This window comes from Heteronotia binoei, chromosome 11 (assembly GCF_032191835.1).
Source record: "Heteronotia binoei isolate CCM8104 ecotype False Entrance Well chromosome 11, APGP_CSIRO_Hbin_v1, whole genome shotgun sequence".
Classification (NCBI taxonomy): domain Eukaryota; kingdom Metazoa; phylum Chordata; class Lepidosauria; order Squamata; family Gekkonidae; genus Heteronotia; species Heteronotia binoei.
This window is the reverse complement of record NC_083233.1, coordinates 882,555-1,005,455: the sequence shown is the minus strand read 5'-3', so window position 1 is coordinate 1,005,455 and position 122,901 is coordinate 882,555. Positions and strand designations below refer to the sequence as shown.

Genomic DNA, 122,901 nt, shown 5'->3' with positions numbered 1-122,901 from the left:
GAGCTTGGGGCCTCGCGAACAATGGGCAGTAGGATCCAAATCTCTGCTGCCCTGCCTGCTCCAATCACAGCCCCCATGCTGGTTTGAATGATCCAATGGCGTCCTAGTGCAGGAACCTTGAACTGTACATAGTTGGCCCCATTGGACCAGTTTAGCAGTCTTCTAGTTCAGGCGTTACCCTGCTGTAACTAATAAAGAGAATGATGGTCACTGCAACCAGGTCTGCTCCTTGCATTGAACCCACTATATTATACAGTCCAACACTCTGGGTCACACAGTGGCCAAAGAAGCCAGGTGCCCTCAGGAGGTCCACCAGTGGGGCCAGGATATCCCAACAGGACTGCCTTGGGTGCTCCTCAAGCTTTTGGGGAAGTGGGCGGGGCCAGTGCAAGGCAGGGTTGCCTACTGGCTGCCTTCTTTCAGGTGCAAGGAGAGGTGGGCCGGCAGCACCTGTCCTGGTGGGGCTCCAGTCGCCCCTGGGGCTGTCCTTCTTCCCAGGAGAGAAACGTCTCCCGATCTGTGGGGGGAGCCTGCCGCAATCCCCGAAGTGAGTGAAGACCCTAAAGGGCGGGGACGGAGAGGGCGCGGTGGAGCCGCTGAGAGGCCGGCCGCCCTGTCGCAAGTGGCTTCCTCTCGGCGGGGCTGGGCTGGGCGCAGGCGGGAGCTGTCCTTCAGCACCAGGGCCCGGGCGGGCGGGCGGAGGAGCGCGCAGGCGCGGCGGCGCCCTCCCCTCCCCTCCCCTCCCCGCAGAAGATGGCGCCGGCCTGAGGGCGGCCGGGATGGGCAGGCGGAGCGGCGGCGGCACCAGGAGGACGCGCCGCAGGGGGAAGGAGGCGGCCGGCCAGCAGCCCCCGCGCCACCACCGGCACCAGCAGCACGAGCGGCGGCGCCGAGGCCCCTGAGCGGGAGGCAGGCGGCAGCAGCGGGGGGGGGGCCGCGGGATGGGGGGGTGGGGGCGGTGACGGAGGGGCGGCGGGCGGGCCATGGTGAGGGGGCTGGCGGCGGCGCAGGGGGCGGCGCGGCGGCCGGGGCGGCGGCATGGCGGGCGCGGCGGGCGGGCGTAGCGGGCGGGCGGCAGGAGGCTGGGGGCGCCCTGGCGGGCGGGGGGGCGATGGGGGGGCGGGCGGGGAGGTGACGGGCCGGGCGGGGCGGGGGCGCGGCCAGCAGCAGCCGCCTCCTCCCCCTCCCGCGCCCCCTCCGCGCCGCCCCCGGAAACTATGAGCGGCGGGGCGCGCCTGCAGGCCCCAGCACAGCCCGCCGCCCCGCGCAGCCTCTGCCTCCCGCCGCCGCCGGCCGCCCTCCTCCCGCTCCTGCTCGCCGCCGCGCTCGTGGCCGCCGCCGCCTCGGAGCCCGGCCAGGACAGCAGCCCACCCGCGCTGAGCGCCGCGGCCTGCCCGGCGGAGCCCCCGTGGGGCCCGGCGTCGTCGTCCTCGTCCTCGTCGGCCGCCGCCTGGCTGGAGCGCCACTTCGCCGCGTGGCGCCTGCCCTTCTGCGAGCGCTACACGCTGTGGGACCTGCTGCGCGGCATGGCCGGCCCCGAGAGCCTCGACTGCAGCCTCGCCAGCCTGCTGGACGACTTCCGCGCCCCCGCCGGCCCGGGCGGCGGCGAGGCCTGCAGCGCCTGCCTCGAGGCCTACGCGCGGCTCGACCAACACGCTCAGGAAAAATACGAGGAGTTCGACCTCCTGCTCGACAAGTACCTGCAAGCTGCCGACTACTCCGTCCGCTCCTGCCTGGCCGACTGCAAGGTAGCCGGCCGGGCATGCCCCCTTCACACCTGCTTCACCCACCTGCAGACAGGATCGGGGTGGGGGGCTGTTCAGAAAGAAGAACCATCCCACCCCTGGCTCCCTGCCTGGCTCTCTGCGGTCCCTTTTCTGACCAGGGGCAGCAAACCAGCCCAGGCGGCCTCTTCCCTTGACAGCCTGCCCCAGAGAATCCCGGGATTCTAGTTGAGGACGCAGAGAAGTCTCTGCTGAAAAGGCCTGAGGAGTAGTCAGGGAAAGGCACAGAGGCCCCGACCCCGGGATGGATCTCCCACCACTTCCACAGCAAACAGATTATTATTCAGGCCAAGGCTGTGGTAACCCTGCTAGTCCTGTGCCCTTGCGCTAGCCCAACCGGGTCTGCAGTGTGGATGTGCCCTTCTCAAAAAAGAGGCACTCATTCACCTAGCTCACATGTCCTGGGCTGGGGGCTCTTCAGGTGCAGCCAGGGTAGGACGGGGAAGGCTCCAGGCAGCCTTTCCAGTCCACAGCTGGAGGTCATGTGGTCAGTTATTCCACCAGTTCCACACAACCCTGGCACAGTTAGCATGGGGACTTCAGGAGGGGTGGGAGTTTCTTAAAAGTGAAACGTTGAAGGCACAATCACAAATGATTCCTATGAGAAGGAAAAATGGGAGGACTCTAAAGAAACCCAGGTGACTCCATAAACAGCTTTCTGAGGGCTTCAGGAATACTCATTTAGGAACTGTAGAAAGAGAGTTTGGAAAGCTAAAGCTCAGTATGAGCTGAGGCTGGTAAGAGATGCTAAAACAACAAAAAAGGGTTCTTATATTCAAACAAAGAAGAAGAGCAAGCACATGATTAGGCCCCTTGTGGGGACAGGAAAGTGAAATTTTCATAGGTGATGAAGAAAGGGCAGAACTGATCGATTCCTATTTTTTCTCAGTCTTCTCTTGTTGAGGGAAAAGGTGCTCAATGTGGCAAAAACTGAACATGAGGGAAGGGAGTTGCAGCCTAGGAGCAGAAAACACCTAGTTTCTTTAAATGAAACTTAAGTCCTTTGGGGCCAGATGAACTGCATCCAGGGGTACTAAGAACTTACAGAAGTAATTTCTGAGCCTTTAGCCATTATTTTTGAGCATTCCTGGAAAACAGGTGAAGTGCTGGAAGACGGGAGGTGAGCAAATGTCGTCCTCATCTTCAAGAAGAGGCAAAAGGAGGATCCGGGTAATCACCAATCTGTCAGCTTGATGTCTGTACCTGGGAAAAGTTTTAGAACAATCAGTCCTTGAGCACTTAGAAAGGAAGCCTGTGATTACTAAGAACCAGCAGGGGTTTCTCAAGAGCAAGTTGGACCAGAACAAAGGGGTTGAAATTAAATCAAAAGAGTGTTTGACTAAATGTTAGGAAAAACTTCTTGAGACAGAGTGGTTCCTCAGTGGAACAGGCTTCTTCAGGAGGTACTGGGCTCTGCTTCTTTGGAGGTTCTTAACCAGAGGCTAGATGGCCATCTGACTACTGAGTCTGTGAACTTAGGCAGAACTGAGGGGAAAGGTAGGAATTTGTTGAGAGGTATTTGTGAGTTTCCTGCATTGTGCAGGGAGTTGGACTGGAAGACCCTAGAGGTCCCTTCCAACTCTATGATTCTAAGTCATGTCAAACTAACCTTATCTCTCTTTTTTGAAAAAGTTACCAGCTTGCTGGATGGGGGAAATGCTGTAGACATAGTTAATCGTGATTTCAGTAAGGTTTTTGATAAGGCTCCACATAATATTCTTGTTGACAAGTTGGTAAAATGTAGTTTGGATCCTATTAGTTTTGGGTGGATCTGTTACTGGTACATAGATAGCACCCAAAGACAGCTTGTGATTGGTTCCTCAGCCTCTTGGAGAGGAGTGACAAGTGGAGTGACTCAACAACTTGTCCTAGGATCTGTGTTGTTCAACACCTTTATAAATGACTAGCTATAGCTGTGGAGAAAAATGCAACAGGCTCTAGAAAGAGGCTCTGGGTGAGTGCCCTTTCACTGTTCCCCTCTCCCTGCAGCCTTTGTGGAGAAAAATACAACAGGCTCTAGAAAGAGGCTCTGGGTGAGTGCCCTCTCACCCTTGCTGTCCCCCCGCAGCCTCTACATAGGAAAAGTAGTCTTTCTCCACAGTGTGGACAAAGCAGGAGTGAAGGGGACCTCAGTAGGGCGCAATGACACAGAGTGAACCCTGCAAAGCAGCCATTTTCTTCAGGGGAATTGATCTCTGCCGCCTTGGTTGCTTAGCAGCAGCCTCTGGCTAGCAGCTTCCTCAGTGGCCTAAACATCATCTGTTTTGGGGTAAGGCTGAGGGAAGGAGGAACAGAGGGATTGACGGGAAAGAGGTGGCAGCCATGGCCTCTGAGGAAATGCTCCTTGGGGGGCCATGCCTTGCCACCTAGTCACATTATGATGGCAGTTCCCTGGCTATTTTGACAGCCTTTGGAGGCTGTGTGTGCTGGGAGACTGTCCGTGTGAGCCACTGATAGGGCAACAGAGGTCTGTTACTAGTGGTGGCCTTTTATGAGGCCACAGTAGAGCAGCAGCCCTTTCTCAGGCCAGTTGACAGAGAGGACAGATAGAAGCACTGGAGATGTGTTCATCTCTGAGATAAGACTGTTTTGGCAGTTTGTTCAACATTCTCAGACTTGCAGTAGGTGAGGGCAGGGCAGTCAGCCAATGGGAGGCTAGAGACGCTGACTGAGCCATGATGGGCCAATGTTTATAATCTAATTTAATTTTTCAATTTATATCCCACCCTATCCTGCAAGCAGGCTCAGGGCGGCTTACAACATTAAAATGCATCACTTCGAAACATCATCGCCATAAAAGTATTGATCATATTCGAGAGCAATAGTCAGTACAACAAACCACACAACACAGTGTAAGCTGAAAGCTTTCAACACAGTTTGTGCACCTTGGTGGTAAGGTGCTGAATGCTGGGGGAGCGATGGCTTCATAGGATGCCTGCTGGATCAAGTAAAAGCCTGGTGGAAGAGCTCTGTCTTACAGGCCCTGCAGAACTTAGATAGGTCCCATAGCTCCAGCAGGAGCTCATTCCACCAGATAAGGGCGCAAACCCAAAAGGCCCTGGCCCTTGTCAAAGCCAGACAGGCGTCAGACCCAGGGATCACAAGAAGATGTTGTGTAGCTGACCGCAGTGCCCAGGGGGATCATATGGGGAGAGGCGTCCGGAAGATATGCAGGCCCCAGGCTGTAAAGGGCCTTAAAGGTAAGGACCAACACCTTGAAATGGATCCGGTACTTGATGGGTAGCCAGTGCAGTTCACACAGCACCGGATGCATCCGTGCCCGAATAGGCCTCGATGCCAACAACAGGGCTGCTGTGTTCTGCACCCGGTGGAGTTTCCGGAGCAGGACCAAGAGTAGACCCAGATATGTAGTGCATGGAGAGCCAATGGGAGAGCTCCATTTGACAACCACAATAGGGGAATTATTATCTGTGATTATTTGGATGAAGGAATAGAGGGAATGCTTATTAAATGTGGAGATGATACTAATTTTGGAGGGGTAGCAAATACAGTTGAAGACAGTGACAGGATAAAGGATAATCTTGACAGGCTAGAAAACTGAGCTGAGAAGTGGATTTTAACAGGGATAAATGCAAAGTTCTGCATTTGGGAAGGAAAAATCAAATGCATAATTATAGGTTGGGGGAGATTTGTCTTGGCAGTACTATGTGCGAAAAGGATCTAGGTGTCTTAGTGGACCGTTCACTGAGCATGGGTCAGCAATGTGATGCAGTAGCTAAAAAGGCAAATGTGATTTTGAGCTGTATCAGCAAAATACTGTGTCCAGATCATGCAAAGTGATGGTATCGCTTTACTTTGCTGTGGTTTGACCTCACCTAGAATATTGTGTTCAATTTTGTGTTCAGTTAAGAAGGGTTTAGACAAGCAGAAAGGCAATGAAGATGGTGAGGGGGTCTGGAGATCATCCTATGAAGAATGGCTGAAGGAGCTGGATATATTTAGCCTGGAGAGAAGATGACTGAGAAGTGATATGATAACCATCATCAAGTATTTGAAGGGCTGTCTTATGGTGGATAGTGTGGAGTTGTTTTCTCTTGGCCCAGAAGGTTGGACCAGAACTGGTTGAAATTAAATCAAGAGTTTCCGGTTAAACATCAGAAAGAACTTCCTGACAGAGTGGTTCCTCAGTGGAATAGGCTTCCTGGGGAGATGCTGAGCTCTCCTTCTTTGGAGATTTTCAAGCAGAGGCTAGACCATCTGACAGCAATGCTGATTCTGTAAGTTAGGCAGATCATGAGAAGGGCAGGAAGAGTTGTATTAATGCTTAGTTCTTGTGGCCCTTTCTTACATTTCCTGGGAAATGCTGATCACCACTTTGAGGTGTTTGTTTCTCCAGGCCAATTTGGTCAGGGATCCTGGGGGGGTTGGGGGTTTTTTCGTTTTGTTTTTGCCATCTTCTGGGCATGGAGCAGGTGTCACTAAGGGTATGTGGGGTGACGTATTTGTGAATTTCTTGCAATGTGCAGGGAGTTGAACTAGATGACACTGAAAGTCCGACTCTATTATTCTATAATTCTGTGATTTTCTCTGTAACTGGCCCTTTTATATCATGGTTCCTAGTCACATGTGTTACTGTTGCTTGGGGAAGAATAAGATAAATATGTACTCCACTGTTGTGAACCCAGCACAAATGCCTGAGATCATTTCGGTTCTATGCATGGGACTTTGAAGTCATTTGGTGGCTCTTTCTATGTGCTTTCTTTCCTGTAAATGTTTTAGGGGGGAATAACAAGCTCAGAAATCTAACAGCAATTGTAACGTAGTTTCTTGATGAGCACCATGAAAAGGCATCTATAATAAATAATTCACCTGTCGTGATGGCAAATCTGATCATCCTGATTTATACCCCACCCTTCTCTCTGAATCAGAGCAGCTTACAATCTCCTATACCTGCTCCCCCCACAACAGACACCCTGTGAGGTCGGTGGGGTTGAGAGCGCTCTCACAGTAGCTGCCCTTTCAAGGACTGCTCCTGCAATAGCTATAGCTAACCCAAGGCCATTCCAGCAGCTGGAGGAGTGGAGAATCAAACCCGGTTCTCCCAGATAAGAGTCCACAACTTAACCACTACACCAAACTGGCTGTCCAGACAGAGCTGGGAACAATTAATGTTCCTAGTAGCTGCATTTACTGTTGTATCACATTGTTTTCGTGCCAACCCTTTGTTGGCCAGAGAGGAAAAACCTGGATATTCAATGCTTTTCTGGCCGTGGTAGAAGGTCCTGAAAAACTGTGAAGAAAAATCTCCTATAAGACTTCTCTTGGCTGAAGTTTTTGGACGTATCTGTATGGATTGTGCTTTCAGACGTAATCCATCTGTGGGGAAGATTGGAGACATTGCACCATTTCAAGAAATAATTTATCCCATGGATCTGTGGAGTAGGAATATGAATGTTTATCATGTAATCTAGTAATATGTTTATTAAATTGCTAGTAATATGCTTGCCTCCCCACATTTAGTAATATGCTTCCCTACTTTATAAACCCATATATGCTCCTCAGCAGCATTTGCAAAGAATCTTATAGCATCTTAACCCTCCTCAGAAATTGGGATTATTTTTGATTCTGGAGTTATTTAAAGCTTTGTACAGGCACCAACCTGCTGTTGAACTTTCTCCTCTTTTGCCCTGAAGTCCCTCTCTCCCCTCCCCCACTGTATTTCTTTTTTAACTTTGAGTTTATCAAAAGGGGAAATGAGGTCAATCTGGCTAATTGTTTCCCTTTTGCCCTTCAAATTTTGCATCGTCTCAACTTTACATATCTTGGGGAGCGTAAGTACTCTAGATGGCCCTAGCCACCTGTCCATTGAGCTGATTGGTTCCCTTTGTCCTTCAGATTTTCCAAACCTCTGATTTGATCATCTCAGCTTTACAGGGGGAGGTTAGTCTAGATGACCCATGGCCTGTGCAGCTGTGCACTTAACTGTTCACCTTCAGTTTTCTAAATCCCTGAGTCCTCTTCTGAACTTTACATATTTGGTGTGTGTATGTGTGTGTAAGGTTACAGTGATTGCTTTCTTTAAAATAAACAGTTTTCTAGATTCTCAACTGCCTCTTTTTCTTTAAAAATGCTGGGGTCAATTTGACCCCATTTACATTTTTGAGGGTTTTTGATGTTTTCCATGAGGGGTATTTTTGACCCCTATTCCAAATACGTTTCTCCTTCATCCTTTGTTATTCTTGAGGCCTGATTTTTTTCCCCTTAGTACCTAATGTCATGACTGAGAAAGCTATCAGGTTTCCATTGCTTTTTGCTGTAATGTGGGGGCACTTTGACCCCTATGCCAAAATATAGCTGGGTTTTTTCCTTGGGAGGGTTAAAGACGGCTATGCTTATTATGACATAGGTTTTGGTAAGAAGTGTTACATTCAGTTAGCACACACATATGTAAGCTACAAACAACAGAGAAGGCCCGCGTGCGAGTGCTCTGTAGTTTTACTTCCTTCGGCCCGGGGATGGTCAGCAGGTTCTTCCCTGCTGACCTCAGTGCTCTCTGGGGTTCATATGGGGAGAGACGGTCCCGCAGGTAGGCAGGTCCTCGGCCATATAGGGCTTTAAAGGTAATAACCAGCACTTTGTAACGAATCCGGTATGTAACTGGCAACCAGTGCAGCCCGCGCAGCCCTGGCTGTATGTGCTCCCATTTTGGGACCCCCAGTAACAGCCTAGCCGCCGCGTTCTGCACCAGCTGCAGCCTCTGGGTTCGGCACAGAGGCAGCCCCATGTAGAGGGCATTACAGTAATCCAGTCTCGAGGTGACCGTTGCATGAATCACTGTTGCTAGGTCCTGGCACTCTTGGAAGGGGGCCAACTGCCTTGCCCGCCTTAAATGAAAAAAGGCTGACTTAGCAGTGGCTGCTATCTGGGCCTCCATTGGTAGTGAAGGCTCCAGTAGAACTCCCAAGCTCCTGACCTGGGGTTTTGACCCCGTCAAAAACCGGGAGAGGTATTTCCCTCCCCAGAGCACCCCGACCCACGCAAAGGACTTCTGTCTTCTCTGGATTCAGCTGGAGGGAACAACATCCCAAGGACTGGAGACTGAAGTGCCCTTGTTGGCGAGTCTGCCATGGGGTGTCTTAATTGTAAAGAGTAATAAATGGAGAGTCTGTTGTCAGGTTCCTTTCATTTAATCTCAAGTGTAAAGTGGTGAGATCCCTCAGGCATTACTCTCGAAGAGGCATCTTTTGCTCTTAGGTGGAGAACTGTTTTATTAATAAGACTTTAAATTGTTCTGTTCTGTTTAAATTGTGCTTTTGTAACCTGGTTTTCATTTATTGGTGGTTTTAAATTAGTGGGTTTTATTGGTGGTTTTTATTGCCTTGTTTTATTTTCTCACTTGCATTGTTTGTATTTATTGGTATGGTTTTCTAGTTATAGTTGCTGTTTGTTTACATTTATTTTGTTTTAGCTGTGAGCATTCCTCCATGTGCAGCCAGCTGGATGACTTTGGGTCAGTCACAGTTCTCTCAGAGCTGTTCTCTCAAGACCAGTTCTTGGAGAGTTTTCTCAGCTCCACTTGAGAGGAAGGGAAAAGATTGTAAGCCACTCTGAGACTCTGAGTGAAGGGTGGGGTATAAATCATAAATCTAACTCTTCTTCTTCCCTCAAGTCTGAAGAGGCAGCTTACACATGCTCTAAATTATTAAAATTATATTAAATTATATTAAATTGTTAAAATGCTTTGAAATTATTAAAACAATGTAGCACCTGTGTTGTGAAACACTTCGTAGTAACTATATGGTCGAGGATCTGTCTACCTTAGGGACCATCTCTCCCCACATGTTCCCCATAGGGTACTTAGATCCGGGTCGCAGAACTTATTGTCGATCCTTGGGCCGAGGGAGGCGAGACTGAAGTCTACTAGAGGGAGAGCCTTCTCAATTGTGGCCCCCCACTGGTGGAACCAACTTCCAGAAGTAAGGGCCTTGCGGGACCTTGCTCAGTTCTACAAGGCCTGTAAAGCAGTACTATTTCAACTTGCCTTCAGCTGAATTATAGTACAAGAGGATGCCCAACATCGCTGAATGTATTGAAATTAATACTAGCACCAAAACTGTTTTAAATTGTTTTAAACTATTTAATTGTTATTATCAATTTAATTGTCAAAACTCCAATGCTTATTCATTGTTTTATTGTTTTAGTCTTGATTGTTGTGAGCCACCTGCTTTGGTGGGGAGGATGGGATATAAATCCAATAAATAAATAAAATAACTACTAGTGGGTTTTAAGCACATAAGAGTAGCCATATTGGATCAAGCCAATGGCCCATCCAGTCCAGCACTCTGTGTCACACAGTGGCCAAAAACCAGGTGCCATCAGGAGGTCCACTAGTGGGGCCGGGAGACTAGAAGCCCTCCCACTGTTGCTCCCCTCAAGCACCAAGAATACAGAGCATCACCACTACCCCAGACATAAGAACATAAGAGAAGCCATGTTGGATCAAGCCAATGACCCATCCAGAGTCCCACACTCTTGTGTCACATAAGAACCTAAGAGAAGCCCTGTTGGATCAGGCCAGTGGCCCCTCCAGTCCAACACTCTGTGTCACATAAGAGAAGCCATGTTGGATCAGGCCAATGGCCCATCCAGTCCAGCACTCTGTGTCACACAGTGGCCAAAAACCAGGTGCCATCAGGAGGTCCACCAGTGGGGCCAGGACACTAGAAGCCCTCCCACTGTTGCTTCCGTCAAACACCAAAAATACAGAGTATCACCACTACCCCAGACATAAGAGAAGCCATGTTGGATCAAGCCAATGGCCCATCCAGAGTCCCACACTCTTGTGTCACACAGTGGCCAAAAACCAGGTGCCATCAGGAGAGCCACGACGGTGCCAGGGGTTTTGTGCCCCAGGTGGCAAAGTGTGCACAGACCCAAAAAGGCTGAGCGGGGGTGGCGGGGTGGTGCAAGTGCTTGGAGGTGCTGGAAGTTGCCACATCGCACCTAAACGCTGCTGCCCCTGCTCAGCCTTCCTGGGTCTGTGCTCTGGTGGAGGGGCTGAGTAGGGGCAGCAGGGCAGCACGTGTGCTCAGAGCTGACCTTCCTGTCAGAACTTAAGAACTCCAGGCAGATCCCATACTTAGTTTCCAAGCTAGGATTTTATTAGAGAGAACTAAGAACTGTTAGATACAAGGTACAAGATAACAGTGATGGCGAGAGCCAGCACTGGCCCAGTTTTATATAGTAAAACAAACAACCCACAAAGCTTTAATTCACACCGTTACAGGCACATCTGTCTTCCCACCAGTGCTATCAGCAAAGACGTTGCCTCCTTACTCCGAAGGCCACACGATTCGGCTTCAAAGGGTGTCAGTGTGAGAAAGTACAGAGATACAACATTATTCAGTCTACAGCCCCCAAATACTTTGGATACCATCGGGGCAGGGTTAACTACTACTCAGGCACTCCAGGTTAAGAAAGGTTACAATATGGGGTCGGTCTGGTTCACCGCTCAGGTTCACTCTATGCATACTTGCCAACCATCAATTATACTGGTTCTACATTAAGCTAGCAATAACAAAGTTACAAGTTCTGACATACTGCCCCCCCTAAGCGCCCTCCCCCGGGGGGTGGCGGCTTGGGCTTGTGCGGGTACAGCAGGTGAAACTTTTTTAACAATTGCGGCGCAGCTACATTCTGAGATTCGACCCATTCATCACAGCTCGGGGGGAAGTGCTTCCACCTGATTAAGTAATACAGCTTCCCCCGTTTAACTTTGGAGTCCAGGATTTCTTGGACTTCATGGTGACTCTGACCCCTCACTGTCGTCGGAGGGGGCGGCGGAGCCCTGGGATGGAAGGACGTGGCACCAGGGTCTTTCCGGAGTAAGCTGCAATGAAAAACAGGATGGATTTTGCTTAGAGACTTGGGCAGCTCGAGTTCTGCAGTCACTTTATTGATTACTCGTTTGATCCTAAAAGGCCCAAGAAACTTCAACGCCAGTTTGCGGCAGGGCTGAGGAAGGGGGAGGTTTTTTGTGGACAAAAAGACAGTGTCTCCCACTCTCAATTCCCATTCAGGAGAGTGTTTTTTATCAAACTGTTTTTTGTAAGCCTTTTTCGCTTCCTCCAGGTTCTCCTGAATTCCCTTCCAGCTCTCCCGAAGGCCCTCCCACCATTGTTGGCACGATGTGGGTTCTGAGGGGGTGGCAGGGAGGGGAAGCGTTGGGAAAGGCTTTCCCTCATAGCCATTTATGATTTGGAAAGGAGAGGTTTTGGTAGAGCTGTGAAGGCTGTTGTTGTACCCGTATTCAGCAAATGGGAGTAGGTCCACCCAGTTGGACTGTTGGAAGTTAATGAAACAGCGGAGGTACTGTTCTAGAAGGCCATTAACCCTCTCCGTCTGTCCGTCCGACTGGGGGTGGTAGGCTGAGCTGAGGCCCTGCTCTATACCCGCAAGCTTGCAAAACTCCCGCCAGAAGTTGGCAACGAACTGCGTCCCGCGGTCGCTAATGACCTTGTCTGGGAACGAGTGTAGGCGTACAATGTGTGTAAAGAAAAGTTGGGCAAGTTTTTTAGCCGTAGGGAGCTGTTTGCAGGGGATGAAGTGAGCTTGTTTGGAGAATGTATCGACCACTACCAATACAACAGTTTTGCCCTGCGACGGTGGGAGCTCCACAATGAAATCCATAGACACTACCGACCAAGGCCGTGTGGCTGTTGGGAGGGGCACTAGGTGGCCGGGAGGTTTACCCCCCCTACGTTTAGCCATCAGACAGGTGGGACATGAGAGGACGAATTCGGAGACATCTCTTTTGAGCCTAGGCCACCAAAACTGTCGGGTAACGAGGTTGAGGGTTTTGACATAGCCGAAATGGCCCGCCAGGCGGCTGGAATGGCAATGCTCTAAAATCTGCTTGCGGAGGGAGGAGGGCACATAGATCTTTTCGTTGTGCAACAGGAGGCCGTCCTCGCTTTTACGGAGGTTCGGTGGTCGGTCTGCCTCCCTAGCCGTCTCCGCCACTAACTGAGACAAGAGGTCCGGCTCCGGGGGGCCGATCCTCTTCCCGGAGCGGGTGGTGACCCCCCCCGCGATGGCCGAAGGGGGGATAAGGGAGTCCACCACCTCCTCGCGGAGGCTCTCGTGCTGTGGCAAGCGGGAGAGGGCGTCCGCCAAGAAATTCTTGGTACCTGGAATGTGTTTCAGTACAAAGTCGAATTTGGCGAAAAACCCAGCCCACCGGATTTGTTTTGCAGTCATTTTGCGGCGCCCGGTCAAAGCCTCGAGATTTTTGTGGTCAGTCCAGATTTCAAACGGGACTCTGGCCCCTTCAAGCCAGGAGCGCCAGGTTTTCAAGGCAAACATGACTGCAAAAGCCTCCTTGTCCCACACTGACCAATTTTTCTGCTCGTTCGAGAACTTTCGTGAAATGTAGGCGCAGGGGCGCAGAACCCCGTTGTCCCCCCTTTGCATTAATATGGCTCCGACGGCGGCGTCGGAAGCATCACATTGAACCACGAAAGGTTTTAACTCGTCAGGGTGGGCTAACACGGGCTCCGAGGTGAAGAGGCGTTTCAATTCTGTAAAGGCTTTTTGACACTCGGCCGTCCACGTTAGGCGCGCGCCCGGCTTTTTTGCCTCTGCCCCCTTCCCCTTTGTTTTAAGGAGCTCCGTAAGGGGTAACATGATGGTGGCGAACCCCTTTATGAAGTCGCGGTAAAAATTTGCGAACCCGAGAAAACTTTGGAGCTGTTTGCGGGTTCGTGGGGGCTCCCAGTCTAGCACCGCTTGAACCTTTGCTGGGTCCATTGACAACCCTTCCCCCGATACTCGGAAGCCTAGATAGTCAAGTTCCGTCTTGTGAAATTCACATTTTGAGAGTTTGGCATACAACTTGTGCTTGCACAGGGTGCTCAACACCTTTCTGACCAGTGGTACATGTGACTTGAGATCTGGGGAATAGATAATGATGTCATCAAGGTATACCACCACCCCCTTAAACAGGAACTCTCGCAAAACCTCGTTGATAAAGTTCATGAATACCCCGGGGGCCCCCTGTAGCCCGAAAGGCATAACCAAGTACTCAAATTGTCCTAGCGGGGTATTGAACGCGGTCTTCCACTCGTCCCCCTCCCTGATGCGGACTCGGAAGTACGCGTCTCGGAGATCGAGTTTTGTAAATATTTTCCCTGTGGCCACAGTATTCAATAGGTCCTTAATCAATGGGATCGGGTAGGCATTAGACATCGAAATCCCGTTTATCGAGCGAAAATCTGTGCAAAGTCTAAGCGACCCATCCTTCTTCTTTCTGAAGAGGACGGGGGCGGCATGGGGGGCTGTTGCCGGTCGTATGAACCCACGCTTCAGGTTTTTGTCCAAAAATTTACTTCCCTTGCCATGGTGCGCCCACCACTGCACTGCCATGCTGCCCCTGCTTAGCCCTGGGGCCACCAGTAGGGCCAGAACTCCAGAAGCCCTCTTGCTGTTGCCCTCTAAGCACCAAGAATACAGAGCATCACTGCCCACATATAGTGTTCTGTCTATACCTTGTGGCTAATATTCACTGATGGACCTCTGCTCCATATGCTTATCTCTTGAAACTGCCTATGCTTGTAGCCACCACCACTTCCCGTGGCAGTGAATTCCATGTGTTAATTACTGTTTGGGTGAAGAAGGACTTCGTTTTATTTGTTATAAGCCTACTGCTCATTATTTTCATTGAGTGCCTAGGAGTTCTTGTGTGAGAAAGGGAGAAAAGGACTTATTTCTCCACCTTCTCTATCCCATGCATAATTTTGTAAACCTTTATCACATCACCTCTCAGTTGTCTTTTCTCTGACTAAAGAGCTTAAGAGAGTGTTCCATCACCTTTATCGGGGGTGTCAGACTCATTTGTTATGAGGGCCAAATCTGACATAAATGGGACTTTGTGGGGCCAAGCCATGCATCATCTTCAGATCCTGAATTCAGGTATTGGTGCTGTGAACCTTAGCTAACCATAGTTAAGGGTTAATTCCAAGTTGGTCTACTTGGAAGTCAGTTCCCTTGTTATTCATTAGCATTTACTCTCAAATATGTGTTTTTAGGACTGCAACCTAACTGTAGTTGCATGCGATATCTGAATGCAGACATTCTGGCTTCATTTTGGTTTGAGCCTGACTTGATCTCCAGCAATACCCTCCCCCCACCCTCCCACTCCGGCCCCTTGAAGTTTAATAGGCCATTTCCCTTTAAGCCTAAAGCACCTTTCTGGGCTGTTGCAAGGCAACTGCAGATGAGAGAACATAACAGTCTCTGCCACCCTCAGGATGGAAGGTGGTAGAAAAGTGCATCTCTCTGTGCCTCTTTGTTTGCTTTAAGCTGTTCCTTGGTGTTCAGGAAGAACATAAGAGAAGACATGTTGGATCAGGCCAATGGCCTATCCAGTCCAACACTCTGTGTCACACATTGGCCAAAAAATATATATATGTGTATATACACACACACACACACACACACACACACATACACACACTGTGGCTAGTAGCCACTGATGGACCTCTGGTCCATATTTTTATCTAACCCCCTCTTGAAGCTGGCTATGCTTGTAGCCGCCGCCACCTCCTGTGGCAGTGAATTCCACATGTTAATCACCATTTGGGTGAAGAAGTACTTCCTTTTATCTGTTTTAACCTGACTGCTCAGCAATTTCATTGAATGCCCACGAGTTCTTGTATTGTGAGAAAGGGAGAAAAGTACTTCTTTCTCTACTTTCTCCATCCCATGCATTATCTTGTAAACCTCTATCATGTCACCCCGCAGTCGACATTTCTCCAAGCTAAAGAGCCCCAAGAATTTTAACCTTTCTTCATAGGGAAAGTGTTCCAACCCTTTAAACATTCTAGTTGCCCTTTTCTGGACTTTTTCCAATGCTATAATCCCCTTTTTGAGGTGCAGTGACCAGAATTGTACACAGTATTCCAAATAAGACAGCACCATTGATTTATACAGGGGCATTATGATACTGGCTGATTTGTTTTCAATTCCCTTCCTAATAATTCCCGGCATGGCGCTGGCCTTTTTTATTGCAATCGCACACTTTCTTGACATTTTCAGTGAGTTATCTACCACGACAACAAGATCTCTCTCTTGTTCAGTCTCTGCCAGTTCACACCCCATCAACTTGTATTTGTAGCTGGGATTTTTGGCCCCAATGTGCATTATTTTGCACTTGCCACATTGAACCTCATCTGCCACGTTGATGCCCACTCACCCAGCCTCAACAGATCCCTTTGGAGTGCCTCACAATGCTCTCTGGTTCCCTGAACAATTTAGTGTCATGTGCAAACTTGGCCACTTCACTGCTTACTCCCAACTCCAAATCATTTATGAACAAGTTAAAGAGCATGGGATCCAGTACTGAGCCCTGCGGCACCCCACTGCTTACTGTCCTCCACTGCGAAGACTGCCCGTTTATACTCACTCTCTGCTTCCTATTAATTAGCCAGTTTTTGATCCACAAGATGACCTGTCCTTTTACTCCATGACTCTCGAGCTTACCAAGGAGCCTTTGATGAGGAACTTTATCAAAAACTTTCTGGAAGTCAAGGTAAACAATAACTATCGTGTCTCCTTTGTCCACATGTTTGTTCACCCCCTCAAAGAACTGTAACAGGTTAGTGAGGCAAGATCTTCCCTTACAGAACTCATGCTGAGTCTTCCTCAATGTGCCTAATCATTCTGTCCTTGATAATGGTTTCTACCAACTTTCCCATTATTGAAGTCAGACTGACTGGCCTGTAATTTCCCAGATCTCCTCTGGAACCCTTTTTAAAGATGGGGGTGACATTTGCTACCTTCCAGTCCTCAGGATCGGAGGCAGATTTCAATGAAAGATTACATATTTTTGTCAGAAGATCCACAAGTTCAACTTTGAGTTCTTTCAGAACTCTTGGATGTATGCCATCCAGACCTGGTGACTTAATAGTTTTTAATTTGTCTATTAGTTGTAGGACCTCCTCTCTTGTCACCTCAATCTGACTCAGGTCTTTCAGCACCCCTTCCAAAGTGGTTCTGGAGCAGGCAAACACTTCTCATCTTCCACAGTGAAGATGGAGGCAAAGAATGCATTCAGCGTCTCAGCCATTTCCTTATCCTCCTTCAATAATCCTTTTACCCCTTGGTCATCCAAGGGCCCCACTGCCTCCCTGGCTGGTTTCCTGCTTCTAATATATTTGAAGAAATTTTATTGTTGGTCTTTATGTTTTTTGCAATATGCTCCTCATAGTCCCTTTTTGCCTGCCTGATCATAGTCTTGCATTTGATTTGCCACAACCTGTATTCCCTTTTATTAATCTCACTTGGACTAGCTTTCCACTGTTTAAAGGAGTCCTTCTTACCTTTTACAGCTTCCATTACTTTGTTTGTAAACCATGCAGGCCTTTTCTTATACCTGTTTGTTCCTTTCCTAACTTGTGGTATATATTTTATCTGAGCTTCTAGGATTGTAGTTTTAAATAGCCTCCAAGCTTCCCTAAGGGTTTTGACTGTATTTACCTTTCCTTTCAGTTTCCTCTTCACATGATTCCTCATCTCAGAGAATTTACCCCTTTTAAAGTTAAACGTGGTTGTGCTGGTCTTTTGGGGCAACTCTCTATTTATATAAATAGTGAAATCAATAACGTTATGATCACTGCTCCCAAGCGGTGCAATCACTTTTACATCTCTCACCAAGTCTTGGGCATTACTTAGGACCAAATCCAGGATCGCCCCAGCCCTGGTAGGTTTTGTTACCATCTGCTCCATAGCACAGTCATTGAGAGTATCTAAACTCAATCTCTTTCTCTCGACCTGAACACAAATTGACCCAATCAATCTGTGGGTAGTTAAAATCACCTATTACAACACAGTTTTTACGTTTAGCCGCTATCTTTAATCCTTCCATCATATTATAATCGTCCTCTATCTTTTGATTTGGTGGGCGATAAACTCCCGTGGTTAAATTTCCTTTTGGGCCCTCTATTTCGACCGAAAGCATTTCTAGAAGGGAATCTATTTCTCTGACCTCAGTCTTACTGGACCGTATACCCTCTCCGACATACAGAGCCACCCCACCTCCAACTCTTCCCTCCCTATCCTTCTGATATAACTTATATCCAGGAATCACTGTGTCCCACTGATTCTCCTCATTTCACCAAGTTTCTGAAATTCCCGCAATGTCTTATGTTTTCTCCCAACACTAAACATTCCAACTCACCAATTTTACTTCGAACGCTTCTAGCATTTGTATACAAATATCTATAATTTCCCAAGCAAGTTAGGCCCGCAACCTTCTTCCTGCCGCCTCGATACTTTGGCAGACATTCCATAATGTTTGTCACTATCTCAGTGGACAACTCCGATCCATTACTCGGTAGAAAAGTAACAGCTAACCCTTCATCTCTTTGAGATGAGTCCTCCCGAACCAGAGACATTTAATCTCCTGTCGGCTTTCCCCCAAGGTTTAGTTTAAAAACTGCTCTGCCACCTTTTTGATTTTAAGCCCCAGCAGCCTGGTTCCATCTGGGGACAAGCGGAGACCGTCTCTTTTGTACAGTTCCCGCTTGTTCCAGAAAGCATCCCAGTGCCTAAAAAACTTAAATCCTTCCTCCTTACACCATCGTCTCATCCACACATTGAGACTTCTAATTTGTGCCTGTCTCTCCAGCCCTGCACGTGGAACAGGTAGCACTTCTGAGAAGGCTACCTTGGAGGTCCTGGCCTTAAGTCTCCTGCCTAGCAGCCTAAATTTTTCCTCCAGGACCTCATGACTGCATTTCCCCACATCGTTGGTGCCAACATGTGCCACGACCACTGGCTCCTTCCCAGCACTGTCTATCAGCCTATCTACTACATGCGTAATGTCCGCTACCTTCGCACCAGGCAGGCAAGTCATCATACGGTGAGTATGCGGTTTTGCCACCCAGCTTTCTACTTGCCTAAGGATCGAATCACCTACTACCATGGACCCCCCCCCCTGCCCAGAGATGGTTCCTTGGCGCGAAAGGATTCCCGCTCACCAACTAAAGAAGAGGTTCCTTCTGAGGGCGCATTCCCCTTATCCTCAGCACGGTGCCGTGTTCCCTCTCGACCCTCATGCTCCCTGGCAGCAACGGGGCTGCCCTGTTCGGAGCGGGGCTCATCTAATACATCCCCAAGAGTCTTCCCTGAGTGCCTAACTGACTGTCTCTGCTTCTCCACCTTAGCCTCAAGGGTACGAACTCATTCCCTGAGGACCAGGAGCTCCTTGCATCGAGAACACACCCAAGACTTCTGTCCTGTGGGCAGATAGTCATACATGTGACACTCAGTGCAAAATACTGGAAAGCCCCCACCCCCCTGCTGGCATTCTACCTTCATGATAGCTTTTTAAAAAATATACAGTCCCCTTTAAATGCTATTTTTTTATGTGGCTCCCCTTCTGGAGGGTCAACTTAGCTTATTGGGAGCACAAGGAAATTAGGGATCTGGGTTCCTGGTCCTTACAGAGCCCCCCAGGCCAAGAGCCCTTTAGCTCTCTGGCAAGGCTCAGCTTAATAATGCAAAGAGGGTGGGGAACACAGCCACTCCTAATCAATCAGCAACAATCACCTTCAATCACCTTCACCTTCAGCCCACTCAAACCAAACAGACAGCAGTTCCCCAGCAACCACAAACTCAGAATTTTCAGCAGTCACAAAAACTCAGAAATTCTCAGCAATAATAATAATAATAATAATAATAATAGATTTTATTTATATCCCGCCCTCTCCGCCTAGGCGGCTCAGGGCGGCTAACAACATTTCACACAATTAACATAAATAGATAAAACTTTAAATTTAACAATTAAAAAGAAATTAAACATAAAAACCAGTTAATTAAGTTAAAATACATAATTCAAATTACATTAAATATATCTGGCAGCAATAAAATTGTTTGGCGCTGGTTCTGCCAGTTTAGATCCGTGATCGTATTATAGATGGCGGTTCTTTATTCCTAGCAACTCAACAGTCGATATCGGCATAGGCTTGTCTGAAAAGGACGGTCTTGCAGGCCCTGCGGAACTGGTCAAGGTTCCGCAGGGCCCGCACTTCCTCCGGAAGTTGGTTCCACAGTGCCGGAGCCACGGCTGAAAAGGCCCGTGTTCTGGTGTTTTGAAGTTTGACCTCTCTCGGCCCAGGGATGGTCACTTTATTTTTACCCATTGACCTCAGTGCCCTCTGGGGTTCATATGGGGAGAGACGGTCCCTTAGGTAGGCTGGTCCTCGGCCATATAGGGCTTTAAAGGTAATAACCAACACTTTGTACTGGACTTGGTAGGTAATTGGCAGCCAGTGCAGTTTGCGCAGCCCCGGCCGTATGTGCTCCCATTTCGAGAGCCCCAATAGTAGCCTGGCCGATGCGTTCTGCACCAGCTGCAACTTCCGGGTCCGGCACAGAGGTAGCCCCAAGTAGAGGGCATTACAGTAGTCCAATCTTGACTACTTCCCCAGCTTATATCACTTATTCTCAGACCTCTCTGAAATGTGCTCAGCCCTGTGGCACAGTATTAAAGCTGCAGTACTACAGTCCTAAGCTCTGCTCACGACTTGAGTTCGATCCCCAGTGGAAGCTGGGTTTTCAGGTAGCCGGCTTGAGGTTGACTCAGCCTTCCATCCTTCCGAGGTGGATAAAATGAGTACCCAGCTTGCAGGGGGAAAGGGTAGATGACTGGGGAAGGCAATGGCAAAGCAGCCTGTAAAAAGTCTGCCGTGAAAACGTTGTGAAAGCAACGTCACCCCAGAGTCAGAAACAACTGGTGCTTGCACAGGGGACTTTTCCTTTTCCTTAAATTCAGGTAGCCAGCTCAAGGTTGACTCAGCCTTCCATCCTTCTGAGGTTAGTAAAATGAGTACCCATCTTGCTGAGAGGAAAGTGTACATGACTGGGGAAGGCAATGGCAAACCACCCCTTGAAAGCAACGTCACCCCAGAGTCAGAAATAACTGGTGCTTGCACAGGGGACCTTACTTTTTCCTTTTCCTGGTGTTCAGGGGACTGGAGTCCTTGTTTTGACTTCACTGGGGAAGGGACAGACTAAGAGGCATGTAGGATGATTGCAAATGAGTAGCCTTCATGCTCCCCTTCATCCTCTGGCACAGAAAGCCAGAGGGAGCAGAAAGCAGTGATGGTTTAACTGGCTACAAGCAGAAATAGTCACAAGCCGCCAGAAATTGTGCCAAAATTCATGGTAGTTCATTGTGGTTCTTCAGTTCATTAACTTTGGTTTGCAAACCCCAGACAGGCTAAAATTCGTGAAGAATTCATTGGTTGATTCAGACTGATCTCTACTTGATAGAAAACTGTAAATTGATGCACCTGGGGCTCTCCTGGACAGCAGGAGGCTGAGGGGGAACAGGAGTGGTCTCTTTAAGTATTCTGAAGGCTGTCACTTTGAGGAGGAGGCCAGGGAGCTGTTCCCATTGGCGGCAGAGGGCAGGCCTTGCAGGAATGGGTTCCAATGGATGGGAAGGTACCAGTTGGATATGAGGAAACAAGCATAGGAAGAGTATCCCAGCAGTGGAATCAGCAGCCAAAAGAGGTGGTGGACCACCCCCCCCCCCGGGCAGCCTTCATTCTGTGGTTGGATGGAGGAGCACTTGCCATGGATGCAGATTAGATGGATCCTGAATTGGGCGGGGCGGGGAGGGGAAGGGATTCTATGAGCTGATGATTTTATGTTCCTTAATTGTTGCTGTCTGAAAAATAGGGGTCAAACAGAGAACAAAAACTTTAAAGGAATTGAAAAAAACATGGCTGTGAGGGCGATCTGGCAGGAACACCAGTCATCCTATTGATTGCCAGGCTTGATTCAGCTTGTCTGACTGTCTAGGAGGTGGATGTCTGCAACTTCTCTCACCACTTCCCGAAGTAAGTGGAAGAGGATGACCATCCCAGGTAGAAGGAGGACAGCACTGGTCTTCAGGCAAGGGTATATGGACAACAAACATACATTATTTGTCCAGGAAAAGGGTTGCACAAAGGGTTAATGTCTGCACAGCTAGATGGACTTCCACCTAGATACTGTCTTGTTCCTGCTCTGGATACCTTTGGCTTTCCTGGAGGCTTTGTGCAGTTTCTGCCCCTCCTCCTTCTGATCCTTCCTTTAAAAAAGGTAAAGGTTATCCCCTGTGCGAGCACTGTTACCAACCCATCATGATGTTTTCTTAATGGGTGGTTTGCCATTGCCGTTACTTCTCCAGCAAATTAGGTTAGTAAGGGAGTTGTTACCATGTATCTGTGGGCATGGGTGTCACAGTGGTTTGAGGAAGAGGTAGAAAGGTCAGCCCCCAAGGAAAGAGTCAGGTCAAAAGGACAGCAGACAGCATACAAACACTGAAAAGCAATGAAAGCACTTTCTTCTAAAAGCAATGAAAGCACTTTCTGCAGCAATCCATCTTGGATTTACGAGCTGCATATTTCTACAACATGCCTTCCTTGTCTTTCAGAGCATTTTACTCATTCTAAAAGAGTATTTCACAGTTTTTCCCCCCAGTACCTCCCCAAATTTCCCAAGGGGATCTGCTATCTTGGATTTGATTCTCATCAACAAGGAAGAACTGATTGAAGAAGTGGAAATAGTAGGCACCCTGGGCAGTAGTGACCATGTGATTTTGGAATTTACAGTCTTAGGGAAGGGAAAAGCTATACATAGTCAGACTTATGGGTTGAACTTCAGAAAGGCAAAAGGAGGGGTAAGAGTTTCTTAAAAGCGAAATACTGAAAGCACAATCGCTGATGATTCCTGTGAGAAGAAAAAATGGAAAAAGCCTAAAGAAGCCGAAGTAGTTCCATAAACAGATCTCTAAAGACTTGAGAAATAAAAAAGACTCCTTTAGGAATTGGAAGGAGGGCCTTATAACCAAGGATGAATTTAAACAAATTACCAGTACTTGTAGAGAAAAAGTTAGGAAAGCTAAAGCTCAGTATGAGCTTAGGCTGGCCAAAGATGCAGAAAACAACAAAAAAGGGTCCTTTTCTTATGCTCAGAGTAAGAAAAATAGCAAGAATATGGTAGGCCCATTGCAAGGGCAAGAAAGTGAAATTGTAGCGGGTAATGAAGAGAGGGCTGAACTGCTCAATTCCTACTTTTCCTCAGTCTTCTCTTCTGAGGGAAACGGTGCTCAACATGGCAAAAACAGAACATATAAGGAGGGTATGAAGTTTCAACCTAGGATCAGCATAGAGGTAGTACATAGACACCTAGTTTCCTTAAATGAAACTAAATCCTCAGGGCCAGATGAATTGCATCCAAGGGTTCTAAAAGAGCTTGTGGATGTAATTTCTGAGCCTCTGGCTATTATTTTTGAGAATTCTTGGAGAACAGGAGAGGTGCCGGAAGACTGGAGGAGGGTGAATGTTGTCCCTATCTTCAAGAAGGGGAAAAAAGATGATCCGGGTAACTACCGACCTGTCAGCTTGACGTCTATACCTGGAAAAGTTTTAGAACAAATCATCAAACAGTCGGTCCTGGAACATTTAGAAAGAATGGATGTGATTACTAAGAGCCAGCATGGTTTTCTCAAGAACAAGTCATGTCAGACTAACCTGATCTCTTTTTTTGAGAAAGTGACTGCCTTGCTGAATCAGGGGAATGCTGTAAACATCGTTTATCTTGATTTCAGTAAGGCTTTTGATAAGGTTTCCCATACTATCCTTGTTGACAAGTTGGTAATATGTGGTTTGGATTCTGTTACCGTTAGGTGGATCTGGTTGACAGATCGTACTCAAAGAGTGCTTGTGAATGGTTCCTCATCCTCTTGGAAAGGAGTGACAAGTGGAGTGCCTCAAGGATCTGTCCTGGGACCTGTTTTGTTCAACATCTTTATCGATGTTTTGGATGAATGAATTGAGGGAATGCTTATTAAATTTGCAGATGATACTAAATTGGGAGGGGTTGCAAACACAGAAGAAGACAGAAACATGATACAGGATGACCTTGACAGGCTGGGCTAAAAACAATAAAATGAATTTTAACGGGGATAAATGTAAAGTTCTGCATTTAGGTAGGAAAAATCCAATGCATGGTTATTGGAGACTTGTCTTAGCAGTAGTATGTGCAAAAAGGATCTAGGGGTCTTAGTGGATCATACACTGAACATGAGTCAACAGTATGATGCAGTGGCTAAAAAGGCAAATGCAATTTTGGGCTGTATCAACCAAAGTATAGTGTCCAGATCACGTGATGTGATGGTATCGCTTTACTCTGCTCTGGTAAGACCTCACCTGTGTCAAGTCTGCAGATTCAATGATGAGTCGGTGTAGATACAAAGACTCTATTTTATTGATACTGATACTTGTGGCCTAAGCCAGGTCTTGAAAAGACTAAAGTACATACAGTAGATACATTGCATATAAGGTACACTTCAAAGGGATTCCTACGGGGAGGGAGGATTGTGCAGGGGACATTCACACATAGATGTTACAAATACATTCTCATGTTGATTAGAGGCCCATTTGGCCTTGATACTCCCAGGCGCCTTCCTCTCCCCCAAGCCTGAGCTGAGAAGGCACAGATAAGACTTTTCACACATTACCATTTCAAAGCAGGGACAGTTCTCTGATGGGAGGGGGGAATAGGAGAGGATGAGCTAGCAGCATTTGGTTATATTTTGGTTCTACCCAGCATGCTCTTTGCTTGAGCCAGAGTTACAGACAGACTTGACATACTGCCCCCCCCCCCAAGCCGCCTCCACCGCCCTGTGGGAACATTGTTGATGAAACTTTCATATCAGATCTGGGGTTGAGATATCTTTCTCAGCCACCCATTCATTTTCACTGGAGGGGAAATGTTTCCATTTAATTAGATAATATAGGATTCCCCTTCTAACTTTAGAGTCCAGAATTTCTTGTACTTCATGGTGACTCTGGTTCCCAATCAGGATGAGCTGGGGGGCTGTTGTCCAAGGGTGCCAAACAGAAGCTCCAGGGTCCCGACAAAGTAAGCTGCAATGAAATACAGGGTGCACTTTTCTAAACATTTTTGGCAGCTCCAACTCTACCGTTACTCGGTTAATGACTCTCTTGATTTTAAACGGCCCCAGAAACTTGTAAGCTAGTTTTTTTTGGAGGGTTGGATGAGTGGCAAGTTCTTGGTAGATACAAACACTGAGTCCCCCACTTTAAAATCCCAAGCCGGAACATGAAATTTATCGTACTGCTTTTTGTAAGTCTCTTTAGCTGCCTCCAAATTCTCCTGGATTGTTTTCCAGCTTTCGCTCAGTTTCTGCCACCACTATTCAAAGGAGGTTGGTTCAGGGGAGGAAGCCCCTCCCGGAAGCGAGGGAATCGGCTTCCCCTCATACCCATATACTGTTTGAAAGGGGGAGGCCTTGGTGGAGCTATGCATGCTGTTATTGTACCCATACTCTGCGAAGGGGAGTAGATCTACCCAATTGGACTGTCGTTAGTTAATGAAACAACGTAAATATTGCTCTAAAAGCCCGTTCACGCGTTCCGTCTGTCCGTCCGTCTGCAGGTGGTAGGCGGAACTCAACCCTTGTTCAATGCCTGCCAGCTTGCAAAACTCCCGCCAGAAGTTGGCAACAAACTGTGGGCCGCAGTCACTAATAACCTTGTCTGGGAATGAGTGGAGTTTGACCACGTGATTGAAGAACAGATGGGCTAGTTTCTTGGCTGTGGGAAGTTGCGTGCAAGGAATGAAATGGGCTTGTTTGGAAAAAGTGTCTACCACCACCATTATTACAGTCTTTCCATGAGAGGGCATCAGTTCTACAATAAAGTCCATTGACATTATTGACCACGGTCTTTTGGCCGTCTCTAGAGGTTTGAGCAAACCTGGTGGTTTTCCACCCCTCCTTTTGGCCATGATGCAGATGGGGCAAGAGGCCACGAATTCCGACACGTCCCTCTTCAGGGATGGCCACCAAAATTGCCTGCTGATTAGGTGGCGCGTTTTGATATAGCCGAAGTGCCCTGCTAATTTATTTGAGTGGCAAAACTGTAACACCTCTGCCCGTAAGCTTTTGGGAACATACAGCTTGTCTCCTTTGTACCACAGTCCGTCTCCCCTCTTCTAGATTTCCCCTGGGCGGTCGTCCCCTTTCCTCTTTGTCTCGGTGGCCAGTCTCTCGGTCCCCCAGCCCTCCAGGCTTCGTTTCTTTTGGGATCTAGTGGTCACAACGGCAGCCACCTGCGAGGGGGGAACTAAGGAGTCTACTACTTCCTCCCTCTGACTTTCGTGCTGAGGGAGTCGAGAGAGGGTGTCCGCCAAGAAGTTCTTTGTCCCCGGGATGTGCTTTAGCCTGAAATCAAATTTAGAGAAGAATCCCGCCCACCTAATTTGCTTCTCACTTAACTTCCTCTTGCTGGTGAGGGCTTCGAGGTTTTTGTGATCAGTCCAAATTTCGAACGGTACTTTAGCCCCTTCCAGCCATGATCTCCATGTTTTTAGTGCGAAAGTCACTGCGAAAGCCTCTTTGTCCCAGACCGACCAGTTTCTCTGTTCGGAAGAGAACTTTCTGGAAATTTAGGCGCATGGCTTCAGTCGCCCTTCCCCATCCTTTTGCATGAGTATGGCTCCGACGGCCACTTCGGACACGTCACATTGCACAATGAAGGGTCGTCGTTCATCGGGGTGGCTCAGGACCAGCTCACTAGTAAACAGGCGCTTCAATTTGTCGAAAGCCAACTGGCATTTCGGGTTCCAATTGAGACGGGCTCCCGGCCGTTTGGCCTCTGGCCCTTTCCCCTTGGTTTTTAGCAACTCCGTTAAGGGGAGGGCTATCTGGGCGAACCCCTCTATGAAGGTCCTATAGAAGTTGGCGAATCCGAGGAAGGATTGGAGCTGTCTACGTGTCCTCGGCGGGGGGGGGGGGGGCGGCAGTCTAATACTGCCTGTACTTTGGCCGGGTCCATCGCCAACCCCTTCCCCGACACCCAAAATCCCAGATAATCCAGGTCACTTTTATGGAACTCGCACTTAGATAGCTTGGCATACAATTGGTGCTTCATTAATGTGCTAAGTACCTTCCTTACTAACTTCACATGGGACTGTTCATCTTGCGAATAAATAATGATGTCATCCAGGTACACCACCCTCCCCTTGAAAAGGTATTTTCTGAGCACATCGTTTATAAAGTTCATGAATACCCCAGGAGCCCCTTGCAGTCCAAAAGGCATGTCCAAATATTCTACTTGTCCCATTGGCGTCTGTTTTCCACTCATCCCCCTCTTTGATGTGCACTTGGAAGTACGCATCTCTTAAATCCAATTTGTTAAAAACCTTTCCCTCCGACACCGTACTTAATAAGTCCCGGATAAGGGGGATGGGGTAGGCATTGGTCGTTGAGATTGTATAAATAGGGAGTTGTCCAAAAAGACCGCCACAACCACGTTTAACTTTAAAAGGGGTAAATACACTGAGATGAGGAGGCATGTGAGGAGGAAACTGAAAGGAAAGGTACATACTGTCAAAACCCTTGGGGAAGCTTGGACGCTATTTAAAACTATAATCCTAGAAGCTCAGATAAAATACATACCACAAGTTAGGAAAGGCACAAACAGGCATAAGAAAAGGCCTGCATGGTTAACAAACAAAGTAATGGAAGCTGTAAAAGGTAAGAAGGACTCCTTTAAGCGGTGGAAAACCAGTCCAAGTGAGATTAGTAAAAGGGAACACAGGCTGTGGCAAATCAAATGCAAGACTGTGATCAGGCAGGCAAAAAGGGACTATGAGGAGCATATTGCAAAAAACATAAAGACCAACAATAAAACTTTCTTCAAATATATTAGAAGTAGGAAATCAGCCAGGGAGGCAGTGTGGCCCTTGGATGACCATGGGGTAAAAGGATTACTGAAGGAGGATAGGGAAATGGCTGAGAAGCTAAATGAATTTTTTGCCTCCGTCTTCACTGTGGAAGACGAGAACTTTTTGCCCGCCCCAGAGCCACTAATTTTGGAAGGGGTGTTGAAAGACCTGAGTCAGATTGAGGTGACAAAAGAGGAGGTCCTACAACTGATAGACAAATTAAAAACTAATAAGTCACCGGGTCCGGATGGCATACATCCGAGAGTTCTGAAAGAACTCAAAGTTGAACTTGTGGATCTTCAAACTGAAATCTGTAATCTTTCATTGAAATCTGCCTCCGTTCCTGAGGACTGGAAGGTAGCAAATGTCACCCCCATCTTTAAAAAGGGTTCCAGAGGAGATCCGGGAAATTACAGGCCAGTCAGTCTGACTTCAATACCGGGAAAGTTGGTAGAAACCATTATCAAGGACAGAATGAGTAGGCACATTGATGAACATGGGTTATTGAGGAAGACTCAGCATGGGTTCTGCAAGGGAAGATCTTGCCTCACTAACCTGTTACATTTCTTTGAGGGGGTGAACAAACATGTGGACAAAGGAGACCCGATAGATGTTGTTTACCTTGACTTCCAGAAAGCTTTTGATAAAGGCTCCTTAGAAAACTTGAGAGTCATGGAGTAAAAGGACAGGTCCTCTTGTGGATCAAAAACTGGCTTAGTAATAGGAAGCAGAGAGTGAGTATAAATGGGCGGTCTTCGCAGTGGAGGACGGTAAGCAGTGGGGTGCCGCAGGGCTCGGTACTGGGTCCCATGATCTTTAACTTGTTCATAAATGATTTAGAGTTGGGAGTGAGCAGTGAAGTGGCCAAGTTTGCGGATGACACTAAATTGTTCAGGGTGGTGAGAACCAGAGAGGATTGTGAGGAACTCCAAAGGGATCTGTTGAGGCTGGGTGAGTGGGCGTCAACGTGGCAGATGCGGTTCAATGTGGCCAAGTGCAAAGTAATGCACATTGGGGCCAAGAATCCCAGCTACAAATACAAGTTGATGGGGTGTGAACTGGCAGAAACTGACCAAGAGAGAGATCTTGGGGTCGTGGTAGATAACTCACTGAAAATGTCAAGACAGTGTGCGTCTGCAATAAAAAAGGCCAATGCCATGCTGGGAATTATTAGGAAGGGAATTGAAAACAAATCAGGCCAGTATCATAATGCCCCTGTATAAATCGATGGTGCGGTCTCATTTGGAGTTCTGGTCGCCGCACCTCAAAAAGGATATTATAGCATTGGAGAAAGTCCAGAGAAGGGCAACTAGAATGATTAAAGGGCTGGAGCACTTTCCCTATGAAGAAAGGTTGAAACGCTTGGGACTCTTTAGCTTGGAGAAACGTCGACTGCGGGGTGACATGATAGAGGTTTACAAGATAATGCATGGGATGGAGAAAGTAGAGAAAGAAGTACTTTTCTCCCTTTCTCACAATACAGGAACTCGTGGGCATTCGATGAAATTGCTGAGCAGAAAGGTTAAAACGGATAAAAAGAAGTACTTCTTCACCCAAAGGGTGATTAACATGTGGAATTCACTGCCACAGGAGGTGGTGGCGGCCGCAAGTATAGCCACCTTCAGGAGGGGTTTAGATAAAAATATGGAGCACAGGTCCATCAGTGGCTATTAGCCACAGTGTATGTGTGTATATAAAATTTTTTGCCACTGTGTGACACAGAGTGTTGGACTTGATGGGCCGTTGGCCTGATCCAACATGGCTTCTCTTATGTTCTTATGTTCTTATTGCGTTAATCCCGCGAAAATCTGTGCAAAGTCTAAGCAAGCCGTCCTTTTTCCTAAAAAGTACTGGGGCGGCATGGGGGGCCGTTGCCGGCCTAATGAAACCCCTTTCCAAGTTATGATCTAAGAACTTGCGAAGTTCTTTCTTTTCCGCCCATCCCATGGGGTACAGTTTGGCCCTGGGTAGGGTTTGCCCCGGGATCAGCTCTATGGCGCAGTCTGTATCCCGGTGCGGGGGTAATTGGTTCGCTCCTTGTTCACTAAACACCTTCATCAAGTTCCGGTATGCTTTAGGGACGGCGTGGACTTCCTCCACTGACATGCACGCTCTTTCTCTGGCCACCGGAGCCCGTGGTCCCCAGGCGGGGTTCCAGAGGTGGGTCCGGCAGAGGGGATCTATGAACCTAATAGTCTGTTCCCCCCACCGTATGCGGGGCTCATGTTTCGCTAGCCAACCCACCCCCAGTACTATTGGGTAGGAGTACAAGGGGGCGATTACAAAGGATTCTTGATCCCAGTGCTCCTCAATCCCCGTCGGTAAGAACTGAGTCTCTAGTCTGCATGGCTCCCCTCGCATTACCGACCCGTCCATTTGCTCGAATTGCATCGGGCATGGTAAAGGCGAGCTCTCTAGTGCCAGAGCTTCCACCAGGTTGGGCGTAATTAGTTCCCGGTTGCACCCCGAGTCTACTAGGGCCCGGACCTGCATGAACCTCTTCAGTTTAGTGTTCAGCAGTTTCACTACCACAAAGTACAATCGTCCTGTCACTCTCACCCTCAGTGGTGCCGGCTCCTCCTCGACCTGCTGGTTGGCACCCTTCAGAGCAGGTCGTTCTCGTTTTCCGACGGCTCGGACACCCAAGTTAGGTCACTCAGCTCCGCCGATAGAAACACGTTCTTGTCCGGCTCCTACACCATGGCGAGGCTGCTCTTCACTGCTTCCTTAGGGTGGCTGGGTGGCTTCTTGGGGGTCGGGGTGCTCGCTTTCGGCCCTCCCGATGGATTCTTGGGGGGGGGGGCTGGGCAACTGGAGGCATGGTGGCCTGGGTCACCGCAACGGAAGCACTTGCGGGGCCCGGTGGGTTTTCCCCCGGTAGGTTTCTTGGGCTCTGCTATGGGGGGAGCTTTTTGCGGCTCCTTGCCGGATTGGTGTTGATGTTGCATGGCCACCCGCTTCATGTTGGTCTTGACCTCCCCTGCCAATTGTGTCCAGCCTACCAGCGTGGCAGGTCTGGCTTGGGTAAGGGCCCGATCCAGGATACCGGCGTTCAGGCCCCGAGAGAAGTGCTCGATCTTCATCAGTTCACTCCACCCTCGCACCTTAGCTGCGTTGGTCCGGAACTCAGCGGCATACTCTCGGATGGTTCTTGAGCCCTGCTGCATTTCCCTCAGGGCGGCCAGAGCTCGAGTTTCCTGGAGGGGGTCTTCGTACTGGGCCAGCAGCGCCTGAATGAAGGTTTGCACATAGTCCAGCTCCGGGCTCATGGCCTCGTACAGGCTTACGTACCATCTCTTCGTGGCCCCCTTCAGCTTCGACCCCAAGTAATCCACTCTGCTGAACTCATCAGGGAAGGTGTTCCCCCAGTAGTGCATGTAGCTATTCGCCTGGATGGCAAAATATTCCACCTCATCTGGGTCCCCGTCAAAGGTGGCTTCTAGCTCACACCCTCTCCCTCCGTCTCTGGGGGCACAGGGTGCTGCCGGCTGCAGTGCCGGTCCCACCAGCTGGGGCATCGCTGGAGCTTGCGGCGGGGCCGGGGGTGGGGGTGGGTGGACCGGCGGAGGTTGATGGGGTCTCCCGCAGGCCGGCCATCCCCAGGGCACGGGATATCTGGGCAGTAATAGCCTGCATCTCGTCCTTCGGGTCCTTGACTGCCCCGTCGACTTTCTTTTGGACCATGGCCCGAAATAGGCGAGCGTCTTCCTCGTGCATGTCCTTCGGCAGCGGTTCTTCTGCCCCCTTCTCCTCAGATTCAGGGTCATCCCCCGGTATCTGTAAAACGAGGATGGAGTCGATCTCGTCCGGCTCCAAGGTGCCCAGGTTGGTGGGCTCTGTCTCAGTCATCTGCATCCTCCTCATGTGGCGGGTCAGGATCGCTTCCCTGCGAGCGTGCGCCTCGTCCATGGTAGTGGTTGAGGTCCGCGGCTGCCGGGGGGTGACCACGAGCTGGAACTGTGGAGGGGAAGCCGCGGCTCGCCGGGCGTCTAGGACGTGCCAAGGTGCCACCGGCTCTTCCTCCAGGTTAGGAAGCTCCCCATCTACTGGAATCTTTTCAGCCATCAGGTTACAAAGTTGCCAGGGTGGTTGAGCTCCAAAGGGGAGTCTTTTCAAAACGTCCAGTCTGCAGATTCAGTGGTAAGTCGGTGTAGATACAAAGACTCTATTTTATTGATACTGATACTTGTGGCCTAAGCCAGGTCTTGAAACGACTAAAGTACATACAGTAGATACATTGCATATAAGGTACACTTCAAAGGGATTCCTACGGGGAGGGAGGATTGTGCAGGGGACATTCACACATAGATGTTATAAATGCATTCTCATGTTGATTAGAGGCCCATTTGGCCTTGATACTCCCAGGCTCTTTCCTCTCCCCCAAGCCTGAGCTGAGAAGGCACAGATAAGACTTTTCACACATTACCATTTCAAAGCAGTTCTCTGATGGGAGGGGGGAATAGGAGAGGATGAGCTAGCAGCATTTGGTTATACTTTGGTTCTACCCAGCATGCTCTTTGCTTCAGCCAGAGTTAAAGACAGACTTGACAACCTGGAATATTGTGTTCAGTTCTGGGCACCACATCTTAAGAAGGATATAGACAAGCTAGAACGAGTCCAGAGGAGGGCGACAATGGTGAGGGGTCTGGAGACCAATTCCTATGAGGAAAGGTTGAAGGAGCTGGGGATGTTTAGCCTGGAGAGGAGACAGCTGAGAGGTGATATGATCACCATCTTCAAGTACTTGAAGGGCTGTCATATAGAGGATGGTGTGGAATTATTTTCTGTGGCCCCGGAAGGTAGGACCGGAACCAATGGGTTGAAATTAAATCAAAAGAGTTTCCGACTCAACATATGGAAGAACTTCCTGACTGTTAGAGCAATTCCTCACTGGAACAGGCTTCCTCCTCGGTGTCAAGCATTGTATACCCATTCTATATTACAGAAGTCAGATCTTAGAATTGTTATTTCTATATTAGGGCATTTAGATGGTAGAAACGTTACTAACCCAAAGCTAAAATGTTAGCACATCAAAGTAGCAATCTTTCTTCTTTCGCTTTTATTAACAGATGCAGGAATGTCCTCTTTGAAGATAAGACCTCCTGGGACTTGTTCCCAGGCCTAGCCAGGCATGAACCCAGGATGTGCTAGCCGCAATATAGATAAGGAATCCAGAGTGTGAATTTCACATGTGAATGTAGAATTGTTTATAGAACCTTTGATGTGCCTTTTTAAAGCTTGTATTTTAGTGTTACAAAGTATCAGTCCCAATCTTCAGCTTGACTGAGCCACATGGATTATCAATAAACCTAACTTTGTTTCAAAATCCAAGGACTGGTTATTTTGAAATCTCATGCTTGACACTCGGGAGGTGGTGGGCTCTCCTTCCTTGGAGGTTTTTAAACAGAGGCTAGATGCCATCTGACAGCAATGAAGATCCTGTGAATTTAGGGGGGAGGTGTTTGTAAGTTTTTTGCATTGTGCAGGGAGTTGGACTAGAATACCCTAGAGGTTCCTTACAACTCTATGTTTCTATGATTCTATGATTCCATTTCTCCACCAGAAAAATGGGGGGGAGACCTTGAGAGTAGTGGCAGTATTTCCCTCCCATTCTCCCCTTATTTGTAAGTGGGTTTTTTTGGGGGGGGGGGGGCTCCACATCTCTATTTACAACACAACCCCAAGAAGAATTCCACCCTACACCTTTAATTTGAATTAGAAGGGTGCAGCTCTGCTAGGCATGATGGTTCCATTAATATCTAGGATCGTGTGTGTCTGGATATGGCTAATAAACTTAATGCATGTCAGGCCAAGATAGAGTTGGTGGTGCAGACTCAGCAGAAGGAATGCCTGCTCCAGGGGTGGGGAGGGGTTCTCCTCTTCCTTCAGTTTCCCAGGACTCCTGAAACTAATGCTGCTTGTTGAATTTCTAGAAAGCCATCGCAGTTCACCTGCTTCCTAGAGGCCTGACCACCACCATGCATGTCAGGGACTTACAGACTGCAGGGCTGCAATTGCTGCCACTCTTGTTCCAATCCGGGTTCCAATCTCCACTTGTGCTGTCATGGGAGCTTGCTGGTGATCTTGGGCCATCTGGAGTCTCTCAGCCTCACCTACCTTACAGGGTTGTCATGGGGATAAACAGAAGGAAAGAGAAGGAGTTCAGCCACTTTGGGTCTCTCTCTGCTGGGATGGGAGAAAGACGGGCCCTAAGTAACACAAGACAGTCTGGATGATGAAGCCACTGCCCTGTTGCTGACAGCTGTACAGCAGTGGGAACACTTTGCAACTATTTTAGGGCAATTGGTTGTTGGCTGTCAGTTTGTTAATGAGTTCAGTTCAGGGACGTGACTTTGCTCTGAAAAGTCTTAAATGGTTCTGGTTCTCAGAGAGCCTAATTTACTATTTTTTTTTCTCATGAACCCATCTTTAAGTTCAGCCCACAAAGCCTACTAAGCAGGCCCCAGATTCAGCAGGAGCGCACAGGAGCATAGCTCCTGAACCATTCTGATGGCCCCCCTCTTCCCCCTTGCCTATCTTGTCCATTGAATGGTAGGTGCAGCTGCATAACAGTCCCTGAATTCAGAGAGCGGGCAGCCAGCCAGCCAGCCACCAGGGGCTTTGCCACACCCCCAGCAGCCCTCATTAAACCCTGGAGAAGCCTACACCACTCTTTCTCCACTTTTTATGTGATTTTGGGTGGCAGCTGGCTTGCTGGCCTTTTGACTGGGGGGGGGGGGGGCGGCCCAGATGAGCCCCAGGCGAGCGAGGCCTGCTTGGGCTGTCTGGATCTCTATGTCAAGCGCCGATATTTCCCAATAACAGAGTCCTTTTGTTTTTAATCAAAAGATAGGTTTATTGCAAGAAACTCAGGAGCTTTACTAAGGACACAAGCCTTGGGAGTAATGGAGTACCAAAAGTTACACAGTTGCTATATAGGATATCATCAAAGGTTACATTACAGATGCATACTAAGCAACTATCTATTTATTACTAAGGCATCTTAGGCTATTGAAAACATCAGAAACATTCTCACACTTTGTTGTGAACAGATAAGGGTTGTCTGTGTGAAACTAGGGGAGGCCGCTTTGAGGTACCAACTGTCTGGCTCTGTAACTCTATCATACTGAAATTATAAAATACTAACCAAATGGACTTTTCTATACTAACCCCTAGCCTTTGTGAGATTGTAGTTACCATGCATATCAAAGGGAATGTTTGAAGTGTTAACTTTGTTTAGGTTGTGAAGAGAGCTAAGGAATGTGACCGTTAATAGATACCGCCGCTGGCCAGCATCTTCCCAGAGGCTAGAAGATAAGCAGAGGCTCTCGTGTGAAAGTTTGCACCTTGACTCCCTGTTGTTTTGAGAATGTCTTTGTTTAGAAGTTACTTTGATGTAGATTCCATAAGACCCAGAAACACCCCTGCCAAGGTATTAGTCTCAATTTCTGTTTCAAGCTATGAGTTTCCAATAAAAGTATTACATTGTCTCAAATGAATACAGCCTTGAGTCTCCATCGCCTGACACCAACTGCCAGCCTACACCATAAAAATCCCAGGGCCAGATGTTTTTGCTACGTGCCCTCTAGGTTGTAAATAATGGGGGAGAGCTGGCGACGTACTCTCTACATAGTAAAATGTGGTTCAGAAATGAGCACGCTTGACACTCTAGCCAGCCCAAACAGGCCTCTCTCATCCAGAGCACTCTTTTCTTGCAATGGGTTGCTTTTGGATGGGGGGGTGTGTGTGCGGCATATGCTAATGAGTTATGCTAATGAGCTCCACCACCTATTTTTCTACAAAATGACTCCTCCTACTAAGTACTAGAACTCAAGGGTATCCTTTTTGGCCCTGGCCCCCTCCTGGTGAGATTCTCTGCCAGAGAACATCTGTGCCCTACTGGATGTATTACCTTTCCATAGGGCTTGCAAGGCAGAAATGTTCCTCCAGGCATTTGGTTGGGACAGCTGCAGTCTGCCACTCTCATACCCCCCACCTCCCCTTTTTTCTCCACCCAGAGGGCTGCTGAATACTGAAATTATCTGTCATCTTGTTTATATCTTGGTGATCATCATCGTGGTCTCTGTGCAGTCCCACACGTGAGTTTTCCTCCTGGAATGAACCCAACCTTGGAAAATTTAAAGCTAGCCTCAGACGTTTTATTTTGGTGCGCATTCCCTCTCGATCTGGGGAGCAGGCATCTGCTGTGCATGCCTGGAACGAGGGGAAGGCACTCCACCCACCCAGTTTCTTCTTAACCACCGTCTGGAATACACCTACCTTGCTGCATCTCCTCAATTTTTTCTTCACAAGCCTCTTCCTTCTTCATTCTTCGACTAGTATCATTACTTCGATTTTCTTCTTCATATATATATATATATATATATATATATATATATATATATATATATATATATATATATATATATATATATATATATGACTTTATTTTCTGCTTTGCCGCTCCCCCCTCCCCCCTTCTCTCCCCCCCAAGCATATGGAAGGGAAGGACAGTAAAACAACCTTTAAAAAGTGTGTTTGGTGTCGGGCTAAAATTCCCTCTACTGATGGACACTCTCTATGCTTATTTTGTTTGGGGGAAGCCCACAGAGTTGACACTGCCTGACGAGATCCTTGCCGCTGAGTCTCTGGATCCGCCACCCTTCTGACCCTGAACACAGCGGACTAAATTCCTTGGATTTCACTCTTTTCATGAGGTGTCTGCGCCCCATACCTTTAAGGATATAGCTGTCTCTCCAGTTTATCGAGAATCTTCAACCCAGGCTCACGATTGACCCCGTCATTCACGGTCTCCGTCTTGTCAGTCACCAAGGTTCAGAGATTTCTCTACTCAAGTCTATGCCTATCTGCGATCTCCAAGCCGACACACGGATCGCTACTATTATAGCCCATCAAGGTCCAGATCACCCTCGCCTACACGTCAGTACCAGCAACACTATAGATTCTCCCGGTCGCCTTCCTACGAGATCTACCAACCTCGGTACTGTGAGAAAGCTTACCAGCCTCGGTACCGTGAGGAAATCTACCACCCTCGGTACCATGAGGATTTCTCTCCACACAGATGCTGACTCTACATTCCGGATTTGAAACAGCTATCGCCAGTGGCTTCAACTTCTGCAGTCCAGTCAGCTCCATCTAAACAACAACAGCTTGAACAGCCTGCCCTTCCTACCTTACCAGATAAGGATATACCGACCAAGCCTTTAGACGATCATCCAACCACACCTATGGAAGCCCCTGAAGATTCTGACTCTGAGTACTCCAACTCTTCTCAGTCCGCAGGGTCTGCTCCCGCCTTTCCAATTTCTGACATTACCAAACCGGCCAACCTCTCACCTTCTGAAGGCTCCAAGGCCTATTTGGACCTGCTAATTAACATGGCTAATACCCTCAACATCAAACTCACTACTGATTTACCTAAAATATCAGATGTAGTTCACCACCTAGTTCACATTGACTTATCTGCTGGTTCCTTTCTCCCAATGCTCCCTGTTCATCTTGAGGGTCTCAGAGAGGCTTGGAATAAGTCTGCATTGGTTCCTCCTACATTGAAATGAGTCGAATCACTGTACAAGAGCCACGCTCCGAACTCTTAAGTTTCTATTTAATCATCCTACACCCAACTCCATGATTGTGCATTCTTTCTCAAAATCCAAACAGGCCAGACACCCGGTTCCACCTGAGAAAGAAGGGGGAAAACTCAACACGATAGGAAGAAAGATTTATTCCCTCACTACAACAGCCTCCAAAATTCACAATTATTTAGCATATTTTTCAGCTTACCGGTACACTTTTAATTTTTCACAACTGACCACTCTAGTGTCTTCGCTATCTGATTCTGCACAGAAACAAGCCACACAACTTTTACAAGAAATTTCCTGTGTTAACAAACAACTGATTAACACGGTTCGTCATGCGGTTGCTTGCTCTTCCAGGACCCTGGCCACATCCATCACCCTACATCGCCCTTGGCTTCGGTCCACTTCACTGCAACCAGACATCAAATTCAAGATTGAAGACCTGCCTTTTGATGGTCAGGGTCTCTTCAATGCCACTACCGATGACATACTAACTACGTTTGATGACAGCAGAAAGAGGGCTAGGAGATTGGGAGTCAGTCAACAGCAAGCTCAGCAGCCCAATCGGGAGAGAATTTGGAAACCTTCCTACTACAAACGTCCCTGTTCACCGAAACAGGCCGATTACTGGAAATGCAAAGCTCTGCCAGCTAAGCAACCTTTTCATCAAAGTCCCTGTTCACAGCCCACAAAAAGACGACTCCTGCTTCAAAGCAATCTCTTTGACTTCCTTGTATTTCTCCTCACCCACTTCCACCACAACACGCGAACAATATCACAAGACTACTTGCATTTTACCCCAGAGTGGTATCCATCACATCAGACTCATGGGTCCTACCGATAATCCGCAGGGGTTACACCATAGAGTTTGATTCTCTTCTGAAGCTCCATCAATTCGTACGTACCCCTCCATCTCTCCCACTTCAATTGGAGATCTGTGCCCTTCTTGACAAGGCAGCTATAGAACCAGTTCCACATCAATTCCATCGAACCGGATTCTATTCCCGATACTTTCTGGTGCCAAAGAGAGATGGAGGGCAACATCCAATCCTGGACCTCCACTAACTCAATCGTCATGTAAAGTACAAAAAATTCCACATTATTACCTTGCAGTCTATTCTACCTTTGATCCCGAGGAAATCTTGAATGGCGTCAATAGATCTTCAAGATGCCTACTTTCATCTCACCATCAATCATCATCACAGAAAATTCCTGAGATTTGCTATCAGGGATCAACACTACCAGTTTCGCTCCCTTCCTTTTGGTCTGTCCACAGCGCCGAGAGTTTTCACAAAGTGCATGGTGGTGGTGGGGATGGAATTTCGCCAGCAGAAAATCTCCATATACTCGTACATAGACGACTGGCTCATTGTGGCTCCATCCAGAGAACAACTTCTACAAGACATCTCTACCACTTTGTCCCTTCATTAGGCCTCCAAGTCAATTTGATGAAGTCCAGTCTGACACCAACTCAGGACATTCAGTTCATAGGCGCACGCCTTTCCACTGTATCCCACAAGGCTTACCTTCCTGTAGACAGAGCCCGCCGCATCCAGTCTCTGACCTCTACGATCCTATCTCACCCTACCCAAACAGCGCTCATCTTTCAGCTCATGCTGGGACTCATGGCTGCTATGACCACTGCCCTTTCCTTTGCGAGGCTCCACATGAGGCCTCTGCAACTATGGTTTGTGCAGACTTTCCACCTGCATCAACAACACCAAATGACTTTGCTCACCGCTCCACACCAGATTCTTGTATCCCTCGAGTGGTGGAGATACCATCTTCTGACAGGAATGCCTTTCATATGGACACATCCATCAGCCATTGTCACAACCTATGCCTCGAAGTGGGGTTGGGGAGCCCACTTTGGATCCCTAGCGGTACAAGGACAGTGGACAGACTGCAAAAAGTCTCTACACATCAACTGCCTAGAACTCTTGGCGGTCCACCGAGCATTCAAGTCTTTCCTACTGTCTCTTGGTGGTCTGCATATCCAGGTCACCTCAGACAGCGTGGTTACTGTATTTTATGTCAACAGATGGGGGCACTGTGTCCAGCCACCTTTGCAAATGGGCCTTATCCCTCTGGCATTGGAGCATTGCTCACAAAATATTCCTGACGACTGTGCACCTGCCACGAATCCAGAATGCACAAGCAGACACACTAAGCCAATACCTCATGAATGATCACAAATGGGCTCTCAACCACACCTACCTTCAAGTAGTTTTCAGGACCTTCAGGGTTCCAGCCATAGACGTTTTTGCCTCTCCGAGCAACACACAATGCCCGTGTTTTTACACTCGGGGCCTTCCGTCCCCGCATTCTCCAGGAGATGCCTTTCTCCACTCATGGTCAGGACTACTCCATTACTTATTCCCTCTGATTCCATTAATAACCAAAACTCTGCAGAAAATCCAACTGGATTGGACCAGTTGTATCCTCATCACTCTCTGGTGGCTTTGTCAGCTGTGGTTCACCACTCTCCTGCTTCTGTCACACAATGTGTTCCACCGTTTCCCCCCAGTTTGAGATCTAATCTCCTAACAAGAGGGGAAAGTCTTGCATCACAACCCAGCTCTTCTATGGCTGACTGCCTGGAAGATCAATTTCTAGATTTTCCCCCAGAAGTTTGACGGTGTCAAGCATGCGGGTTCAATGACGAGTCGAAGTTGATACAAAGACTACGTTTATTGATAGACTTTGGTAACAGGTTCTTGAGAGTAATGCCAACCATACATTGATACAATACTTTTAAGGCCTACTTCAAAGGGATGGGGTTGTGGGGTAGCATTCACACATAAACTATCATAACTGTCTACATTCCCATGGTGTTATCTGGGCTATGTCCTTGTTTCCCAGATGTCTCTTACTCCCTTACTGAATGTATGGGAAGGCGCTGATTACTTGGTTTCACTTCTCACTACTTCTAATTACAAGCCATAAAGCAAAGAAGGATAACAAACTAACAAAGGATAACAAACTAACAAAAGGGAAGGGAAAGGATAACAAACTAACAAAGTTAGGTCCTCCATGATACTTCACAGACCAGGTTAAGCAGGACCATAAAGCAATGAATTAACAATGGAATTTCACCATGCTTTACAGACGGGTCTTACTCAATTCCAGAAAACTGTCCAGTAGGAAATCCTATTCTCAAAAGTGGAAGCGTTCTTCAGTATACACGGCTCAGCACGATTTTGTTCCTGAATCATATTCTGTTGCCCAAATCTTGTTGTACACTCTGTCTTTATCAGACTCCGGTTTGGGCTATTCATCCCTGAAAGCTCACTTGGCTGCCATCTCAGCTCTTCACCCACATATTGACAGACATACTGTTTTCTCTCATTCTGCAACCAAAGCCTTTTAAAAGGGCATTTTACATCTTCGACCCCCAATTCGTCAAGTACAGCCAACATGGAACTTATCTCTTGTCTTGAGCCAGCTTATGCAACCTCCCTTTGAACCAATGGCATCCATTCCACTGCATCGCCTGTCATGGAAGACGGCGCTATTAGTGGCACTCACATCTGGCAGAAGAGCCAGTGATATTTGTACCTTCAGGACAGACCACCCGTACACCGTTTTTCACCATGACAGAGTAGTTCTATGTCCAGATCCTGCCTTTCTGCCGAAGGTGGTTTCCCCTTACTACCTAGGAAAATCTACTACACTCCCTTATTTCTTTCAAAATCCTAAGGATACCCGACAAATAACTTCTCATAACCTCGACGTACGTAGAGGTCTCGCGTTCTACATCAATAGGACACGTCCTTTCTGTAAGGACTCTAGACTTTTTGTAGTCTATAGGACACATAAACAAGGGCAAAAAATCTCAACTCAGAGATTTTCAAAATGGGTTGTATTTGCGATTGCCTTATGCTACCAGCTGGCTAAACAATCCTTTCCTGAAAACTTGAGAGCTCATTCAGCTCGGGCTGTTTCCACGTCATCAGCCTTTTGCAGAGGCGTGCCAATAGAGGACATCTGTGCCGCTGCAGTCTGGTCCTCTCCATCCATGTTTGCCACGCACTACGCCCTAGACGTTCGTGCACGGCATGACGTTTCCTTCGGGCAAGCTGTACTTCGATCCATTTTCGACTAACGTCTTCAGATCGATGCCCTGTAAGTACAGTATTTAATGTCATCGTTATATGCATTATTAATTCATATTTTTTCTCCTACCAACCATGAATTTCAGCTTACCAGTCACCCATGTGTGGGACTGCACAGAGACCACGATGAAGATAAACAGGTCGCCTATCTGTAACTGATGATCTTCGAGTGGTCATCTGTGCAGTCACACACACCCGCCCAGCCTTCCCCGCTGCTGTTTTGCGCTCTTCCTCTCTTAAATAATTTTTTTCTCTACAGCGGCTAGAAGAAACTGGGTGGGTGAAACGCCTTCTCCTCATTCCAGGCATGCGCAGTGGATGCCTGCTCCCCAGATCGAGATGGAATGCATGCCAAAATAAAACGCCTGAGGCTAGCTTTGAATTCTCCAAGGTCAGGTTCGTTCTAGGAGGAAAACCCATGTGTGTGACTGCACAGATGACCACTCAAAGATCATCAGTTACAGGTAAGCAACCTGTTTTTTGCAAAGCTCCTGCATTGTTCAAGGGGTTGCACTAGATAACCCTAGAGGTACCTTCCAAATCTATGATTCTATATGTCATAATATTGCTTCTTTTCGATGAATTGTCTTTAAATGTAAATGTATTTTATATATAGTATATTATATTTTAGCAAACTGATATAAACTGTCCTGAACCCTGTTGCAGGGAAAGGGTGGACTAGTAAATCAAAATAAATAAATAACATTTGCAATTAAAACCTAAGCTACAACCCCAAATTCACTCCCTCCCTCCCCCTCATAAGAGATGCCTGCCATTTGCACCCCATCAAAAGCCCTGGCAAAGAAGCAAGCCTCGCAGCACCCCCCCCCCCTGAGATGTCCAAGGAGGGACCCCTCCCCTCCTCAGGGAGGGGATTCCATAGGCCAGAAAGCATGATGGGAGGAGAAGTCCAGGCTCTGGTGGATGCCACACCGGCCACCCTAGGGATTGGGGCAGGCAAAAGGGCTCCCAAAAGATTTCAGCTGGCACACAGGGACACCTGGGAGTAGATGGTCCTTCAGATAGGTGGGTTCCAGGCAAGGGTTCTTTTGTAGAAAAAGAGGTGCTGGCTTTCACTAAGCACAACTCACTTCCATATGCCACCCACCCACCCCTGGCATCACCGGAAGGTGTACTAAATTATATCAGCTCAGTATCTACTTTAAATGCTTCTGGAATTATAATTGTCATAATAAAACCTTACTCCCATCATACTTTTAAAATTATTTTTAAAAAATAAATGGCAGATTAGATGGATTAAAACCAGATTAGACTGATTTGTGGAGGATAGATCTAGCAGTAGCTACTAGCCATGGTGACAAAATGGAGCTTTTGTGATCTGAGGCAGTGAACCCCTGAATCCTAGGGCCAGGAGGCCCTGATCCTAGGCGCTCCAGAAGGACTGGTTGGCAACTGTGCTAGGTAGTAGGACTCTCAATGAGATAGGTCTAATGTAACCAGTAAATTTATTGTGCAAAAAAAAAAAAAGACCACCAGTCTGATTCAGCAGCACTTTTTTATGCTTTTAGAAAAAAAGGAAAGTGTATCTTTATTGCATAAGTTAACTACAAAATTATTACAGCTAGCTAAAGAGCAGCACAAAATCATAGAGTTGGAAGGGACCCCAGGGTTATCTAGTCCAACCCCTTGCACGATGCAGGAAACCCACAAATCCCTCCCCCTAAATCCACAGGATCTGCATTGCTGTCAGGTGGCCATCTAGCCTCTGTTTGAAAACCTCCAAGGAAGGAGAGCCCACCACCTCCCAAGGAAGCCTTTTCCACTGAGGAACCGCTCTGTCAGGACCACAGAGCAACCACTCTAACTTCCATTCTTGCTAGATTTCTTCCACACAGGATATTTATTCAAAGTTCTCATTACGTTCCATCGTCTGAGAGATGCAATAATGACCATGTATGTTGTAGAAGCCGTATGATAAAAGTTTGACCTGGCTCATGCTTGACATAGAAAGATGACAGATCAGATTGTTCAAATCTGGCAGTCAGTGTTGCAGATAGCTTCCTTGTTTTCCGCTCAAAAGATCAACTGTTTCCATTAGAGCTGGAAGTTTAACTTTCTGTTCTATCATTATGAATCTGTTCTTGAGATGCATCCAAGTCCATTGTGTAAATCCTGCAGTGTATGTGATGTCTCCTGTTACCTGTGTTCTGTAAAATATTTTCCTTTAGAATTTCGTAGAAGGAAAAAAAAAAAGACGCATCTATTTTTTTTTTTACTCTAGAAAAACGGACGTGTGTGGGGGGGTGATGCTGCACACAACTCTGTCGTGAAGCTTGATGTTGGCAAGTCCTCTGGCTCCTTTCCTGGAGCATGATGATCTAGCAATGGTGATTCATGCAACGGTCACCTCGAGGTTGGACTACTGCAATGCCCTCTACATGGGGCTGCCCTTGTGCCGAACCCAGAAGCTGCGGTTAGTGCAGAATGCCGCTGCCCGGCTGTTATTAGGGCTCCCAAGATGGGAACACATTCGACCGGGGCTCCGGAGTCTGCACTGGCTGCCGATAATATACTGAGTCCGATACAAGGTGTTGGTTATTACCTTTAAAGCCCTATATGGCCTAGGACCTGCCTACCTTAGGGACCGTCTCTCCCCACATGTTCCCCAGAGAGTACTGAGATCGGGCTCTCAAAATCTGCTTGCTGTCCCCAGGCCAAAGGAGGCCCGTCTGAAATCCACCAGGGACAGGGCCTTTTCTGTAATGGCTTCTTGCTGGTGGAAGAGGTGAGGGCTCTGCGGGACCTTGGCCAGTTCCGCAGGGCCTGTAGGACAGCCCTCTTCTGGCTAGCCTATAATTAACTGGCATTAGAAATTCTATAGAAGGTTCAGTGTAGTATTTTGATAGATCGCTGTTTAAATGTTTTATTATTTTACTGTTTTAACTGTTGTAATTGATGTATTTTAAATTTAAAATTCTATGTTAGATTTTATATGTTGTGAGCCGCCCTGAGCCACTTCGGTGGGAAGGGCGGGATATAAATTGAAATAAACTTAAAACTTTCACTCTGTGAGAGAGCTCCGTGGGGAGCCAGCATTGGCACAGTGTTTTGGGGGGGCAGAAGCCTGGCAGTGCCCACCTTTGCCCATCTGGCTTAGGTGGGGGTGGGGCTGACAAGGCAGAGGATGGCTTTGCCTCCTTTCTGTCCAGCTGGCTCTTCAGCCCCACACAAGATGGCAGGGGGGGGGCCTTTTCCAGGAATGTTTCAGTCTCCCGCTCTGCCTTTGGGGCCAAAGTGATCCCAGCCATCAGCGCCTCCCCCCCATCGTGGGCTCCTCACTTTCTCCAACTCGTCTGAGAGCTGACATTTTATTTCAGGTTGGGGAGTTGGTTTGCTGCTTGCCCCATGAGAAAATGAGGTTTCTTTATCTGCTTGTTCCTCCGATATCCAGTAGATGGCGGTAGCGTATTGCCAAGTCCCATTATTATTTTCAATCATTCTGATACATGCTAAAAATATCTTGCCTACTGTGATTCCCACAGAGCTGAGGAAGAAGCTGAGTTTCCCACGGCAGGGAAGGCCTGAAAGGCCCCCACTGAAAGCAGTGCTCTTGTTATCAAAAACAGCGAAAACAAAAATTCCTGATACATTATTAAGGTGGAGGGATGAAAGGACCAGCAACCATTAAAAGGCCTCATTCCTAAATGAATGAGGTTGATGGTCCAGCAGCCTCTGAGGTTAGGACCCCTCCTAATCTGATTGTACCAAGCTGCCTCACAGACAGGATGGGGCTGCCTTGCCAGGGAGCATGTGGAGGGTTTGCCTCTGATCCACCCCTAAATGCCCATCTGTTATCACCCTTTAAATATCTTCTGCAAGCTAATCAGCCAACATGGGGGACCTGGAGAAGGCATTTTAACTTTGCTTTCCTTCCACCTCTCCCTCCATCCTCCCTCCCCATTTCCCTTCCTCCCTCACTCCCTCCATCCTTCTCTCTCTCGCTCTCTCCCCCCCCTCTCATTTTCTCCCCCTTGTGTTCATGTCTTGCAGCTCTCAAATATATGGCATTTATTCTGTGTGGTTCTTATATTAAGCAAGTTTGGCCACCCATGATAACAGAAGTACATTTAATTATTTTACCTGAAGGCTCTTACACCTCATGTAGGCCAGGAATGGAAAAAGTGTTCCCAGGTTGTTCTAGGCAAGAAGAAACAATAACCGTTTTCGCACACTTCTCACCTCGGAGTCATGTCCCTCTTCACTGCGCAGCGTCTGCTCGGATTTCCCACCATCTGTGCCGGAGGAGCAGGAAGAGCCGCAGCTTCTGCCTCGCAAACGGAAACTGGGTTTTACCAATTTCCGTTTGCGACGCAGAAGCCGCGACTCTTCCTGCTCCTCCGGCGCAGATGGTGGGAAATCTGAGCAGATGCTGCGCAGTGAAAAGGGACGTGACTCCGAGGTGAGCAGTGTGCGAAAACGGTTACTGGCTCCCTGAGCTAGCTCCTGGTTCCCAGGTACAAAAACACCCTTGGAGAAGATCCTCACTGGCAGTAAAGCAAGCTGGCCTGGCAGGTCTTTGCCAATCTCTCCCTCCCCTCTTCCGCCTCTTGTACCTCCCTCTGGTTTGAAAAACAAAACTAGACAGTAAAGCACCTGAATGACTAACAGAATTTGTGGCAGGGAAGGAGCCGTCATGTGTCTCTGCTCACTTCAGATACAGCTAGAATGACCAAGAAGAACTATAATGGATAGTTGGCTGCCAAAAACAGTTTGCTGCACTCAGTGGTGCTTTGTTCTTTGTTCTGATCTAGTAAGGTCCTTGTAAAAGTATGATAAGTGTTTGAACTGCACAATTCCTACTTTCTCCCAATGCTGTTTTTGGCAGCTGAAGCAGCCATATGGTAATACAGTAGCTTAAAAAGGCAAATACAATTTTGAGCTGTATCAACAGAAGTACAGTGTCTAGATGGTAGATGGTCTAGATGAAGAGATGGTATCACCAGGGCTTTTTTTGTAGCAGGAATTTTTTGCATATTAGGCCACACACACCCTGATATAGCCAGTCCTCCAAGATATTACAGGGCTCTTAGTACAGAGCCTACTGTAAGCTCCAGGAGGATTGGCTACATTAGGGGTGTGTGGCCTAATATGCAAAGGAGTTCCTGCTACAAAAAAGCCCTGGGTATTGCTTGCTCTGCTCTACTTAGATCTCACCGAGAGTGTTGTGTTCAGTTTTGGGCACTACAATTTAAGGAGGATGTAGACAAGCTGGAATGTCCGAGGAGGGCAATGGAAATGGTGAGGAGTCTGGAGACCAAGTCCTGTGAGGAAATGTTAAAGGAGCTGGGTATGTTCAGCCTGGAGAGAGGATGACTGAGAGGTGATAGGTTCAACAACTTTAAGTACTTGAAGGGTTCATATAGAGGATGGTGTGGAATTGTTTTCTGTTGCTCCAGAAGGTTGGACCAGAACCAACAAGTTGAAATTAGATCAAAAGAGTTTCTGGCTCAACATTAGGAAGAACTTCTTGTCAGGTAGAGTGGTTCCTCAGTGGAACAGGCTTCCATGGTCTCTCCTTCTTTGGAGGTTTTCAAACAGGCTAGATGGCCCTCTAATAGCAATAATGCCTTTAGGCATAGAGCAGGGTACACTGGAGGAGTGGTGGGGGGAGGTAGTTGTGAATTTACTGCATTGTGCAAAGGATGGGCTCAGGGCTTTTTTTGTAGCAGGCACTCCTTTGCATATTAGGTCATAACCGCCGATGTAGCCAGTCCTCCTGGAGCATGCAGTAGGCTCTGTTTGGTGTAGTGGTTAAGCACAGACTCTTATCTGGGAGAACCTGGTTTGATTCCCCACTCCTCCACTTGCAGCTGCTGGAATGGCCTTGGGTCAGTCATAGCTATTAGGGACGTGCACAAAAAAAAAATTCGGAATGACATGGATTCGGAAGTATACGGGGAAAAAAAAATTCAGAATCCCGTATACTGCTGAATACCGCACTCAGAATAGCCGCATATACGGTAGATGCGCGGCTATTTCCGAATATACGGCCCCATTATACCCTATGGGCCATTGAAATCAATGGCAAATAGGGTCTATTTGAAGCCGCCTGGAGGGGAGGGGGTTTGAGGGAGAGCCCCCAAATTTGCAGGGGACTCTCCCCTACAAACCCCGCAAGTCCCAAAAAGATTGGGCCAGGGGATCCCATTCCAGGGGCACCCAAAGAGAGTGCCCCTATTCCACCATTATACCCTATGGGCCATTGAAATCAATGGCAACGTAGGGCATAATTAGAGGCTATTGGGGGGCAGGGGGTTTGAGAGAGAGCCCCAAAAACTGCAGGGAAGCCGCAGGGGACTCTCCCCTACAAAACCCCCAAGTCCCAAAAAGATTGGGCCAGGGGGTCCCTGTCTTTGGGCTCCCCAAAAGGCCCATTGCCACCAATGATGGGGAAAGCCCAATTAGCCACTTCCTCCACTATAATTGCTGTGGGGAAAGGGGCTCTGGCCAGAGGGGGGTTTGAGGGAGAGGCCCCAAAACTGCAGGGCAGCTTCAGGGGACTCCCCAGCATGAAACCCCCCTGGCCCAAAAAGACTTCACCCATCTATGGGCACCCCAAAAGGAACACTGCTTCCAATGGTGAGGAAAAAAACAATTAGAGCCACTTCCTCACTGTAATTGTCGTGGGAAAAGTGGCTCTGGGGAGCAGGAGGTTTTGAGGAGAGCCCCCCAAACAGCTGTGCAGCTTCAGGACACTGTCCCACACAAAACCCACAAGGCCAAAAAAAAATTGGACCAGGGGATCCAATTCCTGGGGCACCCAAAGCCAAACCTAACTTCACACCAGGGAATCTCTACAGGACCCAAATGCACTACATCCCTCTACTCTATGAACCCTGCAGTGCAGGCCTGGAACCAATATAAACCCAGTTGCCAACATCACTGCCACACAAAACACAATCTGCTCAAGGTCTGCTCTGCAGACCTGGCTGCAGCAAACCCAGATGCCAGCTCTCCAGCCCTGCCCCAAACAACACGGGGAGAGCTGGCCAACCACAACAAGCATGCTGGCTCTGGGTCTCTCACCCAGGTGCCAGCTTCCCTGCCACAGAACACACAGTCTACAGATGCCAGCTCTCCAGCCCTGCCCCAAAGAACACAACTCTCAAACAAGAGAAGTGGTGGACCACCACACCTAGCTCCACGTTATTCTGTATCTGACACAAAGCAAGAAGCATTTTGACTTACCTTGAGTGATGGATGGTTGGCTGGTCCAGGCTCTTTTGTGTTACCCAGGGTGCACCACGAGGAGGCAAGCCAGAATTGCACCCCAAATGAGAAAGATCACTGGGAGGGCCTCAGATTGTGTGAGAGGAAAGCAACCATTCCTTCTCTCTCAGCTCAGCAGTAACACACTAGCATCACTGTCCCATTAGAGGGACCTCAGCATTGGTATGGCTGCTGGCTGCCTGTCATCATCACTGGCACCTCCCTCTTTCTTCCTCCTTCCCCTGAAAAAAAACCTGGGTTATCCTGACTGAGCCTGTGGGTGCTGTCGGTTACAGTTGCGGGCTGCAATGGCCCTTTCAGTATTATTAGGCATGTGTGGATGGAGGACTGGAGAAATTTGGATCGATTTGCAGTTTTTAAACCAGCATTCACTTTTGGTTTGGGGAGGGATGAGGGGGGGGGGGATGCACTGCCAATCAATTTGTGAGTGAGTTTTTGGGCTGTCTTTGGACTCTAGTCAATTTTTAGTGGAGAAGCATTTTACAACCACCTTCCAAGCGCGGGCCAAGAGAGGATGCAGGCACAAGTAGGTGCTCACTTCATTCACTCTCAAAGTCTACATTCGGGGAGCCGAACATAGGCAAGTGGACCTTCAGGAAGATCAACTGCTCAACTGTCCAGGGTTGCAGGTGATTGCGATGTGGGCAGACAATGTTGCCCATATGTGAAAAGACGCGCTTGCTCTGCACGTTCGTTGGTGGGCATGAGAGGAATGCCTTGGCCACGGAGGAGAGGGCCGGCCAGACCCCCTTCTTCGTGACCCAGTAGTCCAAAGGAGACACTTCCTGCAGCTAGAGGGGCTCAAAAAGATAGTCCCTCACCATCGCAGCACCCGTCTTCGCTCTTGGTGCCCTACCGCTCCTAGAGGGGCCAACAACCCGCCCGACCTCAGCACTCTTCGTGGCGTGAGTCTGGTGGGAAGCACTGCCTAGCTGGGGAGGTTGGGAATGAACAACAGCAGTGGAAGTGGCAGATGAGCTGCTTCCACCCCACTTCTCAACTACCGGCACTGCGCCCGCCCTGACTCTGGAATGCTTGACCTTCTGGGAGAGCTCGTCTCACCAGCAATCGAGCTCGTTGGCCCGCTCAGCGACTGTGCCCTTAAGGCATGAGTCTAACATGGTCGCCATCATGTAGACCTTATCCTGGGTGAAAGTCTGAAAGCGGGCCTCAAGCCCTTCCTGCAGCCTAACAACCAGGCCGCGCACCACTGGAAGAACGTCTGCATGGCCTTGAGCTGGCACTAGAAACGAGGCCAGGTCCTCACGGGCCATCTGGACCATGGGGACGACCAGTGCGATGCTCGCTGTGTCAGACGAGAGCATTTCTGTGTAGGTCTTGAAGGGCCCAAGAACCTCCACAGTTTGAGAAATGACCACCCAATCCTCTTGCGTGAGATGGTTCTCATCCCGAACGACCCTCATCTCAGAGACAAAGGCATCCAGGGCTGCTCTCTGCTCCACCATGCACTCCAGCATGGCACAGGGGGAGTTCCAGCATGTGCTGACGTCACCGATCAGGCGGTGCCCTGGCACGCCTGTCAGTGTCTGTTTCTCACGCAGCCGATACGAGTCCGTATTGCTGCGTGAGAAGTGACCCGTGATGTGCCGACATTTCTGGAGCAGAAGTCAGTACTCATGGGTTGCGGCTAGATACAGACGATCCTGGTTTTTCGTCTGTCCCAATGCGTCCTTAACCACGAGGTGGAGAAGGTGGGCTACGCAAGGAAGGCGGTTTAGGCCCTGACACTGGACAGCCGCCTTGATGTTGGAACCACCATCAGTCACCACGAAGCCCGTGGCGACGTCCACGCTGCCTACCCAGCCCTCTAACTGCCATGAGAGGGTGGCTCTGAGAGTGTCCGCCGTGTGCGGCACGTCGACTGCTTCAGCGTGCAGCAAGGCCCAGCAATAGCCGGCCCGGTGGCCCTGACCCTGTCTGTCGCTACTGCCACCCCCACCCTGCAGCTCTCTGGGTTGCCACCAATGTGCAGTCAGGGAGAGATACCCCTCGAACGCATGTTGGGAGCTCCAGATATCTGAGGTGAAATGAACAGTCCCCCCGGCAGCACGGGACAAATGCTCCTTCAGCACAGATCTGGTCGCCCTGAAAACAGCTAGCACAATGGTCCTGCTAAAGGTGGCTCTAGCAGGAACTTTGTACCAGGGCGCCAGGTACTCAAGCAACCCTCGCACCCCAGGATTCTCGACCACTTAAAATGGAAGCCCATGGGCGATCGACCTGGCAAGGTTCCAGGCGATCACACTCCTGCCGTGCCTGATTCCCCCTCTTGGCACAGAGGTGCCAACCCTACCAAACATCTCAGGCAGAGATGCCTGGCGTCCCTGTTCTCCCATGGAATGCTCCTGGAGAGTGGAGGTAGTCGCGATGGGACGGACCTCCTGGCTGGGTGGTGTTGTTGGCCGCTTGCGCAACACAGCACCAGCCTGCTTCTCCCCCTTAAGAAGCACCCCCGGGTGTTGCTTCCGCAAGTGATTCCGCATCCCCCTGGAGTCAGGTGGGCAGGGTCCCGCCCACGACTTACCCGGGCCCTGCACAGCTTGCACTGTGTATAGCGTGGATCCTCCATAATTTGGAAATGCTTGCATACTTTGGAGGTGAACGGATTCCCAAACTGACTGGCAGGTTGGGTGTCCGGAGCCACCTCCTTTGAGGTGTTCAGGGCAGACACATCATGTCTCGGGGTGGCAGGAGGGGCTGGCCGCCGGGGGGAAGTGGGCGGAGATGGAGGCACCTCGTGTGTCTCCATCTCTCACCCCTCCACCCCATGCGGCCTCCCCTGCTGGCCCCCTGAAGGACTGCTGGTGCCCGAAGGAACCGAAGAAGGGGGCTGGTCCTCCTCAACCAGCTTCTCCTCCAGCTCCTGCATGACACTCTGCACCCTCCTTGCGGTGATCGTTTTGGACAGAAAACTGTCCCCAAAGCTCATCTCCAAGGAGGGCTGCTCTTGCTGCCCCTCCTCCGGCTGCTGAGGCCGAGCGACATCAGCTGGAGGAGAGACTGCCCGAGCAGCAGACCCCTGCGCAGTGCCAGCACCTAATGGCACCTCTGCTGGGGGCGCCCCAGTAGCGGCCTCGATGAAGGGCCCAAGGCGGGCCTTCTTCTTCATCACACTCCTCCGGCCAGAGGTCGGAGTGCTGGTAGGCGGCTGTGGAGTGGCCCCACGCACAGGTGGGGGGGAGACCTGGGTCCTCCCCCTCCCCTCCACCCCTCTAGAACCTGAACTGAGTGGGGTTTTTTACAAACCTAACTCACTGCACTGTACTCTGAACCAACAGGTGCCCTGACTTCTTTTTAAGAACCCTCCCACCAAAACTTGTTTGTTTGTTTTTTTGGTCCCTACCCTAACCTGTCCCTCTTTGGGTTGGGGTAGTAGTAGTCTGGTAAAGTTTAGGAGACTAAGTGATCCTGCCTCTACCTGGCTACAGTTTTTAAAAGGCTACCTTGAGATGAAGGCAATCCTTGTTATATCCTCCTAGTTAAACTTCTCCTAACTAGATCCTGGGACAAACCTGATTTCCCTGCAAACTAGAAATCAGGTGTCCCCTATAACTAGAGAGAAGCTGTGGTTTACCCTATGGAAATCTAAGGATGCACCGGCTTTCAGTGGCTGAAAGCCAGTTGCACTGCTGCAACCCTAGTCTCTTTAAAAGGGAGCCTGATGTGGCCTAGTAGTCACGCTGCCTTTTATGAGAAACCTAAAATCTTTTAAAATCACCTCTATCTGGCCTACTTGAATTTTGAAAGGAGATAAAGCCCTAAACTGGATTAATTTTTTTTTAAATTTCAAAAAAAACCACAATCCCTAAAAACATCCTTATTAGTGGGGCAGCCTATTTAGTGGCCCTAGCCAAACCGAGAGCACACTCAGATTTCAAAAATCACTCTATAAAAACAAGAAAGTGACCCAGCCCACACAGCCCACATACACCCTCGCCAACCCCCACACCAACCAGAGGTAATTTAAAAAATCCAAAACAAAACCAGCAGAATCACAAAAGGCCAAGCAACTCAAATGTTAAAAAAGTGGCCTTTTCACCAATAAGAAAGCTCAGGCCAAATCAGTCAACAACACCCCCCCCCCTAAAACCAGAACCAGGAAAAGGGGGACAAAAGTGGCTTTTTAAACAATGAAAATTAGGCCAAACAGCACCCCCCCCCCCAAGAACCAGAAGAGAAAAGTAACAGCAGCAGCACAACACAGCAGCAACAAATCAAACACTGAATACTTTTAAAATAGTAAAAAACTTTTAACAATACAGGAACTTTGCCAACCCCTTCCCCCCCAAAAAACCCTTCACTCTAACCCCAAGAAATCCAAGCCACCCAAATCAGGAGAAGTAAAAGGACACTGCACTTTTAAAAGTCCTCTCACTAAATTAAGATATGGGCAAATTGGCAAAAAAACCCCACCCCAGGCCCCCTCCCCAAGCAGAAACCCCTAACCCCCTAACCCCAAATGAGCTACCCCACCACCACCCAAATCTGGATAAGTAAAGGGACTCTGAGTCTTAAAAAGTCCTTTTACCAACAAAAATAAAAACAAGAACCCCAAGACTGTTTTACCTTGTTTTCTCTAGTATTCCAAGGAAGTCTGGTAAGGCTGAGTGAGAGAGCAGCAGGCAGCAGCTGAAGCCAAGGGCCAGCCAGCAGCAGCACAATCTCTCACACCAACCAACACATAGCAACACAGCAGCAATGGAGGAGTCCAGCCAGGAAGACTCCTTAAAAAGGTTCTCTGGCCCCACAGAGAGCAGTTTCAAAAAATAACACTGCTCTCTGATTGGCCAGACAACAGTGCTTACTTGGATACCCAAGTAAGCAAAAGATCAAAAGAACAACAATGTTGCTGATGTCTAGGGGATCAGCTACACAACAGCCCTGCAAAGCATGCATTTGCAATGCATTTTGCAAATGCATGCTTTGGATTGGCTGCTGGGGCTCCTCTTCCCCCTCCCCCCTCCGATCCCAAGGAGGCTATGGGAGAGGCGGGAAAAGGCTACCAAAGGCGGGAAAGTAGGCAAGTAGCTCCCTGAGGCTGCAGAAGCCACTTTCCCGCCTTTTGCATTGAATTCCGTATACTTCCGAATATATATACGGAAGTATACGGGGAGCTGTGCTTGGCTGCCGCATAATAGGCCCCAATTGGAATCGGCTGCAGCTATCACAGGAGTTGCCCTAGAAAGGGCAGCTTCTGGGAGCCCTCTCAGCCCCACCCACCTCACAGGGTGTCTGTTGTGGGGGAGGAAAGTAAAGGAGATTGTGAGCCGCTCTGAGATTCGGAGTGGAGAGTGGGACATAAATCCAATATCATCATCATCTTCTTCTTCTTCTCCTTCTTCTCTTGGAGCATTGGCTATATCAGGCATGTGTGGTCTAATATGCAAAGGAGTGAAGCTCTGGGTGGGCTAAATGACCCTTGGAGTCCCCTCCAGCTCTATGTTTCTTACATGTCTGCATGTCCAGGAGTGTAATACATGAAGATTAATGTATGGGGAAAGCTGCACCTCCAGAATTACAGCTCCTCTCCAGACTACAGAGATCATCTCCCTGGGAGGAAATGGATGCTCTGGGGGGTGAACTCTGTGGCCTCGTGCCCCACTGGAGCCCCTGTCTTCACCAGCTCCACCTCCAAATCTCCAGGAGATTCCCATCCTAGAGCTGGCAACCCAACCCAGCAGCTGTGTGTGTGGGGGGTGGTGGTGGAAATGAGCAACCTTTGTATCCCCTGTTGATATTGCTCCTTCTGTAGTTGGCCTTTGGTTTAGGACTGGTCCTTTCAGTAAGTTTGCCCTGTTGACTTGATGGTTTGGAGGACAGGTCTCTCGGTGGTTGGCCCTCACGTCCAGTGGCAGTGACTTCTGAATACTGGCATTGAAGAACAAAGAGCAAGAAAGGTCTTCTCTTCCTTGTAAGTGTGTGCCTCCCAAGGCTCCTGCTTACCTACTCCTGGACAGAGAATGTTAGGCCTGCCCTTCGGCTCATCTAGCAAATAAATTCTTCTGCTATATAAAGCACAAGCTCTTAGCAGAAAAATGGAGCCCATAAGCACCAAATTGTTGGTTGATGCTGACATGATTAGAGCTATTCATTCAAAACATTTATATACTGCCTCATAGTAGAATCCTTGATGCAGCATACAAAAGCTGTCAAATGAACATACAATAAAATCTAGAATACTAAAAATAATTCAGCATCATTATGACATACTGGAGGATTCCCTACAAAGGATCTAATAGGCCTCCTTCATAGGGACTAGAACACTAGAGTTGCCAATCTCCAGATGGGGGCAGGGGATCTCCCAGTTTGGATGCCCTCCCCCTTCTTCAAGGTCATCAGAAAGTGGGGGAGGGAGGGAAATTTTTGCTGGGCACTCCATTATTCCCTATGGAGACTGATTCCCATAGGGTATAATGGAGAATTGATACATGGGTACCTGGGACTCTGGGGGGGGGGGCTGTTTTTGAGATAGAGGCACCAAATATGCAGCATAGCATCCAGTGCTCAAAACACCCTCCAAGTTTCAAAAAGATTGAACCAGGGGATCCAATTCTATGAGCCCCCAAAGAAGGTGCCCCTATCCATTATTTCCAGTGGATGAAAGGCATTTAAAAGGTGTGTGGTCTCTGTAAATGTGATGGCCAGAACTCCCTTTGGAGTTCAATTATATTTGTCACACCCTTGCTTCTGGCTCCACCCCCAAACGCTCCTGGCTCTACCTCCAAAGTCCCCAGATATTTCTTGAATTGGACAACCCTATTGAACGGCAACCCTATAGAATGCTGATCCACTTGATTGCTGCCCAGAGGGCCAAGTTCCCACATGGGGTGAATTAAGCCCAAACCAAAGAAAAAATTCCTAAATGGAAAGTATTTATTCAAAGCCAGTGGAACAGGTTAATTATTTTAAAATATTTGCCAGAGTTTGAATGTAAGAAGACCTGAAAGGTCATTTACCAAACTGACATGAAGTCCTCAGCCAGCCCCCAGCAACAGTCTCCACCTCCTACATTTCTAGCCATTTTCAGCTTTCAGCTGTCTGTGCAGCTCTCATCAACTCAGCCTCTTTAATTTTTATCAAATAAGGAATTTATTGAAAGAGATACACATTCACAGTAAAAGACTTCCTTGTTAGAACTGCCCTTCTAAGGTAGGGTCAGGTACTTATACACTAGGCATAGCCGTTATTACATGTAAGCAATTCTAGACGCACAAGAAAAAGAAAAGCATTTTAAGCATATTCCCATGAACCCCCCCTCCCCCACAGCTGCTAGGCATCTTTCCCCTGATAAGAAGATGATGATGGTATTGGATTTATAACCCGCCCTCCACTCAGAGTGGCTCACAATCTCCTTTGTCTTCCTCACCCACAACAGACACCTTGTGTGGTGGGTGGGGCTGAGAGGACTCTTAGCAGCTGCCTTTTCAAGGACAACCTCTGCCAGAGCTATGGTTGACCCAAGGCCATTCCAGCAGCTGCAAATGGAGGAGTGGGGAATCAAACCCGGTTCTCCCAGATTGGAGTCCACACACTTAACCACTGCACCAAACTGGCTCTCAATAAAATAAATAGTATAAATAAGTGTCTGGCCTTCAAGGTCAAAGAGAAAAGGGACACAGCGCCTCTCTTGTGTAGTGTTTGTTTCAGTCTTAGCATTGCCTGAGTTAAACAATCTCTTTGCTAAACCATGTTAACTCAAATTATATATGACAAGCATCAATGCAAAGCCATTGCAATCAAATAACATAAAACCATTGGCAAGAAACACTTCCTTGACAGCAGTCATCTTAGCAATTCTGACACAGGGAGGTGGGCACAGGATCTGCAAAAGGGCTGCCACAGGAGGCGGAGCCTGTCACAAAATGTCAGGGAGTGAAGAACTTCCGTGTTCCTGCTTTACTTGTATCTTGGACTTTGGAGGAAATTAGACCTCTTTTGGCAGCTGTTTATGCCTCCCTTGATTTTTATTTTTTTTTGGGGGGGAGGGGGGCGAAGTGCTGTTCAGCTCTCCTCTCCCTTGGCTTCCTCCTGCACCAGGCCTTGGAGAGATGCCCAGGCATCTCATTGGCAGTCCTGGTTTTCCTGCTCCAACAATTAACGAGGCAGGCCCGGTCCAGATCCTCAAAGTGGCTTGCCTTCAAAAAGCCATGGTGGGGCGGGAATGAAGGAAGCTGCAGCTGAGGAATGTGAGGCATGATGCTGGGAGACGTTGCCATGCCTCGTTATCCCAGCAGGGGTCAGGAGCTGCCTTCTCGTGCTGTGGTGAGTGATGGGGTGGTAGAGGCAGAAAGTCCCCATTCAGATCTCAGCTCCTTAGCCAGATCCTTTCTGATGTCCACCAGCAAGTTGAGGGTAATAGTTTGCGATCACATTTCTGTATCCCTGCAAAGCAACTTGAATGCTTAATGAATTCTATGATGGGGCAGGCAGAGAAACCAGCAACTCATTTGCCCCTCAGAAAGTTACATGGTCACTTGGCTAAGAAGGCAGAGGACAAATGGCTTTCCCAGGCAGGGCCTGGTTAGGGATAGGAAGCCAAGAGAGTGGGTCCATATTTGATTTTTTTTTTTAATGATTACTCATAATTTGGGCAAACTCACTGCTTCTAAGCACTGAGTAACAATTCATGAGAAGGAAGTTTGAGTCCAGTGATGCCATTAAGAACAACAGTTTAATTCTGGGTATCAGCTTTCATGCGCATGAAGGCTTATACCTCGAATTAAACTTTGTTGGTCCTTTAAAGTGCCTGACTGAACTCAGACGTTGTCTTTTGCTTCAGACGAACATAACGGCCCGTTTGTATTTATTTATTTATTTGAGATTTATATCCCGCCCTTCCCACGAATGGCTCAGGGCGGCTTCCAACAATTTAATCAAACATAAAATTTAAACAATATTAAGTATAAAACAATTAAATATTTAAACAGTTAAAACTTTAAAACAGAATATTTCAATTTCCTGTAAACAGATGGCTGGCCAGTTACATCAGTTGTCATCATAGCTAGGTGTAGGCTAGCCGGAAGAGGGTCGTCTTACAGGCCCTGCGGAACTGCGCCAAGTCCTGCAGGGCCCTCACCTCTTCCGGCAGCTGATTCCACCATACGGGGGCCATAACGGAGAAAGCCCTTTCTCTGGTGGCTTTCAGACAGGCTTCTTTTGGCCCGGGGATAGTGAGGAGATTTTGTGTTCCTGACCGCAGTACTCTCTGGGGAACATGTGGGGAAAGACGGTCCTTCAGGTAGGCAGGTCCCAGGCCCATGAATTTGTAGCGATTCAGGTGACTGGCATGTGGGCAAGATCCCTCATTGCAGCCAGGGCATAACAGCATTGATGGAAGAAGATAAGAACATAAGAGAAGCCATGTTGGATCAGGCCAACGGCCCATCAAGTCCAACACTCTGTGTCACACAGTGGCAAAAAATTTTATATACACACATACACTGTGGCTAATAGCCACTGATGGACCTGTGCTCCATATATTTATCTAAACCCTTCTTGAAGGTGGCTATACTTGTGGCCGCCACCACCTCCTGTGGCAGTGAATTCCACATGTTAATCACCCTTTGGGTGAAGAAGTACTTCCTTTTATCCGTTTTAACCTGTCTGCTCAGCAATTTCATCGAATGCCCACGAGTTCTTGTATTGTGAGAAAGGGAGAAAAGTACTTCTTTCTCTACTTTCTCCATCCCATGCATTATCTTGTAAACCTCTATCATGTCACCCCGCAGTCGACATTTCTCCAAGCTAAAGAGTCCCAAGCGTTTCAACCTTTCTTCATAGGGAGAGTGTTCCAGCCCTTTAATCATTCTAGTTGCCCTTCTCTGGACTTTCTCCAATGCTATAATATCCTTTTTGAGGTGTGGCAACCAGAACTGCACACAGTACTCCAAATGAGACCGCACCATCGATTTATACAGGGGCATTATGATACTGGCTGATTTGTTTTCAATTCCCTTCCTAATAATTCCCAGCATGGCGTTGGCCTTTTTTATTGCAGACGCACACTGTCTTGACATTTTCAGTGAGTTAAGGTGGTTGAGGTGATCACAACGCACCAGTTGTGCTCTGAATCCTCTATAGCAGGGTGCAGGTGTCTACTGCAGTTGTTCATAAGGCATAATACTTTCTTCCAACCCCCCCCCCCCCCCCCCCAGTTTCTTCAACCCGTGTTGGTAGAATGCTTCTCATTGTTACTGTTGCATCTTTCTGCCTTTTTCAACAACAGCAACAGAGCTTTGTAGCATCATTGGCTTTGGTTGGTTTCACAGCCCAGCCATTTACCTTTCCACATGCTGTTCTCTGACAGGAGTGTTGCTGTTTTCCTTTCAACAACTGGGGAATGGAAAGGCCAAAAGACAGGTAAAGACAAGAGAACTATTTGACTGATGCAATCCAATGACTGATGCCTTGTCTCAGCCTGCCTCTTGGCCTCCTGGCTCCTGAGTGCCCAGGATCTTCTAGAGAAGTCTTTGTAAATAAACAATTCATTGTAAGCATAGAGATCACATTACAGATTCCTACCACTGGGGCTTCTGGTTCCAGCTCCAATGGGCGTCCTGGTAGTCAGCCCTCCCAGCACATTTTAATCTCTTGTTTTATTTGTTTTAGTCATTTGTTTTCTTTATCTTTCTATCAAAGCATATTTAGACTAGTTCTCTTTGTTATTGTTTCAAATCAGCATTCACTGTCAGTTCAGTTGCCAGCTGTCAGCTGATGTGATCTGATAAGGGGCCTTGGTAGACTATGAGCTTTTTAGCACTGTGGGGGAGAGTATTCCCTCCCTCCCCCTCTTCCTTCCTTCCTTCCTTCCTTCCTTCCTTCCTTCCTTCCTTCCTTCCTTCCTTCCTTCCTTCCTTCCTTCCTTCCTTCCTTCCTTCCTTCCTTCCTTCCTTCCTTCCTTCCTTCCTTCCTTCCTTCCTTCCTTCCTTTGCAATAGCTTGTGCAGCTAACTGCTAGTTGCAAGAAGTCACAGGAAGGGAATTCCCATTTCCTCCCCTCTTCACTTTCTGACAACCCTGAAATGGTGGGAGGGCCTCCAAATCAGGGAATCCCCTTCCCCCAACTGGGGATTGGCAACCCTAATAGGAAGAGTGAGGTGATAGTTTAATATTCTTAATACGAGGAATAAGGCCCATTGTGAGAAAAAATACAATGGGCTCTAGAAAGAGGCTCTGAGCAAGTGCCCCCTCACCCTTGCTATCTTTCCACCTACCCACCCAAGTGAAGCCATTCACTCCCCGCACCTTGAGGTCTTCCCACCCCACCCCCTCCAATTATCACCCACCCCAAAACACCTCTTCCTCACAACTACTCCCACACCTTTGACAGTCCACTACTGCCCCCACCTTTGATGTTCACTCCCCCCTGTCAAGTCGGTAGATTCAATAACGAGACTTTGTTGAAACAAAGTTGCTAGTTTATTGATATCATAGTTCTTGACTACAAGGAGATTGAAAGACTAAAGATCATACAGTAGAATGCAATCATATAAGGTACACTTCAAAGGGATTCTTGAGGGAGGGGTACTATGCAGGGCACATTCACACATTGATGTTATAATTTCGTTCTCAGGCCTGCTTTGGCCTTGAGCGTCTTCTCCTCCGATGCCCGGCCTGAGAAGGCTCTATAATCTCTTTCACATATTCCCATTTCAAAGCACAACTACACAACAAAGGAAAGGAGGGGGGTGAGGAGAGTTCAGGCTAGTGGCATTGGCATACAGTATGGCTTTTACCCAGGAGGCTTCGCTCCTGAACCAAAGATTTAGTGCAGGCTTGACCAGAGTTAAAGCAGACGACACCCCCCCACACCTTGCTGCCTTCCCACCCACAACCCTTGGCATTCACTCACCTCCCCCCCCCCAACCACCCTTGCTGCCTTCCCACCCCACAGTTGAAACAGATGCCAGCTTCCCCCCCCCCCCTCATGTGTGTGTGGGTGTCCCTGTGTCTGTGGTGGCTCAGAGCCCTGAAAGAGGCCCAGAATGGAGATTAATTATGGGGGGTGCGGGGGCAATGGTTATGGTCATACAGATGCTGAAGCTCAGCATTCTTTTTTGTTTGCAGTGCATTGTTGCCGCCTTTTCCTGTCACAGAACAAAGCAGGAGTCAAGTATCACCTTTAAGACCAACAAAGTTTTATTCAGAATGTAAGCTTTCATGTGCTCTAAGCACACTTCATCAGACATTAGTAAGGAATGGCAAACAGTCCTAAATGTAGAGAAAGTGGGCTGTGAGTTAGTATGCAGAGTCATGGAAATGTTTTTTAGCATTAAAAGAATCATGAGTTGGGGTCTGGTGTTTGTTATTTAGTGTTAACTGGGCTGAAACAGTTAACACTAAATAGCAAACACCAGACACCAGGTCCTCTCTTTTCACCCCCACACCTGCAGGCACCTCTCTGTGTGTTCTTCTTCAGCTTACAAGCACTCCTAATGCCCATGTTCAATTGCCTGCACCACCTACACACTCCTTTTTCAACAGCAGTGGCCAGTGTGTACAGTTGGGAGTGCTGTTGCCATTGCCATCAGGAATGCCAGTACTGTGTACCACCCACACTGGGCCCTGGTGTCAAGTCGGCTGAATTCAATAACGAGTCTCTTGATAAAGTAGCAAGTTTATTGTAATCAGAACTGTGGACCATGGCAGAGATTGAAGGACTGAAACACATATGCACTAATCCAGTATTTAAAGTATGAATCTAAAGGATTCCTACGGGGGGCAATCTATGCAACACATCTTCACACTAGGATGCTACTTCTTTCGTTCCCAGACCGAAGTCTTGACACCCCATACTCCCCACAGAGAACAAGGCTGGGAAGGCGCCACTATCTTGTTCACAGGTTAGCATTTCAAAGCAGGTTACACAACAAAGGCATTTCTAGAGAGGGGGCAGGAGAGTGAGCTAGCAGCCCCCGGTGTACACTGTAAAGTACCCAGACTCCTTCACTTCAGAACCAACCTTAATACAGATATTGAGTAACCCATAGCAGACTTGACATACTGCCCCCCCTAGGATCCCCCTCCTGCCGGGCGGCCTTGCAAGGAGGGCGAGTCACATTTATGGCTCCGGAACTCGGGCCCCGAGAGGCTCCGGCACTCTCCCTTCGAGGGGAGGGTTGGTGAATCTTGTGAATGCCATTTGGACGGCCCCGGAGATCTGCGCAGTAGGCTGCAATGAAAAACAGGGTGGACTTTACCAAGAGCAGGGGGGAGGTCTAACTCTACTGTCACCGGGTTGATTACCCGCTTGATTTTGAATGGCCCTAAGAACTTAAAAGCCAATTTCCTAGACGGTTGTGCCAGAGGCAGGTTTTTTGTTGACAGGTACACGGAGTCCCCCACCTTCAAGTCCCAGACTGGCACATGGCTTTTATCGTACTGTTTCTTATACGCCTCCTTGGCCAGCTTCAGGTTTTCTTGAATGGCTGGCCAACATTGGCTGGGACCTTGCCACCATTGCTCGAAACTTGAGCCCGTCAATCCCTCCCCCCCTGGCAGCATGGGAATCGGCTTTCCCTCATACCCGAACACTGTTGCAAAGGGAGATGCTTTTGTGGAACTGTGAGCGCTGTTGTTGTAAGCGTATTCAGCGAAGGGGAGGAGGTCCACCCAGTCCGACTGGCGTAGGCTCACAAAGCACCGTAGGTACTGCTCTAGCACCCCGTTCACTCTCTCAGTCTGTCCGTCCGTCTGGGGGTGATAGGCAGAACTTAGCCCCTGTTCCATCCCTAGTAACTTACAAAACTCCCGCCAGAAGGTGGCAACGAACTGAGGCCCCCTGTCACTTATGACCTTGTCAGGGATGGAGTGATGTTTGGCCACGTGGTCGAAAAATAAAGTCGCTAGTTTCTTGGCCGTGGGTAATTGGCTGCAGGGGATGAAGTGGGCTTGTTTTGAAAACGTGTCCACCACCACCAGTATGACTGTTTTCCCCCGGGAGGGGGGTAGCTCGACTATGAAGTCCATGGACACCATGGCCCATGGCCGTTTTGCTGTTTCCAGAGGCTGTAGGAGTCCCGGGGGTTTCCCCCCCCTCCTTTTTGCCATCACACACACCGGGCAACCAGCTACAAAGTCCGACACATCCTTCTTTAGGGACGGCCACCAGAACTGCCGGTGCACCAAGTGCAAGGTTTTTACATAGCCGAAGTGCCCAGCTAATTTGGAGCAGTGACATAGTTGGAGAATTTCTTTCCTTAATATTTCTGGGATGTACAGTTTCTCCCCCTTGTACCAAAGAGCGTCTTTTCTTTTCTGCAACCCCTCCGGCCGCCCACCTCCCTCCCGTTCGGCCTCTAGGGTGATTCGTTCTTTGCTTAGCCCGCTCAATTCCTTTTTCCTCTGCGAGCGGGTAGTGACCATAGCCGCCACTTGTGTGGGGGGGATCAGGGAATCTACCACTTCCTCTCTCTGGCTCTCATGCTGTGGGAGCCTGGACAGGGCGTCTGCTAGGAAATTGCGGGTCCCCGGGATGTGTTTCAGGGTGAAGTCGAATCTGGAGAAGAAGCCCGCCCACCTGATTTGCTTTTCACTCAATTTTCTTTTCCCTGTTAGTGCCTCTAGATTTTTGTGGTCCGTCCATATCTCAAAGGGCACCCTGGCTCCCTCCAACCAGGACCTCCAAGTTTTCAGTGCAAACATGACAGCGAAAGCCTCTTTGTCCCACACTGACCAGTTCCTCTGCTCCTCCGAGAACTTTCGCGAAATGTAAGCGCAGGGTCTCAGCTTCCCCTCCTCATCCCTCTGCATGAGAATGGCTCCTACGGCGACGTCGGAGGCGTCGCATTGGACCACAAACCCCTTCCGCTCATCTGGGTGGCTTAAGACCGGCTCGCTTGTGAACAGTTGTTTAAGCCGGTCGAAAGCCGCCTGACAAGTCGGTGTCCAATTCAGCCTGGCCCCTGGTCGCTTTGCCTCCTCCCCCTTCCCCTTCGTCTTCAGGAGGTCTGTTAGGGGCAGAGCGATCTGGGCGAACCCCTCAATGAATGTCCTATAGAAATTGGAGAATCCGAGGAAACTTTGGAGCTGTCTACGTGTCCTCGGGGGGGCCCACTCTAGAACTGCCTGAACTTTGGCTGGATCCATGGCCAGCCCGTCCCCAGACACCCGGAAGCCCAAATAGTCTAGTTCCGTGCGGTGGAACTCGCATTTAGACAGCTTGGCGTAGAGCTGGTGCTTCAGCAGGGTGGCCAGCACTTCCCTCACTAGTTTCACATGGGATTGTTCGTCTTGCGAATAAATAATGATGTCATCAAGGTACACCACCACCCCCTTGTACAGAAATTCCCGCAATACATCATTTATGAAATTCATGAACACCCCCGGTGCCCCTTGCAATCCAAACGGCATGACTAAATATTCAAATTGCCCCATCGGGGTGTTGAACGCCGTTTTCCACTCATCCCCCTCCTTGATGCGCACTCGGAAGTACGCGTCCCGCAGGTCAAGCTTTGTGAAAATCTTCCCCCCCGCCACCGTGCTTAGCAAATCTTTGATGAGGGGGATGGGGTAGGCGTTTGACATGGAAATCGCGTTAATCCCACGAAAATCCGTGCAAAGCCTAAGACTGTGGTCCTTTTTCTTTCTAAACAACACGGGGGCCGCGTGGGGGGCCGTCGCGGGTCTGATGAACCCCCTTTTCAAGTTCAAGTCTAGGAATTTTCGCAGCTCCTTCTTCTCAGCCCACCCCATTTGGTAGAGCTTGGCCCTGGGAAGGCTTTTCCCGGGGATTAGTTCTATCGCACAGTCTGTGCTCCTGTGGGGGGGTAGCTGGTTGGCCTCCCGCTCACTAAATACCTCCATCAGGTCGCGGTAGGCGTCCGGGACATGGTGCACCTCTTCCACCAGGACGCACGCCCTCTCCCGAGCGGCTGGCGCTCGTGGCCCCCATGCTGCCTGCCAAAGGTGCTGGTTGCAACTTGGGTCGGGAAATCTGATGGTCTGGGCTCTCCAGCGGATGAGGGGCTCGTGCTTTTCCAACCACCCCACTCCCAGGACCACGGGGTAGCCGCAGGCGGGCGCGATCACAAACGTCTCTGAGTCCCAGTGATCCTCAATCCCCAGGGGGCACGGCTCAGTCTCTTGCGTGCAGGGTTCCCCCCCCATTACTGACTCATCCATCTGTTCAAAGTGCATGGGGTGGGGCAGTTGTAAGCGTTTCAATCCCAGAGCCTCCACCACCTTGGGGGAAATCAGCTCTCTATTACAGCCCGAGTCTATGAGGGCCCGGATCTGTAGGAACCTTTTTAGCTTTGGGTTCAACAATTTGACCACTATAAAGTACAACCTTCCCGTGGGTCTCACCGTGAGCGGTGCCTCCTCTCGGTCGACCTGCTGGTTGGCACCGTTCAAAGCAGGTCGGCGTCGTTTCCCGCCGGCTCCTCTTCCCACGCCAGCTCGGCCAGCTCCTCTGACAGACGCACCTCCTCCTCTTGTAGGTCGTCTTGCACCAGGAGCGCGCTGCTCTTCGCCGCGTCCTTAGGGCGGCCGGTGGTTTTCTTGGGGCCGGGGGTGCCCAGGCGGGTGGCTCCCTGCGGTGGGGCGGCCCCGGTGGCTGATTGGGGGCAGCCGGAGGCTAGATGGTTGGGGTCCCCACACCGAAAACAACGTCGGGGCCCCCCCGGGGCAGCCACCGCCTGCTTCTTGACTTTAGGTGGCTCAGCCTTCCCGGGGCTTGCTTTCGGCGTTCTCCTGCCGGTGGCCAGTGCTTGGCGCAGCATCGCCACTCGTTTCAGGTTGGTCTCCACCTCCCCCGCCAGCTGAATCCACCCCACCAGGGTATCGGGGCGGGCTTGCGTGAGCGCTCTATCCAGGATGCTCGGGTTCAGCCCATTGGTGAAGTGCTCGATCTTCATCACCTCGTTCCAGTTCCGAGCCCGGGCGGCGTTGGCCTGGAAGTCGGCCGCGTACTCCCGGATGGATCGGGCCCCTTGCTTCATGTTCCGCAGCGCCGCCAGCGCTCGGGTTTCTTGCAGGGGGTCCTCGTACTGGGTCAGCAGGGCCTGCACGAAAGTGTTTACGAAATGGAGGACCGGGCTGTTGGTTTCGCATAGGCTCACATACCACTTCTTCGCTGCGCCCCGTAGCTTCGACCCGAGGTAGTCCACGCGGCTCATCTCATCGGGGAATGAGTCCCCCCAGTAGTGCATGTAGCTGTTTGCTTGGATCGCGAAGTAGTTCACTTCCTCCGGGTCCCCGTCGAACGTGGCGTCCAGCTCCCGGCCCCCCCCCCAGGTCTCTTTGTCTGACCGGGGCAGGGGGGGGCGCCGCTGGGGCTTGCGGGGCCGCTCCGGGTGGAGGAGCGGCGGGGCCCTGTCGAGCCGGGGGTCCCCGCGGACCCGCCGGGGCTGGCTGTTGCTGGCGAGCCCCGGTCACCCCCAGCGCTCTGCCCAGCTGTGCGGTCAGGGTCTGCATCTGGTCCTTTAGGTCTCTCACCGCCCCGTCGATCTCCCTGCGGACCATCGCGCGAAACGTCTCGTACTCCTCATCGGTCTGGTCCTTGGGGCTCGCTCCTCCGTCCTCCGCTCCGCACTCGGCCCCTTCGCTTCCACTCTCGAGGTCCTGCGCCCCCGCGGCGCTGGCGCCTTCGCTCGCCTCGCCCGGGTGGACGGCGGCAGCCTCGGCCAGTTGGACCCGCTTGGTGTGGCGGGTCATGATCGCCTCCCGACGGACCGGGGCTTGATCCATCAGCGTAGTGGAGGTTCTTGGCTGGTATCGCCGTGGGGTCGCCACCAGCTGAAACTGTGGAGGGGAGGCCGCGGTCCTTCTGGCAGTATGGATGTGCCAGGGTGTCTCGGCCCCCTCCACTCTGGTTGGGAATCCTCCATTCTCCGGAGACTGTTCGGACATCGCCTTTTCAGTTGCCGGAAAGGTTGAACTCCAAGATAGGGAGTCCTTCAAAATGTCAAGTCGGCTGAATTCAATAACGAGTCTCTTGATAAAGTAGCAAGTTTATTGTAATCAGAACTGTGGACCATGGCAGAGATTGAAGGACTGAAACACATATGCACTAATCCAGTATTTAAAGTATGAATCTAAAGGATTCCTACGGGGGGCAATCTATGCAACACATCTTCACACTAGGATGCTACTTCTTTCGTTCCCAGACCGAAGTCTTGACACCCCATACTCCCCACAGAGAACAAGGCTGGGAAGGCGCCACTATCTTGTTCACAGGTTAGCATTTCAAAGCAGGTTACACAACAAAGGCATTTCTAGAGAGGGGGCAGGAGAGTGAGCTAGCAGCCCCCGGTGTACACTGTAAAGTACCCAGACTCCTTCACTTCAGAACCAACCTTAATACAGATATTGAGTAACCCATAGCAGACTTGACACCTGGCAGCTGCTCTACCTCAAAATATGCTGACACATTTAGTAGGCCTGCCCTTCAGTTGCTACCTCTGGAACCGTGCCTCAAGCTACAACCAAGCTTGCTTGGTTTCAAGAAAATCTTTTGGCAGCTATTTTTCATACTTTTCCTTGGCTGAAACACTGGAAATTGTTAGAAATTGGAACTGGAAAGGTAGCAGAGAATTGTACTTAATAATAATAATATAATAATAAATTTTATTTATACCCTGCCCTCCCCGCCGAGGCAGGCTCAGGGCGGCTTACAGGACATGGTAAAACCATGAATTAATGAATTAATTCCAAATTATATGAAGTTCATACAAGCTTTTCTGCAGTTATCCCAAAAAGGGTATATATGAAGGGCTTGCAGCTTTTTACTGATTTTGTTTCCCATGCCTTTAAAAGCAAGCTTTTTGTGCAGATATTTAGCCAGTGAACTTCTTTCATCCTTTTTCATATTTACAGGAGGAGTTTAATTTTGGTGTCAGACAGCTGTTAAAAGCAATACCAGTAAAATGGTGCCAAGTTCATAGTACCATCACTTCCAGTGCTGTTGAGATATACAGCAGTAATCTCCAATAATCTCTTTCTGCCCCACACCTCTCACTCACCCACACAGAAATCTCATAGAAAGGCCAGCTGGCTGCAACTGGGGGTGCCAACTTTTCATTGGCAGAGCTCCTATGTTGGCAACAACAATATGATGAACAGAAAAGTTTCATCCAGTAAAAATGGAAGGAAAGAAAGAAAGGGAAAGAATGAAAGGAAAGAAAAAGAAAGTCATGGAAAGAAAGAACAGAAGAGAAGCCATGTTGAATCAGGCCAGTGGACCTTCCAGGCCAAAATTCTCTCACACAATGCCCCCAAAACACCAAAATATACACCAGTGGGGCCAGGGCACTAGAAGCCCTCCCACTGTTGCTCCCCCACCCCACAGCACCAAGAATATAGACAGAGCATACCTTGCAGAGAAAGAGAAAGAAGGGGGACAAAGAAAAAAAAAGCCTTACTCGCCATCAGATGACCCCATCCAACAACAATTCTGCCCAGGGGTTGTTTGTGGGGGGGAAGCTACTTGAAATGTCCACTCCCTGCCCCTCCTGGCTAAAAAAAAATCCCCCCCCCCCTCTTTGCTGCCCAGGCCCCTTGGGGAAATTCATGGGTCTAAAGTGCCAATGGACTCCAACTTTAATCTCAAACGCTGGGAGGGGGAAGAAGGAAGGAGAGGCAGCCCAGCTTCTCTCTGCACAACTCAGAGATGGAGGAAGGAAGGAAGCCAAACAGAGCTCAGGCTTTGCAGCCTGTGTCAGTCTTCAAGGCTAGCTTTTCTTTGCACAGCAGAGACAGGGGAAGGAAGCGAAACAGAGCTCACGCTTTGCAGCCTGTGTTAGTCTTCAAGGCTAGCTTTTCCCTGCACAACACAGAGACGGGGGAAGGAAGGAAGGAAGCCGAATGGAGCTCAGGCTTTGCAGCCTGTGTAAGCAGGGCCGGCTCACCCACTAGGCAAACTAGGTGGTTGCTTAGGGTGCCGGGAGGGTGGGGGCACCGAATTGGGCTCCCCCCTCCTGGTGCCCCAGGCAAACACCTAGTTTGCTTGCCTACTCCACCTGCCACCACTGCGGTTACCACGGAAGTCTCCTTTCCCTTCCCACTGTCAGGCTCTGTAACTCTATCACACCGAAATTATAAAATACTAACCAAATGGACTTTTCATACTAACCCACAGCCTTTGTTTTTATTGTAGCTAACATGCATATCAAAAGGGGGACGTTTGAAGTGTTAACTTTGTTTAGGTTGTAAAGAGAGCAAAGGAATGTGACCGTTAGTAGATACCGCCATGGGCCAGCATCTTCCCAGAGGCAAAGAGATAAGCAGAATCTCTTGTGTGAAAGTTTGCACCTTCACTCCCTATTGTTTCGAGAATAGAGGCTTTGTTTAGATATCGCTTTGATGTAGATTCCATAAGACTAAGAGACACCCATTCCTAGATATTAGTCTCAACTTATGTTTCCAGCTATGAGTTTCCAATAAAGTATACATTGTCTCAATGAATACCACCTTGAGTCTCCATCGCCTGACATTTTGAGACTAATCTTTGAAAAGGGGTTTATCTGAACCGGCCACTTTGAAGTCAAATGGCTGAAAAAGTTCTGGATAACGGAGAACCTCCAGGGGAACCGAAAACTCCCCCATGGCACGTCCTTGGACATAGGCGAGCCACGGGAATCGAATCCCCTTCCTACATCCAGACCCTATTCATCAGCCCGCAGCAGTGAAAGCTGAGAACCTCCACTGCACTGATGGATGCAGCCCCGGCTTGACACGAGACCCTCCTCACCAGGCCAGCGGCAGGAGAGCCAGGAGAAAAGTCGACGCGTCCCACGTGAGCCTGCCCGATTTGGAGGACGACGGGGCCGGGGGCCCGGGGAAAGAAGATGAAGCCAGCCGCTTGGAAGAGAAAATCTTGGGGAAAGTGAAAACCCAGATGAAGGGGCTGGTGAGAGGCCTCCGAAGCGAGATCCAGAGTAACACACAGGCGATCGCCTGAGAAGTAGAGAGACAGATCGACCGTATGAAGTCCCTGTGGGAGATGGAACGCCGACAACCCAGGGGATCGGGACCGCCCGCGCCACCATCGCTAGCAAACCCAGTCGGAGGCGGCAGTGGAGGAGCACCGGCGCCATCAGCACCCCCTCCCGGGGGTCCAGCACCTCAAGAGCCAGGAAAACCCCGTGAACTCAACCTCAAGTTCGACGGGGACCCCAAAGAAGTAGAATACTTCACCATCCAGGCGACCAGCTACATGCACTACTGGGGGAACACCTTCCCTGATGAGCCGAACCGAGTGGACTACCTAGGATCGAAACTCACGGGAGCGGTCCGGAGATGGTACGTGAGTTTATATGATTCGAGAGGCCCGGAGCTGGGGAGCGTGCACGCCTTCTTACAAGCCATGCTATGCCAGTACGAGGATCCTCTCCGAGAGGCTCGGGCCCTCAACGTGCTGAAAGACCTGAAGCAAGGGACCCGCTCAGTGAGAGAGTACACGGCGGAATTGCAGACCCACTGTGCCCAGGTGAGAGGATGGAACGAAGTGATGAAGATCGAGGCCTACCAGAGTGGCCTCAGATCCGCTCTCCTGGATTGGGCCCTCCACCAGGCATGGCCAACCACACTGGTGGGGTGGGTCCAACTAGCAGGTGAAGTGGAAACCAACATGGATCGAGTGACCCTGCAGCGACAGCGAGAGGGGAGCAGAGGGGGACAGGAGGCTCGGTCAGGGACAAAGACTGAGCCCAAAAAATCTACCCCCCCGAGCAGCCCCGCAAAGGGGTCCGCCACCTGCAGATGCTATCGATGTGGCGACCCGGGGCACCTAGTCGGGGAATGCCCCGAGAAACCTCGACCCCCCCCCTGCACCGAAGACAACGGGTCCCAAGGCGAAGAAGACACCAGGAAGACCAAAGGAGCCCAGTCAGGGCAACACTGCACTGTCGGCTGTGCTTGACGAGGATTTTACCAGGGAGAACGAGTCTGGAGACGAGACAGAGCCATCGGGAAACGAGCACGACCTGCCCTAAGCGGTGCCGAAAGGCAGGTCGACGCCACACCGGCACCACTGCGGGTGAGAATATCCGGAGAACTATTCTTAGTCCCTTTGACTTTATTAAATCCCAATTCCAAACGTTTTATGCATACCCGAGCGCTAATTGACTCAGGGTGTACTAGAGAGATTATCACCCCCAGGTTAGTAGAAGCACTAGCCAGAACGCCCCTACTCCACCCGCTACAATTCGAGCAGATGGACGGGACAGTAATGAAGGGGCTGGCGAGAGACCCAGTAGGGATTAAAGAACACTGGGACATGGAAGTGTTTGTAATTGCCCCCTTTCCATCCTTTGGTGTAATAGTAGGGGTAGGATGGCTGGCGAGACATCAACCAAATATCCAATGGGCCGAGCAAGCCATAGACTTTGACAGTAAAAAATGCACCCATCACCACTGGCCAGTAAAATGGGGCCCCTCGCTTCCCCCCCAGAATGAGAGACTATACTTAACCATAGAGGAGGTACGATCCATCCCACAAGAGTATCGGGACTTACGTAAAGTGTTTAGTGAGAAAGAGGCGGATGAACTCCCCCCACCCAGAAGCACAGACTGTGCTATTGAACTCATACCGGGGCAAGAATTACCCAAAGCGAAACTGTATTCCATGGGATGGGCAGAGAAGGCTGAACTGAGAAAGTTCTTGGACAAAAACTTGAACAGGGGGTTCATCCGGCCAGCCACGGCGCCGCACGCGGCCCCAGTACTGTTCAGAAAGAAGAAGGATGGGGGGCTTAGACTTTGCACAGATTTTCGTGGGATAAATGCTATATCCATGTCAAACGCCTACCCCATCCCACTGATCAAAGACTTGTTAAGCACAGTATCGGAGGGGTGCATCCTTACCAAATTAGATCTGAGGGACGCTTACTTCCAAGTTAGAATTAAAGAAGGGGATGAATGGAAGACAGCGTTCAACACCCCCTTGGGACAATTCGAGTACTTAGTGATGCCGTTTGGGTTACAGGGGGCCCCTGGAGTGTTTATGAATTTCATCAATGAAGTACTAAGAGAGTACCTGTACAAAGGGGTGGTAGTGTACCTGGATGACATCATTATCTATTCAAAAGACCTGCCCTCCCACATAAAGTTGGTGAGGAAAGTGCTCAACACCCTACTAGAGCACAAACTCTATGCTAAGTTGTCAAAATGTGAATTTCACCAAAAGGAACTAGATTACTTGGGCTTCAGGCTGTCGGGGAAAGGTTTAGCCATGGACCCAGTAAAAATCCAAGCAGTATTAGACTGGGAACCCCCGAAAACACGTAGACAGCTCGAATCTTTCATCGGATTCGCAAATTTTTACCGTGGGTTCATAGAGGGCTTTGCTAAAGTGATGTTGCCTCTAACTGACTTACTAAAGACTAAGGGGCAGGGACCTGAGGCGAAAAAACCAAGTTCGAGATTGGCATGGTCCCCCGAATGTCAGAAAGCGTTTGAAAAATTAAAACAACTGTTCACCAGTGAGCCAATTTTAGCACACCCCAATGAACTGAAACCTTTCGTGGTGCAATGTGACGCGTCCGATGTAGCCATCGGAGCCATATTAATGCAGAAAGACCCGGAGGGCCGATTAAACCCTGCACCTATATATCCAAGAAATTTTCCAATGAACAACGTAATTGGTCAGTCTGGGACAAAGAAGCCTTCGCTGTAACGTTTGCTCTAAAGACCTGGCGGTCCTGACTGGAAGGGGCTAGAGTACCATTTGAAATATGGACAGATCATAAAAATCTAGAGGCACTTACCACACGCCGAAAATTAACCGACAAACAGATTAGGTGGGCGGGATTCTTCGGCAAATTTGATTTCACGTTACGACACATCCCAGGCTCCAAAAACTTTTTACCCGACGCCCTCTCTCGGTTGCCGCAACACGAAAGCCAGAGGGAGGAGACCATAGACTCTCTCATCCCGCCTTCCATTGTCACAGGAGGCGTGACCACTCGGTCAGGGAAAAAGACCGGGAAACCAGAACCGTGGGGGGGGGGGGAATAAACTAATCACAGAAGCAGAACAAGAAGGGCAGGAATGAACGGAAGGGCTGGTAAAGGGAGAAGGAGGATTTTGGTATCATGAAGGGAAATTGTACGTCCCCAAAAGCCTCCTCTAGGAAGTGCTGCAGCACTGCTATAGCAGCAAATTAGCCGGGCATTTTGGTTATGTAAAAACACTACACCTAGTGAGCAGACAGTTCTGGTGGCCCCAAATGAAAAAGGATATTTCAGAATTCTTGCCCAACCTCCATAATGTCCAAAAGGAGGGGAGGAAAAACACCCGGTTTACTTCGGCCCACACCCACAGCGGGACTACTGGTCGGTGGTGTCTATGGACTTTATAGTCGAACTGCCAGTGTCGCAAGGACGGACAGTAATTCTAGTGGTGGTTGACACGTTTTCAAAACAAACCCACTTTTCCCTTGCAAACAACTCCCCACCGCTAAAAAGCTAGCACACCTATTTTTCCAACACGTTGTGAAACTACACTCATTCCTGGACAAGGTCATTAGTGACCGCGGCCCATAGTTCGTTGCCAACTTTTGGCGGGAGTTTTGTAAACTAACAGGGATTGAACAGGGACTGAGTTCCGCCTACCACCCGCAAACGGACGGACAGACAGAACGTGTGAACTCTCTTCTCGAACAATATCTAAGGTGCTTTATTAACTACCAACAAGACAATTGGGTGGAACTATTGCCGTTTGCAGAGTATGGCTACAACAATAGCCTGCATAGCTCGACAAAAACCACTCCCTTTCAAATTGTGAATGGATATGAAGGGAAACCCTTCCCCAATCTAACCACCACCAACACCACCAGTTCCCACACATCATGCCATCAGTGGTGGGAATCACTAACGAAAGGGTGGGAAATGATCCAAGAGAACCTGGAAGCAGCCAAAAAGGATTACAAAGCGCAATTTGACAAAAAACACTCGCCCGAGTGGGACTTCAAAGTGGGGGATACTGTGTTCCTCTCAACTAAAAATCTACCTTTGCCACAATCATCCAGGAAACTAGCATACAAGTACCTTTGCAGTATTCGCTCCTTAAGACGCACACACTTTTCCCTCCACTTTTTTGGGGGGGAAAAGTGAGTCTTATGGTGCAAAAAATACTGTACTTAGGACCTTTCAAAATCAAGAGAGTAATAAATGCAGTGACTGTTGAACTAGAACTACCTAAAATGTTCAGTAAAATTCATCCTGTTTTCCATTGCAGTCTTCTGAAAAAAGATCCTGGAGCTACGTCTTGGCATCCACGCCGTACGACGCCCACCCCTATTCAAGTGAGGGGTCAGAGTCATCATGAAGTGCAAGAAATACTGGATGCCAAATTCAAGCGAGGGGTATTGCACTTCTTAGTCCGATGGAAATATTTTCCCCCCTCGTGCCTCGAGTGTGTAAAGTCAGGTGTTGAAAGACCTGAGTCAGATTGAGGTGACAAAAGAGGAGGTCCTACAACTAATAGACAAATTAAAAACTAATAAGTCACCGGGTCTGGATGGCATACATCCGAGAGTTCTGAAAGAACTCAAAGTTGAACTTGTGGATCTTCTAACAAAAATCTGTAATCTTTCATTGAAGTCTGCCTCCGTTCCTGAGGACTGGAAGGTAGCAGATGTCACCCCCATCTTTAAAAAGGGTTCCAGAGGAGATCCGGGAAATTACAGGCCAGTCAGTCTGACTTCAATACCGGGGAAGTTGGTAGAAACCATTATCAAGGACAGAATGAGTAGGCACATTGATGAACACGAGTTATTGAGGAAGACTTAGCGTGGGTTCTGTAAGGGAAGCTCATGCCTCATTAACCTGCTACATTTCTTTGAGGGGGTGAACAAACATGTGGACAAAGGAGACCCGATAGATGTTGTTTACCTTGACTTCCAGAAAGCTTTTGATAAAGTTCCTCATCAAAGGCTCCTTAGAAAGCTTGAGAGTCATGGAGTAAAAGGACAGGTCCTCTTGTGGATCAAAAACTGGCTGAGTAATAGGAAGAAGAAGAAGAAGAAGAAGAAGAAGAAGAAGAAGAAGAAGAAGAAGAAGAAGAAGAAGAAGAAGAAGATATTGGATTTATATCCCGCCCTCCACTCCGAAGAGTCTCAGAGCGGCTCACAATCTCCTTTACCTTCCTCCCCCACAACAGACACCCTGTGAGGTGGGTGGGGCTGGAGAGGGCTCTCACAGCAGCTGCCCTTTCAAGGACAACCTCTGCCAGAGCTATGGCTGACCCAAGGCCATGCCAGCAGGTGCAAGTGGAGGAGTGGGGAATCAAACCCGGTTCTCCCAGATAAGAGTCCGCACACTTAACCACTACACCAAACTGGAAGCAGAGAGTGAGTATAAATGGACAGTCTTCGCAGTGGAGGACGGTAAGCAGTGGGGTGCCGCAGGGCTCGGTACTGGGTCCCATGCTCTTTAACTTGTTCATAAATGATTTAGAGTTGAGAGTGAGCAGTGAAGTGGCCAAGTTTGCGGATGACACAAAATTGTTCAGGGTGGTGAGAACCAGAGAGGATTGTGAGGAACTCCAAAGGGATCTGTTGAGGCTGGGTGAGTGGGCGTCAACGTGGCAGATGCGGTTCAATGTGGCCAAGTGCAAAGTAATGCACATTGGGGCCAAGAATCCCAGCTACAAATACAAGTTGATGGTGTGTGAACTGGCAGAGACTGACCATGAGAAAGATCTTGGGGTCGTGGTAGATAATTCACTGAAAATGTCAAGACAGTGTGCGTTTGCAATAAAAAAGGCCAACGCCATGCTGGGAATTATTAGAAGGGAATTGAAAACAAATCAGCCAGTATCATAATGCCCCTGTATAAATCGATGGTGTGGTCTCATTTGGAGTACTGTGTCACCGCACCTCAAAAAGGATATTATAGCATTGGAGAAAGTCCAGAAAAGGGCAACTAGAATGATTAAAGGGCTGGAACACTTTCCCTATGAAGAAAGGTTGAAACGCTTAGGGCTCTTTAGCTTGGAGAAATGTCGACTGCGGGGTGACATGATAGAGGTTTACAAGATAATGCATGGGATGGAGAAAGTAGAGAAAGAAATACTTTTCTCCCTTTCTCACAATACAAGAACTCGTGGGCATTCCATGAAATTGCTGAGCAGAAAGGTTAAAACGGATAAAAGGAAGTACTTCTTCACCCAAAGGGTGATTAACATGTGGAATTCACTGCCACAGGAGGTGGTGGCGGCCACAAGCATAGCCACCTTCAAGAGGAGGTTAGATAAAAATATGGAGCAGAGGTCCATCAGTGGCTATTAGCCACAGTGTGTGTGTGTGTGTGTATTTGGCCGCTGTGTGACACAGAATGTTGGACTGGATGGGCCATTGGCCTGATCTAACATGGCTTCTCTTATGTTCTTATGTTCTTAAGTCAACTGATCTAAGGGCACCTCTTCTTCTGAAAAGATTTTACCAACTGCACCCAGACAAACCCTGAGCACGAGCTTAGGGGGGGCAGTATGTCAGGCTCTGTAACTCTTATCACACTGAAATTATAAAATACTAACCAAATGGACTTTTCATACTAACCCACAGCCTTTGTTGTATTTTAGCTAACATGCATATCTAAGGGGGGACGTTTGAAGTGTTAACTTTGTTTAGGTTGTAAAGAGAGCAAAGGAATGCGACCGTTAGTAGATACTGCCGTGGGCCAGCATCTTCCCAGAGGCAAAGAGATAAGCAGAAGCTCTTGTGTGAAAGTTTGCACCTTCACTCCCTGTTGTTTTGAGAATAGTGGCTTTGTTTAGATATCACTTTGATGTAGATTCCATAAGACTAAGAGACACCCATTCCTATGTATTAGTCTCAACTTTTGTTTCCAGCTATGAGTTTCCAATAAAGTATACATTGTCTCAATGAATACCGCCTTGAGTCTCCATCACCTGACACTCACCCCTCTGCGCCACCGTGCCTCCACTACCGGCACCTGCCCCTCCTTTCTCTTCCCTTTTGCACCCCCCAGTGCACTGCCACCCGACGATGCCTCCACCACCACCACTACTGCCGTCCACCCCTCCTTTCCCTTCCCTTCCCCCCCCCCCAGCTCACCACCTGCCACCCACCCATGCCTCCTTCACTGGTCACGGTGTGATTGTGCAAGGGGAGGCAATGGGAAGGGAAAGGAGGGGCAGGCGATGGAAGAGGAGGTGCAGGGAGTGGGCGGCGTGCTTGGGGGGAGGGGTTCAACGGTGTGCTGCATTACAGTGCTGGGGAGGTGGCGGGGGGGTGCCTAGGGTGCTACACACCATTAGGCTGGCACTGTGTGTCAGTCTTCAAGGCTAGCTTTTCTCTGCACAACACAGAGACGAAGAAAGGAAGGAAGCCAAATGGAGCTCAGGCTTTGCAGCCTGTGTCAGTCTTTAAACCTAGCTTTTCTGTGTACAACGTAGAGACGGAGGAAGGAAAGAAGACAAATGGAGTTCAGGTTTTGCAGCCTGTGTCAGTCTTCAAGGCTAGCTTTTCTCTGCACAACACAGACGGAGGAAGGAAGGAAGGAAGGAAGGAAGCAAGCAAGCAAGCAAGCAAGCAAAACAGAGCTCAGGCTTTGCAGCCTGTATCAGTCTTTAAGCCTAGCTTTTTTGTGTGCAACACAGAGATGGGGAAGAAGGAAGCAGAGCAGAGTTCATGCTTTGCTGGGGGCAGGATTAGCTTTGACTTTTCTTGCAACCCGATATTGAGACTTCCATGGCTTAGTGCTGGGTCATGACCCTGCAAATGGGAAATGCTGATCTAATATATTGGCTTAATAGGTGTCATTAGGTTTGCATATTTATTTTATTTTGTTATCTAATTTTAAATAATTTTATTTAGGATTTCTAAATATTGAATTATGAATTAGTATTACTAGTATTTTAGATCATAATTCATAGCACAGGTTGTATAATAGATTACTCACAGTATTATTAGGGTTCGCTGGTCCAATTCAGGAAATATCTGGGGATTATGGAGGTGGAGCCAGGAGCCAGGTTGTGACAAGCATGATTGAGCTTTCTGGCCATCACATTTAAAGGAATCATGTCATTGTTGCACTTTTAATGTGTCATGGTATTACTTTTGATTTGCTTCAGTTCTTTCAGATTTCTGGTTGGTTACAGATTTCTGTTAGTGTAGTCCTATGGTGTTGTTTATTGAATGCCCCATCCTTTTGATTGTCTTGATATACTCTGTGTGATCCACCCTGAGTCCCTGGGAGGAAGGTGGATTATAAACAATGCAAATGTATAAATGCACAAGCTGAATGCCCACTCTGTGCTCGCTTTTGTAGGCCATTCCAGAGACTTGCCACAGAAAAAGTCCTTGGCAGAGCTGTGAGATGGGTAATCTTCAGAGAGGTCAGCAGCAGGAAGAGGCTGTCTAAGGAGCAAAACTGTCAAGCAGGAGACATAGTCTGATCCTTATGAGGGGAGGACCAAGTCCACACAGGCCTCTAGACCACTATTTTGAATTGGGCACAGAAGCAAATAGGTGACCAGTGCAATAGTTGAAGCTCTGGAATGATGTCTTCCAAGCAGGAGTTGCCCCATCTGGCCGCAGCTGATCCTTGCAAGAGGGCAAAGGCAGCCTCACACGGAGCATGTCCCAGCAGCCCTCATGGCAGTTTACACTAGAATATATCAGCAGGGCTGGCTCAGCAGACTCTAAAGAAGGGCCCAGCTTGAAAGCTAGATCAGTTGCTTGCAAAAAGTTTACCCTGGACAATTTACTTTATCTCAGGGCTGGCCAACGGTAGTTCACCAGATGTTTTTTGCCTACAACTCCGATCGGCCCCAGCCATTGGCCATGCTGGCTGGAGCTGATGGGAGTTGTAGGCAAAAAAAATCTGGAGAGCTACTGTTGGCCACCCCTGCTTTATCTTATTAATTTATATTGGGAGGGACGGAAGACGATGAGCAACTGACTCCTTCTCCCTGCTTTTGATCCGTTGAGGTTTGGGTCCCTTTCCGGTGTCTGCTGACACACCCTGTTGCTTCCTTGTTGCAGGCTGTCTACAAGGCTTGGCTGTGCTCTGAGTATTTCAACGTGACACAACTGCAGTGCCAACACCGGATTCCATGCAAGCAATACTGCCTGGAGGTGCAGACTAGATGCCCCTTTGTGTTGCCTGACAATGATGAACTGATCTATGGAGGGCTGCCTGGCTTCATCTGCACGGGTAAGACTCAACAGAGATCCTCCTCCTCCTCCTCACCTCCTTGCACCTCAGGCCTCTGGGGGGAAAACAGTACTGTGTGCAGCCAGCTGCTGGCACAGCCATGGCCCCTCAGGTCCAGGGAACCCACAGGGGCCAGTATCATAATGCCCCTGTATAAATCGATGGTGCGGTCTCATTTGGAATACTGTGTACAATTTTGGTCACCGCATTTCAAAAAGGATATTATAGCAATGGAAAAAGTCCAGAAAAGGGCAACTAGAATGAGTAAAGGTTTGGAACACTTTCCCTATGAAGAAAGGTTAAAACGCTTGGGGCTCTTTAGCTTGGAGAAACGTCGACTGCGGGGTGACATGATAGAGGTTTACAAGATTATGCATGGGATGGAGAAAGTAGAGAAAGAAGTACTTTTCTCCCTTTCTCACAATACAAGAATTCATGAGCAGTCAGGTTAGAACGAATAAAAGGAAGTACTTCTTCACCCAAAGGGTGATTAACATGTGGAATTCACTGCCACAGGAGGTGGCGGCGGCTACAAGCATAGACAGCTTCAAGAGGGGATTGGATAAAAATATGGAGCAGAGGTCCATCAGTGGCTATTAGCCACAGTATATTATTGGAACTGTCTGGGACAGTGATGCTCTGTATTCTTGGTGCTTGGAGGGGGGCAAAGTGGAAGGGCTTCTAGACCCACTTGTGAACCTTCTGATGGCACTTGGGTTGTTGTTGTTGTTTTGGCCACTGTGTGACACAGAGTGTTGGACTAGATGGGCCATTGGCCTGATCCAACATGGCTTCTCTTATGTTCCTCATCCTCTTGGGGAGGAGTGACAAGTAGAGTGCCTCAAGGATCTGACCTGGGACCTGTTTTGTTCAACATCTTTATAAACGATTTGGATGAAGGAATAGAGGGAATGCTCATTAAATTTGCCGATTTTACTAAATTGGGAAGGGTTGCAAATACAGTAGAAGACAGAAACAGGATAGAGGATGACCTTGACAGGCTGGAAAACCAATAGAATGAACTTTAACAAGGATAAATGTAAAGTTCTACAGTTCGGTAGGAAAAATCCCATGCATGGTTATAGTATGAGGGAGCCTTGTCTTAGCAGTAGTATATGTGAAAAGGATCTAGGGGTCTTAGTGGATCATACGCTTCCTTGGAGGTTTTTATTTACTTGAAGGACTGTCATATAGAGGATGGTGTGGAATTGTTTTCTGTGGCCCCAGAATGTAGGACCAGAACCAATGAGTTGAAATTAAATCAAAAGAGTTTCCAGCTCAACATTAGGAAGAACTTCCTGACTGTTAGAGCGATTCCTCAGTGGAACAGGCTTCCTCGGGAGGTGGTGGGCTCTCCTTCCTTGGAGGTTTTTAAACAGAGGCTAGATGACCATTTGACAGCAATGAAGATCCTGTGAATTTGTGGTAGGTATTTGTGGGTTTCCTGCATTGTGCAGGGGGTTGGACTAGATTATCCTGGAGATCCCTTCCAACTCTATGATTCTATAAGTGAAGTAACTAATATAGCTGGAAAGGGGTGGGGCCATTGTGGGGGCAGATAAGGTTGATTGGTTAATGGCTGGGAATGAGAAAAGGAAGCAGGGAATGGTGAGCCTATGGAGATTGCCAGAAGCCAAGGAAGAGAGAAATATTATGAGGAGTGGGATTCTGGGGCAAATGAGCCCCCCCCCCCCCCCCCACTCCCGCAGTACTCCTTGTGGTTCCCTAGTGCACAACTTGACCTAGCAGCCTATTCGATACAGCGAGGCCCTGCTCAGTGGCTTTCACTGCACAGCTGAACCTGGCATGGATCAGCAGCTGGTATGCACAGGTTGCTTGGGTAGAGATGGAAGGAAAGCTGAAGATGGGGCCAGATAATGGTCGGTTGGTGGGTGGGTGGGAAAGCTCTCTGTGTGTGTTATGTATGTGAATCTTTGTGTTACCAAATGGTGTTCCTGCCTGGCTCATTGTAGCCTGAAGAACTGAGCTTGGGGACTTAGGAACAATGGGCAGGAGGATCCAAATTTCAACTGCCCTGCTCCAATCACAGGCCCCCCTGCTGGTTTGAATGACCCAATAAGGTGCTAATGCGGGAACCCAGTGTTGTATATAGTTGGCCCTGTTTGCCAGTCTTGTTAGTGCAGCCACCTACCATGCTGTACTCAATAAAGAGCTTGTTATTACTTCCGCCTCGCCTCTTCAATGCATAGAAACACACTATATGATAGCGGCGACGAGGATGGGATCCTGGTAGCCAATCCAGCAACCAGCACCGCACCTTGCAGCAGCTGCTTCCAGCTCCACACATCACACCGCCATTGCTGAGGAAGGTCACCAAGCCGGGACCTGAGATGAGTGAAGACTGAGCGTCCAATGCCTCTGTGCCTCCTGCTGACCCTCCACCGGCAGCCCCCCACATGGCCGGCCAGCCCGGCCCGCAGGGGTTTATCCGGGAGTTCAACCCTGAGCAACTGAAGTGGTGGGAGAGATGGGAAAAGAGGCTGAATTACTTCATTTTATCCCATAAAATCACGAATGAAGAAGAGAAGCACCTACTGCTCAGCTGCTGTGGCGAGGACACGCAGGAGCTGGTGGAGAGTTTACTGTCTCTGAGGATGCTGTGCAAAGTCAGCTACAAGGCCATCATGGAAAAGCTTACTGACCATTTCTTGACCCTGCTGACCCACATGTCCCAGCGCATCAAGTTCCACAAGCGGAACCAGAAGGCAGGAGAATAAAGAGCTTGTTATCACTACCACCTCGCCTCTTCAGTGCCTAAGAACCCACTATATTATAGTGTGTGTGTGTGTATGTGTGTGTGTGTGTGAGAGAGAGAGATTATGTCAGCTTTAGAGCATCCCTTTATATATAATGTATGCATATGTAATTTTTTTTTTGGGGGGGGGGTTAACCGTATCCTGCCTTGAGGGCCCAAACTGGGTGGAAAGGTTGGTTTTTTGAAATTGATAAATAAATAATGGAAACTCGAGATGCAGTCAGGAAGCATAAATTTAGTATAGAACAGAGCTCTTTATATACTGACTAGGAATAAGGCCTATTGTGGGGAAAAACAGGCTCTAGAAAGAGGTTCTGGGTGAGTTCCCCACCTCCACCCCTGCTGTCTTCCCAGCTACCCAAAGTGGCCATTTTCTGTAGAGTAATTAACCTCACTTCACCTTTCCATCTCCTTCCCCCTCCCTTCATCTGTCTAGGAAAATGGGGACCAAAGCAGCTTGCATCATTCTCCTTTTACGCTTTTGATCTGCACAACAACCTTGTGAGGTAGGTTAGGCTGAAGGTCTGTCACCAGTGACCCCTCTAAACTGAGTTAGAGTGAGCTAGCTTGCAGATTTTTAGCCTCCAGCTCACACATTTTTGTCTTAGCTCAGGAAAAATAGCCACAGATCAAACTAATTTATGTAGTAGCTCACAGCTTTAATACCAGTAGATCACAAAGTAGAATTTTTGCTCACAAGACTTTGCAGCTTAAAGGGAACATTGTCTGTGACTGGTCTGAAATCACAGTGTGGACCAAAGCAGGAGGGAAGGTACCTCAGCAGAGTATAATAACACAGAGTCCAGCCTGCAAAGCAGTCAGTTTCTCCAGGGAACCTGATCTCTGCCATCTGGAGAGCAGTTGTAATTTTGTGTAATCTCCAGCCCTCACCTGGACATTGCTAACAGTGATTCCCTAGGAGAAAATGCTGCTGAAAAGTAGCAAATAGTCAGGTCTAGTGTAGTCAATCTCCAGGTGGAGCTTGATGATCTCCTGGTATCACAATTGAATCCAGACAACAGATCTCTCTCCCTTTGGAGAAAATAACTGCTTTGGAGGGTGGATATGGCATTATATTCAGCTGAGGCTTTTCCCCTCCCCAAACCCTGCTGTCCTCAAACTCCACCACAAAATCTCCAGGAATTTCCTACCAACCTGGAACTGGCAGCCCTAGTCAGGACTGGGCCCAATGAGTTCTCCCTCAAAGGCCAAAATAGGCCTGGAAAGGACCACCCTCGCCTTTTCTGACAGAACCAAATTTGGTTGCTTTTTCATGATATAGTCAAGGTTGTTGCCTCGCAACAGCCACTGCCTAGCAGCCTCCCCAGTGGGCCAATCCTCATCTGTTCTGGAATTCACAGTGGGTGGGGGAAAGTGGAGTCAACCAGTGCCATACAAGTACACTTGAATGATGTTTGATGGGCCAGTGGTTGATGGAGTGCACACCACAGCCAATGGGAGAGCCAATATCAGAAAGTGCCAATATCATAGTATTTGTGTGTGTGTGTGGAAGATGGTGGAAGAAAGGATGACTTGGCGTGACTTTGTCCATGGGGTTGCAAAGAGTCCGACTCAGCTCTGCAACTGAACAACAACAACATGTGTGTGTGTGTATGAATGATGATACTATGTCAGCCTTAGAGCATCCATCTGTTTGTCTGTCCATCTGTCTGTCTATCTGCTACCATCTATCATCTATCTATTTGTTTATCATCTATTTATCCTGCCAAGCTAAAGATATACATGGAAGATACACATCATTGTTACAGTGATTGTTACAATGATTTCCTGGAACAGTAATCTAAATCCAGGATTTTTAGGTTGAAAAGAAGAAAAAAGCCTTCCCCAAACCATTTGTGCTTTTTTTCATCTTTGGGTGCTTATCATCACCATCAGCAATGGCCTTGTTGCTTTTCTTTCATAATCTGAATTTTCCAGGCAGTGGCATTTCTCCTTCCCAGCTGATGGTGGTGGGAAGTGGTGTCAAGTCACAGCTGGTTTGCAGTGATCCCCGCTGGGAGTTTTCAAGAGAAGAGATGTTCAGAGGAGGCTTCCCATTGCCTGCCTCTGCATCAGGATCCCGGGACCCCTTGGAGGTCTCCCATCTAAATACTGGCCAGAGCCAACCTTGCTTAGCTTCCAAGATCTAGCAATATCAGGGTTGCCTGGGCAATCCAGGGTAGGGCCCCTTTCAATTGGATCCTATTTGGTTATTTATTTATAGTCTGTCTTTCTCACAGGTACTCAGGACATAGAGAGTCAGTATGATCAACAAAATGGGGCATTCAATAAACAATGCATTAGGATTGTAGAACTCTAGAACCAACCAAGAAGAATTGAAGCAGAGAATAAGTATTGCCATAGAAATTACATGATGGAATCCAGCTTGCAGAAAGCTGCACGCAGCAGTATTGACCATCGTCTTTAATCATTTGTCTAAGTCAGTTTGTCAGTCTTTTTGTACAGTCTAGCCTGGTTCCCTGTGCAGAAGAGTCCTCTTAAATAATTCTGTTTTGCAGAAAGCCAGGAGGGTGAGAGCTTTCCTGACCTCTTTGGGCAGGCAATTCCATCAGGTGAGAGGCCATGGAGAAAGCTTGTGGGTAGGCAGTTGTTGACTTAACCCATTTGCAGGTTGGCACGTGCAAAACCCCCTACTGACATGACATGAGCATGGGGGCAGAGCTTGGGGGAAGATGGCCCCACAGATAACAGGGACCAAGGTCACAAAGGGCATTTTATGTGACAGCCAAATTCTTAAATTGAGCCTGGTGACCAATGGACAACCAATGGAGTGGAAGTCCTAATACAGGAAGGAGACTAAGATATAATAGGCCTTACTGAAACTTGGTGGGATGACAGTCATAACTGGAATATTAGGATTGAGAGGTACAACTTATTTAAAAGGGACAGGCAAATGAGAAAGGGTGGAGGCTTAGCAGAATATGTGAAGGAGGTATATACTTGTGAGGAAATACGTGAATCTGAGCATGGCAGCTCAGCTAAGAGTCTCTGGGTAAAAATAAAAGGAGTAGGAAATAACAGTGATGTTATGGTGGGGAGTCGCCTGAGAGGCCTTCTCCTGGCTGCCCCCACTCTGGTCAGGGTCTGCATGGAGGGCCTAGAGCCCCAAACCACCCTTGTCTTCCTTATCAAGAAATACCTCTTAACTGTGACGAAGGAGTCGTGAGGACCCAGAGAGTTTTGTGATAGCACTTAGAATATACACAATGTCTTGAAGAATGACTTAACTTGCTCCGCACTTCCTCTTTCCTGTTGTGTTTTGCCAGGGTTGCTGGAGAACCACTTTCCCAGTGCAGAAGCAATGTGCTGTGATGTGCAGTGGGACTCCTGTGATCGCCAGCCAGAGAGCAACTACAATGCATCCACCAAATCCACGGAATCAGAGTCATTCCACAAGCAACACCACGGCGCTCCCCTTCACCAGCAACAGCATCACTATCATCTCTACTACCATCACCACCAGTACCACCAGCCCCACCCATCCCTGTTGCCAGTTTCTGCAGGGTCTCGCCTCAGCAACAGCAAAATCCGGCTGTGTGTCCTGGTCCTGATGCTTCTCCACACCATGGTGTCCTTCTCGACTGTGCACAGCAGCAGGGCCGTTGCCCATGGGGGGCTGAGCTTGGAGGCCTTTCCCACAATGGATGAGAGCCTCACAAGAGACGAGTGAACCAGAGGGGAAAGCAACCTTCAGGCAGAAGGCCTGCTCTTTCCCATCCGGGGAGGGGGCACATGCTATTCCTCCAATTGGAGGCACATGATTGGGGGTGATGCACACATACCCACCCCCACACGCCCCTCCCACCCCCCCACCCCCGCAGAGCAGTCTCTGGTGTGTGCAGGGGTGCGGCCATTCAATCTTGAGAAGGGTTCGGTTAGTAACAAGCCTTAAGCTCACACTTCTCGGCTTAAAGGCCCAGGGATCTCATGCAAGCTGATCCCGTCACAAGAGAAGGGGCAGAGGTGGAAGAGGTAAATATCCATCGAGGGACAACTTCTCTCCTGGCCACCTGAAATGGGTGGTGTTATGGGACTAAAGATGATCTTTTTCTCCCAGTGGGCAGCTTGCCCTGGGGAACAACAGAGATGGATGGGCAAAGAGCCTTTCCCCTGAGCCCACATCAATCACGGTGAAGCAACGCTCCCCTTCCCTCCCCCCCCCCCCCCAATGTTTAAGGCTCCAATCCTTCCCCCATCTCCTCACGCTGTAGGTCAGGTCAGGATTCAGGATGGGAAGACCCTTCAGCTTTGGCGACTTCGGTTTTTGTGCTCCCAGAAGGGCTTTTTTCCAGAGGCTGGGCTGCATTCACCATCTTGTCCTTCCATAGACTGCAAGTGGATATTGCAGTCTATCCCTCACCCTAAGTCAGTTTTCTGATGCCGAGTGGTTTAGGGGGGAGCAAGAGTGTTTCTGAAAGAGCCCTGAGCTGCCGGGGATAACGTCTCATAGTGATTGGGACTAACGTTCTGGAACACCTCCTATCTCAGGCAGTGCACTGCTGCCCTGCCCCCCCCCCATTTTTTTTTTCTCTTCTCAGTTTTTAACACTGATTGGGCCATATCCACCTATGCACCAATTCCCTAGATGCCTTGTGGGTTTTTGTCCCATTTGGAGTACACCTGTGTGTTCCCACAATCCCTCTCCCTTCTGTAACTGAGAAGTCCCATTCCTTTTCTTTTTGTATGCATGCAGCACAGTCAGGCCACTGCTGTCTTTGTGGATATTTTGTACTATGGGTCTTCTAAACAGTTTTCTTTTGTGAGGCCTGACATTCTGGACAGCAAGAGCTGGCTACAGAGTCAGCTAAGATGGACTGACTTGAGCCCATGCCCTGGTCTTCAGGGGTGGCCAGCCAGGTTGCCCACAGAGAACAGAGGGATCCGGGGTCATAACCCCACCCCACTCCAATGTCTCTTTGCAGATGGCATTTTCTTTGCAGGGTCGAGCTGCAGAGGACTGTCCTGTTTTCTGTAACCCCCCCCCCCCCAATCAATCTTCCCAGATGCTTATTTTCTCTTGTTAATGACATCCACTCTGAGTTGCTGCTGGTGGCTTCACTGGAGTTAGGCTGAGTCTAGAAGAAGCTCCCTGTGTTATCAGTGGCTTCATCTAATGTCCTGCTGGCAATATGGGGAGCAAGCCCACAACAAAAGAGGCATAGCCCTGTGCAGGAATTCCTCCCCCCACCCACAACCCCATTACAATCTGTCCGGACTCTTCCGTCTGCACTGAACCTCCCACAAGGCCCCCAGTCGACCACTTGGATAGGCGGATCTGCATGGAGTCCAGTCCAGTTCTGGTGTGGTTTGCAGGCACTGAACCAGCACTTTTGTCATGCAAGAAACCCTAAGTTTATCATATTGCCATTCATGACAGTCAAAGCCAAGTGAGAACTTAATGTATACAGAGAGAGGAAGTCTTACCAATAGCTGCTTAAGCCAGGACAAGATGGATTGCTGAATGTTCCTGAATCAGAAATTCCCAAACACTTTGCAGAAATGCACTACTGTTCCTTAAAGCATTAATTTTAAAGTTTCAAAGCAGCCAGATGCAGAGGAAGCACACCATGCCCTCCCTCCTGTGCAGCCTTCACTCGCACCCGAAGCCGAGCAGTCCTGTGAACGGGATGTGACTGGCCTTTCAATTGCTTTGACCCAGAAGTCCAACAGAGGAGACCTTTCAGGTCACTCGCTGCTTCAGGTTTGCCAACTTGCATTTAGGAAGAAGAAACTTGGGGTCAGAGTCCATCTCTTTGTCACTCTAAAAGAATTTTTTTTTCAGTGCAAAAGCAACATTCATTCAGAAACAGATGCCTGTCGCTATCAAAAGAATGGGAGACCTAGCTAGCCACACCCTGGAGCGGTCTCAGGCTCTGGAAGCAATAGACACACAGGGAAGTGAATGATCAGTTGCCTGGAAGCAGATGGGGGGGGGGGGGGGCGGGGTTGGCCGGCTTGCCAGGCCAGACCACCTCTAGCCATGCTTCTGTTTCCCAGGCAGGAGGGAACTGGAATGTTTGTGTCAGCAAAAGACTTTCCGGAGAGGAGAACAATCTGTGAGAAGTGTCTTTTGTTCCTGGTGGGCAGAGGGAACGGATGGCCCATATCCACTGGGCCCTTTGTAAACATGCTCCAATAGCTCCAGATCGGCTCCCTGGCTCTTGTCTGTTTTGCGAATGTGACCCCTTTGTATGGGGGCTCAGGCAGAGTTGAAGGGCGCTTGGGCTTCTGCCAAATCTCAGGCCAAATCAGTGACGGGAGGAAATGAGAGTTACAGTATCTAGACCTTAATCTTGTGCTTCGTGTCGTTTTCATTCATATTGCATTGTCAGCGTTCCAAGCAATTCACCTACATGCACTTGACTGGCAGGCTCGTGTCATGGTCCATTCCCCGAGGGCAGAGAAGTTCTCAAGATGCCCCCAGCAAGGTGGGGGGAGGGGTGGTTAGGAGGGGCGTCCGTGCAGCTCTGTTCCTTTAAGGGAAGTACAAATGTCACTTCCTGCCTTGTTGAAACTGGTGAGTCCCAAGGAGTGAGTGGCAGGGAAGCGTCAGCTCCTGCCCCTTCCAGATCAAAGAGGTAGCGAAAGGCAGCTGAATATCTGGATGTGTATTTGAACAGAAGAACCTCAAAATCTTTTTGGTAATGTTTACATTTCATCAATCAAATCTGTTACCAAAGTCTGGAATGCATAGTCTGTGTCCATATCTCAAAACAAAGTAACCACTGAATGGATACTATGCAACATGACCAAGAGAATGTGTACATGGACAAGTACATAATAAGCTTTGTCTCAGGAGGAATGTTGCTGTTTCTGGTGATGAGCAGCCAGTTAGACATGAGGCAGACCAGTGGCTAGGCCAGGCCAGTTCTAGCTTGGCAGTATTTTACCAGTTTCTTCTTCCACCCTCTTTACCGAGATCCTTCAAATAGAGATCTCTGGGGCTGAACTGTGCAAATTGTGTGCTTTGCCACATTTGGGCTCCTCTCAGTATAGAATAATAGAGTTGGAAGAGACCGCCAGGGTCATCTAATCCAACAACCCTGCACATTGCAGGAAACTCACAAATACCTCCCCCTAAATTCACAGGATCTTCATTGCTGTCAGATGGCCATCTAGCCTCTCTTTAAAAACTTCCAAGGAAGGAGAGCCCACCACCTCCCGAGGAAGCCTGTTCCACTGAGGAACCGCTCTAATGGTCAGGAAGTTCTTTTGATTTAATTTCAACCCATTCGTTCTGCTTCTACTTTCCGGGGCCACAGAAAACAATTCCACACCATCCTCTCTAGGACAGCCCTTCAAGTACTTGAAGATGGTGATCCTGTCACCTCTCAGCCGCCTCCTCTCCAGGCTAAACATGCCCATATCTGACAGGTGCAGGATATAGATGTTTGGTTTGGTTTGCAGTTAGGTTAATTAGGTATTTCCAATGGCTTAGCAAACATAACTCAGAAATATTATTTCAAACCATGCTTTTCAACAGGCATGATGTGGAAGTCCTGCACAGCGAGATCACCTTTTTTAAGCATCCACTTTCTTGTTGCTTTCTTGATTGAAGTGCCAAAAACAATTACATCAGAAATATGTAATTATAAATATAATTACCCACAGCTAGTTTACCTATTCATCTAATAATAATGATTAGGAAGAAATTCAATTGTAACAATCAACAAATCACAGAAAACGAAATGTTGAATTTATTATTGTCCAGGAGTTCATGATTCCAAAACATGATATTTCTAAATAAAGAAGGTCTCTATAATAGGCATCATTGTAGCTATTACACTGTTGTTTTGATACTGTGGACTCTTGCCGTGTTTTAAAAGAATAGTTCTCATGCAAGGGAGCTGGAGGTTGCTTCCCCCCTGCCCCCCCCCACACACACTGCAGCATATTGGGGCTTTTTTGCTTTCCCATGACTTCACCGTGCAGCGGTGCTTGTATGTCTTCCTATCTGTCCTGCATTTTCTCTCAAACACTGAAAAGATCATGCTCAAAACAAGTTGGTCACCTTGTGGATGGGAAGGTGAGAATTTCCAGACCACCTCACCCTCATCCAGTGCATCCCCCCGCCCCCCTTGTGCCACCAGCAGGCTTTTTAAAAAAGAGTAAGTAGATTGTTCTACTATCATATATATCACTATGGCTTTATACTTGCTAACTTTTTTTAAAGCTAGCAACCCTCTCAGAAGTGGTGGGTTGGGGAAATGACAAATGTAAAGGGAGTTCATGGTGGATCCCCTCATGAGGGCCCTCCATTGAGTGCAATAGAAGATCACAGTGGAGAACTGTGCCCATGTGGACGTAACCTCCGTCTTCTGCAAATAATTGTCATTCTGGTTGTGGGTTATTGATTTGGAGCAGGTTCCAAATCCTTATAGTTCACTGCTCCATCCAACTAATTCAAGGAGACTTGTAAAGAACCAGTGCTGATTTTATAGCCAATTTTTATTCTAAAGATATGTCTCAATACGAGATTCTAAAATTTCATGGTTTTATTATATAAAACTCTGTACCAAAATGACCATGTAGTTCCCAAAGCACCAACAACATTTTACCAATTTGTATATCAATCAAGTTGCTTGACTGGAATTTGTATATCACTTTCAACTCATAAGAAATGGCAACTGATAGCATGATTTTAATCCATCACCTTGGATACATTTGTAACAGATGGAATCCCCGTATTTCCATAAGATTCCATTTTAAGAATGCAGAAGTCCTGATTTTTAAACCACACAATAGTTGGAATGGACAAGTCCTGGCGCAGGATTCTCACAGTACACCTGGGACCAGATTCTTATGAACACTCGGGAACACCTGCTGACCAAAATATTCTCAGGTAATAAAATACTAATCTGACCTTGAGGGGGTGGGGCTTCCTATCATGAACTGGCACAGCTAGATGTTGGGACCTGATGATCGACATCTATAGATCTCATATGTTTGTATCTGCTACAGCAAGGTCAGATTAGTATTTTATTACCTGAGAATATTTTGGTCAGCAGGTGTTCCCGAGTGTTCATAAGAATCTGGTCCCAGGTGTACTGTGAGAATCCTGCGCCAGAAAAAGAGGGCTCTGTGGGCATGACAGGCGAGGCTGGGGGCAGGGAGCTGTGAGAAGGAAGCCGAGGTCAGCTTGTAAAGACCAAGTTCTTGAACCAATTTGCAGTTGAGCCATTGAGAAATGCCATGAAAACAAAGCCCACTGATACAGCTGGGTGCTGATTCATAAGGGATCCCCCCCCCCCCGCTTGCAGGGTATGGAGGTGAATTTGCATGGATCAAGATTCTCCTGTGGAATCCATTGTAGTTGGAACTGAGCTTGAGTGGGTCTTTTTAGGTTAGATAGCATTGTTTTCATTATACCACTTCTTTGTTTTGATGCTGTAAACTGCTTTGGGCCAAGCAAACTAGCGTACACTACCATCATTGCAGCATGTCTCTCCAAGGCTGATTGTGCGTAATCGAGGGTGTGGTCTCCCAAGTAGCAGGTGCCCTTTCCCATCCTCCTGCCCAGTCACGGGAGGACTTGACTGCTCCTCCAGTCCTTCCTGGTCAGTGGGGCAAGGGAGGAAGGGCCAGAACAGAAGACTTCTCTCAGGCCATGTCAGGGGTGGTTTCAGGGACCAGCTGACTGATGAAGGGACTGCTCGGCCTTCCCTTAGAGCTGCTGTCTGAGGCCCACAGCCTGCGGGAAAAGCTTCCTAAACATTTTTGGGGGTGGGGGTGTTTGGGATGCTCTGCCTTCCACATGTAGGAACTTTGTGGCAGGACTCAGAATAACACACCACCCATCCAGACTGGCTAAGTCCAGTTTAATGCATCTCAGTCACCACTGAACAATCCCATGCTCTTACCTCCCCTCCCCCACTGCCCCACACACCCCATGTAAAGATGGGACCAGATTTGCAGCATCTGGAAGGGGTATAGAATTCAGAATCTTTTGCCTCACAAGAAAACTGGACCAGGGTGGTTAATCTCCCCAGAGCTGGTTCAAGGGATTTTGTCGGTCTAGGCAGGGTACAAATTTGCTGTTAAACATTACAATATGCTTTGATGGAAAATAACGGTCAGTATTCCGTGATGTAATTTTTGTTTCTTTTTTATTTCTTTAAACATATAACACTGAAAGAGTTCATAATTCTGTGGCAGAATGTGTGTTTGATGGACTTACAGTTGCGCTCTGTTCTTACAAACAAAAAGTGCACTTTTTGCATTTCATGGCCTTTTAATCCCCTCTTTTTACACTCCTCCCCCCATATCCATTTATGCTGTTCTGTCTGCTGAATGAAGGTTCACTTCATGCATCTGATAAAACAGGCTCCAGCAATGGAAGCTTATGCTGAAATAAATCTGTTAGTCATTAAAGTTGCACAAGAGTCCTTTTCAGTTTTGTTACAAGAGCATCACATGGCTACCTGCTCTGCAATTTAATATGTGCTGAAATGTCACCAGGTGTGTTCCCAGAAGCTTGAGCTAGGAGCAAAAGTACTTCTCAGCACACCCTTTGTGGTCCAGGGCCCACATTCCTTAAAGACCGTCTCCTCCCGTCTGTTCCCAGGCTCCAGTTACGGTCTTCAGACTTGCCCCATTTAGGGTGGTCCACCTTGCATGGACCAGAGCCTGGGCCTTTTCCTCAGAGCTGCCAGTGTATGGAAGAGGCTCCCAGAAGAGGTGAGGGATACCCCTGTTAGAAATATTTAGGGGGACTGCAAATCCAGTTTGTTTGTCAGGGCACAAGATGTGCTATGAATAGCTTTATTTTTTTGCGGGAAGTTGTAAGTTAATTTTAGTTTTAGCTTGCAGTATTCTAATTATTACTGTAAGCCATCTTGAGCCAAGAAGAAAAGCAGAGTACAATATTCTAATAAAGTACATTTTGGCACACTTCCCTCCATCTCCCACCATGACAGCTGAGCAGTGATGGAGCATTCTGCTGGGCCCCTGGTTTGGTGTGATTAGGAGCAATGCTTCCTCCAAGTGGTGGAGTCTTTTGAGCAAGAATTCTACTTTGTGAGCTGCTGGCACTGAAGTTGTGAATGAGTGATTTGGCTACTACATAAATTAGTTTGCTCTTCCTGAGCTGAGACAAAAATGTGTGAGGTGGAAGCTAAAAATCTATGAGCTAGCTCACATTAACTGAGCTTAAACAGAACACTGGTTAGGAGTGCAGACCCTAATCTGGAGAACTGGATTGTATTCCCCTCCCCCACATACAGCTGATGGAGTGACCATGGGCCACTCACTGTTCTCTCAGAGCTGTTTCTTTCAACAGCAATTTCTGTCAGAGCTCTCTCAGCTCCATCTGCCTCCAAGGGTGTCTCTTGTGGGGAGGGGAAGGGAAAAGTAAATCCCTCTGAGATGCCAAGTGAAGGGTGAGGTATAAATCCAATCTCCTGCTCCTCCTCTGTCTCTGAAAAGTGTCAGACTTACATTTTTAAAAAAACCTTCGGGAAATCCAGAGGCTCCTGGGGACCAGCTGGGACCAGAAAGACTCACAAGGGGAATCCCATCCTTTCTGCCCCCGCCCTCCCACCTCCAGGGCTGCAACCAGCGGCTGCGTGGCTCCAGTTCCCCCTCCCTGCCCCATGGCTTGGGAGTCCCCAGGTTTGCAGAAGACTCACCTCTCTGAACCTGGCCTCCTTCTTCAGGTGTACATATGGGTATTGGGGCCAAGCTCAGCATGAGACATGGCCTGCTCTTGTCCTCTGGTACTGCAGCCATTGCCCTGCAGGGGTGTGTGTGAGGGAGGTCGCAGAGGTTGAGGCAGGGCTGGCAGGAAGATCTTCCCAAACTAGATCTGAGGAAAAGGTACAGGGGACACCGGGGCAGTGGGAGATTAGAGGATCACACGTGTGGACGCTCAACAAGCCCACCCACCAGCCTGCAGTCAAGACCTCTGTGTGGATGGAGCCCTTGGAGAAGGCCTTAGACACAATCTGGATTCTTTCCAGCTCCTGCTCGAGGTCTGAGGCATCCCAAGGGCCATTGGGGAGAACATATTTCATTCACCCCAAGATTCCTGGCATTCTAGTCTGGAGGATGAGGCTTGGCTGAGGCAGTGAAATGGACAAACTTCTTGCTGGGGGTGAGGAGAGTGAGGAGAGAACTGCAGTCTTTGTGCATTTAGAGGCAGCTAAACACTTTCTCTCCACGTTTTTGTTATAGAGTTTGTCAGACATTATCCCAAGTTAATGATTTAACTATTTTCAATTCTATTCCCTGTCTTAGCATCCCCAAAGACACCCCCCCCCACACAGCTAAGCATTCTGTGGGGCCATCTTGAGTTGTATTTTGGGGGCCTTGGCTGTTGGAGAAAGCAGCCGCCTTTTCTCTGGGCTGTGTCATTTCTGTGTTCCCAAATAAGGCCTCATTCCAACCAGAAGGCCCCGGGCTTGCTTGGGGAACTTCTGCCATTAGCAAACCTGCCAAGTTGTTTCCATGCATTTTGCAGCCCCAGCTGGGCAGGTCCAATCCCAGAAGTCTCAGCAGTGCCCTCGGCCCTGACCTGGTTGGACTTTTGGCCAGTGATGCTCATCTCTCTGGATTCCAAAGTGGATTCTCAGTTTTAATAAGACTAAATGGATTGGGGGGGGGGGGGGGTTGTCCCTGCACAAGCTGAAGGGGATTCTGTGGAAGAGGACTGAAATATTCTACTGGGGGGGGGAGCAAACAAGTGAAAGGGGGAAGGTAGTTATCAGGAGAGAAACAGTGAAAGCAGGACTTCCCCCGCCCTAAGAAAACTCTTCATTTTGGATTTTAGTCTTCAAGTATACTGTATTAATTAATTTTAACTGTGTTACAACACTTGTTCTATGTTTTTTAAAATCCTCTTCAGTCACTCTGCGAGCCTTTAAACAAACAAGCCCAGCAAAATATGAAGCTGGCCAGTCTTGTGGGAACCCGAAGCAGGGGGCCTTGGAGAAAGTGGCGCTCCCGGGACTGGGGGGGGGGGGGGAGACTTTGACCGAACTCTTCTCAAGTGCTTGTGAATTAATGGTGGGCCCTGGCCTCAGACCTACAAAAGTTCCTTCCTACAGTGCTCGGTGGTGAGGATAAAAACTAAAGAGGCATATTGCTAAAGCTGACCTTTGAAATATTCTCCCCCCACCCCATGCCTCTTGCCTCTTCCTTTCCCACTTTCTCCTCCCTCTTTTCTCTGGTCCCCTCCCTCTCCTCCTCTCCCTGTTTTTTCTTGCACCCCCTCCTCCCCGCCCCTCATAAGAAAGTGGCTGTGTCCTTCCCAGGGGACAGTTTTCTTATGCCATTTTATACACTGTGCTTCATGTTTAGGACTTTTTTGCACTAGTTCTTATTACATTTATTTTCCAAGATGGTTTTACAAAAAATGAAACCAACCAACAACAAAACAAAACCATGCTATAATTCAGTTGTATGAAAATATTAGCCTACTACTCTCTGTGTTTCAATAGTCTCTGTACCTGTAATGCTTTCAGTTCTGTTGTATTTGGGATCAGGGGTTTTCTCTGCTCCTTGTTTAACCCAGTAAAGAAATAAAATGTTAAGAATTGATGATAACTCCCCTCTTCTGTTTTGTGTCAACTGCAAAGTCTTGGCTTGTACCTGCACTGGGATCCCGCAAACACAGATTGCTTGCCATCACGGACTTGCTGCCCCTTCTCATGTGCCCCTGCTCAGGAGGCTGTGTCCCATTGGAAAGGTGAGGTCGGCAAGAGACAGAGCTTGAGGCATGTGGAAGGCCCCGCTGGGGAGCAAGCAGGAGCTGTGGGGGTGACCCTGATCCAAAAGTGCAAAGCTACGCAAAAGGAGCAGGAGCCCTGCTGCTGCCGACCCTCTGTTCCCGAGAGGAGGCTGGACTGAGCAGGCAGGCAGGGGCCTTGTCTGTGGTACAGGCTGCTTGCCAGCTACCGAGAGGAGGCTAGACTGAGCAGGCAGGCAGGGGCCTTGTCCGTGGTACAGGCTGCTTGCCAGCTCCCGAGAGGAGGGTGGACTGAGCAGGCAGGCAGGCGGGTGGGGGCCTTGTCCATGGTGCAGGCTGCTTGCCTGCTCCCGAGAGAAGAAGAAGAAGAAGATATTGGATTTATATCCCGCCCTCCACTCCGAAGAGTCTCAGAGCGGCTTACAATCTCCTTTACCTTCCTCCCCCACAACAGACACCCTGTGAGGTGGGTGGGGCTGGAGAGGGCTCTCACAGCAGCTGCCCTTTCAAGGACAACCTCTGCCAGGGCTATGGCTGACCCAAGGCCATTCCAGCAGGTGCAAGTGGAGGAGTGGGGAATCAAACCCGGTTCTCCCAGATAAGAGTCCGCTCACTTAACCACTACACCAAACTGGCTCTCCAGGAGGATGGAATGAGCAGGCAGGCAGGTGGGGGCCTTGTCCATGGTGCAGGAGCTCCTGAGAGGAGGCAGGACAGAGCAGGCAGGCAGGCGGGGGCCTTGTCCATGGTACAGACTGCTTGCCAGCTCCCGAGAGGAGGGTGGACTGAGCAGGCAGGTGGGCGGGGGGCCATCTGTCCCTGGTGCAGGCTGCTTGCCAGCTCCCAAGAGGAGGGTGGACTGAGCAGGCAGGCGGACAGGCAGGCGGGGGCCTTGTCCGTGGTGCAGGCTGCTTGCCAGCTCCAGCTGCTTGCAGGCCCACCGATTCTCACACCTTTTCCTGAAGTGTTAAGTGTGGCTATTCAATGCTGCAGTCTAGCAGCTCCCTCCGCTGGGCTGGCACCTGATCCTTATCTTTGGTGTTTTGCCGCAGGAGATTCTATCGGCATAGCTACTTTTACACACACACACACACACACTCTTGCAAGGAAGCCAACTTATTTGAATACCAGCTGTCTGGCTGCTTCCCTCTGCCCAAGTGAGACGTGTCAGAGAGGGACGTGTGGGAGGATCCATGAAGAAGAACCTTCCTCTGTTAGACTTTAATTGCTGTCTATGGAGGTTACCAGAGGTCAGGCTGTCTCCTTGGGGGCTTAAGAGATGACAGTTTCCCAGCACAGCAGGCTCCAAAGGGAGTGTGTGTGTGGGGGGGGGGGAGAATGCCGAGGTGCCACTGCAGGGAGAACTGGGAGGCCTACTTCCAGGGTGTCTCCCAAGAGCGAATCTTCTCCCACACACACACACACCAGTCCATGCACTGCAGCTCAGCTTAAGCACTGGGATTATTTGGGCTTGGTTGACACTTTGCGTGAATAATGTGCTTTGCATTGTTTGCCACTTACACCAAAGTCAGAAAGATGATAACGCTGCATTCCACTCTGGGCTAGGAAGCAATCTTGTCCTCCAGATCTTTCCTCTTGTTTATTGTCTCCCTCCCGAAATTGTGTGTGTGTGTTTTAATTTCCTTGGCTGTCTCTCCCAAGCTCCTTGGCAGGATGCTCTCTGCCTTCAGGCACAGTGGGCAGGACACAAGCCCAGCTGCCTCGCCTGCTGAAGCATGAGGCCTGCAGAGGTGAAGGTGCAAAGAGAATTCAGCAAAGACAATTCCAAGAATCACAAAACTTCTGGGGCCTGAGGCAGTGTGAGATGTCTTTATCAGGGCAGGAAAATGTTGTGGTAGTGCTGGGAAGGTATTACATCCCTCCATATTTGTTGTGTCTGGAATTCGTCCCAGAAAGTACAGATAGCGCACCTATGGGTGGTGCCTGGAAGGGACGAATGCAGCCAGCCTATGACGATCAGTGGCGGGAAGTTTAACTGGCCAGGATTGGCTCTGACCAGGAAGAAGGTTGTTCCGGGAAATGTATATAACAGGGGACCCAGCCCTGCCATGTTGTCTTTGTGATGTACTTGCTAATAAAGCATGTTGTCATCTGATCATCTCCAACTTCAGTACATTACACTGGTGATGAGGATGGGATCCGGTGAGCAGAGAGCAGCCTCCAGCCACCCACAAGCCCTGCGATCCAAGCTCTAGTGCTTCCATGGTCAAGGTCATGGCTACTGCTCCCAGGCAAATCCTACTGGCATTCGATATCACCCGACCTGACTTATGGGAATTATGGGTGGACCAGATCAACTACTACATTGAGCTGCACAAAATGAAGGCAGCGGCAGAGAAGAAGGCGCTTCTCCTAAGTCCGTGTGGGGTGGAGACCATCCAGGTGATGAAGTGACTTATCGCGCCGACCACCCACACAAGGGCCACCTATGACCAGCTGGTCAAGGCGATGATTAGTCGATGATTAGTCACATCACACATCCCGTCTCACACACAGGCACGCGTTCTACATAAGACACCAAAGATAAGTTGACTCCGCTGCCGAGTATCTTGCAGAGCTCCATGGATTAGTCCTGAGATGCGATTTCACGGGGGACCGGGAAGAGATCCTGCTGGACCATTTCTCAGTTGGTGTCCAGGAAGAGAAAATGCGGTGAAAGTTGCTAGCATATGAGGACAAAGACATCGACCTCGTGAAAGCGCTCTGACAGGCAACCGCCTTCGAACAGATGCACACCAGCCCTTCCGCAAACCAGGCCGCCACTGCCTCAATCTCAGATGGCTCTGACAATGAAGGGGCACATCAGCTTCAACGCCAGCCACACAGCGGGCTGAAAACACCAAACCGATCACGGGCAGCAGAGAAGCCAAGCACCAAGTGCACCAGCTGTGGGGACCCACACGAGCGCCAAGACTGCCCCTACCATAACATGGACTGCAGAAGCTGCGGAAAAGTGGACCACATCACCCGAGCTTGCAGGGCCAGACCCAACAGGAGGCCCCAGTCCTCACACCACAACTCAACAGACGCACACACAACGGCCGCAAACAGCATCCAAGTAATGAACTTGCCCAAGGACACCCCCGACAAGGTCAAAGTGCAGGTCTTGATCGAGGGGGGTCCCTGCCTGATGGAATTGGACAAGGGATCCTGCATCTCCATAATTTTGGAGGAGAGCCTCAGTAAACTCTGCCCGCACAACTGGCTGGCCCTGCGGCCCGCGGAGTTCATATTGCGGGACTTTCAAAAGAATCCAGTGCAAAGCATGGGGTGGGCCAGAGTTAGGGTGGAGTTCAAAAATTGTAAAGGGGTCCGGGACATACTTGTGGTGAAGTGCCGGCTCACCACCCTATTGGAATTGACTTGGTTTAAGCCCCTGGGCATCAAAATTGTAGGGGTGGACCACATACAGTCCCACAATTTCGACCAAGTGTGCTGCGAGTTCCCAGAAGTATTTGATGGAGCTCTGGGAACGTACAAGGGGCCACCTATTGTGTTGCAGCTGGACCCCCATGGTTGGCCCTTAAGGCTGAAGGCTCAGCGGGTTCTGTTTGCACTTAAGCCAAAAATCGAAGCCAAACTAGACCACCTCATGGCTCACGGGGTGCTAGAGCCCATCTCCCACGCCACTTGGGAAATCCCCATAGTCAACCCAGTCAAACTGAACGGGGACGTGCGCATCTGTGCAGACTACAAATTCAGACTACAATTAATAAACGCAGACTACAATTAATAAAGCACTACAGGACCACCCATACCCCGTCCCAGTGGTCAGCCATGTCCTCGCCTCCCTGGCCGGTTCCAAGATTTTCAGGAAGTTGGATTTGGCCCAAGCATAACAACAACTTTCGGTCGATGAGCAAACGGCTGAGGCTCAGACCATTGTTACGCACCAGCGTGTTTTCAAGGTGCAGAGGCTACAATTTGGGGTCAGCGTTGTCAGACATTGGAGAGTATTACTGTGTCGTCATGCTGAATGTATTCTGTAACTGGAAAGGAGTACTTGGCAAACACGGCATTGGCAACTGCAATGACAACGGGCGCCTCCTGGTAGAATTCTGCATGGAGCACCAGCTCACCATCACCAACACTATCTTCCAGCAGAAGAACAGTCTGAAGACAACCTGGATGCACCCACGATCCAAGCACTGGCACCTTATCGACTACATTCTGGTGCGCCAGAGAGACCTTCGAGATGTCTTACACACCCGAGTAATGCCCAGTGCAGAATGTCATACGGATCATCGTCTTGTACACTGCAATCTCCGTCTTCACTTTAAACCCACACCCAGGAGAGGAGGTATCCCTCGGAGGAAGTTTCAGGTTGGCAGTCTCCAGTCAGCCGAAGTTAAAGCTGCCTTCAGGCAAAACTCCAGTCAAGAATTGAGGACCCCAGTTGCCCCACAGACCCTTCTCCAGAAGCACTCTGGGAACACCTAAAAACTACCATCCTGCAGATCTCTGAAGAAGTCCTCGGGTTCTCCACAAGGAAGAACAAGGACTGGTTTGATGAGAACAATCAAGAGATCCAAGATTTACTGGCGAAAAAGAGATCTGCCTACCAAGCACATCTTGCTCAGCCCTCCTGTCCTGGGAAAAAAGCAACCTTTCGCGCTGTATGTAGCAACCTCCAGCACAAGCTTCGAGACATTCAGAACGAGTGGTGGACCAAGTTTGCTGAGAGAACCCAGCTGTGTGCAGACACTGGTGATTTAAGAGGGTTCTACGAAGCCCTGAAGGCAATATATGGTCCATCATATCAGACTCAGAGTCCCTTGCGTAGTGCAGACGGCCAAGTGCTCCTCACAGACAAGGCATCCATATTGAACCGGTGGTCGGAGTATTTTCAGGTTCTCTTCAGTGCCAACCGCGTAGTTCAAGATTCAGCAATTCACCTCACCCCACTTCAACTAGTGAAAACAGAGTTGGATGAGATCCCCACTCTAGAAGAGACTGTTAAAGCCATCAAGCAACTGAAAAGTGGCAAGGCAGCGGGAGTTGATGGAATTCCACCAGAGATCTGGAAGCAGGGGGCACAGTACTACATAGCTCACTTCACAAAGTACTTGTCACCTGCTGGGAACAAGGCAAATTACCACAGGACTTTCGCGATGCAATCATCATCACCCTATACAAGAACAAAGGGGAAAAGTCAGACTGCTCCAACTATCGGGGGATAACCCTGCTCTCCATCGCAGGCAAAATCCTTGCCAGAATACTCCTTAACAGACTGGTGCCCGCCATTGCAGAAGAACTCCTCCCAGAGAGCCAGTGCGGCTTCAGAGCTAACAGGAGCACCACCGACATGGTATTTGTTCTCAGGCAGCTCCAAGAGAAATGCAGGGAACAGAACAAGGCTCTGTATGTGACTTTTGTCGACCTTAACAAAGCTTTCGATACCGTTAGCAGGAAAGGCCTGTGGCAAATCTTGGAACGTTTAGCATGTCCCCCAAGGTTCCTCAGCATGATCATCCAGCTACACAAAGACCAGCGAGGCCAAGTCAGACACTGCAACGACCTCTCGGAGACCTTCCCAATAGGCACAGGTGTAAAGCAAGGCTGCGTTCTCGCGCCAACTCTCTTTACGATCTTCTTTAGCATGATGCTTCAAAGAGCCGCAGTAGATCTAGATGATGACGATGGTGTCTACATCCGCTATCGCACCGATGGCAGCCTGTTCAACCTGAGGCGACTAAAGGCCCACTCCAAGACAATGAAAAACTCATCCGAGAGCTACTGTTTGCTGATGATGCTGCACTCGTCTCCCACTCGGTATCAGCTCTGCAGCATATGACGTCCTGCTTTGCAGAGGCTGCCAAGGTATTCGGCCTAGAAGTTAGTCTGAAGAAGACAGAAGTTCTCCACCAGCCTGCACCCCAGGAAGATTATCACCCTCCCTGCATCACTGCATTTTTCAGTTCCCCTTCTTTTTTCTTTATTTCATTTTGAATGTCCAACATCTGTTTTTCTTTTGCCCTCTTGTCTTTATTATTCAATTTAATCAATGTTCCTCTCTTTACTGCTTTATAAGCATCCCACACTGTCTGAAATTCTATATCTTCTTTTTTATATATAAATAGTCTATTTGTTATTCTATTTAGTCCATTACAGCAAATATTTTATTTCCAAACCACCCTTCCTCCCTCCCCCCCCCCTTTACTCCTAGTCTCTTCCCTCCAGCCATGGGCACAAAGTCTTAGTCTTCCACTGAATGTCCGTCCTTCCTTCTATCGCTGTCCATTCTATGTAGGTCTTCCATCTGGTCGTATTTTCCTTGGTTTTCACATCCCATGTTGTCTTCTTGTTGAGTACCGCCATGATGTCTGACTATATAAATTCAAACAAATAATTGTGCCAGATTTCTACTGTCCATTTACTTTTGTCCTTCCAACCCAAAGCGATGACCGCCTTACCCACCAATACCATAGCCTTGACTAAATTTTGCATACTCCTGTCTATTATCGGGCCACCTATTGTGCTTACCAACATAAGATTAAACTCTATGGTTAATGTTATATTGCATACTTTTCTGATTATTTCGATAATTTTGTTCCAAAAGGTCTTTACTACCGGGCATTCCCACCACATATGAGCATAACAACCTTTAGAAAGTTTACAATGCCAGCATAGCGGACTCAATCCTGGAATCATATTAGCTAGTTGTGCTGGGGTCTTATACCATTTTGTAAGAAATTTATATTCAAGTTCTTTAAATGTAGTTACTTTGATTTCTTCTATTCCTTTCTTAATTTTTTCCACCGTCCTCTCTGATATCCAGCCTTCCTGGCTCCATCTCCTCTGTAAATACTCTACTATTGTTTCCTTGTTTTCTATCATCATTTTATATATCTTCCGTACCAAACCCTTTTTCTGCTTTGCCATTTCTTTGTATAGTACTTCCATTGGCGTGTCTATCCAAAAATCTTCATTTCCGCTAATCTTTTTTACTGTCTTGTATAGCCCAGCTACTTTTAACCAATATTGTTTTCCTATTTCTTCTGTTATTTCCTGTAAGGGTTTAAGATTTTCATTTCGAAACATGTCTTCCACTCTGCAATAACCTTTGAGATTTAACCTTTCCCACCAATTAGTTTCTTGCACTTCCTCATTGACAGTTTCCAGGGGTGCCCATTTGGAAACTCTTCCTAACCAGTGCGGCTGCCATTTCTTCCAAACCTCTAATGAAGCTCTTCTAGGGCCTATTGTTAATTGTAAGTCTTTATTTGTAACTTTAGAAAAAATGCCTGATCTACCTATATTATTATTTATTTCATTCTCAAAGTTGACCCACTTCTGAGACTTTTCCTCACCTATTTCTAATAATGGTTTTAGTTGGAAGGCTTCGAAATAAATATTTAGGTCCGGAATTCTATATCTTCTTTATCATTTATTTGAAAGAAAACTTTAGTTTCATTTTCCAGAGATGTCACTATTTCTTTATTCTGTAGTAAATCTTCATTTAATCTCCATCTTCTCGACTTTTTAGACAATTTTGTAATCCACATTATTGGGTTATGATAGGCCCCTATTTTAGGTAAAATCTCTATTTTCTTTGTTATAAGGCCTAAATCCTTAGTGCCCCACAATATATCAATTCTGGAAAAAGTATTATGTATTGCTGAAAAAAAGGTATAGTCCCATACTTCAGGGTTAAATTTTCTCCATATATCTTCCAGGTTTTCTTGTTTGACCAATTCAAAAAAAGACTTTGGCAATTTTCCTTCCTTATTATTTTTTTCCCCAGACCTATCCAATGTATTCTGGATTGTTCCATTAAAATCCCCCATTATCAAAACTTGGTCATATGTCACTTCATCAAATTGTTGTATAATATCTTTGAAAAAAGCATCATTTGCTCCATTTGGTACATACAGACCCAATAACAACAGTTTTTTTGCATTTAATATTATTTCTACTGCTACAAATCTTCCATTTTTATCTTTAAACACTAATTTCGGCTCCAATTCTTGTTTAATATAAAAAAATCACTCTCCTTTTCTTCTGTTCAGCCAATGAATGAAATTCTAGTCCTAATTGCTTATTCCATAAAAATTTATAATCGTTTTGTTTGATATGTACTTCTTGTAAACAAATTATGTTACAATTTTGCTTTTTAATCCAATAAAACATTGCTTTTCTTTTTTGTGGTGAATTTAGTCCATTTACATTCCAAGATAATAATTTGTAATACATCATGGTGCAAATTCTTTGTGTTCTTCCCAAAATCTACGCAGTTCCTGTGTGTTTGTAATTGTAATCCTTTTTCCTTGAAGTTCAAAGCTCAAACCTTCAGGTAGTATCCATCTATACTTCATTTCATTGTCCAGTAATTTTTCTGTCAATTTCTTGTATGCTCTTCTGTCATTTATCACTTGTCTTGGCAACTTCTTCATAATTCTTACTCTGCTGCCTCCCACTATCAATGTCTTTTCAAAGTTTTTATTCATGATCTTTCCCATCATTTCTTTTGTCATATATCTTATAACCACATCTCTTGGCATAAAGTGAGTTCACATATGGTCATACATATTTCTAGTCCCTTCAGGATCTTCCTCCAAAAATTCCGCAATTATTTTTATTATATATTCTTTCAAATCAGTTTCTTCATCCTCAGGTACTCCTCTCAGACGTATCTGGGTCTCCATCAATTTGCAGTTGTGAATTGCCACTTTTTCTTGTATTTTTAACAAGGTGGAATCATGTACTTTCACTCTCCCCTCCACCTCTTGCATTTTCTTTGATGTTACCACAGTCTCATTTCTGAGATCTTCTATATCTTTTTTTAGCTCTTCAATATCTTTTCTAATTTCTTTTTTGGAAGCAGTTATCATCTCCATCCCTTTCATTATCCTGGTTTCCATTGCATCTAATTGGTCCTTCATTTTCTCCAATGAAGCAGTCCTTGCTCAGGTTTGCTTGTGGTCTGACATGTAAAAACACCAAAAGTTTTGACCTCACCAAATTAAATTTCAACTATCAGGTTTAAAAGCGTGAAGCTTGTTTTCTTTAATAAGCCTAATTTCGCTGTCCTCAGAGCCTCCTGGACTCAGATATTAATTTTTAAAGTTTTTATTTTCTCCAAAATGGCAGTCGCGACTTTCTGCCTCACTAAAAAAAATATTTCTTTTTTCTCTAGAGGCTTCTGAAATAGTTATTAACAATAATGTCCAATAGCATTTACCTTATAAACTTCACCTCTGTCGGCTCCCCAATTTTTAATGTCCTGAACACTTAAAATTTTTTATTTAAACTTTAACCTCCTTGCAATGACCGCCGAAGTTTTTCTATGATATTATAGTCCTAGAGTAGGCTGGCTGCTTCGATGAGTTCCCTTTTCCATCCAGTGCTTCCTGCTTTGCTTGCCACCAAATTCCGTTTTCACTGGTAGAGAGATCTCATGATACTTGACGTATTTCCTGTGTTGACTGTGGGAGCTGCAATTCTATGACGATGGGGCTTTTTCTCAAAAACCACAAGTAGACGAAACAATAAATTCCTTTCCACTTTTTAGCACTGTCCTTTAAATTTACAAAATCCAAATTTCACCCCTTCTCCCCTTCTTCTTCCAAGCTTTTTAGATTTCAATTTCCCACCTTCTGATTTTATTTTGTTTGACTTTAATTAGTCCTGGAATGAAAGATAGTGATCTGTACCTTTTCTGTAGTTATCCAGATCAACACCGGTCTTGTGCAGCTTTAGATGTTTAGCAGTATCAAAGAAGGTTAGGAGCTTGTCAAGCTTATGTCAAATAAATGACTCTGGAAACTTCTGCAGATGATGAAAATGCAACTCGTCTCCGGAGACCCCTCAAAGGCGCCCCCCGCCCGGGACTCCCTTTTAGCCAAAGTAAATCTCCTCAAAGTTTCCTGTGCATACCTTGGACTGATCTCTGACTGAGAAAAGTAGGCAGTAGGCATTAATTTGCCTTCCACTACCACAAAAAGAACTTCCAGCATGCTCCCCTTCTGAGAAGCAGTTCAGCTCAGCATTTTCCAACCCCGGAAGCCCCCCCCCCCGAGTACAACCCTTTTTCGACGATGTTTTGATAGTGGCACCAGATGTCGACAAGTTCTGCTGCCGCCTCCAAGAGGTGCTCCGCCATTTCCAGAATGCGGGTCTCAAGGTGAAGCGGGAGAAGTGCTTGCTTGGGGTGCCAAGGGTGGAGTTCCTGTGGTTTGCGGTGGATCCCATGGGAATTCACCCAATGGCCAACAAGACCAGGACGATAGTACAGGCCCTGGCCCCCACTTGCAGGGCGGAGCTACAAAGTTTTTGGGTGCTCCTGAACTTTTAGAATGGTAGATCATCTGCTTGGTAAGCAGAAGGTTCCAGGTTCAATCCCTGGCATCTCCCTGGCAACTCCAACTTTAAAAAAAAGGTCCAGGCAAATAGGCATGAAAAACCTCAGCTTGAGACCCTGGAGAGCTGCTGCCAGTCTGAGTAGACAATACTGACTTTGATGGACCAAGGGTCTGATTCAGTATAAGGCAGCTTCATATGTACCACTAATTCTTGTCCCACAAAGCAGCCCTGGCCAAACCCCTACACAGACTCCTAGATAAGGGCGCCCCATGGGTCTGGGGAAAAAAGCAGGCCACGGCCTTCCAGGCAGTCAAGAACATCTTGGTTTCAAATGAGGTGCTCCACCATTTGACGAATCCCTCCCTGTGATTTTAGCATATGATGCTTCCCCTTATGGAGTGGGCGCTGTCTTGGGCCACCAGCTCCCAGACGGGAGAGAGGTCCCTGTGGCCTACTACTCTTGCACTTTGACCCAGGCTGAGCAAAACTACGCCAAAATAGATAAGGAGACATTAGCAATCGTGGTGGGCACATACAAATTCAATGACTACCTGTATGGTAGGCGCTTCACGATTGCCACAAGCCTTTGCTCAGCCTACACTGCAGATCCTGTTGCAGCGAGTCCTGTGGTGGAACGAGTTCCTCAACTCATATACCTACAAGCTCGTCTACCACCCCGGCCCTGCAGACGCCCTTAGACACCTTCCGCTGCCGGAGATGGACCCAGATCTGTCACCTGGCCCACCACGTGATGCTCTTGGAGTCTCTGCCAGAGTGGCCCCTCCACACAGCAGAGGTAGCCAGGTCCATGGGCAGAGACCGCATCCTTGCATGCGTTTCAGACTGGGTGGGCAGGGGTTGGCCTACAAGCAAATTGGATGCTGAATTCAGACCGTTTGTTTCCCGCCAGGAAGAACTCTCCTTACATAAAGGGTGTATTCTTTGGGGCAGCAGAGTGATGGTCTCTCCCCCACTCTGGAAGCAAGTGCTCAAAGCCTTGCATGAGACACACCCAGGGATAGTGCGTATGAAAGCTCTGACGCGGAGCTATATATGGTGGCCAGGAATGGATGAAGAGATAGAGGGGTGGGTTAGAAGGTGCCCACCCTGCCAAGAGTCCCGGCTGAATCTGCCCAGCACCCCCATTCACCGCTGGGAATCCAATCGGGTGCCGTGGTACCGGCTACACTTAGACTTTGTGGGGCCATACCAGGGTCAAATATTCTTTATCTTGGTGGATGCTTACACAAAGTGGCTGGAGGTCCTCCCAGTTGCTTCCACCTCCACCATGGCCGCAGTCAGAGCCTTACGGAGGGTTTTTTGCACCCACAGAATCCCTGACACCATAGTGATGGACAATGGCACCGCATTTACCTCCCCGGAGTTCCAGGAATTCCTGAATAGGTACCTCATCCGCCACATATGATCAGCTCCCTTTCACCCGGCCACTAACGGCCAAGTGGAGCGCATAGTTCGCACAACCAAGGAGGCCCTGGGTTGCATAGTCCAAGGGGATTGGGACCACTGACTGCACACCTTCCTGTTTGGGAACAGGATCAACCCCAATCTGGCTACGGGCATAAGCCCTGCCGAGTTACTTGTGGGCAGGCGGTTAACCACCCAGCTAGATAGATTACACCCCGACTGGGCCCCGGACCTCTGCAGCTCCCCCGAAACCAGGGAGGCCACTAGGGGGTTCTTTCCGAGGGATCCAGTCTATGCCAAGAGCTTTGCCAGTTCGGGTGCTGCGGCTCACCAGGTACTGGTCATACGAGGTTTTGTTGGAAGGGGGGCAGCTCCTCCGTAGACACACAGACCAACTCCGCCGCCGCACCCTTGCGAAGGAACTGGCAGGGCCATGGGGAGTGGGGAACGGGGAGAGCATGGGGCCACCGCAAGAAGCAACCCTGCTGAGCTCACCAGGTTCACTGGCGGAGGAGCCTTACAGGGTGGGGGAGATACCTCCACAGGATTGAGACAACGCTCTGCCGACCATGGCCCAAAGTGAGGAACCAGCGGCTACAGAACCCCTGGCAGCAGCCCCAACTCCCCAGATCGAACCTCGGCGGTCGCTCAGAGAGTAGTGGTCGCCCACTCATTTGAAAGACTATGTATCTCGAACTGGGGGGGGGGGGAGGAGTGTTGTGTCTGGCATTCGTCCCGGAAAGTACAGCACAGCGCACCTGTGGGCAGTGCCTGGAAATTATGAATGCAGCCCGCCTATGACGATCAGTGGCGGAAAGTTTAACTAGCCAGGATTGGCTCTGACCAGGAAGAAGATTGTTCTGGGAAATGTATACAACAGGGGACCCGGCCCCACCATGTTGTCTTTGTGATGTACTCACTAATAAAGCCTGTTGCCATCTGAACGTCTCCGACTTCAGTACATTACAATATTTTAATTGCTCCTCTTCAACCCTCATGTAGCTCTTTTAAAAAGAACACCATGAGGACTGATAAGAATCCCAACTATGTGAGCATGTCCAAGTATCTGATGGAGCCTCAAAGCAGAATCTGTGCTTGGCCCAGCGAGGGAACACTGAGAGAGGCTCTGCTGGCAGAGGGCAAGATCTGTGTCCCATCCCCAGTGAACATTAAATCCAAACAGCATTCCCGGCAGCATGTTGGAAACATCTGGAAATGAGGTATTCAAGAAGCTTTAGGCACCATTCTTGGAATCCCTTTGTGAGTCCCAGTCATCCTACAGCCAAGCAGCACTTCACCTGTTGCATTTCTGCCCCTTAGGAAGCAGAGTTGCCAGAATGGAAAGTGGGAACCCAAGCAGAACCCCTCAGCAACTCAAGCGGTACCTCCAGACACCCTTCGATGCTGATACCAGAGTCTGCTTCCACAACTAAACACCTTTATGGAAAACAAATGCACACAGGAACAGTCTTGCCAGAGGCCCAGCTCAGCACCACAAAGCATTGGGTGAGGTTTTGTTTCACAGACACAGCATTACAAAACAAAATGGGGGGAGAAGAGAAAAAGATGTTTCCGATAGAACTATCAGCAAAAGAGAGCAATTCAGGAAGCTCCCAGCAGACTTGATCAGTCAGTCTGTGCTTGGTGCAAACAAAGTCCTTTTCAAAAGACCTGCCATCCTAAGGTCAATTAGCAGTGTTTTGTCTGAGGCTTGCGTTCGTACATGTGCCTAGAGGAACAGACTGGCACAACTGTAAAATCCTAATTAGCTAATTAATTAGGAAGGATGATAGAAGGCGCTACACCCAGTCTGGCTGGAGCCGGGCATGCTCCTCTTTTGCGGAGAGGAATCCTGGAAGTGCCTGATCAAGACCAGGCAGAGCCTCTGGTTATTTCACAGGAAAGAAATGTGGAGACCAGCAGCCAGATCCTGCACGGGGGCCGCCCTTCCCAAGCACGGCAGAACTCACATCCAGAGGCCCCTCCAGAAGGATGATGGTGGTGATGATGTCAGGGTTGGTACCTCCTTGGCACTTGCTATGCATTAAGTCCTGGGGAAATCCCCAGTGCTCCAACTTGCTTTGAGTAAGCCCATTCAAGGGAAGGGGAAAGTCCACCTTACAAAGCATTTCTCACAACTGGGGGGGGGGGAGAAATCCATGGGAACCAGGGGGGTCTGGAGACCATCCTTAGGAGGAGCTTGATGCCACCTCATCTTCTCCTCCCTGCTCCTTTCCATATCAGAGTGTGAGCACTTCCTGAAAAATGATATTGGCCTGGGACTGAGAGGAGAGAGGAAGCAACTCCCACTCAGCAGTTCCAGATGGGGGAAGTTTCACGAGGCACAAAGAGTCAATATAAGAGGGACCCTGCTGGATCAGACCAGCAAGGGGCCATCAGGTCCCCATCCTGTCTCACACAATGGCCAATAGACAGAAGCCAACACTCTCCCCTGATCTTGCCTCCCAGCAGGGCTGGTCCCCTAGGAAAGGCTAACTTTGATGAGATGAGGAGGCATGTGAGGAGGAAACTGAAAGGAAAGGTACATACGGTCAAAACCCTTGGGGAAGCTTGGATGCTATTTAAAACTATAATCCTAGAAGCTCAGATAAAATACATACCACAAGTTAGGAAAGGCACAAACAGGCATAAGAAAAGGCCTGCAGGGTTAACAAACAAAGTAATGGAAGCTGTAAAAGGTAAGAAGGACTCCTTTAAGCGGTGGAAAACCAGTCCAAGTGAGATTAGTAAAAGGGAACACAGGCTGTTGCAAATCAAATGCAAGACTGTGATCAGGCAGGCAAAAGGGGACTATGAGGAGCATATTGCAAAAAACATAAAGACCAACAATAAAACTTTCTTCAAATATATTAGAAGTAGGAAACCAGCCAGGGAGGCAGTGGGGCCCTTGGATGACCATGGGGTAAAAGGATTACTGAAGGAGAATAGGGAAATGGCTGAGAAGCTAAATGAATTTTTTGCCTCCGTCTTCACTGTGGAAGATGAGAACTTTTTGCCCGCCCCAGAACCACTAATTTTGGAAGGGGTATTGAAAGACCTGAGTCAGATTGAGGTGACAAAAGAGGAGGTCCTACAACTGATAGACAAATTAAAAACTAATAAGTCACCGGGTCCGGATGGCATACATCCGAGAGTTCTGAAAGAACTCAAAGTTGAACTTGTGGATCTTCTAACAAAAATCTGTAATCTTTCATTGAAATCTGCCTCCGTTCCTGAGGACTGGAAGGTAGCAAATGTCACCCCCATCTTTTAAAAAGGTTCCAGAGGAGACCCGGGAAATTACAGGCCTGTCAGTCTGACTTCAATACCGGGAAAGTTGGTAGAAACCATTATCAAGGACAGAATGAGTAGGCACATTGATGAACACAGGTTATTGAGGAAGACTCAGCATGGGTTCTGCAAGGGAAGATCTTGCCTCACTAACCTGTTACATTTCTTTGAGGGGGTGAACAAACATGTGGACAAAGGAGACCCAATAGATGTTGTTTACCTTGACTTCCAGAAAGCTTTTGATAAAGTTCCTCATCAAAGGCTCCTTAGAAAGCTTGAGAGTCATGGAGTAAAAGGACAGGTCCTCTTGTGGATCAAAAACTGGCTGAGTAATAGGAAGCAGAGAGTGAGTATAAATGGGCAGTCTTCGCAGTGGAGGACGGTAAGCAGTGGGGTGCCGCAGGGCTCGGTACTGGGTCCCATGCTCTTTAACTTGTTCATAAATGATTTAGAGTTGGGAGTAAGCAGTGAAGTGGCCAAGTTTGTGGATGACACTAAATTGTTCAGGGTGGTGAGAACCAGAGAGTATTGTGAGGAACTCCAAAGGGATCTGTTGAGGCTGGGTGAGTGGGCGTCAACGTGGCAGATGCGGTTCAATGTGGCCAAGTGCAAAGTAATACACATTGGGGCCAAGAATCCCAGCTACAAATACAAGTTGATGGGGTGTGAACTGGCAGAGACTGACCAAGAGAGAGATCTTGGGGTCGTGGTAGATAACTCACTGAAAATGTCAAGACAGTGTGCGTTTGCAATAAAAAAGGCCAACGCCATGCTGGGAATTATTAGGAAGGGAATTGAAAACAAATCAGCCAGTATCATAATGCCCCTGTATAAATCGATGGTGCGGTCTCATTTGGAGTACTGTGTGCAGTTCTGGTCGCCGCACCTCAAAAAGGATATTATAGCATTGGAGAAAGTCCAGAGAAGGGCAACTAGAATGATGAAAGGGCTGGAGCACTTTCCCTATGAAGAAAGGTTGAAACGCTTGGGACTCTTTAGCTTGGAGAAACGTCGACTGCGGGGTGACATGATAGAGGTTTACAAGATAATGCATGGGATGGAGAAAGTAGAGAAAGAAGTACTTTTCTCCCTTTCTCACAATACAAGAACTCGTGGGCATTCGATGAAATTGCTGAGCAGACAGGTTAAAACGTATAAAAGGAAATACTTCTTCACCCAAAGGGTGATTAACATGTGGAATTCACTGCCACAGGAGGTGGTGGCGGCCACAAGTATAGCCACCTTCAAGAAGGGTTTAGATAAATATATGGAGCTCAGGTCCATCATTGGTATTAGCCACAGTGTATGTGTGTATATAAAATTTTTTGCCACTGTGTGACACAGAGTGTTGGACTTGATGGGCCGTTGGCCTGATCCAACATGGCTTCTCTTATGTTCTTAAAAAAAAAAAAAACTTCTGGTGCCCCCCTCCGCACTGATAACGTCACTGAGTCACATGGGGGGAGTGTCTAATTTTTCACCCTCAGAAGGCCAGCGCTCTAGGCAGTTGCCTAGTTTGCCTTGTGGGAGGGCCGCCTCCGCCTCCCAGCAATTAGCATTTGGAAGCTTCCTGCCTTTGAACATGGGAAGAGTCCCTTTAGTCATCCTAGGTTGTAGCTGTTGATGGAACTATCTCTCCACAAAATTGCTTGATCCCCTTTTAAAATAACCTCTCTGTTATGTCCGGGTTGAGTTTCCTAGGAACTCTGTGAGCTTCAACCCCGAAGAGCCCTCGGATTGAAATAGCCGCAGTCTGGTTGGAGGGGCTGCCCTGGACAACCGCCTATAGCAAGCTAGAGGGCCATTCTGAATGCACCTACGGGTCTGGAGTAGGGTGGAGTTTTACTCTATTTAACCAGGCCGAGATCTGGGGTTTGCATGCTGTAAATAGTTGCTTGAAATCACTAGGAAAGATGCTGATCCCTATTCTTGGAGTCCCCGTTCTTGCTGTCGAGTCCAGTATTTCATACTCTACCAGTGCAGTGAATGTTCAGTTATTTCCCACATTTATTAGGGTTGGCAGCCCTGGATTGAGAAATAGCCGGAGATTTGGGGGACCCAGCCTGGGGGGAGGAGAGTTGGGGGAGGGGAGGGACCTCAGCAGTGTAAAACGAGACAGAGTCCACCTTCCAGAGTGGCCATTTTCTCCAGGGGAGCTGATGTCTGTTGCCTGGAAGTCAGTTGATGTTATTATTATTATTATTTGTTTATTTATATTCTGCCTATTCCCTCAGAGCGGAGTTGTAACAGTGGGAGAGCTCCAGGCACCACCTAAAGGTTTGGCAACCTGACATTTTTTTAGAATTTTTATCCAATTAAATTCTCAAGGTAGCTGAAAAAACACAATTGCAAAACTACATAAATGTAGAGTCCAATGAAATCAAGGAAGCCGCTGAAGCAGGAGGGGAAACAGAAAAATCAACCCCCCCCCCCCGGAGGGCCTGCCCTGACCCCATCTCATCCTATCTCAGAAGCACTTCTGTTCTTTCAGCAGGCGGACAACCAGAAGCCCAGCTTATCTTCTCTTCTTCCCACCCCAAACTTTCCCCTTTGGCTGCTGAGAAAAACAAGTTCTTTCTATTTTCCCTTTGCAATGCAAAAATCAAAATATCAGTTATTTTGCCAGAGGGGGTGGAGGGCTGGACAGGAACTTGACTCCTAGAAGCCATGTTGAATCAGGCCCCTCCAATGCAACATTCTGTGTCACACAGTGGCCCAAACCCAGGTGCTATCAGGAGGTCCACCAGCAGGGTCAGAACTCCAGAAACCCCCCAACTCTTGCCACCTAAGCACCAAGAGTGCAGAGCATCACTGCCCCAGACTGAGTGTTTCATCTATACACTGCAGGTCAACTGTGAGTTGGTTTCTGACCAAAAGGCAGCTATGAATTTAAGAACATAAGAGAACATAGGAACATAAGAGAAGCCATGTTGGATCAGGCCAATGGCCCATCTGGTCCAACACTCTGTGTCACACAGTGGCCAAAAAACCCCTGGCACTATCAGGAGGTCCATCAGTGGGGCCAGGACACTAGAAGCCCTCCCACAGTGCCCCCTCCCAAAGCACCAAAAATACAGAGCATCACTATCACAGACAGAGAATTCCATCAATACACTGTGACTAATAGCCACTGATGGACCTCTGCTCATATGCTTATCCATTCCCCTCTTGAAGCTGTCTATGCTTGCAACTGCCACCACCTCCTGTGGCAGTGAATTCCATGTGTTAATCACCCTTTGGGTGAAGAAGGACTTCATTTTATCAGTTCTAACCCAACTGCTCAGCAATTTCATTGAATGTCCACGAGTTCTCATATTGTGAGAAAGAGAGAAAAGTACTTCTTTCTCTACCTTCTCTATCCTGTGCATAATCTTGTAAACCTCTGTCATGTCACCCCTCAGTCGACAATTCTCCAGGCTAAAGAGCCCCAAGCATTTTAACCTTTCTTCATAGAGAAAGTATTCCAACCCTTTAATCATTCTAGTTGCCCTTTTCTGCACTTTTTCCAATGCTATGATATCTTTTTTGAGGTGCGGTGACCAAAATTATACACACTATTCCAAATGAGACCACACCATTGATTTATACAGGGGTATTATACTGACTGATTAGTTTCCAATTCCCTTCCTAATAATTCCCAGCATGGTGTTGGCCTTTTTTATTGTAGTCGCATACTGTCTCGACATTATCAGTGAGTTATCTACCAGAACCCCAAGATCTCTCTCTTGGTCAGTCTCTGCCAGTTTACAGCCCATCAACTTGTATTTATAGCTAGGATTTTTGGCCCCAATGTGCATTACTTTGTGTCAGTTTTTGCAAAGGTAAAACAGGTATATCCAGAAACATTCTCAGCTGTGGTTCTTCTCCTAGCCCACTGGATGGCACTGATGCTTCTCTCCAAAGAATGGGAAACAGAGAAGCAAATCACTGATTCTATGCTGCATATAATAGCTATAAGGAAATGCAGCATTCACTGCCTCGTACACTATCCTTGTGCCGTTCTTTTGCATTAAATATAGGAGGGAGCAAGAGCTCTTGGGCTTGTAGCAGACAGCTCCGTGAAAATGATGACTTAGCTCACAGCAGCTGTAAAAAACACAAAATCCATGCTTTGAATCATTAAGCAGATAAGGCAGCTGGTTCCCTTTCTTGAATGCAACAACTTAAAACTGTGATCCATGCTACGGTCACCTCAAGACTAGATTACTGTAATGCCCTCTCTATGGGGCTGCCCTTGTCTCAAATCTGGATGCTTCAGCTAGTGCAGAATGTTGCAGCCAGTTTGTTATTAGGACTCGCCATGAGGGAGCACATTCAACCTGTGTTGAAAATGCTGCACTGGTTGCCTTGTCCTTTTTAAATTTCTTAATGGCTTGTGAGATCTCTTCAAATGAAATGCTTTGATTCAAAATTCTCTGTCTTCATTTGAAAATATACAGGTTAAAGTTTCTTTAATATATTCATCCATTCCATTCACTGTCAAAACTTATTTTTAAAAAAGTTTGGAAAAATAAAATTTAAATTGTTCCTGAATTTCTTTCTCTGAATAGCTAATGCCATCTTTTCCCCCATACATCAATTATTTTTCTCCTCTTAGTTTCTTTACATAGGCAGTATGCAAGATATCTTTCTGATCTGTTTGCATGTTCAAAGTGTTTTTGTTTTTAAAAAGTTCAACTTCTTCATTTCTTCAGTCTGAAGCAAATCCAACTGATTTCTTAATTGTTTAATTTCAGCTAGAACTGTTTCCCTTAAGGATTTTTTGATGGTCTTCTAAGGTCTGAATTCTGTCAATTATTTTCTTCATTTGTTCCAAACTTTCCCTTTTTGTCTTAGAAGCAAGGGCAATTAAATGGCCTGCCATATATGTTCTACTTACTTCCAAACAGTTGCCATAGAAAGATCCTCTGTGATGTTTAGTTTAAAAAATCCTTCTCTGTCTTGTTCACAAGTTTTTAGAATATCTTCCTGCAGCAAAAGATTCTCATTCATTCTCCAGCTTCTTGTTATAGGTATTTCTCTGTTCTGTGTATCCAGTAATAGGTTATTATCCGCAATTGTTTTTGGCTGGATATCAATGGATCTTTTTTGAGTAAAGTCTTAGAAGTCTAGCACATGTAAATTCTTGAGTATGTCTGGTGTCTTTCTGAAAAGAAAGACTCTTGAATAAGGACTGAAGGTTGTCCATAAATCTGAAAATGTTCTTGGTTAGTTTTCCTCCTTTTTGTGGTTTATTCTATGTAGAAATGGCATTGCCCATGGGCTGTTCTATTTCCTGTTCAGTGTTTGAGAAATTTAGCTCATTTTTCGAGCAGGCATTTAAGCATTGCACAGGCTCAGCCAGCATAGTCCACTATTTAGATGATTTTTTTGTTTGTTTGCTGGGTTGCAGAGTGGTAAAGCTGCAGTACTGCAGTCCTAAGCTCTGCTCACAACCTGAGTTCGATCCTGGTGGAAGCTGGGTTCAGGTAGTTGGCTCGAGGTTGACTCAGCCTTCCATCCTGGTTCTTCTGGCTGTCAAGGTTTCATGAACATCTTCCAAGCCCTAGCAGCAGATCGGAGTTCTTCATTAAGCAGCCGTGTGTTTGGAGGAGTCTTACCCTTCAGGAATGGCAGGTCTTGCTGGGTCACCTAAACTTTGTTTGCAAGGTGGTGACTCTGTATCACACCTTTAAATTAAGAATTTGTGATTACCTGTGGAGTATTCACAACCCACAACACAGGATTAGAGTTCTGGTGGGTTCAAAGCTGCTCTCCACATGTTTTAGAAATATTTCAGTGGTGTGTCCTTTGGCACAAGACTGCACTCTTGGAGACTCCCCTGCAGAACTCTTCTGATACTTCAAGCAGCATGAGTTTGGGGATCTTTTTTTGAGAGGAGGGGGTTGCTGGTGCACCCAGCCTTGGCCCCAGGACTGGGTTGAGGCAGGCCTCAAAAGGGACCTGACCTTTTGGATTTTTTTCCTTTGGTTGTTGCTGTTCACCTTTGGCACATGCAGCTCAGGAACCAGCTTGTAAAATGTTGGTGTGATCAACAGACTGTGCTTCAGATTGTGAACAGGTTGACATCACAGTCACACATGGTCATGCAGCTGGTCAGATCATTTGTTTTGCAGTGCCTGTGCTATAACAGTTCGTTTATTGGTGAACAATTGTTTATTGACAATAATATTGTGCACATCCTGTCTTGCTTTCAGGAGTGTCGTTTCTCCAGACATGAGCCAGGAACCAGAGGCTGTGCTGGAGGTTCTCTGGGATATAGGCAGGGTGAGGTTGAATGTGCAATTGAAGCATCCTTTGCATCAGGTATGAGAGTATCCTACCAGAGATATGTGTCGGAGTTTTCTGGGTTCTGGCACACAAACTATTTTGAACAAGAATGGCCAGTCCCATTAGAATATCTGCTTCAATTCACAGCATTTTTTAGGAGAAGGGGGTTAGCAGTTAAGACAATCAGGGTGTCAAGATGCCTTGCCATTGTCTTGGGTTGTAAATATGCTTTCGCTTTCTGCTTCTTGCTTGCTTCGTGCCTATCTCTATGTAACACTTATCAACATTCCTCATGCCTGGTCTGAAAGGTTACTAGGGGCAACCAAGGTCGCTCCTCTAAGATTATGTGCACCTGTGGAGTGGCCTGGAAAAGACTTGGGGGGAGGGATCACAGCTTCCCACTTTTCTTCAAACTTGTAACGGTTTAAGCCAACCTTATATAAGAGGGGCAAAAGCCTGCCAAGTCAGTTTTCGCAAAGTTTGTCCTGCCTTCAACTGTCATATATCAATAAACATCCCATAATGGACCATTTGTGATCACTGAGCTGTGGGGTCTTGATACAGGGGATATTTTGTTGCAATAGTTTTGCAGTCAAAGGCACTCAGTTTCTACTGATTCACTGGGGAATTCAGGCTGAGCTGAATGCTGGAGGGCTGCGTTTGGGGAGGCTCCCCTGCAAGTGGATGTGAGGCGGCCTTTCACACCTCAGATTATGTTGACACTAGTTTAGGTCATTTTGGAGGAATCTGTTAATCACCACAAGAAGTTAGTTTACTTACAGTTGCCATGTATGTGGTCTTTGGGGGGCGGGGCATTCAGAATAGGCTACTTGATCTCATTGGGGATAGAGCTCTTCTTGGGTCAGATGTGCTCATGTCCAGTTTGATGGTTTGCTGATCCAAGACAGACCACAGAGGGGCAAGGCACACAGTGACACTACACAGCATCGCTTCTTAGCCTTTTGGCTAAGATCAAGGGTAGCATCTGTTCTGGGACACTACACAGCTGTCCGAAAGATGAACTTTGCCTTGGATGGGCACTGCTCAAGTGGGTGCAGTGATTGGGCACCAGATCAGGCTCCCTTTTCCAACATGAGAGCGGCCTGCCATTAACTCAATACCAGTTTTGAGCCATTGTTTGAAAGGCCTCAAAGGAGGCAGGTTTGTCTGAGCCACATTATGGCACCCATTCATTTTGTATTGGTGCTGCTTCTACAATGGCAGGTTTGGTTGTGCATTTGGTCAAAAACAGTCTGAGCAAGAGGGCAACATTATCTTTGCAATCTGGTTTGGTCACACTAGTTGCCTCACTGGGCCTGGAGGGGTGTTCTTTGTCCAGCTAAAATTGATGAAGCCCGATGTTGGTTGAATGATGTCATTGGCAGGTCTGTGGTTTCTGATGGTGGAAAGGTTATTCCTCACCCTGGAATCAAATTCTGCTGCCACACCTCTTTTGACCTGATGGTGTTCACTTGTCAGGCATTACGACTGACTTGTTTCAGCTGATCTGCCAAATGGCCTGCATGACCTCTGGGGTGGGAGGGGAGTCATGCCAAGGCTACTCCCTCCATGGCGGGAAAAGCACAACTCAGGGAAAGTTCCATTGACTATCTGGGACGGGGGGGTTATCTGTCTTGGTACCTGCTGGCTCTGCAGTCTGGTTGGCTCTGGGGATGGGGGGCTTCCTGTCAGAACTTGTAACTTTCCTATATGCCGTTAGCCTAACTGACTCCATATTGAAAGCAAATACTAACCCAGGCAGCTTGCCCAAAATACTAACCAGTTCCCTTGCTGTGTATGCCTGTGCATTTCAAACAAACTGTGATCACTGAAGGGTAACAGATAGCCCAGGGTCAACATCTGCAGATGGCCTTTTGAAGCCAGGCCGGCCCACACTTTCTCAGCGGGATTCCATCCTCCTTGCCTGATAACAACCCTGAGAAGCAGACTGTTGTCTCTACCCGTGTGAATGATCGGTTTATTGTTGTCAACAGAATCACATAAAGTGTATCGAATATTGGCTGTCTGTTATCAGTGTTATTCTGCACCTCAAGCTCTGAAGTTCTCTAATAAATGCCTATACTTGCAACTAAGTCTTGGGCCTTTCTTGAAGTTCTGCCAGTTCTGACATTATAACACTGATCCCTTTGTTTTGGGACTTATCCGAACTGGCAACCTGGCTGAATGCAGCCAAGGCTCCAGACGACGGAGAGCCCACCACTCCAGTAGAGGACAGACCCTTGGAGCCCGGAGTGACGGCGGTGAGGCGCAAAATTCGGGACCCGGCTCCCTTCTCCACGGACGTGTTCCCCTCGCGGAGCTGGAGCCTGCGAAAGTCCACCAAGCTAATGGACGAGGCGGAGGAGAGATACAAGGCGCTCACCGGCGGGGCAGGGGGCGATGACTGGGAAGGAGATGAAGACGAGTGCCGCGACCCTGGGACGGGGGACTCCGTGCAAGCTCTCCGCAATGAGCTATCCCAGTGGGTGAGAGAGATCCACGACCAGGTCCACGAGACCCGCATCATGATGACCGCAGAGATGCAGCTGCAGCTGGGCGCGCTCCGAGACCAGATCCGCGCCCTGCAGGCAATGATCCCGGCAGGGCCCGCTGGGCCCCCAGGGGGGGGCCCGCACCCCCTGGGTCGCCCGCCCCGGGGGTCCCTGTAGCGCTTGTTGACCGGAGGCAACCCGGGGGCCACCCGCCCCGGGGCCGCAGGTCCCAGCCATGCCGGCCGCTCCAGCGCCCCCCGCGGCACACAGCCTTCAAGAATGGGCTGAACGCGAACATCCTCGACAGGTGCTATCACCAGGGGCGACCTGACACATTGGTCAGCTGGATCCAGCTGGCCGGAGAGGTGGAGACCAACCTGCAGCATGTCGGGATGCGCCGCCAGCAGCAACTGGGGAAGAAGGGGGGGAAGCCAGCCCAAGCCGCCAGCAAACCCGAGGGGAAACGGTCCCCAACCACCTCCACTCCTGTGGCGGCCAGCAGGAAATGCTTCAGGTGCGGAGACCCGGGGCACATCGCTGCCAACTGCCCCGTGAAGCCTCCGCCAACCCCCACCCCGTCCAAGCAATTCGCGGGCACCCCAAAGAAGGGAGGAGGCCGCACCAAGGAGCCCAGTCGGGGCGCCGTCGCCGCTTCCGTGGCGATTGACGAGGAATTTACCACCGTTGCTGAGTCGAGCAAGGAGTCGTGGGACCAGGAGTCGGCAGAAAACGACAACGACCTCCTTTAATCGGTGCCGCAAAGCAGGTCCGGGAGACACCGGCACCAATGACGGTGAGAGTTACCGGGGAACTTTTATTCATGGCAGTGACAATGTTGAACCCCAGCCTAAAGCGCTTCATGCACGCCCGAGCCCTAATAGACTCTGGGTGCACCAGGGACATTATCACCCCACGGCTAGTAGAGGCCCTCGGCCTAACCCGGTCCCCCCTGCCCCACCCGATCCTATTCGAGCAGATGGACGGGTCGGTGATGAAAGGGGAACCGTGCACCCACGAGACCCAAGCGGTGCCGGTAGGGACGGAGGACCACTGGGGGATATAATCATTCGTGATAGCCCCCTCCTCCTCCTTTGACATAGTGGTGGGGGCAGGGAGGCTAGCACGGCACCAGCTGGACATACGATGGGAGGAGCAGAATGTGCGCTTCCCCGACTGGCGGTGCGAGCACCACCACTGGCGGCCCGAATGGGGACCCAAGGCACCGCCCCGAAACGAGAGGCTCTGCCTCACGATAGAGGAGGTGGGATCGATCCTGGCGGAGTACAGGGATCTGAGAAAGGCTTTTAGCGAGCAAGAGGCGGATGAACTCCCCCCGCACCGCCCCACTGACTGTGCCATCGAACTAATACCGGGGCAAGAACTGCCAAAAGCCAAACTGTACTCTATGGGGTGGGCGGAGAAAGCGGAACTGAAAAAGTTCATCGACAAGAACTTGAAGCGGGGGTTCATCAGACCGGCCACGGCCCCCCACGCTGCCCCCGTCCTATTCCGCAAGAAGAAGGACGGTAGTCTGAGACTTTGCACAGATTTTCGCGGGATAAACGGGATTTCTATGTCCAACGCCTACCCGATCCCGCTGATAAAAGACCTTCTGAGCACAGTGGCCGAGGGCAAAGTGTTCACCAAACTCGACCTCCGCGATGCGTACTTCCGCGTGCGAATCAAGGAGGGCGATGAGTGGAAAACGGCGTTCAATACGCCGATGGGACAATTTGAATACTTGGTGATGCCTTTCGGACTGCAAGGGGCACCAGGGGTGTTTATGAACTTTATCAATGAAGTGTTAAGAGAATATTTGTATAAGGGGGTAGTGGTTTACCTTGATGACATCATTATTTACTCAAAAGACCTTGAATCACATGTACCGTTGGTGAGAAAAGTGTTAACTACCCTGTACCAAAACAAACTGTATGCCAAGCTAACGAAATGTGAATTCCACAAGACGGAACTAGACTACCTAGGGTTCAGAGTGTCGGGGGAGGGGTTAGCGATGGACCCCACGAAAGTTCAGGCGGTCCTAGACTGGGAGCCACCCCGAACCCGACGGCAGCTACAATCATTCCTCGGGTTCGCAAATTTTTATCGCGGGTTCATCAAGGGGTTTGCCCAGGTCATGCTGCCCCTTACGGAGCTCCTCAAAACAAAGGGAAAGGGGGAGGAAGCGAAAAAACCCGGCGCGCGCCTGACCTGGTCACCCGAGTGCCAACGCGCCTTTGATGAGCTCAAACGGTTATTCACTTCTGAACCAGTCCTTGCCCACCCCAATGAGCTAAAACCCTTCGTGGTGCAATGTGACGCTTCTGACGTCGCGGTGGGGGCCATATTAATGCAGAGGGGCAATGAGGGGGGGCTCCGACCCTGCGCATACATTTCGGACAAGTTCTCAAACGAACAGAGAAACTGGTCGGTGTGGGACAAGGAAGCATTTGCGATCACGTTTATTTTAAAAACATGGCGGTCATGGCTGGAAGGGGCGCGAGTCCCATTCGAAATTTGGACCGATCACAAAAATCTGGAAGCCCTGACCGGCCGACGCAAACTAACCGCAAAACTAATACGGTGGGTAGGCTTCTTCGCCAAATTTGACTTTGTGCTGAAACACATTCCCGGAACAAAAAACTTTTTAGCCGACGCGCTGTCACAAATGCCCCAACACGATAGCCAAAGAGAGGAAGTGATAGACTCCCTCATTCCCCCTTCGTCAGTAGCGGGGGGAGTCACAACCCGATCCGGAAAACAGACTGGAGCCCCCGAGCCAAAGGAAAGAGAACGATTCGTGGCCGAGACGGAAGCGGAGGGGGGGGAGCGGCCCGAAGGAGTAGAGAAAGGGGAGGGGGGACTCTGGTTTTACGTGCCCAAGAGCCTTAGAAAAGAAGTACTAGAGCAGTGCCACTCCAGCCGCCTAGCGGGGCACTTCGGCTATGTGAAAACTCTGAACTTACTGACCAGACAGTTCTGGTGGCCCCACTTAAAGAGAGACGTGTAGGAATTCGTAAGCTCCTGCCCGACATGCATCATGGCCAAGCGGAGAGGGGGAAAACCACCCGGCCACCTAGTGCCCCTCCCCAAGGCAACCAGGCCCTGGTCAGTCGTGTCAATGGATTTTATAGTCGAGCTGCCCCCCTCGCAAGGGAAAACAGTAATCCTAGTGGTGGTGGACACATTCTCCAAACAGGCTCATTTCATCCCCTGCAAGAAGTTGCCCAATGCCAAAAAGCTAGCGCAACTGTTTTTTAACCACGTGGTCCGCCTACACTCGTTCCCCGACAAGGTCATTAGCGACCGCGGACCTCAGTTCGTTGCCAACTTCTGGCGGGAGTTTTGCAAAATCACCGGAATGGAACAGGGGCTCAGCTCAGCCTACCACCCTCAGACAGACGGAGAGGGTGAACGGGCTTCTAGAGCAGTATCTCCGGTGCTTCATCAACTACCAACAAACAAACTGGGTGGAGCTATTAGCGTTCGCAGAATATGGGTACAACAACAGCCTCCACAGCTCCACCAAAACCTCCCCTTTTCAGATAGTGAGTGGGTACGAAGGGAAACCTTTTCCACACCTCCCACTGCCAGCTGGGTCCCCCAAGCCAACCTCCTGTCAACAATGGTGGGAGGGAATACGCAAAGGGTAGAAAGTGATCCAAGAAAACCTAGACGAGGCCAAGGAGGAGTATAAGCGGCACTTCGACAAAAAGCACTCCCCCCAGTGGGAGCTCAAAGAAGGGGAGGAAGTATTCCTGTCGACCAAAAACCTCCCTCTCCCTCAAGCGTGCCGCAAACTGGCCTACAAGTACTTAGGGCCTTTTAAAATAAAGAGGGTGATTAACAAGGTAACTGTAGAATTGGAATTACCCAAACTACTGAGTAAGATCCACCCTGTTTTTCATTGCAGCCTTCTTCGCAAAGATCCTGGAGCGACATCCTGGCACCCTCGCCCTCCAGAGCC

General features: G+C 48.6%; 1 protein-coding gene and 1 pseudogene across 1 annotated transcript; both read left to right on the top strand.

Annotated features, from left to right (window-relative positions):
- Positions 1–1,217: 1,217 nt before the first annotated feature.
- NALF2 (NALCN channel auxiliary factor 2) lies at positions 1,218–85,191 on the top strand. The gene is made up of 3 exons (XM_060249447.1): positions 1,218–1,748; positions 78,484–78,655; positions 84,719–85,191. The coding sequence occupies exons 1-3, from the start codon at positions 1,218–1,220 to the stop codon at positions 85,120–85,122; spliced, it is 1,107 nt and encodes a 368-aa protein (XP_060105430.1). The 3' UTR covers positions 85,123–85,191.
- A 32,200-nt stretch (positions 85,192–117,391) lies between these two features.
- On the top strand, positions 117,392–117,491 carry LOC132579777 (U2 spliceosomal RNA; annotated as a pseudogene).
- The last annotated feature ends 5,410 nt before the right edge of the window (positions 117,492–122,901 follow it).

Coding starts and splice junctions, on each gene's coding strand:
- NALF2 (XM_060249447.1), top strand. CDS start 1,218: ATGAGCGGCGGGGCGCGCCTGCAGGCCCCAGCACAGCCCGCCGCCCCG. Junction 1,749..78,483: donor CCTGCCTGGCCGACTGCAAG/GTAGCCGGCCGG, acceptor TCCTTGTTGCAG/GCTGTCTACAAGGCTTGGCT. Junction 78,656..84,718: donor GCCTGGCTTCATCTGCACGG/GTAAGACTCAAC, acceptor GTGTTTTGCCAG/GGTTGCTGGAGAACCACTTT.